The 119163-nt window shown below is 34.9% G+C and overlaps 4 protein-coding genes across 10 annotated transcripts in view; 3 read left to right on the top strand and 1 right to left on the bottom strand.

Moving 5' to 3' along the window:
* Positions 1-14167: 14167 nt before the first annotated feature.
* Positions 14168-15991, top strand: LOC136811754 (uncharacterized). Its single transcript, XM_067068371.1, has one exon. The coding sequence runs from the start codon at positions 14168-14170 to the stop codon at positions 15989-15991; it is 1824 nt and encodes a 607-aa protein (XP_066924472.1).
* A 10119-nt stretch (positions 15992-26110) lies between these two features.
* On the top strand, positions 26111-46562 carry LOC136811791 (uncharacterized). 2 transcript variants are annotated; one of them, XM_067068420.1, is made up of 7 exons: positions 26111-26793; positions 26920-26950; positions 28566-28849; positions 39833-41162; positions 41437-41671; positions 42165-43353; positions 45019-46562. In XM_067068420.1, the coding sequence occupies exons 5-7, from the start codon at positions 41488-41490 to the stop codon at positions 45989-45991; spliced, it is 2346 nt and encodes a 781-aa protein (XP_066924521.1). In that variant the 5' UTR covers positions 26111-26793; positions 26920-26950; positions 28566-28849; positions 39833-41162; positions 41437-41487; the 3' UTR covers positions 45992-46562. The 2 variants fall into 2 exon arrangements, with proteins under 2 accessions (XP_066924521.1, XP_066924519.1); XM_067068418.1 differs by lacking the exon at positions 45019-46562 and having other exon boundaries at positions 42165-42819.
* Positions 46563-49082: 2520 nt separating this feature from the next.
* On the top strand, positions 49083-95312 carry LOC136811767 (RNA-binding motif, single-stranded-interacting protein 2-like). 6 transcript variants are annotated; one of them, XM_067068391.1, is made up of 16 exons: positions 49083-49153; positions 71262-71543; positions 80295-80378; positions 84371-84571; positions 85289-85503; positions 86431-86581; positions 86759-86821; positions 87063-87157; positions 87607-87728; positions 88585-88610; positions 89359-89393; positions 89596-89650; positions 90190-90255; positions 91177-91383; positions 93294-93442; positions 94079-95312. In XM_067068391.1, exons 1-16 carry the CDS (start codon positions 49130-49132, stop codon positions 94083-94085), a joined length of 1782 nt encoding a protein of 593 aa, XP_066924492.1. In that variant the 5' UTR covers positions 49083-49129; the 3' UTR covers positions 94086-95312. The 6 variants fall into 6 exon arrangements, with proteins under 6 accessions (XP_066924492.1, XP_066924493.1, XP_066924490.1 ...); XM_067068392.1 differs by lacking the exon at positions 49083-49153 and adding an exon at positions 54608-54739; XM_067068389.1 differs by lacking the exon at positions 49083-49153 and adding an exon at positions 58791-58850.
* Positions 95313-110731: 15419 nt separating this feature from the next.
* The window catches only part of LOC136811797 (dapdiamide synthesis protein DdaC-like), a 13090-nt gene continuing 4658 nt past the window's right edge, over positions 110732-119163 (bottom strand). The window contains exons 4-5 of the mRNA XM_067068425.1: positions 112710-112883; positions 110732-111076 (exon numbers count right to left, since the gene is read on the bottom strand). Of these exons, the coding sequence (XP_066924526.1) occupies positions 110828-111076; positions 112710-112883 (423 nt within the window). The 3' untranslated portion in view covers positions 110732-110827. The remainder of the gene's footprint in view (positions 111077-112709; positions 112884-119163) is intronic.

Raw genomic sequence — 119163 nt, 5'->3', positions numbered from 1 at the left:
ATTTCATCTTGTCTGTGGTCCTTCTGTAAAACCAAAGAATGAAAAAATCTTCCGAAAGGACTGGAAAAACTTTAAACAACAAGATTTTATTTTTGATTTTCTTAATATTGATTGGGTAAATAAATTATATCATATAACTGATGTTGATCAAGCTTTCAAAACTTTTTATGATCTTATCCAAGACCTTATTGATCAACATGTCCCAACTGTTATTGTGACCAAATGCCAAAAAAAAACTCGGGCTAAACCATGGATCACCCCCGGAATTATTAAACCAATCTCACAACGTCAATTTTATTCTAGAAAATTTATTCAAACCAAGGACCCTATTATGAAATCTTTTTACTATCAAAGATATAAAACATACAAAAATCTCATAGTTACTCTTACACGTAAGAGTAAGAATTATTATTATTCTAGTTTTTTCTCTGTTCATGCTACAAATATTTTGAGAGTCTGGGAAGGGATCAGAGATATCATAGGATCTGATTCCAAATCTTCTCCTTCATCTATTGGTGTCAATGGCCATCACAGCTCTGATCCAATCGTTGTTGCCAATGGCTTCAATGACTTTTTTACTTCTATTGCAGATACTGTCCGTTCCAAAATTGGTCCAACCAATCGTCACTTCTCTCACTATCTCAAAAATCGCATTAGCAACTCTATTTTTCTTGATCGTGTCAACCCTGCTGAAGTTTTACTTATTCTTAGATTCTCATCGAGTATTTTTTGAGCGCCAGTTTGGTTTTCGTAGATCTCACTCAACCATCCATACCTTACTTAATATTGTTGAACCTATTCGGAAATCTCTTGATGATGGTAAATTTGTATATGTGGTGTTTTTGTTGCAAAAGGCTTTTGACACTGTTGATCATTCTATTCTAATTTCAAAACTGGAACACTATGGGGTTAGAGGAAAGGCTAATAACTGGTTCAGATCATATTTATCTAACAGATCCCAGTTTGTCTCTATTTCATCTAATAAATCTTCTATTAAAATAATCCTCCATGGTGTTCCACAAGGCTCTAGGACCTCTCTTAATTTTAATCTATATTAATGATCTTCACAATGCAATCTTTTCAAGTGAAACTTCATTTCGCCGATGATACCCATATTTTACATTTTAATGATGATCTTCTTTCCCTTTGCAACAGAGTCAATCGTGACCTAAGATCCCTCCAAACTTGGCTCAAAGCCAATAAAATATCCCTTAACGCTGGAAAAACAGAATTTTTAATTTTCAGACACTGTCGAAAAATTCTTCCTTTTGTTCCTTTTCGTAAAATTGGAGGTAAGAAAATTTTTCAAAGTTTAAATATCAAATATCTTGGCGTTTTGATTGACATGCAACTGGAACTTTCAACTGGAAAGCCCACACTACATCTTTATCAGCTAAACTTGCCAGAGCAAATGGTATTATATCTAAGCTCAGGCACTATGTTTCAACAAAAACCTTAGTTAACATTTATTATGCTCTTTTTCATTCACATCTTCAATTCCCATCTATTAATATTATATTGGTTGCCAACTCTGGGGTCTTACTGACCTCCAAGCCTATATTTATCCTTCAAAAGAAAGCCTTACGTCTTATTACTTTTAACAACTCTCGATGCCCTTCTTTTCCACTCTTTTCTGACCTCGAAATTCTCAAGATTTTTGACCTTGTCAAATGCCTCAATATATCTTTTGTCCACAGATTCCTAAATAACAAATTACCCTTTGACCTTCTGGAGTTTTTTAACTTTATTCAGCTCGATGCTGAAGACGAAAACACTCAAAGTACCAGAGGAGCATGTTTGAAACTACTTTTTGTTCCCTCCTACAACACCATTACCTTTGGGAACAAATCTTTCTCTAAGTTTTGCATAACACATTGGAACAGCATCCAGCGATCTTACCCAAATATTACCTAGACAGGAGAACCGTCGTGTGTTTTTTTATAATTTGATGTACACAAGACGGGTTCGAGCTGTGAGTCCAATATTGGACTCACATTTTTTACAGTGGGAAATTCGAATTTAGCACTGTCCTCACTTACTAAAATAAAAACCAAATTTCGAAAGTTGCGCTTTCTCTAAGAAAGTGTGACCAGTAAAAGAATAACAAAATTTGATTGGCTATGTTTTCAACCGTTATTAGGATCTGAGAAATTCAAACTCTCAATCCATACCATGCTATAAATTTCGACATCAGTTTATCAAAGAAGAAATCATAGCATGGATTCCCAGGCTAAATATTACCCTGAGCTCATCTGATTTCAGTTTTGTTAAATCTCACGCCCTTACTCACTGTCTTGAGCACACCCCTCCCCTACTAAGAAAGGTTTTTTCTTTTAATTTATTTTTCATTACATAACAAAATTCTTAAAAATATGAACATTTTAAAATAATTTACAAAGTGTTATAAACGCAATCTGTACTTAGGTGGTCGCATCTTTTTGATTAGCTAGACTAGCTAGACTGGTCTCCTTCCATATATTTTTTGTGCATATCATCATTTGTATCTTTTCTGTAGTGTTAAATGGTAAATAAATACTTACTTACTAAAGAGCGAAAGTGCAAATCAATGATCCCAAAACTTTTCCAGAAAACCAAGGGCAATCAAACAGATTTTTAAAGGCATTTCATACTACCAAAACCCCCCTAACTTCTGATCTTCAAAGATTGGAAAGTCTTTGTGTTGTACATTTTCTTGTCCAGTTTGAAAAGCTCTATCGTGTGGTATTTTTTAGATTTTAATGACACCCAAAAATTATGATTTTTTAGGCCTTTGAATTTTGCCTGAAAACACAAAGAAACAGTTTTGTCAGCCATCTTTACTTTTGATACGGCGTGCATATTTTCTACTGGAGATTTCACTTATTCAATTAAATATAATGGCAGAAAAACACTTGCAAACTTTAGCAAAAATTCAAGTCATGTGCTAGCCTGGATATCCAGACTGTAAACTATTTCACCGTCTAGACTTTTAAATATTTTGTCTCTGGTTTACGGTCTGGTCCAACTAACTCGTCTGCAGGGATACTGGTCCCTGCATATGCAAGTGCATCTAATTGAATAAAACGCGCTCAGTCACTGAGCAGAACTTCCACGGGGTTTTCGATATTTTTCTATGCGCGCGCATAATTTATGGGAAAAGCTGATATTGCAAAAAAAGATAAACAAATGAAAATGAAAACACCAGTTCATTTCTAAACAAAATAATGTCGTGGCTGATGTTTTGATGTAGTTTACGGATTCCCTGACGTTATTTTTGCCAAAATAAAAATAAACTAAAATAGAGATATCAAAAACTTTTATTTAGTTTTTCTCCTCCGACCTTCAAAAAAGAAGAAATAAACAAAAAAACAAAACAAAAACACAGCTGTGCCCTATTCTGCCAATATAAAGATACTTAAACACAAAAGGCTATAGGCAAGGATAGGTAGAAAGCACACAGATATGTCTACATGGTATTTTCAGTTCTTGACGGAATAAACACTGTGAAAACGGCACAGACAAAATATGTACAGGAATATAAACTAGGAAAATAAAACAAATGATTACAGGAGAACAGTATAGTAAATAATGACACAATACAAACATATAGGTATATAAAATCAATGAGCCAGCAAATGGCAAATACATAGTATAGACTGTAAAAGAAACGGTTCACATAAAGAAAATCTAAGAAAAATATCAATATATTCGGTGTCCTAAGTATTAAATGAAATTGGACCTAGGAAAGCTTCCACCAAGATGCTGGGGAGGGAGGCGGAGCAAAAAACAGCAGTCTGCACTGAAGAACTGAAGAACTGAAAAAGGCCCATGTGGAAAATCTGAGGCCTTATAAGGGGCATGAAAGTGAGGCTAAATCAAGAGTCCGGATTAGGACCAAAACAAACCAATTGCATCTAAACCCTGATATACAAAAACATATATCAGACACTTAAACACAAAAGGCTATAGGCAAGGATAGGTAGAAAGCACACAGATATGTCTACATGGTATTTTCAGTTCTTGACGGAATAAACACTGTGAAAACGGCACAGACAAAATATGTACAGGAATATAAACTAGGAAAATAAAACAAATGTCCAAATCCAATGTGTGTATTAGTTGTTAGATAGAGAAGAAATATATGAAGAAATAGAATGCTGGGCATGCAAACGCTGCGACAAGGGCATATGTAGGTAAAGATACATTGCATCAGACTTCCAGTCACCCATAACTGCAATGGAGTCAAGAGGCACACCAGCCTCCAAAGCAAAGGTAGCCCCACCACGTCTGAATGAGTGTGACCCATATTGACGGTGTGAGAGCCCAGAACGTGAGAGGTGTGCTTGAAGAATGTACATGAAATCCCGGTAAACAAAAACTCGGTTAGCCCCCAGGTAGGAATCCCTCCAACAAAAAGCTTGATCACATGGGAGGGCCCCTGGGGTAAGGGAGAAGGCATGTGAAACTGCTGAAACAGGACAGAGGTGAGACGAAGGCATCGCCACCAGTGGTATAGTAACAGTGCGTTGACCAAACTGGATAGTCTTGCTCCATCTCACCCTGATGTGGATCTCAGAATCCAAAAAGGTAAAATCATCCCTGGTGAGAAAAGTGTCTGGGGAAAAATCCTTCTGGGAAACGGGTAAAAGGTGACTCTTCCGAAAAGCCCAAAAAGGAAACCAGACATAGAGCCCAAAAGGAAGCTTGTTTACTATCCCGCAGGTTGAGCTGGGAGTGAATGAAAGAAAGAATCTCAACCGTGATGGGAAGCTTGGGGACGGGAGGGACACCCTTGGAGCGCTTGATACCCTTCAACACAGAGGACAGGAAAAAAATATCAAGAAGAGGGTTGGGGAATCCCATCTCACGATGCAGGAGGCCAACAATGTTCAAATATATACAAACAGACTGAGGTAACAGGAAACGGGCTAGATACGCAGCATACATGCAGAGGTGCACACATTTAGCAGGAGCTGGCGATAGATCAAGCATATTGCAAAACTGAAGATAGACCTTGCGGTGAGTACGGTAGGCCTTGCGGGTATTGATAGCATAGGTGGCTTCACGATAGAACTGCACATCTGCCAGCAGCGAAGACGCAAACTCTAAAAAGCAGAGTGAAGACGTGAGCCGGAGCCATGCAAGCCAAGAAGAAAACAGAAACAGTTCACAGACATGTGCCAGACAACATTATCAGTGGAAGCAGATTGACCAAAATAGTCACAAAGATACTGGAGAAAGGCTGCAAGATGTGCATGCTCATGGAGTCGAGATACATGATCAGCAACAACATTTTGGACTCCCGGCACATGAAAAACTTTTAGGCGAAAGTTATAGCTGGCAGAACACCAGAACAGACGTCTGAGGTAAGTCATCATGAGCGGGTTGCGAGATGATCCCTTATTCAACATCCCAACTGCAGCCGTGTTGTCACAGTAAATATGGACAACCTTATTACACAGGTAAGGTGCCCAGCGTTCCAAGGCAAAAACAATGCAAAGCGCTTCCTTGTAGTTGATGTGCAAGCCTGCCAGGGCAGGAGCATCAACCAACAAGTTAGAATAGAACCAGTCATTTTCAAAAACTGCTCCGATGCCAGTTGTACAGGCATCCGTGTGGATGTTGGTAACAGGTCTAGTGTCATGAAAGGAACACTGACCATTAAAAATCTCAAGAAAATCTAACCACCAAGAAATGTCCTTAAAAAACTCCTCACTCAACAAACACTTGGATGACTGTTTCCGTAAGGAGCCCATAAGGTCAAGAATACGACGCAAAAAAGTTCTTCCCCCATAAATAACTTTACAAGCCCAGTTAAGACGGCCAGCAAGCTGTTGTAGCTGCCTCTTTGATGCACGAGCTCGGGACTGAAAAGACAGAAGTGCATCTTTCAGATCACCTAGCTTTTTGACTGGGAGCGAGAGAGTCAAAGAGGTGGTGTCAATCTCAACTCCAAGAAATACCAGTCTTGTGCATGGTGGGACAAGCTTAGAGGGGCTGATGGTAAAACCTAGGGAAACCAGAAGGGAGGAAAGAGTATCAAAGGCAGCTTGACATTCATGCTGAGTTCTACCAATGACCAAGAAATCATCAAGATACACTATGATCAAAGGGTAGCCTCTTCTCTGCATCATACGTCTGACACTCTGAGTTAAACGATGAAAAATACCAGGGGCACTGCGTGCGCCAAAAGGGAGACGTGTGTCTTTTAGATACGTGTAATGGCTATCCCCACTAAATTTCCACTTCAACCCGAGAGCATCTCGGTTAGAAGGATGGACTGGGACAGATCTATACGCATGTCTCAAATCTATCTTAGCGATGAAGAAATCCTTCCCTATCAACCTGCAGGCGTCATCTAGGGTCTGGAAAGATTGCTTCTCAATATCGATGTAAGAATTAACGCCCATACCGTGGGGCATTGAACAGTCATGGATCAAACGGAGATCCTCAGAATCAGGCTTTGGAACTGCTCCAAGTGCGCTGACTATCACAGGCTTTTCAGTAGCAATAATGTAGTTTCCGGCCGCAAGTTCTTCAAGGATAGTGGCTTCAACTTTCCCTTTAGAACTCTGGCCAATAGCAGAATTGTAGTTATCCATCTCCGCAGGGCTGATTGAAGCATCTGCTGGGAGCAATTGAAACCCATTGACCACACCATCAAATAAAAATTGACGGTCCGGATCATTTTGGAGTTCTTTGTCCCAAAGTGCAGAATCAAGCGGAGAAGGACCAGGTTCAGAAGAAAAGAGTCATTGAGAGCCACCCTCATTCACAGGATGCAGAAAACCTTGATGTGATTTTCCACAAGCCTGAGAGCCAACCTTGCGGTTACAGGCATGAGTGAACCTGCAGGGTGACTTCTGACAACCTTTTCTTGAATTAAACATCCGACAAATCTCAGAGCCGGACGAGAGATGTGTCATTGTGGGAGGACCAGAAACCTTACTGTTACCCGCAAGACCAGAGGAGAGAAAATCAATCTTGGGTGAGGAAGTATCAGTGCCATGCCCAAGCCCACGAGGTAGCTTTGCAGCCCAGCGAGGTATAAGAACAACCTCATGTAGATGGCTATGGTCAGTACTCCACGAGAACCCATAAGTATGTTGCAAAATCCGAAATTCATCGTCATATTGCAACACGGATTGCCATGTGTACTTAGTTGCCAGCTCTAAGACCTTAATCGCATAAGAAAGGTACTCCTGTACATGGAAAAGGGTGGAAAGCTTCCCAGAAAAAAGTAGCTCGTAAAAAATTCTCAAATTAGCAATATTAAATTGTTCAACTGTAACACTAGAAAGCTTAGGTTTAGAGTCCTGTAAAATCAAGGCAAGTTTACAATTGTTGTCATAAGACAAAACTTTTTCATCCTCAGCAGGTCGAATACGAGAAACAAAGTCCACTATACGTAAAGCTTTACCTCTGGTAACATCGTTGGTGCGTGTTGGGCGAAGAAAAAGTTCGTTCTGTGTGAACTGACGAGAAGGAGAAGGTTCAGTGTTCGAGCCAGAATTCAAAAAAGGAAGGACATTACCAAACGAAGAGCAAGGATTCAAAGTTTGTTGTTGTTGTTGAGAAGAAAGGAGCGGGCGGTGAAGCAAAGTAGACATTGAATCGGCAGGAAAATTGTTAAACATGGCGGATCGAGCAGTATGGTTTTCCCCTGAGGAACCGTTGCGTGTATCGGGCGGAGGGGCGGAGCGAGACGAATTTTGTTGACTTCTAGAGTCTTTTAAACGTTGAAGTTTTTCAGTCTGACGTTTAATTTCCTCAACTAAAACGTTTTCTTCTTCACGGAGTTGGTTTTCCTTATCACGTCTGATTGATTCTAGAAGCTCAGTTTCTTGATTTTTGAGGTCTTCAAGGTGTTGGCGGTAATGATTTATCTGCTCTGTTGAGAAGGAACGAGAGTCGGGGCTTTTCCTTGTCTTTTCAGCAGATGAGCGACGATTTCGTGATGGAGAAGAAGACGGAGACGGAGACGGTGGTGGAGGTGGACCTTGGCAGTTTTTGCCTGGATGACCAAAATCATGTAAGTCGTGACTTCTTTGGCATCCAGGGCATTTCTTCTTTCTGGTACCAGTAGAGTTGTTATCTTCACTGGTGGGAGTAGTAGGTGGAGAAGTCAGGAACATGAAAATTGTAAAGAATAGTCTTTCAGCAAGCATTTTGACAGATAAACAGTAACAGGAGATAAATGTAAAAACAGCAAAAAACAGCAGTCTGCACTGAAGAACTGAAGAACTGAAAAAGGCCCATGTGGAAAATCTGAGGCCTTATAAGGGGCATGAAAGTGAGGCTAGATCAAGAGTCCGGATTAGGACCAAAACAAACCAATTGCATCTAAACCCTGATATACAAAAACATATATCAGACACTTTAATCCTTCCCTTAATGTCAGGGAACTTCCCCATGGAATTTCCCTATCCACAAAAATTTTTTCTAAATTTTGAGTCTGGATACCCAGGCTAGTCATGTGCAGGACATCAATTCAAACTTGTAACATGAACATCAGGTCATTTGATTTGCGTTTAGAAGCAGCTGGAAGCCATCAAAAAAGCATAGAAAAGTAACTAACATTTGGCATGGAATAGACCTTCTTCACATTTTCATCTCCCATAGACCTTTTTTTAAAGAGGCAGCCATGTTGAATAATTATGTACTCCAGCATAAAAACAATGATACAGCCATGCATAATTTTTAAAATATGCATGATACAGTAATTTTGCATGGCTGTATCATTGTCTTTATGCTGGAGTACATAATTATTCAACATGGCTGCCTCTTTAAAAAAAGGTGGCACTAATATCTCTATCCATCTATCTATCTATCTATCTATCTAATTATTTATCTAACTATCTATATAATTTAAGTAGCATTAAACATGTGCATGAATATGACTGAATATGTTCATTATCAATACATATAAAATCTACTTCCCCCCCCATCAGAATCATTGAAGGCAAAAAGTGTTTGAGCTCCATCTTCTGGGCCATAATTTGTACTGCTGCTTGCTTTCTAACTTCATGACCTGATTGATTATGTTTTTTCTTAAAAAAACTGTTCAACCTTTTATTCATTATTTCATTCAGGCCTGTTTATATCTTATCGCTTATTGTTTCTTTCATTGCTCTTTATTATAGATTCTCTTTTATCCTGTTTTGTTTTTATATTTCTACCCATTACATATAATTACACCATCTATATGATAAATGTCTAAAAACAAACCTGAGAAGTCTGGTGAAGTCAGCAAAATTTTCTCTTCTCCATTTTGCTTGAGGAGAAGTCCGAGCTGATGAAAGGAGGGGGTTTAACTAAAGAATCCTGCATTTCTAAAAATAGACAAAAAGAACGACAAATTTCATAAAAAACGACATATTTCGCCGTCCACAACCCCGACCGAAAGTGACTGTACCACCCCTAGCGATTCATTCCCATTCGTTTATCACGGGAAATAACTACATGTGGTCTAAAAGAACGACAAATTACGCATGCGTGTTACAATGCAGGATCCTTTAGAGGAACAGACTGAAAGTCTGGGAAATCTTTTAATGACGTAATTGGTTGGTGCCGTATGACGGGGGTTATTATTGGTTATTTTAGAATAATTGAATTTCTTTCAAATGCATTAAAATACTTTTTGAGTCTATTTACAATTTCTATAAAAATTTAATATGTTAAATAAATTTTTAACAGACTTTTACACTACTGAATTATCGACAATTTCGACAATTTGGTGTAGTACCACATATAATATGACACCCAAATTGATTTTATTTACGATATTGTTTCCATCGAGTTTCCCGATTCCCGAAAAAAAAGTCGGATAGGTTGAAATCGAAAGTTAAAACCTGAACACACACAGACAGACAGACTACAAACACGTTTTACCACACTGACTACCAGTCGGGTGTTTAAGATGCCAAAAACGGCAATTTTTTTAACGATGAAATGCTGAATCAGCAAAATGTGTTGTCCTTTTAAGGGCAAAGATGTCAGAGGTGTTTGAAAATAGTAAAATTGCATCGAGAAAAAGGTTTTTCGGATTCTTAAAAGTGATTTTTTCAATTTTTCGTTGCTCAATAAGATGAAAAGTTCTAAAATAATATGTTAAAAGATCCTGCATCGATGCCGAAACACAGCCAGAAAGAGATAACAAAACCCCCGTTGTAAATTTGTTTACATATGACTCGATTTTGCTATCTGCATTTCCAACAAAAACCAGTTGAAAACAAAACTAAACGAGGCACAGTGGGCCTACTTATCGCGAGGGTGTCAAATACCACGTGTTCAATAATAAAATCAACTTTTATTTGCAAAAACGGCAATAATTGCCGAAAACGGCAATTTTCATTTATTTACTTTTTTATTTTTCTGCTGATTCAGCATTTCATCGTTAAAAAAATTGCCGTTTTCGGCAATAATTCCCGAAAAGAGCAATAATTGCAGTTTTTATCTTAAACACCCGACTGGTAGTCAGTGTGGTAAAACGTGTTTGTAGTCTGTCTGTCTGTGTGTGTTCAGGTTTTAACTTTCGATTTCAACCTATCCGACTTTTTTTTCGGGAATCGGGAAACTCGATGGAAACAATATCGTAAATAAAATCAATTTGGGTGTCATATTATATGTGGTACTACACCAAATTGTCGAAATTGTCGATAATTCAGTAGTGTAAAAGTCTGTTAAAAATTTATTTAACATATTAAATTTTTATAGAAATTGTAAATAGACTCAAAAAGTATTTTAATGCATTTGAAAGAAATTCAATTATTCTAAAATAACCAATAATAACCCCCGTCATACGGCACCAACCAATTACGTCATTAAAAGATTTCCCAGACTTTCAGTCTGTTCCTCTAAAGGATCCTGCATTGTAACACGCATGCGTAATTTGTCGTTCTTTTAGACCACATGTAGTTATTTCCCGTGATAAACGAATGGGAATGAATCGCTAGGGGTGGTACAGTCACTTTCGGTCGGGGTTGTGGACGGCGAAATATGTCGTTTTTTATGAAATTTGTCGTTCTTTTTGTCTATTTTTAGAAATGCAGGATTCTTTAGTTAAACCCCCTCCTTTCATCAGCTCGGACTTCTCCTCAAGCAAAATGGAGAAGAGAAAATTTTGCTGACTTCACCAGACTTCTCAGGTTTGTTTTTAGACATTTATCATATAGATGGTGTAATTATATGTAATGGGTAGAAATATAAAAACACAAAACAGGATAAAAGAGAATCTATAATAAAGAGCAATGAAAGAAACAATAAGCGATAAGATATAAACAGGCCTGAATGAAATAATGAATAAAAGGTTGAACAGTTTTTTTAAGAAAAAACATAATCAATCAGGTCATGAAGTTAGAAAGCAAGCAGCAGTACAAATTATGGCCCAGAAGATGGAGCTCAAACACTTTTTGCCTTCAATGATTCTGATGGGGGGGGAAGTAGATTTTATATGTATTGATAATGAACATATTCAGTCATATTCATGCACATGTTTAATGCTACTTAAATTATATAGATAGTTAGATAAATAATTAGATAGATAGATAGATAGATAGATGGATAGAGATATTAGTGCCACCATTCTTCAAATCAGAAAGAAGATAGTATATGGCAGATTTTCTGACTATACAGCAAATTAGTGTCATTGTGAGAAACATTCAACCTAGCGCTACTGATGGATTTGGATAGTTGTTCTCACAAGTTGGCTTTACCAAAAGTAAGTAACAGTCATAGAATGATTACTAATTATTACCGTGTCATACCGTGAGGTCGGATAACTTGCATCAGTGGAGGAAAACTTGCATAGCTCTCAAATGAATGACCTGGCTGGTCATTAAAATTCAAAGTTAAATCAAATTAATAATGCTATTAAACATAATTATGCGCATGACATGATCATATCTCCTAATCATAAAAGTGATGTCCTGTATGATTTTTTAACCACGCTGTTTTATTTACCCGCGATTATAAATCGGTGAGTAACTCGTCAAAAATACTAGCACTGTAGATATAAGATTCTAAAATGGTAGAGTAGATCTGCGAGCAGATCTGTGCAGTTCTTGCACTGTACATTTGTTTTGAAATTTTGCTGCCTTGGTTAGTCAGGCATTTGATGGCTATGCAAGTTTCCCTCCACTGATGCAAGTTACCCGACTTCACGGTAGTATATTCCGTGAAAATGTACCTATTTACCCTTTATGTTGGTCTAATGTCGAATTTCGAAACCCTTCTCTTTAGAGAGTTAGGAACAATTAGGAAGGTCAGAATTGCTAATACACCGTTTAACATTGTCGACTGCGCACACGTATGAACAATTTGCCATTGTTTTGATTTTGGCAACCACGGAAACTTCACTCTCCCCCACAAAAAATGGTAGGTAAACATCCAGTTCTCATAAGAAAGCCCAGCAGAGAAATGGTAGGTAAATAACTTCTTTTAATCATAACTTCTTTTCCTCTAGATGAATTTTTGTGAAATTTTCAGGAGAGTTACATAAAATTGTCATTAATACCATGTTCAAATATCTAAAAAATTCTCTTTAAAGGAAAGAAAAAAATGGCAATTTTTACATTTCTCTAACCTTCCACAGTACTAAAGTGAGCATTTTTACCTACACCGCCTCTACAGTGGAGATGGTGAAACTGTTAAACGGTGTATTGAAACTATATATCTTTGCCTGCAGTCAGAGAGAAAATAATCTAATTTTTTCAACCAGTTTTTTCAAAACTCTAACAGTGCAGAACAATGTGGCCGAATTTCAAAAACAGAATTAAATTTTCAGTTCTATCTCTAACAGTGTGTCCAAATTTCAAAAACAGAATTAAATATTTAGTTCTATATCAAACAGTTTGGCCAAATTTCAAAAACAGAATAGTTAAATTTTTAGTTCTATCTCTAACAGTGTGGCCAAATTTCAAAAACAGAATTAACTTTTTAGTTCTGAAAACAGAACTTTAGAAGAAAAAATTTTAATGCGCTATTTTTTGTTTTATGAAAAAGGTGTAGTTTTATTGCTATCCTTAAAATTCAAAAGGCAAACAAAACATTTCAAAGCAATAATAAAAAGTTCCTTTTTCAGATTTCAACTATTACTAGACTATCTAAAGGAAGTGTCACATTTGACATTAGATATTAGATGAGGGATGTCAACATTGGATCAACTTACGGCACAGCATTTATTTCAGTGCTAAATAAGGAAATTTTATTTGGCTGGTTATTTTGTCAGTCTAGTTTGAATAATTTGAGCAGGGGAATGGTAACCTGATAACAGCTGTTCATAATTTTCTTACGCGCACAGTGAACCTCTGAAGGCGCTTGAAAATTATACATCTGGGGAAAATAGTCCTCCCGCGGAAAATTATACAACAAGAAACTTGTTGTGCGCCGGAAAGTTAAAAACTGATACGGTGCGCCCTATTCATAAACACAACCACGCAATTTGTTGTTTTTAGTCCTTTTAGACAAACGCGGTCCTTAAGATTTCGAGATTTCATATTCGTCAGATTGTTATGTTTTCACACATTCCTTTTAGAGCTTCAGCGTGGTGTGCAGAAAACATTCACAATCTGATCTCAGGTTAGAAGTGAGGGTTCTAGGGGGTAAAGCCCCCTTAGAAAATTATAAAGTCTGAAATGACCCTTATATTGGCTTAAAAAGTTTTAATTTTGAATTCCTCTTATAATAGTCGTTTATGAGAACAGGACGCTCTATTGAATAAGAAATTACTCCAGAAAATACAAATGGGATAAATGATCTTGTACCTAGGTAACAGCTGTGTTGTAAAAGACAAATCAATTGTACACACTTTTTTAAACAAAAATAGTGTACTTTTGGGTGAGGGTGAGCATTGTTCTTATTTTTCTATTGTTCTAAACAATAGGCCTATTGTGTTAAACTCTGAAATCTCACCCTGATATTCTTATAGAAGTTATTCTTATTAAAAAAAGCGTGTATGACATTAAAATAATTTCTGCTGGAGTGATCAGTATTTTTTCTTTCAAAGAGGTAATATAAAATCTAAATAACTCTTTCTTTCAGATCAAAATAAACTGACATGAAGACATAAACCCCACACAGATAACTTGCTAGTATGTCCAGTACCTTAAACATGGTCAAAATTGATTGCAATCATACAATTTTGAAAAGAAAATAAAGAACACAAATTTTGGGAACATAAAAGAAGAGTATGCAGGGAGTCGAGTTTATTCGAGTTGAAAGTGTTGAGACACTTAAAACACTCAATTTTGATGACTATGTTGATCAAATTATCCTTGATTGTCGATGGTTTAATGTGGATGAAACGTACCAAAGGCTTGCTTTGAAACTTAATATGTTACATGAAAAGCAGCAAATTTTTATTGTTGTTGTTAAAGATAAACCTATGTTTTATGAATTGGAAAGTCGCTGCAGACAACATCAAAATATCGTACAGAAATTGATAATTGCTTGTCCAGAACTATCCAATGAAGAATTACTTGAATCAGGAAAACTATTAAAATCAGCATATAATATTGAAGCTGATTTGCCTAAAATTTTCAGAATGCACCCCTTGTTAAAACGGAAACTTAAAGGAAAGATTAAAAGAAAAAATAATCATGGTAATGAATTGAACGAACTATCTAACCAATGTGTTTCTACCCAAAAAGCAGGCAACTCACGCTCAACAAAACGATCTATTTTCAATAGAATGAAGAAATTTCAAGCTGAAGCAAATAAAAGAGACACTGAAGAATCCTCGGAATCATTTGATGAGATTGAAGAAACAGGAAATGCAAGTAGAACTCTGTATACGAAATGTTATGTTTGTAAAACACGTCTCTTTGATATTGAAATGACTTTTTGTAAGCCATGTTTTGATTTGAATGATCAGATGTTAAAAGCTAAGACACCTTTACATAAAAGGTATGCTATTGTAACAGGTGGTCGGATCAAGATTGGATTATATATTTCGTTACGTCTCCTACGTGATGGCTGTAATGTCATTGTCACCACACGATTCCCAAATTGTGCTCGTAATACTTACTCAGAGCTCCCTGATTATGATGAATGGAAAGATAGGATTCAATTCAAAAAGCTAGATCTCATGAACATGCATTCTGTTCAAGAGTTCATCTTATGGACTAAAAGTAACCTACCACATCTTGATATCCTTATTAATAATGCTGCTCAGACTATCTGGCGCCCATCAAAATATTTCAATGACCTACAACAACAGGAAAATCAATTAGCCTTAACAAATACAAACTCATTTGATAGCTTTACAATGAAACGCAGACACAACTCAAACCAGAAAAAACATTCCGATGATGATTCTGCAGCTATCTCACCAGCAACTGAGGAACCTTTGTTGAAGAAACAAAAAGCAAGCTCTGACACTCCTACAATCGATATTGTTTCTAAGCCATCCACATCATCTTATAAAGCTAATGGTAATGACCTTTTCCATAACCCTGTTAACAATAATAGTGTCTGGTTTCCTCATGGTCTTAAAGGTGACGATGGACAACAGTTGGATTTACGACCCATGAATTCATGGCGGTTGAAACTGACTGATATTCCATTCTCAGAATTGTTACAAGTTTTAACTGTTAATTCTGTTGCACCTTTTGTTTTGATTTCCCAACTTAAACCATTGTTACTCGCATCCCCCTTTGAGCGTAAATTTATCATCAATGTTTCTGCCATGGAAGGACAATTCTCGCGCTTCAATAAAGGGCCACATCATGTCCACACCAATATGGCAAAAGCTGCATTGAATATGTTGACCCGAACAACTGGCATAGAATTTGAACCTGAGAGAATTTATATGACTGCTGTTGACACAGGGTGGTGTACAGATGAGCGCCCTTATGAACAGGCGCAGTATGAGAAAGAGAAAGGATTTCGTGTTCCTCTAACAGAAGAAGATGGGGCGGCCCGTGTTTACCACCCAATTCATCATGGAATGAATGAAAACAATAAACCCTATTTTGCCGTCTTCTTGAAAAACTATAATATTCATCATTGGTGATGTTAAAAACTATGTTTGTATAGAAAAATGATTATCAAGGTAATATTAAAGGAATTATACGGTGTTATATACACCCGACTCGTCTGAAACTGATGTCAGCAAAATTTTAATAAAAGAGTCCTTTCAAATTTGTAAATAAAAGGAAGAAAAAAATCTTGCTCCACATTTTTCCTTATTCATTACAAAAGATTCTATTTATTTCAATCTGCTGAATCAACATACATTATAACTGTGTAAAAGGTCAATGGCTTTAAGAAAAGGATATACGTAATAATATAAACCATTAAGTTAAATTTTATATCATTAAATTATAATGCTCGAAATTCAAAAATATCACAGATACCATATTACTCTTTCATTTCGTATTTTGTAACTATTTAATTATAATTCAATCAAATCACACATATTAGTCATATTACCACATTATTCATTCAATTTGTATTTTATAAATTTTTAAATCAATTCAATCATTTTACCTTCATTATTGCAGCAATTTTATTGTTTTTTTAATGTTCGGTTTTCAATTGCTTAAAATTTAATCTTTTTATTTATAATTTATTATATGATAAGAATCTTGCCTACCAAAGTTCATTGAAAAAGAGCAACTACTGTGGAAAAAGTTAAGGGGTGGAAAAAGAAAATCTTTCTGAACTGTCTGAACTTAAAAGCCTATATGAATAGGGTTGATAGCCTTAATACTATACCTGACCTAGCTTGTCTTATAAATTAACTTTACATTTCCATTTCAATCCATTACATCCTTTTATAATACGCTTTTTTTTACTGTTTGTAAATTAAGATTTATTTATTTATTGAAATGATGTATATTGATTATCTATTATCTATTGATTGTCGAAATTAGAATAACAAAAAATATTATATTTATAAATTGGTTACGTCATAAAAAACTTGAGGACTATTTTTAATTCAAGTAAAGCTCATTTTAAAAGGAAGGTTTTGGGAATGTGTTAAAAAAAGATAAAAATTCTAAATTTTACAAATTTAATCAAAACTAAAAATAAAAGTCAATCAGTCAATTCCCTCCAAAACAGAAAGTTTTTCAAGCAAAAAGATTGGTTTTGAGGCGCCTCTACAAGACGTCGGTGCAAAACTCTTGATTATTTTTTTCAAAAAGTGCAAAGCTCTGGGACGTAATAGGTTTAACACTTTTAGCGAACAATTATTGCAAGAAAGAAGAGATAATATCATTTTTAGAGACGTTTCAAATTTAAGTGCTGAATATTTATCTAAATATGGTATTAAAAATGAGATATTCCAGAGCACTTTAATTTCTGGAAAAAATGATCTCAAAAATTTTGAAAATGAAGGTAAGAAATGAAAAAGCAAAATATGAAACCAGTTACACGCTTTTTTTTTTATAAGAATAGTGTACTTTGGTTGAGGGTGAGCATTATTCTTAATTTTCTATTGTTCTAAAACAATAGGCCTATTGTTTTAAACCCGAAATCTCACCCTGATATTCTTATAGAAGCTATTCTTATAAAAGAAAAAGCGTGTATTTCATTTTTGACCTTGAAACCTCCTGATTTCAAAAATCAAATTTTATCAAAAAATATTTTTTTGCTTTCTCATTTTTCATCTTCGTTTATTTTTCTCTAAAGTTATAGGCAATTATAGTGCTCTGGATTATCTTTTCAACGGTTTATAATTTGTTAGACACACAAAACAAAATAGTGCAGACTTAAACATTTTGAAACTTTTGATTAGTTTTGCACCAAAACATAAACCAAAACATAAATAGCGAAGATTTGGCTGAAATCTGACTCGTTTCACCGTTCTGGCTGAATAAACTTTTCGTTTTTTTGGCCTGAGACGAGTTTCTCACTACTGATTCACTTGGGGGCGAACAATACTGAAAGTGAGCTCAGTACACATTAGACTATTCTGTTAAGTATTCCATTATTATCTATTATTCTTGAATTTTCAATAATTTTGATGATAGGTGGTCTTGATTTTGATTACTACTCCCCCTACTTAGACCCATTTTGCCTAAAGTACCTATGTTGGAGACAAAACGAGTTTAATGTGGATGAAGGCTCTTTTCAATCAAAATTTGGGACTTCACTTTCAAACCACTACAATAACAACACCCCCTTCTCACCGACCCACTTGAAACCCTTGCCACTTGAAAATTTGGCCAAAATATCGCCCCCATTAGAAAATTATACTACAATTTTTGAAAATAATTAAATAAACAAATCCTCACCGCAAAATATAATACTAAATGTTTCATCCCCACTGAATTTTGTGACTCGAAAACAATGGAATTTAAATCCCCAGCCATAAAAATATCGAAATATCGATACTCAGCGAGTTTAAGTCTGTTTTACCCCCACTGGCTGAAAAAATCCTACCGGGTCTGTGAGAAGGGGGTGTATAACATCGATCTTTGAATTTACGTAATTATCAAAAACTTGTTCATACTTTCTTTTCATTGAAGAACATAATATAAAAGGAAGACGAGGAATGGAAAATCCAAAAAAATGTATGAAATGCTCGAACCATGGTACAAAGAAATGTGGGCAATGTTTACAAGTATATTATTGCAGTAGAGATTGTCAGATGGCTCACTGGAAAATCCACAAACCCTCTTGCAAACCGTGCAATAAACCCAAAGGGGCGTCCACTGAGAAACGAAAGGAAAGTAAAAATATGAAGCGTGCCAAAACTATTTATGTTAAGGCAGGTTCCTTTGACTCTTACGACGAATTTGATGCAAAGACTGAATTATTTGAATTGGAAAGTTATGGGAACGAGGCTGGAGAGATGAAGGAGATTCGTTCACGATTCGGTTGGAAGGATGTATCAGGGACTCGCTATAAATTTTATTCACCAAATGAAATTGATTTTCAATGGTATTATTACATTTATTATGATGATACTAGAAATAGAGTGAAAAGATTTTCTGATGAAAATGTGTTCGCATCTGGGTGCTGTTCTTCAAAAATCTATGGTGACGTCATCATTCTTCGTAGTGGACCCATGGGTAGCAATTCATACGATGAATCAATTTCTGTTAAAGACTTGTATGATTGTTTTGAATTTTATCAGACTCACAACTCAGTGAAAGTTTTCCAGCAACGAGAGTATAAAAGATGTATGCAATCTTTTGGAGGTACTGGTGGGCAGCAGCCATCATGGCAGATGGGTGAATCTTTTAAATATGGTGAAAACATTTTTGTTTCAAAGATACTTTAACGTTTCTTCTGTAACCAAGAGATACTTACCCAATAGAAAACATTTCATCTTCAAGTTTTGTTGTGTTTGTGTTGGATTTCTTGTTTTAAATATTTTGTTAATATTTCTTCCTACCATTTGTAGAATGTCTTTTGATATTTGAATGTACAGTTGGTTATTTATAAAATATTGGATAGACCACAGAATCATTATGTCTTCAAAGTTAAAGTCCAAAAACAGCTGTAATTCGCATTCGCCGTATCTAGCAGGATCTACTTTTGGTCATTTCCACTGCTTTTCAGCCTCTAAATTATGTCTGTTAAGGTTAAGGGCCAATATTTTGTCGAATTTTTGTTTAACAGGAACATTAAATAAAATAGGTTGTTTTATCTTTCGAACGATACGTCTTCGTCGTTTTAAAAATACCAAAAGACTGACTTGTGGAACTTTATCTTTGCGAAAAATATACTTTCCTCAAAATCTGTTGTTGGATAGAAAATAACTTTTTTACAAAGATACTTTACCGAATTGTTTTCGCCGACAAATTTGACAAGAGTAACGTCTGCTTTTGGTTTTAGGTATTCTTTCATATTTAGACTTCGTGAGCAAAACATACATCTATCTCATCTAAAATTTGAGTAATTTGGTTAGGAACATTGATCGAAGCTTATAAATAGTGATTCTTATGGATGAAGTCGATTTTTGAGGAGAAAATTATATCTGTGAAAATCTGCTCCAGCCATCGTTTAACACCCCCTTCTCACCGACTCACTGGAATATTTGGCCAAAATATCGCCCCCAGTAGAAAATTATACTACAATCTTTGTTCCGCTGAAAATAATCAAATAAACCAATCCTCGCCGCAAAATATTATGCTAAATGTTCCATCCCCACTGAATTTTGTGACTCGAAAACAATGGAATTTAAATCCCAGGCCATAAAAAATATCAAAATAACGATCCTCAGCGAGTTTCAGTCAAAACAAGTGATACTTTTATGGACCTACCTGGTTATGCATTTAACACATATATAATTTATATCTACGTGAGAATGAACGTTAAACAATCATTCAGAACACAAATAGTGACGATTTATTAAAATTAATCGTTTGTTTCTTACAAAAAAAACGTTTAGAAACCAAAATTTCATGCTCTTGAAATATTCTTTCATATTCAAGACGTTTTTTGAGCTGAAAAGTTTTCTTACAAAAATCTGCTTGACCCATCTTTTACCTACTCTCATACAAAAAATCCATATTTCACAAAGTCCAAAAAACCCGCTTTTTAGCCGTTTTTTGGCCCAAATTTGCCCAAAAAATTTTTTATTCGAAAATCAGGCTCCGTCCACATTTTGGCCACCGCCGTTTTGCACATTTGTACCAAAAATCAAATGATTCCTATGATTCAATCTCGATGAAAAGCTGGTAACGAACGGACGGACGGACAGAGGTGAATTTATAGAACCTTCACCCCACCGGGGTAGGTCCAAAAAAAATCCTATACCGGGTCTGTGAGAAGGGGGTGTATAACATCGCCCTTTGAATTTACGTAATTATCAAAACTTTTTCATACTTTCTTTTCATTGAAGAACATAATATAAAAGGAAGACGAGGAATGGAAAATCCAAAAAAATGCATGAAATGCTCGAACCATGGTACAAAGAAATGTGGGCAATGTTTACAAGTATATTATTGCAGTAGAGATTGTCAGATGGCTCACTGGAAAACCCACAAACCCTCTTGCAAACCGTGCAATAAACCCAAAGGGGCGTCCACTGAGAAACGAAAGGAAAGTAAAAATATGAAGCGTGCCAAAACTATTTATGTTAAAGCTGGTTCCTTTGACTCTTACGACGAATTTGATGCAAAGACTGATTTATTTGAATTGGAAAGTTATGGGAACGAGGCTGGAGAGATGAAGGAGATTCGTTCACGATTCGGTTGGAAGGATGTATCAGGGACTCTTTATAAATTTTATTCACCAAATGAAATTGATTTTCAATGGTATTATTACATTTATTATGATGATACTAGAAATAGAGTGAAAAGATTTTCTGATGAAAATGTGTTCGCATCTGGGTGCTGTTCTTCAAAAATCTATGGTGACGTCATCATTCTTCGTAGTGGACCCATGGGTAGCAATTCATACGATGAATCAATTTCTGTTAAAGACTTGTATGATTGTTTTGAATTTTATCAGACTCACAACTCAGTGAAAGTTTTCCAGCAACGAGAGTATAAAAGATGTATGCAATCTTTTGGAGTTACTGGTGGGCAGCAGCCATCATGGCAGATGGGTGAATCTTTTAAATATGGTGAAAACATTTTTGTTTCAAAGATACTTTAACGTTTCTTCTGTAACCAAGAGATACTTACCCAATAGAAAACATTTCATCTTCAAGTTTTGTTGTGTTTGTGTTGGATTTCTTGTTTCAAATATTTTGTTAATATTTCTTCCTACCATTTGTAGAATGTCTTTTGATATTTGAATGTACATTTGGTTATTTATAAAATATTGGATAGACCACAGAATCATTATGTCTTCAAAGTTAAAGTCCAAAAACAGCTGTAATTCGCATTCACCTTATCTAGCAGGATCTACTTTTGGTCATTTCCACTGCTTTTCAGCCTCTAAATTATGTCTGTTAAGGTTAAGGGCCAATATTTTGTCGAATTTTTGTTTAACAGGAACATTAAATAAAATAGGTTGTTTTATCTTTCGAACGATACGTCTTCGTCGTTTTAAAAATACCAAAAGACTGACTTGTGGAACTTTATCTTTGCGAAAAATATACTTTCCTCAAAATCTGTTGTTGGATAGAAAATAACTTTTTTACAAAGATACTTTACCTAATTGTTTTCGCCGACAAATTTGACCAGAGTAACGTCTGCTTTTGGTTTTAGGTATTCTTTCATATTTAGACTTCGTGAGCAAAACATATACATCTATCTCATCTAAAATTTGAGTAATTTGGCTAGGAACATTGATCGAAGCTTATAAATAGTGATTCTTATGAATGAAGTCGATTTTTGAGGAGAAAATTATATTTGTGAAAATCTGCTCCAGCCATCGTTTAACACCCCTTCTCACCGACTCTCTGGAATATTTGGCCAAAATATCGCCCCCAGTAGAAAATTATACTACAATCTTTGTTCCGCTGAAAATAATCAAATAAACCAATCCTCGCCGCAAAATATTATGCTAAATGTTCCATCCCCACTGAATTTTGTGACTCGAAAACAATGGCATTTAAATCCCCAGCCATAAAAAATATCAAAATAACGATCCTCAGCGAGTTTCGGTCAAAAAAAAAATCCTATACCGGGTCTGTGAGAAAGGGGTGTATAACATCGCTTTTTGAATTTACGTAATTATCAAAAACTATTTCATACTTTCTTTTCATTGAAGAACATAATATAAAAGGAAGACGAGGAATGGAAAATCCAAAAAAATGCATGAAATGCTCCAACCATGGTACAAAGAAATGTGGGCAATGTTTACAAGTATATTATTACAATAGAGATTGTCAGATAGCTCACTGGAAAATCCACAAACCCTCTTGCAAACCGTGCAATAAAGCCAAACGGGCTTCAACTGAGAAACGAAAGGAAAGTAAAAATATGAAGCGCGCCAAAACTATTTATGTTAAAGCTGGTTCCTTTGACTCTTACGACGAATTTGATACAAAGACTGAATTGTTTGAATTGGAAAGTTATGGGAACGAGGCTGGAGAGATGAAGGAGATTCGTTCACGATTCGGTTGGAAGGATGTATCAGGGACTCTTTATAAATTTTATTCACCAAATGAAAGCGATTTTCAATGGTATTATTATATTTATTATGATGATACTAGAAATAGAGCAAAAAATTTTCTGATGAAAATGTGTTCGCATCTGGGTGCTGTTCTTCAAAAATCTATGGTGACGTCATCATTCTTCGTAGCGGACCCATGTCGGGTATCAATTCATACGATGAATCAATTTCTGTTAAAGACTTGTACGATTGTTTTGAATTTTATCAGACTCACAACTCAGTGAAAGTTTTCCAACAACGAGAGTATAAAAGATGTATGCAATCTTTTGGAGGTACTGGTGGGCAGCAGCCATCATGGCAGATGGGTGAATCTTTTAAATATGGTGAAAACATTTTTGTTTCAAAGATACTTTAACGTTTCTTCGGTAATCGAGAGATACTTACCCAAGAGAAAACATTTCATCTTCAAGTGCTTTGTTGTGTTGCGTTAAGTTTCTTGTTTTGAATTCTTTGTTAATATTTCTTCCTACTATTTGTAGAATGTCTTTTGATATTTAGAATGTACATTTGGTTATTTATAAAATATTGGATAGACCACAGAATCATTATGTCTTAAAAATTAAAGTCCAAAGACAGCCGTAATTCGCATTTGCCGCATCTAACAGGGTCGACTTTTGGTCATTTCCACTGTTTTCCAGCCTCAAAATATGTCTGTTAAGGTTAAGGGCCAATATTTTGTCGAATTTTTGTTTAACAGGGACTTTAAAAATAAAATAGGTTGTTTTATTGTTGAATCTTTTAAACATTGTGAAAACATTTTTGTTAGAAAGATGTTTTGATGTGTCTTCAGTACCGTAATTACTCATAACAATCCAATCCAAGTTCCCTCATTAATCAAATCATTCTGATTGGTTTTAATCTCTAAATTATGATGTAATTGAGCTAAATAAACCAATCAGTGTTCAGATAAAGCGTTTGATTGTTATAGGTAAGTACGGTATTATCGAGAGATATTTACCCAAGAGAAAACATTTCAAATTCAAGTTTTGTTTAGGATACTACTACTCGAGGGGGGGAGTGGGTTTACCAACTGACGGTATGTGCGGCGAAAAATTTAGCTTTTAGAATCGCACCCTTGCAGTGCAGAAAAAAACTTTTAAACGTTTTTAGAGCAAAAAAATCAAGAATTTCGTACAAAAATTTGCAATTTTTCCTATATTTGCTGAAATTTCCACCCATATAGTGCATTTATCCGGGGGGGGGGGGCAGCTGGGCAAAAGGACCGACGGGTATGTGCGGGTCCTAAGGGTACCTTTTCCAATATGTTTAAAATGCACTGTAAAGGGGCGGAAAAACTAGAGATGCACTGTAAGGGTAGAAATTTCAGAAAATTCTTGAAAAATCTAGATATTTTGACCAAAAATGCTATAATTTTGACCATTTTTTGCACGAAAGGGATCGAAAATTTTGGGGAAAATGCACTCTAAGGGTATGATTTTCACTGATTTTTGCTGCACTGTAAAGGTGCAATTATAAAAGCCAATTTTTGGCCCGCACATACCGTCAGTCCGCAAACCCAGTGCCCCCCCCGGGCATTTATCATTTGCCTGAATTTCACTTGACCACTTGTTTTAAATTCTTTGTTAATATTTCTTCCTAGTTTTATATTTATATGCAGAATGTGTTTTGATGTTTAGAAAATCCAGTTAGATATTCACAAATACTCGACAGATCTCAGAAGCATAAAACCCCGAAAACAGCCGTTATTCGCATTTGTCGTATTTACAGAGTCGACTTTTGGTCATTCCTCAGGGTCTAAATTTTGTCTTTTAAAGTTACAATCTGGGTCAAAATATACTGAGAATTTTGGTTATTTCCTCGTTTTTAGCAATTTAAAGTTCGGCCGAGAAAGTCGCTTTTGAGCTAATCGATAAATTTATTCGAATATTTCAATTCGGGAGGGGTTTATATAGACTTCCAGGCTATATTCTGAGCCTTATTGTAACATTATTGGACTTTTGGATTCTCAGATCCTAAGGTCGTACTCTCGGGTACCTAATAGCCGGGGGGGGTTTGGAATAAGCAGGGGGGTTGAAAAAAATCTCGAAAATTAATAGCGGGGGGGGGGGGGTTGGAATAAAAATGTCCTGGGTGGAAAATTTTCGAAAAAGAGGCTAATACAGCAGAATTAGGGCAAAAGAGGGAACTTTCAAAAGAAATTTCCCGAAAATCAATAAGCGGGGGGGGGGGGTTGGAATAAGAATGTCCTGGGTTGAAAATTTTCGAAAAATTAATTAGCGGCCCCCCCCCCGGCTATTAGGTACCCGAGAGTAAGTCTTTAAAACTCTACCAATCCAACCTAAGTTAGAGCCCTTCCAAATCGATTGTGACTATAAGATTTTGTGGGAATTTCCTGCTTCATAATTTCTTTTATAACCAATCAGGTCACTAAGGCTCAAGGCCTCAAATTAGCTGAATTTTTCTAATGAAACTTTATAACAAAATCTTCAATTTTCGCTGTTTTTAATGTATAGTGAAGCATTTTACAGGGCTTTAAAAGGTCATTTCTTTTTGGAATTTTAATTTTTAATCGTACTACAAAATGCCGCAAATATTACAAAGTGCGTTAAGTACAACGTCTTTGAAAATTGATAAAAATTGCACATCGACAGAATTTTGTCAAAAATATTGCGCAACTTTCTAGAAATTTGTAAAGATAAACATTCTCGCTTTTTTTCTCTCTTGAAAGTAGAGGAAGGTTTTGTCAAACCTATTGACAAAAAACAATAATCTTTTTACATTTTTACATCTTATTTCTGATGATGGTGAGGCATCATGAGATGTAGCATTTTTTTTTTTTTGATAAAGAAAGTTAGTCACTATTCATGGGAAAAGAGTTTCTTAACTATTTCTTTGCTATTTCTATTTACTTTTGTGAACACAAAATCATTGAAGTTTGGATTTGTCTTATTTCCCATTTACTGAAAATAGATTCCAATACAGTATGTATGTACATCAGAAAAATTCTGGCTGGCACTTGCGATATATTGTTTTTAAACTCTGATTACTTTGATGAAAAAGGTCAGAGTTCTTTTAGATTATTATCATTGCATCTGGGTGGGGGTTGTGTATGGGGGTTATTACTGAAGTTATCGTCATTTTGAACCATAGATTATACGACAAAAATTATGCCTCGTTGAGATGAGATGGGTTGTACGTTATCCAAATGTGTTGTGCACAACAAAAATTTCCTTAAATGTACACTTGGAGTTGACATTCATTTGAAAGATGCTCTACTCCAACTTTATCATGATCCAAATGCTGTCACTAATCCACTACCAACTAACGGAGTTGACCTTTTCAACTTTTTTAATGATCCAAAACGAAGGAATCGACTCAAAAGTTTGTTGAAAAACAAGAAGATTTTCCAAGACCAATATGACTTACTACTACCTCAACACGGTGTTGTGGATTCTTCGCTATGGGACATTACTCTGATCACTTTTGTTGGTATTCAATTCTTGAACCTCTCAGCAACATTGAAGAAAATAATGGAATCTTCACGAAAAACAAGAAATGATCTGAAACATGGTAATGCTGAGGACTACAAGTACCAACAAAAGTTTGATGACACCATGGATGACATTGAACAGCTGCTTATCCAACTCAATTATAACAAAATCGCCGATTTCAATCAATTACGAAATGATCATATTCAAATCGATTTCAATCTTTTATGTAAACACCACAATGCCTTAATGCAGAACCTTCAAACAAGATTGCTCCAAGAACACAATACAACGAAGAAAGAGCTTTTTAAAGAAATCTTGGAAAATTTACAAAACAGCAAACGTAAGGATCTTTTACCCACACTCAAAATAAAATCTGACAGTTTCTCGAATCCTTAAATTAAGCTAATGAGTTTTAGCCCGCTGCAGTGTACCTGGAATGAAAAGTATTTCTCTTTTGCATTTTCAGGAAAAAAGAAGCTTCATTCTCAGGGTACAAGGTAAATAAAATTCAAAAACATACTTGAAATTATTTTGGCTCCCACCTGTTTCACTTTCTAGGACAACCATGGCGTTCTAAATCCAAGGCCTAGCAAACGTGATCTGACGTCAAAATCCAGTAGGCCTATTTTTGAAGTCATTGAAGTTGACGTCACTTTTTAAAAACAAAAACAAACGTTCACACCCATTTTTGAGGTCTAGTAGGGGGAATTTTGTTCGATTTTTTGGAATCGCTTGACTGTTTTGTTAGAAGCACTTGTTATACATTTTTGGAAAGCTAAGGGGTAGGGGAATCGAAATTACTATGTTTCCAATTTTTTTTCGGACACTTTGGTGTGATTTTCGGACAAATATGACGGTCTCAGGCAAAAATCATAGGGTTAATGAAAATTTTAGCTCGAGAAAAAAGAGACCTGTTGTATATTTTTGGAAAGCTCTCAAAAAATTAAGATTAGAGATATATTGCAAGTATAGGTGATTTCTGTACCTAACTCGAGATATTAACCCTTGAAAACCGTGTTTTTCAGCCAGAAACAGCTATTTTGTCCAGTTTTTGCGCTTTTTGAAGCTCAATATCTCGAGTTAGGTACTGAAATCACCTATACTTGCAATATATCTCTAATCCTAATTTTCTGAGAGCTTTCCAAAAATATACAGGTCTCCGTTTTCTCGAGCTAAAATTTTCATTAATTTTTAACCCTATGATTTTTGCCTGAGACCGTCATATTTGTCCGAAAATCACACCAAAGTGTCCGAAAAAAAATTGGAAACATAGTAATTTCGATTCCCCTACCCCTTAGCTTTCCAAAAATGTATAACAAGTGATTCTAACAAAACAGTCGAGCGATTTTACAAAATGCCCTCTACTAGTCGCGCAAGACAAGAAACAAAGTTTAGACATTATAAATGGGAAGACAAAAAGTTGCTCTGAAAATAGCGAAGGTTTGCGCCAGAGAAATGACGAGTTTTTGAAGGATTGCCGAAATGTTCCACTAGAACGCCACGAGGACAACGAATTCCCATTAGATTATCTCAGACTGCCGAAGAGGGTATATCTCACTAGTCCGACACTTTCTAGTCCGACAGCAAAACAGTCTGAATGTAGACGAAATTGAATCAGCCTGGAAGTTTGTCTACTCCGACTGATATTTTGTCGGAAAATTGTCGCATTAAAACAAGCCTCTTCTTTTGTCTAGCAGCGGCCTACCCAAAATTAAGACGTCTTAGAAACCATGAACATATAAAAGATTATATGTTCATGTGGAAACGAAATATTTCGCCAATTCTGGTCGCTCAATTTTTTATCTTTTGAATATATCCTCTTCTTTGTCACTTATCAGTGAACGGTCCCCCCCCCCAACAGCAAATGTGTTTTCCAATTCCGACTAAAGAACAAATTTATTTCAGATATAAGCTGTTTTTGTAATAGGTCTATGTAAATTATTTGGCTTGCTAGTACAGCATGCTGCTGTTACTTTTGTTGAAACACTAATTCTTTCTATCACTCGTTGTCGGACAAAATCTGTTTCGGAAAACTGGCGTCAAATGTATTGTCGAACTTTTGAAAACTCCCCGCCAGAGAAGCTATGATAATTTTTCTAACTTTGACTTTAGGCTTTTGAGATCATTGTTCAAGAACATTTTGATCAGCCTTCACAAACCGACCCTTTCTATTGACAAAGTCTTAACTATCTCTTACGGTAAAGATGAGGGAGAAGATATCGAAATCGAATACGAAACCTTACAAGCTGTAGATTACACCATCACAGTGGATAATGATGAGATTTTAATCCACATTACCAAAGAACTTCTATCAGATTTCGAGTACCAAATAATAGTCACGACATTGCAAACAGACGGAACTGAAGAAGATAACCAATTCCAATTTCAAGTCAGAGGTAATTATCCGATTCTTTTCTCTTTTCAAATTTGAGCCTCTTGAATATGGAAGGCGCACGAGACTCTCCGATACCGATAAAATCATCACTTTTTTCCAGTTTCCGATCGATAAGTTTTCGTTCAAATGCCGATACCAAACTCTTACTGGAGTTTTTTTACTGATAGTAGGAGGGCCAAGCCTGGGGTTCCGTGACATATTTTCTACGACCTAGCCATTTTTAGTCTATTCCAAAGAACATTATTAAAATGCGCGCAAAAGTATAAAAACAAACTCAAACATAAAACCTACGGACCTGCCGAGGATACCAAAAACTAGCTAGAGAAGTACTACCCACTGGACAAAGTTGCCACATCTTTGACCCGTTCTGCCACTAACGTTGCAGATAATACATTCGAAGATAAAATAAACACTTGAAATGGACTGCCACCATCTATGACATGGGAGAAGAAGATTGAAAGGATGGAAAAAAGCATGAGAATTTTTTGAAAAGTTGGGTGATAGCCCGGTTCGATGCCTCGTATCCCCCGTGGCCGCTCACCGCAAAAGCTGGTGAACGACTGCATTTAAACTGAGTTGAAACCTTGAAAATTCATATATATATATTTATTAAATTTTAAACTAATTTAAAGCTCAATATGTCAAAACCTAAGGTAGGCTACAATGAGAAGGAAATGATGAAGTTAGGTTAGGATCTTGAAGTAGTAAAACATTAGAATTCGCAACACTGTCAAGAATATAATTATTGAGATACTTAGATAACTTCGAATAGGTGATTATTGAAATTAAAAAAAAAAAATTGAAAAATCAAATTGAATTCAACGATTTGCTAAAATGCCCTATCGAAATAAAATTTCCAAGCTAGATTTGCAAAGCTATCTTTTGATTCGATATGCTTTATGTTGATAGGTAAATCATTAAAACTTGTTCAAAGGTACCAGCCACACGATTTCTGTTTTCAACATCATGCAGAATAATGTTTTCAGGGCGCAGCTCTCTGTCAGGGTTGGTTACTTTGGATATGCGTAGGTAAGATGGCCAATCGGGGTTATGGAGTGCGCTGTATACGGCTTTGCCATGATGAAGTCGATCATTTCGGTGACGGGTAGCCATTTCAGCTCGATAACATCTTTGATGGAGGCGTGACGCTTCAGCACAAAACCAGCCGCGGCGTTCTGAACTTTCCGCAAACGTTTTAGTTGGTATTTGGCAGCATCTGAAATTAGCACGGATCCATACATTAATTTACTGAGGACCAAAGACTACACTAGCATTTTATGTTGGTGCCAGGTTGTGATGTTTTTAAACTGTTTCAATTTACGAAGTTTAGCGAAACAGCACTTTAGCGTCTGATTAACATGCTCAGTCCAATCAAGATGCTCGTTGAATTTGACGCCGAGAATTTTGAAGCTCCTGGACTTTTTCGATTTCTTGGCCGGCACTTTGTATATCGGTGACCAAGTCAGCAAGCGAGTGGCGTTGTGCTAGCTGTCTGGTTGAAAATACAGTCATTTTTGTTTTCTTAGCATTCAAACAGAGATTATGTATCTCTTTGATTTTTGCGTGACGTAGTAGTGTTGTGTCGTCGGCGTAGAGAAGATAGGTACTCTGACTATTAGTGTTTATTGTGGTAATGTATAAGTTAAGCAGAATAGGGCTGAGTATACTACCTGTGGAACACCGAACTGAACGTTTAACTTGTTAGACGATTTGTCGTCGATCTGAGCGTACTGTTTATGGTAGGACAGATAAGCACCGATTAGAAACAAGACTTGTCGGGAGAAGCCAAGATTGCTGAGATGCTCCAGTAATCCTCAAATTGCCCTCAATAAAAATTTACTAACATAAATAACTCTTACTTGGTGTGATTTAATAAGATATCGAACTAGGTAAATCAATTTGGTTTGGGGCCATCGATATAGTACGTACGCAGTGAAAGGGGGGAGGGGGTTAAGCAAAAACGTACGTCAATTGTTTGAATCACCTCATTTCTATTGTTCTGCGTGAAATGGGGGAAGGGGTTTAAAGTATTTGGAAATATTTTCCGTACGTACTATATGGACGACTTTTAGAATTCATAAAAGTAGTATGATAGTGCCGTCTGGGAATTCCTCAATAGCCACAAGTAAGGGGGCGGGATTTCGACACGGTATCAGTCTTTTTTGTCTGGTATTTTAAAAGTACTGTATTCTGGTATTTGAAAAGCTGCCGGTGACGGTAAATTGCCAAAAAGCTTCGGTATTTCGGCATTTGTACTAGTAATCTCATGGTTATTAGCCTCCGTCTCGGAAGAGGACTGGGCCCGAATTTGCGGACGTTTTCACAGTTTCACTTTCGTTTTCGGCTATACGACAGCGTTTTCAAGCAGAAAGCAGAGGAAATCTGTGAAATTATGGCAGGGAATGCTAACCTATTTTCCCAGTGTTTCTCAAGATTGGAGCAAGATTATTGTTCTAGAAAGTTCATAAAGGCCTTATAGTTTCAGATTAGTATAATTTCATCAGAAGAAACATTTACACCAAAGCTCCTTATTGATATGTGAAGGCTACCAAAAATAGCAATGTCCTCCATCAGAACAACTTTAACATAAGGGACAAGGACAGTCAAGAAGTCTACTTTGTTGAAAATTTGCACAAAATACTTAGAGAAAATGGTACTATGGAAGCCCATTCTATATTCCTAAATGATAGTTGAAAGATCAGCAGTTGAGAGGGTTGATTAAAAAAGAACTCCAAGCACACAATAAAGTATACATGTATATTTGTCCAGAAAAAACTGGCATGTTGTTTGCTTTGTTTTGGTGTTTAAAAATATGTATTTATCAGTCCTAAGAAAATATAAATTCAAATATAATGAGGGCAATGAGTCTGGTTAAATGTTACTTTATTTACAAGAAAGGATTACTGAAAAAATACTACTGTATGTACTACTGATGAACTAAACTCAAAAACTAAAACTTTACCATAAATTTACATTACGACAATTTAAAAATCTATCTTAATAGCAACAAAGAAAAAAACATGGCTCAAAGTTTTAAAAACAGAGCTAGTCAGAGCTTCAATTCAGTAGGTATAGAGCTTTCAAAATGTGAAAACAAACACTGCATTGGTTACTACAAGACATACTATCCACACGGTTTTTTCGATCCATGAAAAAAATAAAGTATTTACTCTCGGGTACCTAATAGCCGGGGGGGCCCGCTAATTAATTTTTCGAAAATTTTCCACCCAGGACATTCTTATTCCAACCCCCCCGCTTATTGATTTTTGGGAAAAATTTTTTAAAAGTTCCCTCTTTTGCCCTAATTCTGCTGTATCAGCCTCCTTTTCGAACATTTTCCACCCAGGACATTTTTATTCCAACCCCCCCGCTTATTAAATTTTGAGATTTTTTCCAACCCCCCCTGCTTATTCCAAACCCCCCGGCTATTAGGTACCCGAGAGTATCAAAAAAAGGTTCTCTATTTTTTTGGTAATCAATTCCAACAAACAACAATCAATATAACAGTTTTTTGAAAACCATCCCACAGTGTAAACATTATCAACCAACTAAACCCACACCGCCAAAATTGTAAAAATAAGTCAATATAATTTCTATCAACAATTTCTCGTAAAATGTTTTTTTTCCAACATTCTGATACCAATCATGGCTGGAGGCATCATTTGTGGAGTGACTGTGTGGCATTTCATTGCCATACCAAACATCAACCAAACAAAACTGACGCCAAGCCAAATCTGTCGATTAAAAATTTCCATGAAAATTATAATTGAAACTTATCTCGTAAAATGCTTTTTTCAACATTCTGGAGGTGTTCAAAGTTAGAGGTATCATATGTAGAGCCAAGAAATACATGAAAAGTCATTTCCTATCCCATTTGCCATGAGATATATGAGTCAACAAATCAAACAAAAACCAACAAATCATGTCTCTTCACTTTCATGTCACATCGTGTTTATATGGGGTAATCAGAAAGCCAATCCACAAGAAGAGCCATCTTCCTTTATTATGGAGTGTTCCAAAACTATTGGTAGGTGGTTTGGAAGTAAAGAAACCCACACAGTTTGTTTTATTTTGAAGATTTAACTTGAAAACAAACTGCATCTTTCCAGCAGAAACTCTTGTTCCAACCTGCTACATAACATTGGTCAGTCGGGTCTGCTACTAACATGTAATAGTTTTATTATAGCTGAGATTGAGAATCCGTAGGCAGAACTTGTAACATGTATTATGTGTATTATTATGTCAGTCGACTTGAATCATGATGCATTACTCACATTTCACTGGATGCATTTTCGCTGTGAAATTATCCGCAAATTTTTTTGACCGCGTTCTGAGACGGAGGCTAATAAGGGAAATTCGGGATAAATTTGCCGAGGTCAATTTTGAAATTTAAAACATTTCGAAATTTGACCGAGGGTAATTTATCCAGAATTTCACGAAAACAAGCATGGGATTCCTGGTTAATCTCATGGTTTGGATTGAAATTCTAACAATTCTGAAAGACGTCAATTTAACACTGGAAATCAATCTGAAAATTTAAAAAGAGGTCTCAAAAAAGTCGCGAATCGAGTTTTAATTGGATAGTATTCCATTTACTTAAGCCTTTGAAGTTATTTAAGAAGTCGAAAAAAGTGATGAATTTCTAAACGATTAAAATTTCACTTTTGCGGGAAATTACAAAATCTAGGAGGGAAATTACAAAATCTAGGAGGGAAATTACAAAAGCTAGGAGGGAAATTACAAGTTCGCGGGAAATTACAAATTAACGTAATCATAAACGTCAACGAATTTCAATCAACCTCGTTAAAGTTCGGTATTTCGGTAACTTTGAAATCTTTCCGAACTGTTTTCTTCATAAAAAGACATCCAAAAATCGCCTGCGGCGCTAAACTTTAATAAATTTTAGAAAACTACACCCATGTTTTCTAAAGCAATCAGTTTTGACACAGTATGTATATACCACTTTTTCCCAAACAGTAGCGTGGTGACCATGGGGTCAGAAACAGCTCCACCTCTGGTCAGCAGTGGCGTTGTGGGGAAATTTTTCTGGAGGGGCCAAAGTCAATTTTTTAAAAATGGCGCCCCCCCCAATTTTCGAAAGTGGTGCCCTCACCCACCAGTTTCTAAACTTTTACTAATTCATTTGCCTAGGCATAATGAGGAAGGAAATATTTAATGGAGAAGAGTAAATATATCTTTGATGAATGGAAAAAGGGAAAAACAGGCCCAACCATGGTTGGGGCCGACTAGAAAAATTTTGAAAAATCGACTGCCAAGATACCCTAAATCACTTAATAAAAATAGACAAATTTGACGCTTGCTAGAGTGAAAAGAAACTTAAAGAAACAATGTGTAATGCGAGCGAAGCGAGCGGAAAAACTGATGGTTCATGATTTAAATATTGTTGTCAGCAAATTAGTCTTGGGGCGCAGCTAGATTTTCATTTAATAATTATGCTAAATTGTACAAAAAAAACCTAGATTGCAAAGAAGTTACCAATTAACTTTATTGCGAGCGAAGCGAGCGAAAAAAAATGCAAGTATTTTAAAATTATCTCAGTAAAATTGGTCCTGGGCGCAATTTAAGGCGCATAAAGTATGATTTTTAAGATTGGGGCGTTTAGAAAATCTCTTTTGGCGCCCCTTACTCTTCGGCGCCCTTCAAAAAAGCTCCGCTGGGGGGGGGGATGGCCCCCCGGCCACAACGCCACTGCTGGTCAGTCTAGTGGCAACTCTTTTGTGGTTATAGTCCATCCACTATCCTTTAAATAATGACTTGTTACAAAAAAGTACTACCTTCTCTCAAGCACTTACAAATGTCTTTTTATTTTATTAGAGTAGAATTTGATCCAAAGGCAAATGAACGGAATACTGGAGTCTCTTTCCCCAATTTCACATCACAAAACACACTTTTAACTACACTGGTAAATTTCCCGGGCTCGCTTCGCTCGCATTGTTTTGTTAAAATGTTTCCCAAACCCTTGCGGGTTGCCTTTTTTTATTTGCCTCCCTTCTTGGTCAATCGAAAGACCTTCAGGATAGGTACTGCCTAATTCTCAAATTATATAATTAAAGGATTATCCATAAAAACAGCTTTTTGAGATAATTAGTTACAATAGTAAAGCCATTCTAAAACATGGATAATAAGAAAGTGTTACAATCAAAATTTTCTTGGGTCTCATTCCTCAGAAAAAAAATCTTAAAAACAGAAGCGTGTAACAAATGGCCATTTCCGGCCTTAGCCCTTTGGTTTTGCTCAATTACATGATAAAACATGTGTAGATGGTGTATCTTTATATGAACTAAAAAACTCCTTATCTCAAAATCTTGAAAATAGTGGTTTTTGCCCTAATTTTCATCCCCATTTTAATGAGAAAACAGTTATAACTTTTGATACCTTAATTTAGAAAGGTTTTCCGAAAATTTTCAAATAAATTAATACTTTGCGGACAATTTAAAGAAAATTTGAAACGAAAAGGTTTTGTTTTTAAATAAGAGTGATATTGTTTGCTTACTCGTCACTTTTAATTTACAAGCTTCTTCACATGGAATTGACACGGATGTGGAGCAATTTGGTCAGAAAGAGGAAAAGAAAGGCATTTTTTGTTTATATCAGCACAATATAACAATAGGGAGACACTGTCCTGATGTGAACCCAGGGGAGGGGGTACTCATATGATCTGGCCTACGTCATGTGAAGCGCTTAAGGGTGGGGGTTTTCAGCATCCCAAAATGCACTGTAAGGGTGTGTTTCTGTGAGATTGCACTACAAGGGTCGAATTTTAAAACAAATTCAAAATAATTGTTAAAAAGAAAGGTTTTTACTTCTCGTTTGTTTGAAAAAGTTTCTATTGTCTGATAATTACAGCTGACAAGAATAATTTTCTCAGTTTTTCTTTGAAACAGAAGATTTCCCAAGCTTCTTCTTTCACGCAGATTCACAGCTGAGAAATATAGTACACTAGGTAAATCAAGAGAAAATGCACTGAAAGGGTACCTTTTCAGCCATATTGAACTGCACTGTAAGGGTACGATTTTGAAAGCAGATTTTACGCGGCAGATACTGTCGTTTCGAAATCGAATGCCCCTCCCCCGGGGATATGAAATATGTGTCTGATATGAAAAGGGAACACTTATGTAAAAACAGAACCTTTAAAGGGACATAACAGTACTTGCGAAATTTGTAAACAAACTGTATGCAGCGGATACAAAATCAAAACAAATGTCACATGTCAAAATAAAAAATCAAACCAAATATGGCTAATTTTGATTGTTCAATTGTTTTACAAGTTTGTTTTGGACACGTGATTTTAATTGTTCTGTTTAATGACACGTGGTTCGCGCAATGTTTACATTTTACTACTTTAATTTCCCTTTAAATTACCCTCAAAACTTTTTTGTAAAAGAGGGTAATATAACATTCTATTATCGTCTTTTTAAAGTTCATAACGTCATTTTTGTGATTAAATTTTTAATTACTCTTGACAGGATAAATTACCAAACAAACTTGTAAAGGCAGTTTTTTGTTAAAAGTGTCAAGGAACCTTAAACAAAATCAAATCAGTTAACCAATTTTCTGACTTTGGTCAGAGCCCTTAAAGTGACAATTTTACGCATCGAAATTTTCTCAGTGAAAAATAGCCGTCTTTTATGGGTTTCAATCTTCTAATTTTTCTCAAAATTAAAACTCACTCATGGCCATTTTTTATACATGCATGGAATTTTGAGCGCCTACTCAAAATGGAAAAACAAGTAAATTTTTAACGTTGATAAATACACCCCCTTCTCACAGACCCGACTTTAGCCCCACTGAAAATAATCAAACAAGACGACTCAGAGTTGAAAATTTCGCATAGTGCTCGGATTATTCATAGATAAACTAATCATATTAAACGACCGGGGAGTACTAGAGTTGGAGAATATCAAGCCGGACCTGAGAAAACTGGCCCTAACAGAGAATAAAGTTACCCTTACAAAAACAAGGCGCGAAAAAGTGACTTATAGAGCACATTATCACATTTTCGACTTTTCAAGTTTTTCATACCTTAAATAAATCAGAGACTTGGGATGGTCAAAAACAGAACCTTAACATCAGCACATACCCGGCACCTATTTATGCCTAAGCACCCCCTCCAAACCATTAATAGAATGCAATAAATAGAACGGGGCTAGAAAACAGCTTTATTATCACCTAAAAGTGAATTATCAAGCCTGCTAGATAAAGCGAAAAATCAAATTTAACCAAAACAGATAAAAACTTCAAAGTATATTTTTTGCTATTTTAGCCTTTAGGGCTGTAACTTTTTATCTTATCTTTACGTTAAATATGCACAGAGATTCGAAATCTTCTATGTTCAATTATACTTCAATGTCAAAAGCAAAAAGTAACAAGCCTCATTTTCTCAATCTTCTGGCATTTTTCTTCATAGTTTCTCAATGAGCCCCCCCCCCCCCCAGCGGTACCCCTAATCACGCCATCACACAAAAAAAAATTCTCCATCACGCATCACGAAAATCGCTAAAATTTGTCATCACGCAAAAAATAGCGCAAATCACGCATCACGCCTCAAATTTTTGCCCTATCACGGATCACGCCAAAATCTTGATCACGCCATCACGCCAAAAAAAATCTCTAATCGCGCGCAAAAAAAAAAGCCCCAATCACGCCATCACGCAAACCACTGGGGGGGGGGCTCCTCAATATTTCAACAAATTTTAATCATTTGGATTGTTCACATTAGATACTACTAGATTTGGATTGGATTGCAGTTCACATTAGATACAACTAGACGGTCCCCGTCGTCGCAAACGCCGGTTTAGCTTGTGCATCAAAAGCCCTTAGGATGATAAGGATGGTATGATGATGCTCTCTAACTTTATTTTAAGGTGAATTTGAATCAGTTCTCGGGGAACATCGAGTAGTTGGAAAATTTCTCGTTAATGCCTTTTTACGCTTCAAATAGAATGTGAGAATATGACTTGAAATCTTCACAATAAAATTAGCTTAGTAAACAATAAACTATCAATCATGAGAGTTTCTTCAAGAAGTTTGAAAGCGATTTCAATTTAATTGAAAACGGGAACTTATTGAGCAATCAAAAACGTCAAATTGAGAGCGTCAATATATCATCAGTGTATAAGAATGGAAAAGATATGTTGCTGTATTCACGAATTTGAGGTCGACATGACGCGCCTTAAAAGACCAAATAATAAATACTTTGATTTCAAAACAATCATGGGTATATCCGGACTTAAGGGACAACAACTTATATCCATTTCTCGCGCGGAAGACCTCCGTTTTTTACCTGCGCATTGACTATTTAAAAACTATGATTAAAATCCATTTTTACTAACTTTTTCGTAGAAAGTGCCACGCCTTCTAAAGTTCGAAAATTTACGTCACATGGTGTTTTGAATAATTGACGTCAGAATTATTTTCGTCAAAAAGTCAGTTATACAATCTGTTACTTATATGTCACTTATATGTTATACTAGACTGGTATACAACCTGGAATGCTGGACAAGGATTGACAAAAGAGAGATGGAAGAGCTAGAAAAAGTGCAAGCAAGGATATACTTAAGGCCATTCTAAAAATGCTATCATCAACTCCTTACTTATAATTAGGCATCCTAAAAGAGACTGGGATAATTGCCTATTGAGAAGAAGGTGGGAACAAAGTCTGAGATCAAGAGAAAACGGAAAGGAAGAACAATCATCCTCGAAAATCTTCGCAGAGAAATGACACGTCAAGAGCTGAAAGCGAACGATCTTGCTCAAGCAAAAGGTGCATCCAATTGGTTGACCACTGTACCCCTGAAAAATTCAACCTATCAAAAAGGGAGTTCTTCGACGCAATTGCCGTCCGATACAGATGGAAAATGAAGCACCTACCATCGACATGTGCGTGTGGCAAGTCGTTCTCTGTCGAGCATGCACTTTCCTGCCCTAAAGGAGGGTTCATCTACCAGCGGCACAACACTTTGAGGGATACAATTGCTCAAATGTTGAATCAAGTGACACATGATGTCGCTATCGAACCAACGTTGGAGCCGATCACTGGCGAACGTTTAAACAAAGGTGCGATCACGACTGACAACGCGAGGGCTGACAACAGGGCTGGAGGCTTTTGGGTTCGTGGACAACGAGCATTTTTTGATGTAAAGGTATTCAACGCCTATGCTCTGAGATACACAGCCCAAAGTCTCAAAAGCGCTTTTGCGTCCAACGAACGGGTTGATCATGGATCATTCACTCCGTTAATATTTTTCATGAATGGTGGAATGGGTACAGAGGCTGGGCACTTCTTTGGAGCGTTAGATAATCTACTAGCGGATAAGACTGAAGCTCACACGTCTCAAACTAAAAATTGGATTCGAACAAAAATTTCGTTTGCTTTAACGAGATCAATCGTAACATGTATTCGCGGTACACGAACACTAAAACCAAACCTTAGGTTTGATGAAATCGATTTGTTAAATAACAATATTTTGAAATCTTAGCTTTTTATAGATTTTGGTATTTCTCATAGTTCTAATTTAAAGTTTTCACCGTATTTTCCATTGCTTTTGCTTATTCCTAGAATTTTTAAATACATTTACTTTCGCGAAAAGGGCTAAAATTCGCGAAAATCGCGAAAATCGCGAAAGTTTCTGCTCGCGAAATTTGTACGCCTAAAGTAACTTCAATATTTAGACCACTAAGGGAACTTATTTTGGCGGTAAATAATTTTGGCGGGTAGCAAAAATCCTAAAAGAAATTAATTTTGGCGGGAACTAATTTTGGCGAATGACAGCGTAAATTTGTTCTATTTGGCCTTATTATGAGCAACATTGATGAATTTCAGGGTTCATTTAGGCAAAAAAACAAAACAAATAATTTTGGCGGGAACTAATTTTGGCGAATTTTGTCTAAATCCGCCAAATCCGCCAAAATTAGTTTCCTTAAGGTATGAAATTTACAAAACTTTGTTTTTATTTTCAACCAGATGAAGGATCAAGTCAAACAGTGACGAGAAGGGAAGACATCTTACTATGGGCATACAATGATGGTCTTTCACAAAACGCTCACCATTTCGCTATCAAAACACCAATACAAGAAGACCAACGTTGTCGACCTCTACGTGCTGGACCAAGTATTGCTAAAACTGTGCAACAATTTCGAGAACGAGCACAGAAATATTACGACGATCATAAAACCCTGACAAGATTCCCACCATCACATTATTTGGAAAGCAATTTCACGACTCAGTTTGCAGAGAGATTTGAGAGGTCGAGTCATTTTCAGCAAGAAGATGTAAAAATCTTGACACCATACAACCCCGTTGATCATCTCAAAATAATAGGTGTGAATATGAAGCAATGTTTTGAGGAAATCGTCACTTCAAAATGCCAATCGTTTGATAATGTCGTGGTTACTGTCAATCCTGGACAACGAGTTGTTTTGGTCAGTGTAGTCGTAAATCAAACCGATCCTCAATCCATTCAAACGGGATTATTACAGCAAAATGACATTCTCAAAACTGTTTATGTTGCCAGCAGCGACCAGTTTAAAAATGGGTATATCTCAATCGCTGGTTTACTCGTCTGTCCCAAAGTTGAGGAGAAAGATTTTAAAACACTTCCATTTCTCGACAAAAGTTTCCTCGATTCTTCATTATTTCTCTTGAAAGAAGAATGGGAGAACCCTGCAGCCTTTGACCTTAAAATTAATGATCTTCTTCAGAAAATGACCCATGAAATGAAGCAGATTCGACCTGTAGGTTCGAAACCAAATCGAAATCTATTGGAAACACTTTGCGGGGAGTTAATGGCATCCATGGCTCAAACTAGTCTTTATCTTCCGAAAGTGACAGATGATGTAAACATCAAGATAGACACAATTCTTTTGACTAGTGAACAAATTTACATAATTAATGACCCCGCTATATGGAAAATTATCAGGGGTCCATTTGGGAGTGGAAAATCAATATTACTTCATGAGATGGTTCGAAAACTCTTAAAGGAGGATGACAACAAACCCATTTATTACATCAGTTTCGACCCTTACTCCCTTGTTGATGCGAAATGTCAAGAAGCCTTCGACCTCCTTTGTTTGAACGAAAATAAAGAACATTTGAAGTCGAGAATTAAAGCTATGAGTATCGGTGACGCATTGGCTGATTGCAAAAATGTTTCGATTGAAGATGTTTATAGTTATACAAAACCACCGAATAAGACCGTGGCTGCTGTTCTTAATCATCTTCTGGAAAAGGACAAACTTTTGAAAGAGAAAGCCGGAAAAGAATCACCAACATGTGCTGACAATATCCAAACAAAGTAAGTGATTTGTTCAGTGATCCACCGGCCCTGTGAAACGTAGCCTGGGGATCCATGCTATGATTTCTTATTTATATACTGATGGAGAAATGAATAGTATGGTTAGGGCTGAGAATTTTAAAAATTTCAAATTTCAAACTTTCTTTTACGAACTTTTTTTTATTGAGAATGCAACTAAATTCTCTTTTCAGCAGGGCCTTATCTGTATGACTAAATTGCATGTTTTCTAAATTCTTTGTGGAAAATATTTCTTTTACTTCTTTTCTTGTATTAGTCCGTCAAACACAATGAGACGATTTCGTTCAAAGAAATTCTTAAGACAACAATGGAAGATAAAGATACCTATCATATGTTACCTATCAATGTTTTTATCGATGAATTTCCACAAGAGTTCTTGACTGAATCTTACGTTAATAAGCTCCAAATATTTCTCGAAACTAAATTCCGAGATTCAACTTTTGTTCTGGCATTACAAAGCGTTTATAAAAGAAGAGAGCTGTGCACTAAAGGTAAACTTTCATCTTGCTTTGGCAAGAACTTATTTTGGTAATTAAAACAATAAATCATTTCCATATATAGAAACCTTTACCCATAAATAGATAGACATCGATTTCCCGAAGCCAAATAAATTTGAACCACCCCCCTTCTCACAGATCCGGTGGGATTTTTTCAGCCAGTGGTGGTTAAAATAACGAACCAAAACTCGATGATGTTCCCATGTTTCTACGACTGGGAATTCGAAATCCATTGTTTTCGATCCAGAAAACTCGTTGGGGATAGAAAAAATAGCACAATATTTGGCATGAAGATTTGCTTATCTAATTATTTCACAGGGATATATATTAGAGTATAATTTTCTTCTGGAGATGATATTTTGGCCAATTTTTCTAGTGGGAGGGAGTCCCTGTGGGTCTGTGAGAAGGGGGTGTTTTAAAATAAAATCTAGCATTTATATAACCTATGTACAGAGAATTTCAAGAAGTATAATTTTGACGTTTTAAGGTAAAACTGAAGTACAAGAACATTTCGACTTGGCGAAAAGTAAAATGACTGTCTTCAACCTGACCAAAACAATGAGAATGTCCGTGGATATCCACCAAATGGTCGAAATTCTTCAGAACCAAATCGAAAAAGACCCAATTGTCATTCCACTGGAAAATGAACCAACATTTCTCGAAAAAATTCTCACTACCCCTTTTTGGAAGAAGAGTGCTGATGAAAAAAAAACGAGAATAAAAACGGAAAGTACTAAAGGTGCTAAAATGTTAGAAAGTAATAGAATAGTGACGAGCAAAAATTCAGAGAAAAGAGATATTGACGCTGCTACAGAGGACAAATCAAACAAAACCACTATTGAACCAAACAATTACCTCTCAAACATTCTACGAAATGAGAACCCTGTTAAGTATGTAGAAGACATGGCGAAATTCACTGACCCAGAGAAAATGGCGAGTGAAATGAAGTTAAAATCTGGTAATGCAACGAAAACTTTAAAGACAAATCTATCATACGTTAAAGGCTCGAGTGGACACAATATTCATAGTGACACAAAGCCAAGAATCGTTTACTTAGATAGGAAGTTTGTGCCTTATAGTTATGAAGTTGTTCCGTGTTTGTCAATGATTTTTAAGAAATATGCAAGAGAAGATCTTAAACTAACTGTCATTTGCAATACTTTAGAACAAGTAAGAGTTATTGAAATCGTTCTTAACAACTTATACGGGTGGATAAACATTGGTAGATTCATCCCTTCATTATTGGAGGAATATCCAAGCCCCGAGGACAAGAAAGCAGCGCTCTCAAGGTCGAATAAGGTATTAATAACAGACTATCGAGCCTTTCGGGGATGTGAGATCGAACATTGTGTGCTCTTTCTGGACCCGAGTGAACAGATCGCAAAGAACATGTACACTGAGATATTGACCAGAGCTATCAATCAACTGGTACTTTTAGTTCAACCTTCAACCCAAACTGATTCTTTCATGCTGACGAAAGTGTTGAAAGAATGGCAATTAAAAGACTTGGTCAACACCACGAAAGCTAAATTGTCTAAGGAAAGGGACGCCGAGGTTAAAATTTCCCTTACTGACGAAAAAGGTCCAATTTCCCAAACCTTTAAAATATCTGATGAAGAAATGGAAAGGTTCCAAAGTAAAGCCTTCATCTCAAAAAGACCAGCACTCATCAATAAGTAAGTTCTGTTGCTTTTTCCTCTCATATCTTACTATAAGATTATTTATTATATTCACTTATTTACATCGCAAATGTGAAGTTTTCAGAATTACTACTAGTATTCGCGGGAAGTAACCTTCGCGAATTTTTCTAAAAATTTGCAAAGCCGCAAAAAAAAATTAAGAAAGCTGGGACCATTTTTGGAAGCTCTGAATAGCAATATAGTGGAATTTCAAAGCAAAAACTGACAAAATTACGTCAAAATAATGTTATAATTTGGCCATAACTTAAGTTAAATCCGTCATTATTTTGTGTAGGTTGTCAACAAAAGTACTAAGAAATGACTGAAGGGTATATAACTGGTTTCCATCTCAAAATTTCATAAATTTGAGGCTACCATACAATAAAAACATCCAAATTCAGGCAACAACTACCAACAAGTGGTGTATTTACCCCCTGATTTGCCCACAGTGACCCTGATTACAGACAATGAAAACCACAAATAACTTTCCCATTGCTCCTATTACAAAATGAGTGGTCAGAAATAAAATTGGTACACCATAAAACCGCTTTATGGGTGAAATAGGTCCAAAAACGATAAAAATCGCCTAAAATGGGCATTTTTACCCCCTGGTTTGTCCATTTGCACCCTGGTTTTGTTAGTTTTAAGTCAGTATTGTAATCTTTCAGGATATATTACACGAAAATCATGTTAAAACTATTTTTGATGACGTTTTAACCAAGATTAGTGGTGAAAATTGCTCAAATAAGGAAAAAACCCATAAAAATGGGCAATTTTACCCCCTGCAGCCCTGAAATAATACTAAATACTGTTTATTTGAAAATTTTCTGATGTATTGCATCAAAGTCTATCATAACACCTAGTTTGTGTCTCATTAAAAGTTGTTTGGGTAGGTCCCAGACTTAAAAAGGGTCAAAATTTAGTTAAAATACCCAAATTTTCCCCCTTTTTCCCCAGGCAAACCTATAAAAATAATTTTTCATAAAAACTTTTTGCCGAAAATAATCATCAGCCTACCTTGAAACTTTTTGCAAAGTTTCAAAGCAATTGGTTAACTGATTGACTAGATACAGCAAATTATATCATCCCTGGAATGGCATTTTCCTTAACAAATCCTTACAAAGGGTAAAAGGTACCCCCTAAACTCGGGCCCAGTATGAAAAATTGACCAGGAGTTAGCTTTGGGGACCGACCATTTCTTAAACTAGGATAGTTGAGGATTCCAAAAATATATAGTTTATCCTGTAGAATCTTGGGTTAAGCAAAAGTGCTTATTTAAGGAGATATAGGATTTGGCTCCCGGACTATCAGACTCAGGCACCTAAATGCATCCCCCATTAATTATTTTTTCGAAAGTTTTCCAACTTTTTTCATTTTTATCAATTTTTGGGAAATTTTTTTTGAAAGTTCCCTTCTTTGCCCTAATTCTGCTGTATTTGCCTCCTTTTCCACCCGAGACATTTTTACTCCAACAACTCCCCCCGATTATTACGTTTTGAGAATTTTTCTACCCATCCCGCTTATTCAAAATCCACCCCGTTTATTAGGTACCCGAGAGTACGCCTCCTCCCCACAAGGAGACAAATTTCAGCCACATATCATTTCTTGAAGCTAGGGCCTTTTTTAGGCTAATTCTGCCTGACTTATTTTCATTTTTTATAGTAAATGGGACGCTCGAATGAACAACAAAGAAGTGAAACTACTTTTACTTGGAACTCATGATTCTGGTAAAAGCACTATGATAAAACAAATGCGCTGTATAGCTGGCAAGCTTTCTGAAGATGAATACGCCGGCTATAGAGAGCTCGTTTATCATAACATCTTAAATTCGATACAAGATATTCTTCAGGCAGCACTCGGAGTTTTGAATATCGAATTCGGAGAAACGGGACGATACAAAGATGCTCGTCAAATTCTCTCCCTCGATGTATGGGGCGATGAATGGATAAAATCATTGTCCGTGTCCAATCATTTTACCACAATTAAAAGGTTATGGAATGATGAGGGTGTACAGAAATGTTTCCAAAGATTAAATGAGTATTATTTGAATGAATCTGCGAAATACTTCTTGGATGATTTGGATCGAATAGCTGCATCTGATTATTATCCAACACAGCAAGATGTCTTTCGAGTTCATTGGAGAACAATTGGTATCAAGGAGGATACATTTTCGTACAGGGGTTTGAATTACGGGATGGTAGATACAGGAGGTACTCGTTTTGAACGTAAAAAATGGAAACATACGTTCGAAAATGTTACTGCAGTGATTTACTGTGTTGCTATCAGTGAATATGATTTGAGTTTAGATGAATCAGAAAATGTTAACCGTTTAGAAGAAAGTATTAATCTGCTGAAAAGTATATCGGAACATCAAATGCTAAAAAACAAACAGATTATCCTCTTCTTAAACAAGACGGATGTATTCTCAGAAAAGATGCAAAAGTTTCCACTGAAAGATTATTTCCCAGAGTATACAGGCACGAACACTTATGAAGGTTCTACGTTCATACGAGAAAAACTTGAAAGTGTTTGTGGACGAGCAGTACATACGTATTTTACATGCGCGATAGATACAAAAAACTTCCAGAATGTTTTCGATTTAGTTCATGAAGTAGTACTTGAAAACCTTCATTAATATGTACAATCATGTTCAATTATATTAAGATTTTTGTGTATTTCAACGTTTTTCAAAATTTAAAGTTCGGGCGGGAATTTTTTCCACCCCCCGGCTTTTAGATACCCGAGAGTACGCCTTCCCGCCTCTCCGAGTGTAGTCCTATCATAAAGCATCATGGTACCTGTGTGCAACGTCTGGAGTAGCACTATGACTTCCTACTCGATAGAGAGAGAGCTCTAGTTTAGACGGTCGACTTTCCATCTTGCCTTCCCTCGTTATTCTGACAAAAGTCGGCAGAAAGCTAGCTCTCTAAAGTATGCGATGCCTTTTTTGACGTCAATGCAATGACTTCTTTTAATATTTTTTCAAGCAAAGATTTGAAACTTTCCGACTATCTTCAGCTATCTCCCCCACATCGAAAGAGGGCAAGGCAGAAAGTCGGCCGTCTAAACTAGGTCAAATCCCTGTTTCGAGAGGAGTAAGACCCATTCCGGTAATCTGTGAGGTGTAATATTCATATCTAATCGTTTCCTAATTATAAAAAAATTTGTATATTATGTTTTGAAATATGTAGTTCTCTTTCATTGAATCTTTTCTATGTTTCTAATTCGTGAGTTAATTGGTACCGGCTATCATCCAAGGTCTTGGATTATTGTCATGGTTACTTTTGTTGTGTATTGAATGCGTGATGAATAGATTCCTTACCTATGTCGTTACAGTGTAATATTCAGACACGGTGATCAGGGCTTGATAAAAGGCTGTTCTCAAATCCTGCTCTGATAATCATGGTTAAGGCATGAACTTATAAACGACTTGACATACCATTGAAGCGAGCTTTCGTTGCCACCTATTGTGCAAAAAAATCATAAAGAATCTCGAGAAAAGCTAATAACCAAGTAATTGGTAATGTGCTCATAAAGAAATACCGAATTTGGCCCATTTTTCTATAAAAACACGTGTAGCAAATCTAAACACAAATATTCTTCCAAATCAAGCCTTCATGAACAAAAAAACAGCATCTATCTCATCTAAAATTTGAGTAATTTGGTTACAAACATTGATCCAACCTTATAATAAATAGTGATAAATTAGCAAATTTTTTAGTCGTTTTTTGACTTACATTTGCCGAAAATTTTTTTTTTTTTCAATTGGGCTCCGTCATTCGAGAGTTTGTAGTTATGCATCTTTGAGCAAAACATCATAAAGAATCTCTAGCCAATCTCGAGAAAAGCTGGTAACGAACGAACGAACTAACTAACAAACATGGGTTAATTTATAGGATCTCCACCTCTAGGGAGGTAGCTCCAAAAAGCCAAATATCAGCCCATAATTTCTTTCTAAGTTGCTATGAAGGAGATTTCATCATGAATATAGGAAAATTCTAAAGAAAAAAAAATTCAAGTGAATCAGATTTTCAGAATTTTTCGCGCAAATAACTTTCACGAATTCGAATTTTAGAATTTAAGGTGACAGGGAAATTTATTTTGACTACTCTAGGCATTATTTTCAAACTAGCCACGATTATAATTAAGATCGCTTCGCTCGCTGATATTTTGAGAAATTAAATGTATTTTTTTTTAAATTTCATGAGAAGTAGGTAAACGGTTTCAAAAGGAAAAAAAAAAGTTCTGTATTTGGTAAGGAAAACTGCCATTTTTAATCTATTTGCAAGGAAGAAAGATTACATATTATATTTATTATATTTTCACGGCTTTCATTTTAAGGCTGAAAAATTGACCAATGGAAATTTCAGTAAAGAAAAGGCGCCAAAAAGAATTGCTGCCTGCCTAAAAATCGCTAGCGAAAAAGCTTTATGCGAGAATGGGAGAGTTCCGATTTAAGCGTATTATAAGATAGAGAAGACAAAAGTTTTAAAAAGGAAAAAAAATACATGTATTCACGGCCTTCATTTTAAGGCTTAAAATTGACCAATTGAAAGAATAAGATCAATACAGAAAAGGCGGGAAAAATAATTGCTGGATGCTTGCTTCATGCGAGAATGGGAGAGTTCGGATTTAAGCGTATTATAATATATAAGAAGATAACTTTCACGAGGAGTCCATTTTCGAAATAATGCGTTACGGTGTCGTTGATCGGAAAGAAATATACGTTTTTTTAATAAGAACAAACTATATAAGAACATGAGGCTTCGATGCCCAAAACGTTAAGAACAAGTTAAGAAACATTTTAAGGCTTTGGGGACTCTAAAATATCCTTATTTCTTAGGAAATGGACAAACATGCTCAAAAAATGGATTGAGTTAAAATTTTGGATGTTCTTATAAAAAAAACACGTGTACTCCATTGAGCGAAGTAAAAAAAATGAGATCGTCGCAGAACCTGTGATGCTTACATAAAACAATTGTTTCTTACAATTATCGAATTTTGTGACCTTATAAAATAAGCGAAAGTCATTGATGGTCAGTTAATTAGCAATTAAAGAGTTTTGTGTTGTTTTAATGGGTAGCATGTAATTATCGCGTGATTACAAGAAAAACATAATTATCCGACAATGAAATTTTCTGTTCCTTTTTTTATAAGAACATATATATTTCACATAAAAAGACTCTAAAAATTTTCAAAATAAGACAGTATAAACTACTTAAATTTCTTTAGCTCTGAAAACAAAATGTGAAGTGGAACGGAAAAATCATAAAATAATTCTCACTATAAAAGAGATGTAAAGAATGAAATTTTTAAGATACATTCATCAAAACCAGAGACATCACCCGTTTGCCAATTAAATCCTTCATTGTGCCTAAAAAGAATCTTACCGGCTCATTGCGTGACTATTGGTGATACATAGAAGTTAGCTTGTGAATTTTTCTTTACATGAATTTTAATATCGTTTTTTCCAAACACATAACTGTAGTAGTGAGTATAATTCTTATAAAAAAATGCGCGTTCTAATGATAAAAAAATCAAAGAGAAATTGGAATTCTTGATCTGTTTAACCTTTGTAAAAGTGTAATTACCTCAAATCTTTTTGTTTTGGTTAATGGGCTTAATGGCGAATATAATTGGAGTTTGTGAGCGTGCTTAAAATTTTTCGAATTCTGATGTCAGCTCATTAGAAAATCGTCGATGTGCGGTTGAACTTCAATAACTGGGTGAGATCTTGGAAATAAGAATTCCAAAACAAAAGAATCAGAAGGAAATGAGAATATTAGCAAGCACACAGGTAACTCTTATGTTCTATAACCATAAGAACAGGTTAAGAACATTTTTAGGCTTAAAACACAAAAGGTTAAGAACATCCAAAGTCTCCATAAATTAAAAAAACGTGTACTTTTCACTTTGACTTTTTTTTCGCAAATGAAAGATCTAAAATTTTCACGTTGACTAATTTAGCCTTTTTTCACCACATTTCATTCATTTTACTAGGGGTTTCAGCCAGACTAAGTTTCGCGAAAATCGCGCAAAATTTATCCAGGGGTTTTAGGGGTTTCACAGCGCTTTACCCTAAGAATGAAATTTATGAAGCCTTCGAATGTTCTTAACTTTTTGAGATTTAAGCCTAAAAATGTTCTTAGCATGTTCTTATTTTCACCATTTTTTGGGTACCTTAGGGGAACTTATTTTGGGGGGAACTAATTTTGGCGAGCGGCGAAAGTCTTGAAAAATTTTAATTTTGGCGGGAACTTATTTTGGCGAATAGTGAATTTTTTGCCCCCGCAAGGAGCGCAGCGACTGAGGAGGCATTCATAGCTTCACGCAATATATTGGACTGGAATCTCGATTTTTTGCGAATTGTTTTTGTTTTTGCGTCGTAATCGGCTTTCCGGCCAAATAAGTGTTCCGCAAAAATATTGCGGTAAATTATACAGCGGTAAATGTTATACATATTTTCATATTATTGAATATTATTATTAAATATATTATTTTATTAGTTTTGATTTAGGATTGAAAAGCTGAAGCGAGTGTTATAAATGCAAATTATAGAAAAAGTATAGTGATTACACCATAACACGAATTACAATATTACTTGTGCAAATCAAAACAAACAAAATGGCAGACTGGTTATGAGCTGATTCATTGACTGGAAAAAGTGTTTTGTATGTCAAATTTTGTTTCTTGTCTTTCAAACTGAATACTAAATACTGTAATTTAGCCAGAAGTTCATTTCAGCAATCATTTCAATTCTTTTTCTGGAATCTTTAAAGAAGTTTGCTCAAGTTTTCAAATGTACATTTGATATTTTTGTTCAAACTGTAATTTATCTTTCTCTGTTATTATATTAATAACTAGCTTTTATTTTTTATAGAGCTTCTTGAGCTTTAAAGACCATCATATGGTCGTAACTCGAGAAAGTCCTTGGTAAAACAAGATACCGGCAAAGTACAAAAAAGTTGAATGTACACATAATAAGTAAAGTTGAATAGACCTTTTTTCAAAGAGGACGTCCTGTTGAATAATTATGTAGTCCAGCCATAAAAACAATGATAGTATGTATGCATTTGTATTGTAATAATTATGCATGGTTTTATCATTGTTTTTCTGCTGGAATACATAATTATTCAACAGGGTGGCCTCTTTGAAAAAAGGTCTATCCAAAAGTGGTTGAATGTGTTGAATGTCAATCAATGTTTTTTTTTTGGTCTTCAAAATAGATTTACCTCACTTAGAGTGTTTTCACTGTTTGTTCAGTGTGGTAAATCTATTTTAAAAACCTGAAAAAAGTTTGTTTACATTCGTTTAACTTTGCATGCGCACGTTCCACTTTTTCATGCAGTTGTGATAGGGGCCGTCCATATATAGTACGTACGCAAAGATTTTCCAAAAATTTGATACCCCCTCCCCCTTGTACGCAGAGAACAATAGAAATGATGTCATTTAAACAATAGATGTACGCTTTTGCTAAACCCCCTCTCCCTCCTTCACTGTGTACGTACTATATGGATGGCCCCATAGCCTAAATAACTTACGCTCTAGGGTTTGGTGAAATAGCTCCAATTCTAGCTTTCCAAGTTAAGGCATTTAACGGTGGTTAGACTAGGCACACAGACAGTCATACAGGAACACCATAAAGTGAGAGATATAGCTCAAAAAGTCTAGATTCCTGAAGGCCCGTCTCTTCATTGTCTGCGCTGCAATCATATCTTAATGGCTTCAATCCTTTCAGCTTGTAGAAAAGATTGCATCATGAAAAGGTAGTATGCACTTGAAAAAAATTAGGCAAATTTCAACTTTTCGACTGTACGTCTGAATGGACCACAATGACATTCCTTTATTTTCTTTTGCCTGCAATCACAGCGTAAGCAAGTGGAGCCCGGGCCTTAACTAGGAATGGTCTATTTCAGATGGCACAGAACTTTTTGATAAATTCTATACGCAGTATCATCTTATCATCTTACTATTGCTTACTAGGCAAAGTAGCAATAGCATAGTGTCCTCCCCCCCCCCTTTATAAAGGGGGGGGGGGAAATCAATTTTCCAGTTTTGAATGGGTGAGGGGGGAAAATGAAAATTTGAATAGTAAAGGGGGGAAAAAAAAGAGGGGGGAAAACATCGATAGTTGGCGAATTTGGTGGGGGGAAGTGTGAAATCACTTCAATTTTATTTCAGCAACCAAGGTCAGTCAACATGATATCATGTGATTAGATCATGATTGAAAATTAACCAATTTTCGTTCTATTTTGTCAAGTATTCCTTTTGCAGCAAAATTTTACGTCTGTGTCAGGTTGAAATTTGAGAAATTTATACGGGTATATGGGGGGGGAAATGATATTTTCAGAATTTTCTGGGGGGAAAGCAAAAAAGAGGGGGGAAACTAAAAAACTGAAAAGTCATAGGGGGAAAAAAAAGAGGGGGGAGATTTAAAAAAATCAAGAATTTGGTGGGGGGAACAAACCCTGGAGGACACTATGAATAGAGAATTGTTGAAATATATAGCAGCCAATGAAAAATAGACAAGCTATTTTTGATTGGTTACCTTGTTGATTTATTCACCGCTATATATTTTGCCTACAATCTAAGATGTCTGCAGCATTATCGGAAAAGGTCTATTTAGTGAATGATCATGACATATATTGTTGTAAGAAAAAACAAACAAACAAGGAGATGTGAAAAGTCAGTAAGATAATGATACCATGATTTTCGAAATATGTTTTTGAGAAGCTTTTCCAGCTTTTCTTTGAATTTTATTTAATTGTCAAGCATGAATTCTTCAAGTATTTTGTTAATGGAATATAATTTTTTTTTCAATCAATCAATAAATAATTAAATCAATCAATTATTCCTGATTATTTTCTATGCTTTAATTTTTAAAGCATTAAAAGCTTTATAAGTGCATGAGATGACCTTTCTGTGGGGGCATTTAGTGAAAGCTATGACTAGTTTAACTTTGGTGGGAGCTAATTTGGGCGAATGACAGCGTAAATCTGTTCTATTTTGCCTTATTTTGAGCGATTTTGATCAATTTCAGGGGTTATTTAGGCTAGGAAACAAAACATTTAATTTGGCGGGAACTTATTTTGGCGAGTGAGCAAAATATTTAATTTTGGCGGGAACTAATTTTGGCGAATTTTGCCAAAATTCCGCAAATTCGCCAAAATTAGTTCCCGCCAAAATAAGTTCCCTTAAGGTATTTCCTAAGAAATCGGGCGTTTTATGGTCAGCAAAGTCTGTTTTAGGGTCAGCAAAGCCTAAAATGTTCTTCACTTGTTCTTAATATTTTGGCCATCGAAGCCTTATGTTCTAATGTACTTTGTTCTTATAAACAAATATGTACCTGATTTCAGCAAAGTTTTGCAATTACTTTCTTAGATTTATTCTTGAAAACTAGCCTTCAATCCTTATTACAGACAAAAAGCAACGGAAATAACTCATAATAACATACAGTCTGGTTTGTCATATTTTTTACCTAATTTAGTTAGGGAACTAATTTGATATAATCTACTTTACAAATTGGTTTTTCTACTTTTTCAAAAAAGACCTTTTAAGATTGCCAGGAATGTTTTTTCCCAATCAAAACAATTTGCATCAGTTTTTTGAGACCTTTGTTTGTAAAACTTATCATCAAAGGACATAATTTGACGCTTCTACAACCATTTGGTTACACCAAGTAATTTAAAACATAATTATGCAGAAATTATGCCAGAAATTCTTTTGTTGGTGTATTCTGCTTTGTCAGCAAAAAATAAATTGTGTACCATAAAAATTATCTTTAAGTCAACTATTAGAGAACTTTGAACATAGAGGGAATTAAACACATCATATTTCTTATGAAAATTTCGCTCCCTAGCCTACTCGAGTACACGTTTTTTAAAGGGAACCTTAACTTGGCCCTTATATAGAAAACGTGTACTTTTATATGGGTATAGTTATTCTTAAGTATGCTCGGGGGGAGGGGGGAGTGCTTAGGCAAAACTGGTGCCGGTGCCGGGAACAATAAGGGTCCCTTTTTCACATACTCGAACGCTCGGAAGTCCCTCAAAGGGGACCATTAAAAGGCATAAGTCTACGAAAATCGAAAATCAACTCCCACAAAGGGTCATAAACTCTTGAAATTTGGACTAAAATTTGAAAATTTTGGCTGAAATTTTGGAGATAAAGTCTCTCTAAGGGAGGCAAAAACGTCAAAAGATGGACAAAGTTTTCGGAATTCAGTCCATCAAGGGACTTTGGCTCGTACTCGGGCTCATACATACCCGTCATCTCGCAAACCTAGTAGCCCCCCCGATAAACCCACCCTCTTCTCACAGACCCGGTAGGGCCCCCTCCCACTAGAAAAATTGGCCAAAATATCCTCCCCAGTGGAAAAATACTCAATTTTTTTCCTGCCGTAGATACTGGGTCTGTGTACAGATAATGAGAAGGGGTATTTATACAATGAATAACAAGATCTACAACATTGGTACCATTCCAGCTTGAAAGTATTCTTATAAAAAATTTAAGAGAAAATCATGTTTTTATTATAAGCCTATTTCTCTGGTTATAAAAAACCGATAAAGATCTTTTTATCAAAGAGAACAAACACGAATAAAAAAGCCATTATTATCAAAACAATGAAAACATGATTGATTGTCAAACACAATAAAATGATCCGGATAGGGTTCAAAACTCATCCGGACAACTTTGCCGTATAATAAACATTTTTTTTTTGAATGAAATCTTTTTACACGAATCGAAATTTGTGACTTTTTTTATAATGTGCTGAATGTATGGTAGAGAAAGAGGGTTTTTCTTGTGAGAGAAACAAGCCCAACGCGTGAATGAACATTCTCTCTCTCAAAAAAAAAAACGCACAATTTTTTGAGTTCGTGATTATAGTAAAAATACAAGAAACAGCATGGCTTTTTCTAGAGAGAGAAAAAACTCAATGTACGTACATACTTACTAACATGAAAATAATGGAGCGTATAAATTTATAACTTTGTTAAAAAAAAAGTTGTGCAAAAAGGAAAGAAAAAAAATACAGTGGGAGCAGAGAGCTTTGGGGTATTTTTTCTTTCCTCTCCATAAAGAAAATAACTGAATGTATATGTTTTTGATCTCTCTTGAATATTTCATGCTAAATATCTCTTATGGAATGTATTACTAATAAGAAACTCATTGATACATAATTAATAACAGTTGCAATATACCATACCATTTTGGCATCAATCGGTTACTTTTTCGAATCTTGAGTAGTTCTTAACCTATCTTTATTTTTTAAAGAGTCATTTTCTACAACATTAAAATAATTTGTTGATTGGTGGTCAAATTGTTGGTTTGAATTGTTAAATACAAATTTTGGTAACATTTTTGTAGTATGGTACAACAGCAGGTCAGTTCTTTTTGATTTGATTTTTACACCCGGGGGGGGTACTAGGATTGACGGGTGTCGGGTATGTGCGTGCCAGACCTCTGGACCCTTACCCTTAGAGAGACTGAATTTTGGTGAAAAGGTGACCCTTAGAGAGACTCAGTGTAGAAAAACCCAACCCTTAGAGAGACTTTTTCACAAAAAAATTCTATAATGGGCCAAAGAAATTCGATTTTTAAAAGAATTTCTCCAATTTTCGAAAAATTTCTCTAATTTTTGAAAAATGTTCTCACTTTTTTGAAAAATTTTCTCACTTTTTTAACTTTTGACTTTTCTTTGACCCGAGTTTGTGAAAAAACCGACCCTTAGAGAGACTGATTTTGACTTTTGTTGTTTTGGTAACCCTTAGAGAGACTTTGGGAGGGTGAAAAACCCTACCCTTAAGGCACGCACATACCCAGCACCCATTTTTGCCTAAGTACCCCCCCCGGGTTTTTACAACAATATTGTGGAAACTTTCTTTCTTGATGTCAAGTTGCATCAATGTGCATCGTTTTTTTCTAGGTTTGTTTTATTATATACATTAGAATTTTATAGTTTGTGATTTATTATGTGTATTACTCATCAATGTAGTAAGATAATTAATCCAAATCAAAAATTGAACTCAATTACATACAATGGAAAATAATTATTTCAATTTGAGCAGTAAAAAATAAAGGACTGCTTTTAATGGTGATTTCATCTTTGACTGTAATTCTGAATAAGTTATTCTGTCGAAATTAAGAAAAGAATAACCGAGATGGATTATTTTTGTTGAGGTTATCGAGTTTAAAACTAAACAAGCATGGCTAAAACAAAGCCACATTCAAATTATAAAGTAAGGCTCAATTACCTATTTACTAAATGTAATTACTGAAACACGAAAATATATTATTAAATTATAAAGTTCCATTCACTACCACCCACTTCGTACTACGATACAACATTATACCGACGATCTTGTGTTCAAAGTAGAAAGAGTAGTCCAGGATTTTGTCTTATTGTACGTACAAAGAACTGCATATAAATCTATTAAAGTCAAGAGAATTTTCAAAAAAGCTTCTAAATCTTTTATCCATAGTGTTTGTAAATTTATAAATGAACTGTAAGGAGTTTCTACGTTAATTATTACCCTGCCTCCTTCTTTTTAATGAATACGATAACATTAAGTATGGAGAGTTGAAAATGAGACTTTTATTTAAAATATCTTACATCGAATGATCAAATTGAAATGCTGTTCTCAAACTTTTTATTTTTACCTGGAAGAAAAATTGCAAGAGGCTTTTATGAAAATATGAACTGGGAGATTGGATTCTAAAGTATTCAATTTTTTGCTATATACTGGTTCAGGTACCATTTAACATAGAAAGGAGCATGAGAACTAGCAAATAGAATCATTCTTACTTTCCCATTCCAACTAGATGACAAACAACAAATTGATAGGAAGTTGAGAGAGTAAACATAGAGCTGTTTCGGAAAAAAGATAACATGCTATTTCTTGACAGTAATCATGTTGTAAAACATTCTTTGATCATTAGAAGCATTTAGCGACAACTTGATCCGAACAACAAAACATTTACTTTATCCTTTGTATATCCTATTCCAAAAGAGTGAGGCTTTTATCCTTATCAAAGAAACATCTACATTAAGCTTACTTTGGTTTATTAGATCAGAGTACTATCAACAATTACCACAAAAAATGATATAGTTTAGCAATGATTGAATGCTGCAGAATCTATTTCGGCATTTTTGAATTTTTGACATTATTCTTAACATATTCGTCAGTCATTTAATTAGTCTGAACTGATCATTATTATAGAGTTTGTTCTAATAAAAGTATTTAAAAAAACCTTTAAAACTCTATCATTGATTATATACCAGATAAAGTATACCTCGTCATTTTGACGGAAAAATTAGTGTTGAAAAGAAAAGAGAGAGATTTTATCAGATTTTATCGGTAGCTTTGAATTTCTCTTTGTAAATGAAGCCTCCCAGCTCTTTATGGGTTTATGATTTGATGTGCAAATATGAGTAAGCCTAATCGTCATAAACTAAGCTCTATAAAAACCCTATTTAAAAATGTGTTTATGATGACATAAAAACTGTTTTGGCTTAAGAATTTTGAATGGCTCATACATGCAATAAATAACCTCAGTCATCCAGGCCATCTTTTAAGTTTTTTATGAAGAAAATAAAGTTCATCATCATTTACAATTATAATAATATTCAGTTTCGATTTTAAAAACTTCAGGTGTTAGCTCTTAAAATCTTAGTTTGGGAAATTTTCCCGAGATCAGGGGAACTGAGGAAGTGTATTACAAAAGTGCTAGTGATAATTTGCAAAACTGAAATTATAACACTCAAAAGGTAAGATTTCTACCCTTAATATCATTTTAAAATTATGGCCTCAAACTCAGGAAATCTGACTCTCTTTCTTTGATAATGTTATACAACTAATGCTTATCAGTCACCACCATAAAGAATTAAATGACAAATCATATCCTTTCGTGCAGAAATGAGTTACTGTATTTTATATAAGAACAAACTATATAAGAACATGACCTGGCCAAAATGTTAAGAACAAGTTAAGAACATTTTAAGGCTTTGTGGCGACTCAAAAACACCCTATTTCTTAGAAAAATGGTAAAAAATATTCACAAATTGGCCAAATTAAGAACATGTTAAAGAACGCTAAGAACATCTGAAGTCTTCAAAAATTTTGGATGTTCTTATAAATGGAATAAAGATTTTTGAAATTCCTTTAGAGTTTCAATCAAATCTTACTCTGAGAGCTCAATCTTATCTGATCAAAGTCATTTCACTATCTCTTAATAACTGAGTAACTGAATGATTTTGTGTCTCCCTTTTTTCATAGCCTGACTTATCTAGAGCGCTACAGTGTTATATTGTGTTTTAAATCAAAAATTTTAAGTAAGAACTTGTAATGACGTGATACGCTCCATTGTTTATATTTGTTGTCAGAATTTCGACTGCAATATATATTTCATGCAGCGTCTAATCTCAAAAGTATAAAATATGTACCTATGTTACATGAATAGGAGACGGGGAAGCCTGGAGAAAGTCAAAAGGTTAAAGAATCTTTCAAAACTCAAAAAAAAGTTTGAATGTCCTATGTAAAATTTATTAGTTATTAAATATTATTCAGGCCCGTAGCAACCGGGTTGGTGGGGGGTTGGTTGCACAGGGGCATTTGCAAAAGTTTTTCCAAAAGTTGGTAGCTTTGAAAAATCTTGTATTTTTAATGGCTTCATTTTGAACATAATCCTTTAATAAGATGCGTTTTCCAGCAATCTAGACACCTTATAAATTGCGAAATTTGGCCCTCAGTTTATATTTCTCACTTTGCCTCCTCAAAATGAAAATGCTTCCTACGGGCCTGTATTCGAATCTTTTTAAAAGTTGAACTTGTTTCCAGTCCCCCGTCAAGGACTATCCTTTTTATATTACTTTCTATAATTCGAACCTCCCTGTAATTCGAATAAAAAAGATTCCCCGTTCGAGTTCGAATTAGAGAGAGAGAGAGAGAGAGAGAGTTGATTGTATCAGTAAAATAAATGGCACCTAACTATAGCCAAGTAACTTCCCGCTGAGTTAAAACATGGTTTTTGAAATTTCACCATGCAAATAATTACACATTTTCAGCATGCCTATTGCACGAAAATTTCTTTCTTGCCTTTTCATTTAACCGATGGCTACTTTTAAGAATGTTTTATGTTTTTATAAGAATAAAATATAATGAGAATTTCAGGCTTCAAAAACTGAGGCTGAAATATTGCAAGAACTAGGGTTCACTAGATTGTCATTAGATTTCTTAAGACTTACCAAAGATATATAATGAAAGAGGTCGAGGTCTGAGGTTATTCTCAAAAAGTTATTTTGTATCGTCCTCATTTTTCTTATCAAATAGTTCTTATAAAATAAGAATATGATCTTGGAAGTTGATTATTGGCTTTCAGTTTTTCCCATCAATTTCAAACAACATAACTGCGAAAATCATTTTTATCTCAAATGTCATCACAAACGACAAATGACAATAATCGCAAACCAAATCTATAAATGGTTCAACAAAAAGGTACCTAACTCTACATATAAGCTTCCTAACAAAAGGATGGGTGGCTTAGATCCTTTAGATCCTTCCCAAGAGGGGGATGAAAATTTTCTATCGAAAATTTTATATTTTTATTTTATATCTTATATTAAATTGAGAATAACTTGAGAAATTACTGACCTATGAAACGCATTTTTTCAAGAATTCTTAAGAATGTTCATGTTGGAATTGACCATGAAGACCATAAGCACAAATTTGTAAAGCCGGAAGGGCTAGATGTCGTGCTTTAAGCCATTGCAGGCAAAAAATCTCAAAATTTTGGTATTGTTTTCGAAAACCCACAAAGCTTCTGATTGGTCAAGCGTTGAAATTTTATTATATATAATGTCACGTGACCTAGGTAGGATTCCCTACCGGCACACTTTTCAGCCAAAGCACGACATCTAGCCCTTCGGGCTTTATAAATCTGTGACCATATAAGACAAGTCACTATAACATTTTGAGTTTTTAAGCCTAAAAATGTTTAATATAATGTTTTCACCATTTTGTCAGTACTTTTGTCAATTTTCCTAAGAAATCGGGTGTTTTACTGTTCTTAATATTTTGGTCATCGAAGCCTTATGTTATTCTATAGTTTGTTCTTGTAAAAAACGTGTTTGCCCAGAAATGCTACAGACAAAAGCTACTGCAAAAATAATAGTTCATATGTTGCAGAAAGTAAACTTTTATTCATCACCGTAATTTTTTAACCTCCGCCAAACCCCCACCCCCAGTCTCCCAAAAAGCTCGCTGGGTATTAGGTTCTTATAAAGAATGAATCTAAGGGTTATAAATGTAATTTCACCCTCAAGAAATTTTATAACAGATTTTTTCTTCCATAGGCCATATTATTATTATATATCAGTGGATTTTTTCATAACAATAAATACAAAGTATCAAAAGAGGTGAATAGTATAAGATGGATTAAAATATTTTCTTCCAAACTCATTCATTCAAATATCTTGACCTATCTTTTTGAAGTACTGCTATTTCTTAAATTTCGAGACCTTTTCATAAATTACGTTACGAACATCACTTGCCCATAGTGTGCAGAGGGGTCCAGCCCCCAGCATTTTTCAGGGGGGGGCTAAGGAAAATAGCCCCCAGCTAAATTCTAGAAACATAGCCCCCACCTTCACAAAGCTTGAAAATTTTTTTCAAGAAGGATAAAACCTTCCCCACAGCATAGATTTTTAACATAATTCAAAATATCTTCAAGCTATCAGCTCGGCCCCCAGTTCTATTACACAACACTCAGCCCCCCTAGCAAGCTAGCCCACAGTATTTTTTGAAAAATACAGCCCTTAATCAAACAAAAATGGTTCAGCCGGGGGGGGGGGGGTGCATTCTATGTTGCCTTGTATTCAAACAATTACCATGTTGATTATGTCCCTTGAGACATTAAATAGTTTCAATAAAATCCGTTGGGAATTAATCACCTTAGCATTAATGACATTAATTTCAAAACGAGGCAAGTGATGTTTGTGACGTAATTTATGAAAAAGTCTATATTATGCCGAAAACCACTTAGATTGTTCTTTTCTGTCGACACTTTCTTCATTATTCTTATAAAATTGTTCTTATAAAAAAGGGAAGTGTTCTTTAAAGTTTGACACCATATTTCATGTTCCATCGATGACAAATCCTGCTGGAATTTCAATTTCATTTGTAATTTAATAAAAGGATTTTCCGGATTATAAAACGCATAGAAAAAGTAATACATTACTTGTATCTTGTAGTAAAACATCATTGAAATTGGCAGAGTAAAGCTACTATTACTATTCCATAAAACCCACAGAATGATCTCCAATTCCAGACTCATAAAATAATCACTATCTTGTTTCCTGATTATCTAAATTTAAATTTCCAAAATAAACTCTTCATATTTTGAGATCTTGAATAAACAAAAGATTTAATTTCCACGAATCATCTTATTTCCAAGAAAACGTTGCCTGGTTTAGGTTACGTTGTTTGTTTCGCTTGCTGTATGGTATTTGTTTGCAAGTTTTTTTTATAAGAACAAACTATATAAGAACATAAGGCTTCTATGATGTTAAGATTGTTAAGAACAAGCTAAGAGCATTTTAAGGCTTCGGGGACTCAATTTCTTAAAGGAAAATGGACAAAAATACCAACGAAATGGGAAAAATAAGAACATGTTAAGAAATTTTAGACTTAAAACTTAAAAATTCAAGAACATCCCAAGGCTTTTGGATGTGTATTGGAAATTGTTCCTGAATAGAAACTGAAATCTCTCAAATTGCACCGACTAGGTATTAATATAATACCCCTTGCTTCTAAAAAAACTTAGATTAGTATATTTTTGAATAATGCATATTTCAAGATAATGATGAAAGCAAAACTTGATTGAAAGCAGTATAATTTGATGTTTGAAAGAGTGGCGGCAAAAAGCTATTTAACTGAAGAGAAAATGAGAGAACATTTTGATTAAATTATAGGTTTGACATCGAAGTATGACCTTTTGGGTATGGAGTCATTTTGATAATAAGATAACTCCAAATACCCGTTTTAAGAACATTTTAAATAAAATTCTTTAAGTTTCCAAAGAAGCTTTCTGTAGAAGAAAATAATAGGGGCTATGAAATTATAGATTATAAACGTTTTTTATAAGAACATTCGCAATTATTGATGTCTTGGCTCTTAACTTTTTGAGTTTTAAGCCTAAAAAAGTTCTTAACATGCTATTAATTTAGGCAGGCATCTTTAAGTATTTTTGTCCTATTTCCTAAGAAATCATTCGTCTTAGAGTCTGCAAAGCCTTGTAATGTTCTTAATTTGTTCTTAACATTTTGGCCGTCGAAGCCTCATGTTCTTATATAGTTTGTTCTTATATAAAAAAACGTGTAGAGCATCATCAGACCCATTGAAAAGTGGATATTTTTTGTAACGAGAATTACAAACTAGAAGAAAGTCATTTTTCTGAAATTGTATGTACTTTAAAAGGTGGGCACAAACGTCTTTTGGACGTCCAATGTACGTTTCTAGGACGTCCAAAAGTCTTAAAGCTGTCCATTGAATGTCCATAAGACGTCGCGCGTCCATAGGGAATAAATTTCGGATCTGGAGACAGTATAAAGAAATTTATTGACATTAAAAAGAGAAAATAGCTTCAAAAACATATGATTGAAATACAACACCAATCGTCAGATACAAACAAATAACACACACCTCTCAGATTTTTCTGTTGAAATTCGAGATCCTCATCACATCAAGCTAAAGTTGTAAACAACTGGAAAGTAAAAATACATGAACAAAAAAACAAATTTGAAGTGCCTTCTGCTGCATCAATCACTATAAATATAATCTAAACATTATTATAGTTCGTTCAAAAAAATCGATAATTGACTATGTAAACAAATGAGTCACCGTTTATCAGAAGTTCCTCTTCAGTAGCCTCTTGAGTTATAAACCGAAAGAAAATACTTGGCTCTTGGCCTAGACATGGTTTTGGAGATCACGCTTAAAAACCAAAGCCTCAAATTGGTGTCGTGGGGTTTTTAAAATTTGGTCAAATTTTCTAATGAATTTTTCTTCATCCTCAACATCCTCAACATCACGTTTTTTTTTTTATAAGGAACCTTAACTTTGCTCTGAGCCTGGAGTTCCTTATTTTTACAGAAAAATTCAGCCTCAAAGTTCCTTACCGATTTCCTTATTTACATAGCTGCTAAGTTTGGATAACCATCTCTTACTGTTCCTTAAAACTTGTTTTCTTATTCTCAGCCTGAGCAGTTCCTTAACAATTCCTTATTTTTTGAACCATTTTCAGCCTCGAGTTCCTTATAAACGTGTTCCTTATAAAAAAAAAAACGTGTAGATCAAAATCTCAAATTAACCTTACCGTGTGAGAATACTTTCTGGATTTCTTAATTTTTCTTTTATGGTGCTAAAAATGAATTAATTTCGTGTCTGAGGCTGTTTCTTTATGTTATGATTGCTGAAACACTGATTATGTAAAAAAGGAAATGGAAATGTTGACCCCTCTACATGGTTTAGTGTAGTAGCACGAGAATTGGCATTACATAGTTCCACGTGCCATCATGAAATGTAAGTGAAGGGATGCGATGTAAAATTGATTTCATTTCTTTCTGTTGGAAAGTCATGGATATGGCTTTTTTACTTTCTTGTCAATACAGCATGATCTGAATGTTGTATGAACATACAACAAATGTTAATAAGTTTTAAGTTCCATTGGCAAATGATTGTGGTTTCCTACATTTTTATGATCCCTCAAAAGTGTTCACAGATCATTCAGCTATAATAATCCAATCGTAGCCAATCTTTTCCTATATTGAAAACACGGACAGAATAGAAATCTCGCTTTTTTGAGGATTGGGGCGATTGGATTCGTTTTGGTTAATGATGGTTGGAATGGATTCAAAGTCTACTAGAAATTTATGACATTTTTATGACAATTCTTAAGAAGGATACTTTTTGAATAGATTTTTTTGGAGATTTGTTTTCAGTACAGATTCCCTTTTTATTGAATTTTATTGAATTATGTAGTTGCTTGCAATATAGCCTTGTTGTAATTTTGGGAGGAAGTTTGACTATGATGGTCTTTTCAAGATATTTGACTTAGTTCTTTAAATAATTTCTTTTTAGGTTTATCTAGAATAGTTAAAAATAATATCAAGAATTTTCTTAGTGATTGTGGTGAAATATTTTGACATGGATTTTTATTTTGCGGTTCCTTCTTGTATTTTTGGCACTAATATCAAAAAAGGGTGGGTGGATTTTTTTGATGGGTTTTGATCACACAAACAGAACCGTTATTCATGTACTCATTACAAAAATATTTCATTTTTTTTGTTGATTTTTAATTGCTAATACCATTCTAAGCATTTCCTCTATGTAATGTTGGTGATTCTCAATTCTAATTATTATTTGCTTTTCTTGAATTAAGTCATTTGTTGTCATTACCGGAAGGTATTTCAGGGGTGGTATTGTTGTTGTATGTAATGTAGATGAGATTTTCAAAGATTGAAATTGAAGTACTATAAAAGATTTTTCTTCAATATTCAAAATGTTGCATTAAATTGTATGATTGACAGCTTTTAGTCTTTGTGGTGAAGGACTGGGTGTCATTAGTACAGTGCTAGTATGTATTCATACTTGTGCTACATATGTGACAGTCAATCTAAAAGAGTTTCGGAGATTCTCGGATTTTTTCCAGGAGCTGGAGCTCAACTACTTTTTGCCTTTACTAATTCTGATGGGGGGGAAAGTAGACCTATCGCAGCGCCATCATTCAAATCAGAAAGTGAAGATGCTTTATTAATTTCAAAAGTTATTGAATTTATTCTTAAAGTATTACTAAATTCCATTTAAAATCAAGTTTTTTTTTGAAATTACTAAGCCTCATTTTAAAATAAAAGAACCATTTTGAGTGTTTCTTATAGAAAAAGTACTTTTTTTTCGTTACTTTTAAATCATGCCCATGTGCTTTTTACAGCTATTTCGTGTTTTGCTCATTTTATTTGAAGAAGCATGAGGGGGGATGTGTATCTTTGTAAGGTGTTGAAAAAGGAAAGATGTGATCAAACAGAATTGTTAGTAACATGGTGCTAAAATGGTGAATGTCTTTTGCTTGTTTTGATGTTTATCTTTGCTGTGTGGCTGTGCTTATTGGGTTTACCGAAATATTTATGCACTTAAAAACCTGTTTTCTTGCCAGAATGAAAAAAAATTCAAATTTTGATTTTGCAAAGCGTCCTTAAATCCATGATTTTATTGGTAGATTCTTTTTCAGAAGTTCTTATTATTTTAGAAATCAAGCTAAAAGGAACTGTAACATACAATTATATCTCAGAATGGGCTTAAAGCTTTTGAGTTAAGGAATTCGAGCAGGAATTCAAAAAAATGCTCACTTTACTTGTACATACTGTACATTTTAATTTGATTCCTAGTTCTCAAGCATTTTTTTTATTACAAACTGTAAAGCAATCTTTTTGTGATTGAAAAAAAATATTTTTCATGTTTGAACAGGGGCTACATTAAAGAGAATTTTATTTGCTAGCAAAATAAAAGAGAAAACACACAAAACACATAGCAGAACATAAAGCAGGATTAATATACACGAAAGAGGCTACATCTTTTTTACAAATATTTCGCAGCTATTTAACTTTTTTTTCTCTACTATATCTACATGGGTAGAACAAGAACATTTTCAAACATTTTCGAGCACAAAACCTGAAGTTTGCAAGCTGATACTTAAAAGATTGAAAATTTAAATGGAAAGTGAATTCAAGTCGGAAATGCCTTCTACGGCTACTTAAAACCTTTCGAAAGCAGGGGGTTTGAACGTTTCGTTTTGACTCAAATATGTTTTATGAGTTTTAACGTTCTTATAAAAAATGTTTAATCGCATGCACTTATAGCTATTTTCTCTTTCTTTCTTTGTATAAAAACATAACAAAAGGCTCAAGAACGTTAACAAGATTAAACACAAAACAAAAACTATTATTGTAATTCATTGAGAAAATTATTCCTCAAATCTGATTGGTTTAAAAAACATGTTTTACAGCAATTATAAGAGATTTGATTGGCTAACAGTACAATCAAACCGCATCTGATTGGCTCTTTTTTATGTTTTTAAATTGGTCACGCAACAAGGAATCCGGGTAGACGCTATCGAAAAAAACCGGGTAGGCTTTCAAATTATGTTTGAGCGTAGTGAAAAGAACAATACACTCAAGATATGAAATGTTTTTACTCTCTTTTTATAAGACAACGAGCTTTCCTATTTGAACCAAAGCTTATAATCTGAACAGCTTTATCGAATTGATTTTTATATTTGCCTTATGTGTTTTGTACATTTTAAATAACCATCAAGTTTTACTTGGGTGGAAAAATTTATTATTAAAGCTCACCATGATTTGGTTTTTTTTTGGTTTGTGTCGTAAAGCGAAACCCTAAACCCTCTTTTATTGTTTTTAAGGCTTTGGCGCTTCGTTGAATCTTTTAACTAGGGTTACACACAAAGTATAAGATTAACAGCCCCTACACGTTTTTTTTATAAGAGCAAACTATATAAGAACATAAAGCTTCGATGGCGAAAATGTTAGGAACAAGTTAAGAAAATTTTAGCCTTACTGGGGAAAATTGGAAATTTACAGTTAAAATACTCTAAAAAAGTATTCTTATGTTCAGCTGCCCAATTCCATAATGGTGATATTCTTAGCATCTGAATCTATTGGCTAATTTCATCATGAATGCTATAGAGTATATCATTATAAACAAAACCGTGTAGAATATATGAAGCTGTATACTTATCTTGCAAAAGCAATGTAAAACATTTTTTACCATCAGAAATGTAATTCATACCCGGTGGAGCAACCGTAAAAGTGGGGAGGCTGAAGGCTCAAATGGGATAAGATTCACTTGGAATTTGAGAAAAAAAACCTCATTTTCTCAAAAGTAGGGAGGCAGTCTCCACTTATGCCGGGCCTGTAATTTATGAAATTTTACTTAAAACTTCAATGCAAAGTCAAGCATGCTAAATTAATTGGCTTCATTTTGTAATTTTAGAAATAAGACATTCTATATTGCCAAATAGAGCAATCAACGAACGAACTGAGTAGCTTTTTTGTTTTGACGATTCGTTTTAAAACTGAAATGTTTTTGCAAGCTCAGCATTTTTTTTAGCAATCAAACCTCACTTTTAATACTGTCTTGAAGAGCTTACCTTAAAGAGCTGAATTCCAAGCAAATGTTAAGAAGATATATAACAAGAAATTGCCAAAATATTCCCTGGATTTACGAGGAGTTATTAGGCTAAGCCCGAGCAACGTTTTTCTTGTTCTTATTAAAAAAGAATGTAGGCACATAGGTAGCTCACGATAAATTGATTTTGCACGAACGAAAATTAAATCTTTTCAAAGGGTATTGCAATTGATGGCATTCCCATTACAATAGAATTTTCCATGTTGTTTCAAAATATTTCATTAAGTTATTCTTACAATGTATAAATTCTACTTCTTATCTCTGATTCGTGACTCTATATTCGAATTGAAGATTTTAATAAAATAATTGACCAATACAAGAGCTCAAACAAAAGAACCATTGCAGTTATTACGATACAGGTATTATTATTAATCATTCTAGCAATTTTTACGCTCAATGTCATATCTTTTGCAAAGAGAAATTTTAATTGACATACATATTATTGAACTTGAGTGTAAAACTTAAATCTCAACATAATAATAGCAGGGGGTTGTAAGCATACTGACAGTAACACTGTGCTTAACTTGGCTTGTGTTTGTGACTTATGAATGATGTATGGCAAAAGTTTTATGTTCACGTAGAACTTTTTATTTTTGTCGTTTTCTAGCATTTAAAAAAAAGGGTTTATACACTAAAATTTATGAAACCCTAAGAGAAGTTTTAGAGACACAGTAGGCTCTCGCGTATTCGAACTTCTATAATTCGAATCTTTCTATATTTCAGACTAATTTCCAGTCCCTGTCAAGGACAACCCTCCTCGTAAAATAATTTCTATAATTCGAATCTTTTTGTAATTCGAACAGATAAGATTCTCCGTCCGAGTTCGAATTAGGGAGAGTGAAATATAATAGCAATAAACTTATCGTGCACTCCGGTTGGAAAAGTACTAGGAATAATGAAACAATTATCGTCAAAAAGCATACCATACCATCTGTTAATTGCACTTGATTATTAATTAGAGAATAACACACACCTCATAATACGAAAGCTATGTAAAAATTGGACAAAAGAATTTTGTAGATGGGAATTTTCCTTGTTGGTGGTTGGACAGTGGATTTGATTGAATTTAGAATTATGGGTAATTGATGAACCATTTCTAAAAGGTGCTAGAAATTGTTGTAAGACAATAATTTGTGAAAGCTTTGAATGATACGTAAAATACTTAAAAACCTGCAAAACGTTTTCTTTTTTGATGGTTGGTTGGTGGACTGAGAAATCGAGGGTTTGTTGGAAGAAGGAATGAAGTGAAATGAGATGAAAGAAAATATAATTTATTTGCTTCTTTGAAGAAATTGATAATTATATTGTAATTTTTGACGTATGAAAAGGATGTAAACAAGGACCAGTATTTTTATGATTTTTTTTCTGGCCATTTTGTCGACTTCAGAAGGCTTGGTTGATGTTAGAATCGGAGTAGATAAAAAAAATTGGGAATTTGTTCATTTTTTGGAAAATTGAACTAAATGAGCCCCTGTTCAAATTATAAAATATTTTTGTATAAAGAGCATAGTTTTCTGCAGCTCAAAAGATCTGAATTATTTTATTATTCGAGCTCGATGCTCGACATCAACAACAACTTTGTTTGTTCAGAATAAGGCCTTAGAAATTTAATTGTTAAACTACTTAAAATTCTAATTTTGAAATGTTTCGAATACTTAAAATGTTGACCAATGTTCGTGTGAACATATTACATGCTTTGTACGTTTTTTATAAGAAGAAACTATATAAGAACATAAGGCTTCAATGGCCAAAATATTAAGAACAAGTTAAGAACATTTTAAGGCTTTGCGTACTGTAAAGCATCCGATTTCGTAAGAAAATGGAAAAAAGAATCTCACACAATGGTGAAAATAAGAACATGGAAAGAGCATTGCCAGGCTTAAAACTCAAAAAAGTTAAGAACATTCAAATGCTTCAAAAATTTTGGATGTTCTTCTAAAAAAAACTGTGTTTAAAACTAACTTTAGTGTTATTTTGTTATGTCAAACTAAAACGTCATTCCGTTTTACAACTCTCACAAATTCTCACTACATTGGCAATAAAAAAGGAAATGGTGGTGAAAGAAAATGACATCAGGTGTGAAAACATGACGAGTCAAAGCATTATTTAAACGATATAAGAACATCCAACAATTTTGAAGCATTGGGATGTTCCTAACTTTTTAAGTTTTAAGGCTAAAAATGTACTTAACATGTTCTTATTTTCGCCATATTTTGAGTATTTTTGTCCATTTTCTTCCAAAGAAATCAGGTGTTTTAGAGTCTGCAAAGCCTTAAAATGTTCTTAACTTGTTCTATTTACTTGTTCTATATTATATAGTTTGTTCTTACAAAAAGAAACGCGTAAGAGAGGATAGAATTGCAATGTATTGAAAACATTGCATACAGGAGGGTTTTGCTACCACACTAAGGAATCAAAGTCATTTCATTACTTTGTGTGGAGACCTTGAAGATCCATGATTAGTAATTTTCTTTCATAAATCTGGAAATATTTTGAATTAGAAATCATAAAATGCAAGTGAAGATTTTTGTAACCAGTTGTAATTTGTTGCCTAGACATTGTTTTATTTCGTTAGATTTCCAATCCTCTGAAAGTTTATTTTTTGGGAAACTTTTGGAAATATTTGGCATAAAAATGACCAGTTCCCAAAATGTAGGTTCGGTAAAAAAAATAATCAAAAATGAAAAACTAGAAGATGGAACCAGTCATCTATCATTGACGTCAAAAAAAAAGAAAAAAAAAAGTAAAAACAAAGTTAGAAAGTTTGAAATAAAAACTGTGAAAGTGTCATGACCTAAAGAAACATTTATCTCCTCAATATTATCATTTAGATCTTGAAGAAAATATATTTCCATTTTTCACCTTTGCAGTAAAGTGTTCTGTTTGAGGAGTTTGTGGATTCTTCCGAAAAAGATTCCATAGAACAGTATCGCTTTGAATGTCAACATATCTTAGATAGCATAAGTTCAATACTATACAATGTAGTTTAAAGTAAGCTTTATTCTCTTGGAAATATTGATATTTTTTAAAAGGAACTGGGTATACTACAGTGGGTGCATCTTGCAATTCCTGCATTAACAACACTCATGCGTAATTTGTCGTTCTTTCAAACCACATATGTAGTTAATTCTCGTGATAAACAAAGAGAAATGAATCACTAAAGGGGTACTGTTTTGTCTTTTTTTATGAAATTTGTCGTTCTTTTTATCTATTTTTAGTAATGCAGAATTTATAAGATAGAGCCCCTCACTATATTGCAACATTTTATTCATATACACTGTATTTTCTGATGGCGTATAATTGACAACAGATTTCAATCCTTTTAAATGGAAATTAAAAATGGGGCCGAAATCAAAGAGTATCTTTTATTGTTGGCCCTTCACATTTCAGACTTTTCCTCTTATTTTACAGTAAATTGATTTTGAGGCTCGGGTGTACTTATCATGTTCTAATAGGGAAAGTTTGATTGCTTGTAACTTTCAAGCACTATTTCTACTACCCTGTTATTACCACATTGACTCTTAATTTGGTTTATTCCGGTCATTCAAGGTCCATGTATTCATCCTTATATTAAGCTCAGGTTTCTGATAGTAGAAAGCTTAAACTACCAAAAAGATTCGACATTCAGTTAATTACTGTTATTCCCATTGTAAATATAAGAATATTTTGGAAATTTCTTTGTTTTGACCATGCATCTAATATGATTGGCAGTTGTGCAAAGTTTGCGCCATTAATAACTACTCTAACTTTACCCTCAGGTATGTCGAGTTAAATTTTAAATCAGTAAAACATATATGTATGTACGGAAAGTATTGATAAGAGAGTTATGCCGAGTAAAACGACTCTTCATTTCCTGTTGTACCCCATCAGGGGTTACACGATAAAGGCATGACCTATTTTTTTCTTTTACATCATATAAACAAACAGAGAAAGGCGTAAACAAGCTCAAAACACATAATGGCGCTAGAGCTGTATTATGAATAAAAACAAGTAGCACAAATATATTGTTGAGTGATTTGCCAATGTTCTTGATCGATACATATAATTCCTTCTCAAACTGAGATGGTCTTGCATTACGAGGTCCATATAAGAGGTCCAAATATTGGTTGAAATATTTTAAGATTGTAAAGTTCAATGAAATTCAGTAGTTTGTCTCACTAATATTGAAGTGGTTTGGGTCTTTTGCAATACTTTTGTTGTTTTTGCACTATTCTGTGTGTTCTAGACTAGAGAACGTGTAAGATTTAAATGCCAAAAGTTAAAAAAAAAATTCAAAATCTCCGGCTTGAGGGCTAATATTTGAGGCAGTCAAAGATTGGAGTGAATTATTAACCATGGCTGGGCGAAGGGAAAATCTGATTTCAGTTTTAGGGGCAAAATAAAAATAACTTAACCTTTTGAAAAAGGTTGAGGGAGCCGTGAAAAATTTCTGTCCTGGTGAGGGGGCAATCAAACTGAAATTAGGAGGCAATGTCAGAATCTAAAGTTCTGCATCTATTGATCATAAAGTGTGTTTTGTATAATGTTAGACTAGAATTTATATGTCGATTTCATAGAAAAGAATCAGTCGATTGAAAAGTGGCATTTTTGATCTCCATTGATTTTGATAGCCAATTTAATTTATTTTCTTCTTCAAAAAATGATTTTCAGACATTGCTGAATGGCACCACACTGGCATCTCAACTAAATGGTCACATGATACAAGACAATGAACAACAATCGCCAACAGCCAATAAGAAGATGATTAGCAATGGTATTATCCAATTAAAATCCACTACGTCATCACCCTCCACCGATCAGCCAATCACAAGTCTCAACAACATTGAATTGGAAACGAATAAAGATATGAACGACCTCAACACAACCTCAACGACGATATCAGCGACCAATACCGAACAATCAAAATCACTCACAGACAAAGAAGACAGAAAGGTATTGTATTTATTGAACCTTTAATCCTAAGTACCTGTTTATTTTTATTTTGTTTGTTTGTAATTGATATTTATCGCTAACATAAAAACAAATAGGCTACTAGGCTAATACAAGTCAACCTATTTATACAACTTAGTTCTTAAATGAATTTATAAGAATAAACTATGTAGGAACACAAGGCTTCAATGGTTAAAGTCCTTGAGCATGTAAAGCCTTTACTGACTCAAAAATACCCAATGTCATAGGAAATTACACAAAAATGCTGAAATGGTGAAATTAATAACATTTTAAGATCATTTTTAGGTTTAAAACTCAAAAAACATGACTTCAGAAATTTTGGATGTTCTTATAAAAGAATGTGTAACAGACATCAATAGGATACTGTCTTATTTATCTGGATTACTTTCATAAGCAAGGCCTAACTATAATCATTGTCCAAAAAACAGACTTTACTGACTTCAAAATAATGAAAATCAGGACATCAAAAACTACAGCACGTTTTCAAGTTATCCAACCAAGGATTGTACATTGATTACTGTGAAAAGAAAAACGGCAAACCCATAATAGCCAAACCATCTAATTATCGGGTCAAAAGTTTATGGTTAAAAGTTATGTTTTGCTTTAACCCTTTGAGTGCCAGGGTCTTTTTTTCTAAGTTTTTTTTTAAAAATCGCTAGTTCAAACTTTAAGGGCTTATATCTCCTGATCTAGAAAGAATTAGAAGCTCGTATATAGCTCGTTGGATAGCTTAGAGTCTCCTCTTTCTTTTGGGCGCCTTCGGCGCCGCCCGATTGAGGAAGGGCGTGGTGGGCGGCGGCCAAGGGGGGGGTACGTTAGGGGAATTAAAGCAGTCAGGCCCGCTGCGCGGACCTGACTGAACTGATGGAAAGGTGCCCAGTGTAAAACTTCAAATCAATTCACTAGAAGACAGAATAAAGTAAAACAGGGCCAAATTTGGAGGTTCTTGGATCACTCGTTGACCAAAAATAGTCAAAAAACGGTCAGAATCTCAAAAAAGTGAATTTTTGTCAATTTTTTGCATTTTTTTGACTTTTTTGCTTAAAATCTCGCTGGAAAGACTCATTTTTGAATTTTTTTTTGCTTGACCATAAAGGACAATCTAATTCCTACGAGTTCGACCAAAAATAACGATTTCTAACTCAAACTGGGCATTACAGGAGGGCTTCGCCCTCCTATATAGCCCATGTCGTATATATACGACATCGGCACTTAAAGGGTTAAATTAAAAATTTCATCTTTGATATCAATACTCGCTATTGGTGCAGTCGATGACTTATCAGTAATTATAGGAAAATATATCGTCCTGATAAAAAGAAAAATTCAGTTCGCGTTTTTATATTTGTCCTAATCACACAGAAAATTACTTCAACATTTTAGGGACGCCCCTTAATTGAAACGTCTACTTAAAAGCTCATTCTGAATTTCAAGAAAATTAATAAAAATTCCGGAACGGTTTTAATAAACTATTTGTAGTGCCAAGCACACCCGAACTTATAGTATAGGAATCTTTTGACTTTTCACATACTTTTATGCTTTCAATGTGATGTAGTGGATAACCTCTAGATTGGAGGAAGTCCCATCGAGAACGGAGGTTTATGAACCACAGCGATCACTTAAATAAAATATCTAAACATGGGGAAACACTTTTGAATCAACCGTGATTTATTTTTCTTGAGTTTTGAAGATTCAATGATTCCCAAGATCTTTCTTATTTCCATAGCTCATTTTCTTCTTTTTCATGAAATAAATGTTTTAAAATGTAGTTGATACTGGCAACTGATAGAACCAGTAGAACTAAAAAGTGGATCAGTTGGAAAAAGCTAAACTTCCAGAGAATATGCCTGGAAATTGTAATAACATTTCTAATTTGCTAAATTATTTAACATTGAAAAAGTTGAAATTTGCATTTTCTTTAATAAAAGAATGGTTTTTTAATAATGTAATAGATTATAAATATTTGTATTTTGTAGATGGCTGATTCTACTACAAATAAGTTTTGACATTGTGGTCATTAATCGTTGCAATTCTAATTGGTCTATAGAAAAAATGGCTAAATAATGCCGGGCAACTTTAGGCAAAATTGGGTATGGGAACGTCCCACTGGTCAGGGTTACTTTTTCGAATTTTCGTTCTGAATCTGACAGGGTCCACTTTTTGAACTCCAGCGGCACAACCACGTCGGCCGTCGTGAATGAGAGGTCATGATGAGACTTATAAAAAACTATCGTTTGATCATTATAACTTGAAGGATTACATTAGATTAAAATTGTTTCAATGTTTTAAATCTCAATGGAAGTAGAAAAAAAGTTGGCAAAGGTTTGTTTCTTTGTGTTTTACATATTATGAAATTGTGAAATGAGAATTGTACGTGTAAAGCTCATAAAAAGCAATCAAGACCACTTCAGATAACATTTTTAGTGTATATGTCAAAGTATACCTCTAATTCTATAGCCTAAATTTAATAAATTAATGACTAGCTCAAAGTGAAAGTTGATAATCAATTGTATAAAGCGAGTCTATCAGCGCGATACATTTTTCCTGACAAAAAGGGGGCGTGTCATTCTTTAAATGTAGCATATAGTGGGACTCATTTTACAAAATCGATTATCTTCAATGAAACTCTGAGTCAATATCTATCGATTTCAAACATTATTGTAAAACATGAATGAATCTCTTAATTCAAAAAACAGAAAGGAATGCTATTTGCAAAAAAATGTCTTGGCGCCAGTTCCCTGTAGCGTGTCATTGAGATAACACTTTGATTGGCTGTAAACTTTTCTGTGTTGTAATTCGATTGGTTGATAGTAACAAATAATAAAGCAATCAATCACGCACATTTATTGATACGTAAAAATACTTCATTCGCTTACGTCCAGGCTACTACTACTGGCTAGGCTACGAACGGAATTAATAGATCAATCTCAGTTCGTGAAAGTTAGAAATTTTTTCATAGCTTAGGTCCGAGTTTTTAACCTATTAGCGAATTTTTGATCAAACTTAATTTGAAAGGCCATTCACAATTTTCATGACAAATTGTTTAACATTTTCGCTGCCGAGCCATTTTCAGAAATCGAAATTTCGACCTCTTGGAATTTTATCCAAACTTTGACTTTTAGAGGCCTCTATGGCCTGAGTTTTGCTTTAAATGCCTTTAAATTACATACCAATAATTTTACGTTGATTTCAAAAATACGGTAACAAAGCAAGCAAAAGTTTCTCTTTAAAAAATTATGGCTCTTTGAAGTACTGCCAGTATTTTGGCCCCTCTACAACAAGGTATACTCGTAGTTGGCAGCGCACGTGTTAATACGAAAGTAACAACCTGGCATTGCCAACTAGTTTTATTGTATCATTTGGAATTTTCGCCTAACCAGGGTTTTTTTATTCTACCGTATGTAACATTACGTCATAATACTGTATCATGAATATCAATGGTAATATCAATACCCCTGGTAATATCAAAAGAAAGGTTGATCAGAGGGCGCTAGGTCATGACAAGAAAACTTGAAACAAGAAAACTCCAAGAAGCTGGCGACATGACACAACACGACACAGGAACATAACAAAAACATATCAGATATAGAATAAATGTAATTTAAAAAAAATTCCAAATACAAAAGACCTTATTAATAGAAAATTGACTTTCGATAAAAATAAACCATTTTCAAATACCTTTATTAGATTCTGTTAATACCTTCAGTGCACTGCATGACTACTTCAGCACGAGCAAGAAATATCATAGCATCAGCCCCCCCCCCTTATTTTTTTTTTTGGGGGGGGGGGGCCTAAGAAATATTTTGGCCTTTTAAGAACCTGGGGGCTAAAATTACCAAAATATTTGGGTGGACCTAGATTGTTGGGGGGAGTTGATGATCTGACTGAGACTCCGGGGGCTGTTCAGCTAATTTCGAAAGATCTCTTATCTTACTATCAAATCAAATATAAAAAGCAAAAGATTTGTAAACATAAATATTAATGCAAGTAAAATTTAGTTTTCATTTATCAGTCTTACTGTACTCGCACATATAGGGGACCTAGCACAAGGCAATTTTTTGGGGGGAGCTAAATTGTTGGGGGGACCTTACTTTGTTGGGGGGAGTTAGAAACCTGGCTGAAGCTATGAATATGGTATTGATACAGTCCTTTACATAATGGAATAAAAATAGATACTGTTTGAAAGTTTACTGTAGAAGTGGAAAATAAAAATCATAAAATAGCATGTTTAAAATTCGAAGTTAATTCGATATCAGAAATTTTAGTTAAGATGGCCAAATAACAATAACACAATAATTTTAGTAAAAACACATTTTTTAACAAGTAAATTTCATCAAATTCATTTTAATGCTGCACATAATTCGAAACAACATTTACTTTAGGCTGAGCCTTAGATTCTTAAATATCTATTGTCCCAAACAATAGAGGCATTGTTCTGAGGGCGTAAATCTGAGGCTGATGGTCTTATGAAATTGTTATTATATAAAAAAACATTAACTATCATTAACATATAGAAAAATTTACAAATTAAAGAAAATGTCAATTTTCATCCTCCAGGAAGAAGTACTCTTCCATTACATCTTCCAAAAGGAACATCTCAAGTGATTTTGTCATCTTGTTTTTTCCGTTGGGGAAGTTTATGGAAGCTCTAAATGTTTTGATTTGAATGAGAAAAATTTACATCTCCTTTTGTAATCGAACAAAGTTCGTCAGAATTAATTGCAGCAGTGATTGCAATAATTTTCAATTGGCAAAAAGAAAATTCAAACATTATCCATGGTACGAGTTCTTCTAAACAATGAAACTGTTGCTGATACCTTGATGTTCTCGTTAAAATGTATTCAAGAATCCCCTATTTGGGCTCTTCCAGAAAATTTTTGTACATGGGGTAGTGCAAAACCTACAAAATTAGCCTTGTTTTAGAGGCAAACTTACTCTGATAAGGGGTGATTTTGAATGTCCGTGGGGTCAACTGATCCTTGTCCGGGGGGTGAGATCCATTGTCCGGGGGTGAGATCCGTTGTCCGGGGGGGGGGTAAACTTTCAAAAATGTTATGTCCTCCACCCCCCATATTCAATTTCTTTCTGGAAGAGCCCATTCTACTGAAAGTGATATAAAAAGAATAGAATAGAACATTAAAAAGAATTCTAAATGGTTGATACCTTAACCTAATTGTCCAAAGGGCTTAAATTTATGTTTATAGAGGGTTTTTATCTTCTCCTAATAGAGTGAGTCCTGGATAAGTTAATAAAGCGTTGACTCAATATCTATGTTTCAAACTCAGAGAGCACCATGAAGCTCTGAGTTTGAAACATAGATATTGAGTTAGCTCTTTATCATATTTTTTGTTTCTATTCATAGTTAAATTATAATTGTTTTTTTAATGGTCAATCAGGCAATCTAAGATTGTTCACATACACCCCAATGAACTTGTAGGGAATCTAAGGTGATCATTTTTAAAATAGTAACCAACACTGGGAGAACTTTTTCAATTGTATTTTGAGATCAACAAAAGTCGGTGTTTAAAAATTACATTAATACCTTAACAATGACAATGTTATTATTGCATTACTTAAAGAGATTAAAAAGACAACCATGGACCCAACTCATATTAATGTCATTTTGAAGTCCACATGTAATAAATCAAAAGAAAAATTGCGAAATACAAAATGGTAGACCACTGTGCTTACTGAAATTTCAAGCCATTTTCAAATTGATTTTATGAATGGTCTTGTCATTTTCATGGACTTATTTGACACCCCCCGAAGAAAAACATTTAAGGATCTTGTTTGAGTGATCAGGGAATTATGTTTGCATCAACTTCAAAACAACTTATACCCTTAACGATGAAATTCAACCTTGATAAAATTATTCTAAATTTTGGGTATGTTATAATAAGGGAATTACCACAGTACACTTTTTTATAAGAACCAGTAAAATTCTGCTGAAGCTCGACTGTTTTCATTTTTTTGGCATTTTGAGCCTCAAATTGTTCTTATCCTGTTCTTATTTATAGGGTGTATATTGCAGGGGGGGTCCATGTACAAAAAAGCGGCATGTATCATGGGGTGGGTGGGTGTTTTCAAAAAAATTTTGCTGTTTAGTACTTGTGTACTATACATAGGGGTGTCAGGGTCAAATTTCTGATTTGCTGTTTAGTATACGTGTAATATACAGGGGGTGTCAGGGCCAAATTTCGGATTTTCTGCTTAGTTTGTATACTAAAAAAATTGAAAAGCCAAAATCAAATCAAATTGTGATTTATTTTAGATTTTTGTCGAAAATTTTTTTAAATTCTCAATTGTTTTTGTCAATTTTTGAAAAATTTTTTATGGGAAGAATAATATATTTTATGAAGGGGTGTAGGGGTATATTTGGTAGTTTTCTGGATAGTATATTGTACTTATGTAAGGGGGGTGTTGGGGTATATTTGGCAGTTTGCTTAATAGTATATTGTATTATACAGGGGGTGTCAGGGTGTATTTGGGAGTTTGCTGGATAGTACTGGATAGTATATTGTAAAATATAGGGGGTGTTGGGGTGTTTTGGGGAGTTTGCTGGATAGTATTTTGTACATTTTGTACTATAGGGGTGGGTGGGTGTTTAAAGTCGAAATTTGCTACAAAGTACTGATACTGTATATTGAAGTATTTTATTGATTTTAGGGGTTATACCCAATTTTATACTACTTCCACCCCTAAATTACATAGTGTGCAGAGGGGTCTGAACCCCCCCCATTAATATTTCATCCCCCCCTATAAAGGTATCCCCCCTATTTTTAAAATTTTTTGATCCCGCACCATTTACAGGGGTCCAAGCCCCCAGCATATAATTTGTACTCCCAGTATTGGGGAAGAATTTTGATGAATGAAATATATTTTTCAGTGTGAATTCGTACCAATAGTCAATGAACTTGAAAACACTAGCAAATAAACAGTAAACTAATAATAGATAGAAAAATAAGAAATAAGACAAAAAGTTACTATCCCCCCCCCCATTTTTATTTGATCCCCCCCCTATAAGCTCAAACCCCCCATTTTAACTGGAAAATTGCCCATCCCCCCCTATAAAGCCTTCCTTGAAAACTCGGATCCCCCCTTAAAAAAAGGGGGGGGGTTCATACTATGAAATTGCTTGACATTGAGTAATTTCAGGCTCTACATTGTTCTTAAATTGTTCTTATCTTTTGTCGATTTTGAGCCTCTTTGTTCTTATAAAATTTCTCTTATAAAAGAAAAAGTGTATCAAGTTTAAATAGAAATGAAATAAAAAGAGTCATATTATAAAGAACATACGAGAATCGAATGTTGGAAAGTATGGTGGTGAATTAAGAAATCAATTTTGTCATTTGATTAAAGACCAACAAATTAAGAGCCAAGTTCCGAAATTGCTTTATTAGAATTGACACAAAAAACTTTTTAAAAAGCACCCCACTAATTTTTAATTTTATAATGTCTTATCTTTACCAAAAGGAAAGAAAATTATACTCTCTTTGCGTGAATGAACTTACAAGGTTTTTGAGGGAGAAAAAAAAAAGAGGCTGTAATACAATAGGTAAAAGAGACCCCCTCTTTCTCTCTCTAGCGCCCATTGTACCATAATACATAATATCATTTTGCAAGAATTTCTTTTGTAAATTGATGTGTTAGTTCTTTAGTGTTTTTGAGCTGTCTTGTCTTGTTTCAAAAGTCGACTTAGAAGTTGTTGATGGACTTTTTGTGATGAAAAGAAAAGGCCATTGGATGAATGTTTTGTAAAAATTATGTTCATTTTTCGTACAATAAACTTTATACTTTTTAAATAGTCATAGATGACAATTATTTTAAATTATTGATACATATACATTGTGGATAATCGAACGTTACTCAAATGATGGTAAATATATTGTGTATATGAGAAAGTTTAATTCAAGTTATTGGTACTATAAATTGGACATTTTTGGCTCTTTTGGAAAAGCTAAAATGATTGCAAAATTATAGCTAATTAATAGAGAATTCGTTTAATGACCCTCATCACATTATGCATGATGCAAAAAAAAATTACCATTAAAATGGATATGATTAAATTGAAAGAGATTAAATTATTATAATATACAATATTTCAATTAATAATGCATAACGAGTAGTTACTTTTGTTAAGCTGAAATTTAAGGACCCTGCAACAACTCAAAGGATGACCTGGGAAAATGGGAAAGGTTTGAAATATCACAGGAGTAACTTAATTCAAAAAAAGAAAGAAAAAAAACCAGTGAAATTAAACACCTCATGAGAATTTGACCATCTTAATGAAAGTTATTGAATAGTATATGTTGATGTCAAACCTTTTCAAATTGTATCAATTCAACTTGCATCAAAACAGAAATGAGCCAAACATATTCCAAATAAATATATATTGTACTTATTAACTTTCGTTCTTCGATTATTACTTAACAATCAATGCACCAATAACTTAGAAAATGGAGAATTGGCAATAGAAAAGTAAATAGGATATTAAGAGAAATCAACAATATTATTAATAAAATTTTTTAATAATTTTAATAAGATCGATCACAAAATATTTTGCATTAGGTATTACAGATGGAAAACCAGATGGTACCAGTAACAGAAAATTTGTAATTGAGACAGAATATTCTATTTTTCTCATTAAGAAGAAAGAATGCTTTAGAATGAGTCACTTTGCAAATTCTACTAAATATAAATCCAATGTAACTAAGCAAATTTCTTTTTAATTTTTAGTCCCCAAATCCACAACAGCAAACAAAACGCGAAACTACTCCAGTAAGCAATGATAAGCAAAGACAATTCACTGACAAAAAACAGGTAAAGTTTCTTCTTATATAATACAAAAAGAAATATGTTTATAATAGACACAAATTCTGTTTAAAGGGATTCCGGCACAAAAAACTTTGTCAGGGCATAGCTATCATGAAAAGCAATTGGAAAGTTGTCAACAGTAATTTTACCCCAAGATATTGACATATAAATTCAAGACATCTGCACTCTGTGGAAGCCATATTAAAATGATAATTTCAAAGTTTAATTTCAAACTTTCTGGTAGCTATGCCCTGACAAAGTTTCATTTTTTGTGCTGGAATCCCTTTAAAACCTATTCTGGTTTTTAAAAGTTATGATTGAGGACAATTGCAATGTGGTATCAGACAAACTAAACAAGTCAAAAGAAACATTCAATGCATATATACTATCAGATCGAAGTTGTTTCAAAAGTATAGTAAAACATAAATAGTTGACCAGTTTTTCTCATTTTTGGTAGTTTTAAGCCTTCTTTGGTGGGCTGTAATTTTTGGTCCTAGAAATATATTAGAATTCTGAATACAAATTTTAATTCAGTGGAAAAAATCTTCATTTTTTCTTCAACCTTTTTCATTAAAAACCCTTCAAGTCATTAACTCAATAGTTTATCGAAAATGAAAACCTAAGTTCTAGGTGCATATTGTTGGCAGTATTTAATAATCATAATTGTATTAACTATGATTGATATGTTATACCAACAGATATCGATTATATATAATCAATTAAAAGGATCAATCGAAAATTGATACATTCAATTGCTCAGTAATCAATAAATAATTAATAGTTATTAATAATTTTAGTTGGTCTAGTGTCAGTTTCCAAAAAAGAAATGATATAAAGGTCAGAATCACTGACATATATTACATTTCTTTCGTTAGAAACTTTATATAATAGTTTCAAACTTGATTATTTCGAAATATTGAAACCCTCACCTTATCTTGCAAAAGTTTAATTGCAACACACATTATCCTAGCACCCATTAGTGACTAGAATAACAGACTGATGAGCTATTTACCCCTACATGTTTGAAGTCAAATACATCAAACATCAAGCAAACTGAAAGTAATAGAGTTTGATTCAGTTTGGTAATCAAACATCTATCTCTCAATCTCAATAACGTTAAATTGGTCAGACAGTTCAATTGAAATACTTACAATAAAGCTGTTTAAAATTGTTCTGGACAACCCAGGATAAACCACTTATCCATAGCTGTCAACTCTCTTGCATTGGGTGGGAGACTCCCGCGTCTCCCGCATACCAAAGTTTTCTCCTGCGGGAAAAAAATTCAGCCAAATCTCTCGCATCTCCCGCATTTCCAAAAATTTTCTGATTTCCTGAAAAAAGATTCAGATTTTGAAAAAACGGAATGGCAAAATTTCCTGATTTAGGAAAATTGGGACAAAAAATTCCCCGATTTCCCGAAAAAAATTTCCAATAAAATCAGATTTTGCAGGAAAATCCCCCCGATTTCCCAATATTCAGATCAGGAAAAATTGGATTATCGGGGAAAATTTTTCCGACTTGGAGCTCTCCCGCATTTTTGTAAGGTGAGTTGACAGCTATGACTGATCTTTCTGACCCGAGGTAAAATTTGTAAACAAAAAAGCTACCGGAACCAAAATGAAATTCCAACATCCCACCTTCAGACGGCAGAAATTCTTTTGGGTCGCTTTTATTTTTGGAGAAAATGCGGGAAAGAATAAGCTTTCTTTTCATACCCGTGGGTCTACGGGCCCCCAATATATAATTGGCAATATTTCAGATTTAAGTGTAAATCTTGAGTTTTGACCGCTAAGAAATTTTTTTTTACCCACTACCCTTTTTAGATGCGTTCAAACATTGGCTTTTCAATGGTAAAGTTTGTTTTCCACCATTTTAATTGTTTTTTCAATAGCGATTGCTATTTAAAACATGATCAGTCAGGCACATCCTGGCAAATGAACGGGGTGAGCATTTGCATGGGGTATTCGTCACCCAGTGTAAATGAGATAGGACGTCTCAGGCTAAAAGCGTGAAAATGAATAAAAATGAACTTCAAACTGAAAAAGGGAAAAAAGGAAGAAAACTAGGAACTTTATTTTTTCGTTAAAAGTTTCTTCAATCTTCGAAGACAAAATTAACCCATGGAAAAAAAATTTCATCTATGCAGTTCTTTGAAATGAAGCAAAATATTTCCAACCCGGTTCAATTAAACTGGGTATTCGGCGCTATTACGTCACTTTCGTTTTCGACCCCGTTCATTTGCCAATGAATGGTCGCAAGTGAAAAATACCCCGTTCATTTGCCAGGATGTGCCTGACTGATGATGTTTGAGAAGTTTTTAACCTTGCACCAGAGCAGACTGCGTGTGCATGACATCATCTTTGAAGTCTGCTTCCGCGCCCCATTTTGGAATATTTTTGGTGCGTGCGGCATTTTCGATTTGGCTTGGAAGAGGTTGGACGTATCTTGACAAAAACAGTGAAATTTTCAGAATCCATTTTTCCTATATATTTTGAAGTACTTTACCATTTCTCATTTTTTTATGCTTTGGGCTATCAGATGGGCCTACTTTTGTTTCTTCTGATTAAGTTTGAAAATTTGGCTGACTCCCCTATATACCGTGAAGTCGGGTAACTTGCATCAGTGGAGGGAAACTTGCATACCCCTCAAATGAATGACCTGTCTGGTCATTAAAATACAAAGTTAAATCAAAACAAAAATGGTAGACTAGAGCTGTGAGCGGAGCTGTGTAGTTCATTTGTTTTGAAATTTTGCTGATTTGATTGGTCAGTCATTTGATGGCTATGCAAGTTTCCCTCCACTAAATGCAAGTTACCCGACACCCGACTTCACGGTATGCTGGAGTAATTTGTGAAAGGTTTGGCATTAAGTGATTAGGAAAAGCTATATAAACTTTAGACCATAAACACCCTAATTTGAATAATACCTGAAATCAAGCTTTGCTGAGGGTTGTCTTCCATTTGTGTGCAATCAGCATTGATTTGAAGGTGAATACGAGGAAGCTCGAAGCGCGTGGTTGGATGTTAGTGTCAGTCGGCACCAGTAGGAAAATGTTATTAAAAAACGTTATTTGCAAGTTGTAGCGCGATCTTTATAAATCTTGTTCAATTCCCGATGAATCCGACTGATTGAGAAAGAAAATTTTCCGAGTTTGATCTACCATTTTTAATCGAACGAAATATAATTGCTCCACAAACATGTCTATACAAATTTACGGCGCCAGCAAACATAAACAAAGTTGGGCAAGCCTTTTCTAGTCAAAAGACTTGAAAGCCTCAAAGAGTTAGCATCTATTACTATGGCGATTATCAAAATTAACGACTTGGTTGAAATTATGAAGAATTTTCGTGAGAAATTATTACACAAAAACGAAGATGTAAAGACGTTTGATGAAATTTGATTGTACTGTATTTGTGGATGGTTTTTGGGGGTTTTCAGAATTTTTTGATGAATATAATAGCTTTATAAAATCAATGATATATGACATTTTCAGAACTCAATATATTTGTGTATTTTCTAGACAAAGTTAGGTTAAGAGTCTCAAATCAAGAAAGCTTGAATGGGCTGGAAATAAGTATCCGTTTTTAAACCAACCTTTGAAACTTGACAGTAACTTTGAAAATTCTGCTTAAAGTTTTTTAAAGATGAATCTTTCCAATTCCAGTGTGTGTTTGTGAGAAATTTTTTCAGGAAAGTCTTTTTTGAGAATGAAAATTTCGTCTCTTTTTTCTGTGGCTTTCCAGCAGTCAGGGTTGCTAAAAATTCATATCGTAAACTTCTTTCTAAAGGTAGAGTTAGTGCCTCCCTAAAAGCAGGGCAAGTTATAAGTATTTATTAAGGCCCTCTTAAAAAACCTTTAACGTGCTGGAGCTAAAATTTATCAAATCAATATGTTTATTGACTAGGTTATTATTAGAAGGCAGATAGTTTGAAAAACCCTTGACTATATTCTATATTATACTATTACTTACTAATATTCTAAAATATTTTTTTTCTAGATCCGCACCACAAGTCATAGTTCACACAGCCTCTCAACATACGCACGTTCACTACGTCCTGGTCTGGTGCCGACCCCTACTGTAGGTGGTTACCCATGGCATCAGGCATCTCAAATGAATTGGCCAGCAAACTATTATGTAGCAGGTGGCCATCAGAGACATGGTCAAGTCAACCCTATTGTATATGGATATCAACCAACCGTAAGAAATAATTTTTAAACTTTCAATAAATATCTCTAAAACCAGGGTCAACAATATCATTCACCCTTGCTATAAAGTTTATTTTTAAGTCCAAATTTGAACGAGAATAGTTATTTTTAAAAGTTATTTTTCCCTTGGTATCTTCATCTTATTTAATGGTATTTGAAAGTGAGCTAACTGGTCTGTTTTACCTGGTCATTTCTCCAGAATTTCTTACATTCTGTGGTACACAGGAAAAATTGAGTAAATCATCAGTGTGGGAAAGGTACATTTCACACGTTTGGACGATTTGGGTAATCTGTTCATTTTTTTCTTGTGAAGCATACTTAAGGTTCTAAAGTGTACTAAAAGTGGAGAGCCTCTTCTTTAACTTGGAATAACTGTAGGTGTAGTAGTGTAGTGGTTATAAACCTTGATTCCTTTCTTGGAGTGAATGTACCTTTGCCCGGATCGACCCATGCCTTGTAAGGGGAACTGGGTACCGTCACTCTAATAAAAGAGTATGGGAGTATGACAGGCATTGCATGTGGTGTGATGACGATACTCATAATTTAACTCCTGCGAAGATGTATGTCCTCCTTTGTAGTTTGAGTATCGTCGTCTTTACACTAATGTTGTGTCGCAAGCGCAGGGATAGCAGTGTCTGGTAAGCGTGATAATTTCCCTATCTTAGGGTAGGTATCTATCAAGTATCCTCATATTTTTTCATTTTACCAGGCATACATACAATATCCATCACATCACGTTCTTGGAGGAGGTAGTCATCCAAATAGTAGCTCTTCGTCTCAATCCACTTCGCGTTCAAACTCTACCAACCCGTACTCAGGCGATTGTGAATTACAGGATGGTGAAAAATTATCTAAAACGAATTTATATATTAGAGGGTTACCAATTTCAACGACAGACGATGACTTAGTTAGTATGTGTAAAGTGTAAGTAATGCTTTAGTTTTCTTTTCACATTTTCATTAAAGTGTAAAAAATGCTTTATTTTTCTTTCCACGTTTTCATTAAAGTGTAAATAATGCCTTAGTTCTCTTTTCACATTTATTTTTAATTGTAAGTGATGCTTTAGTTTTCTTTTAAAATCTTTCATATCTGGAATTATGCATGCTAGGGTCATTCTAAGAAATTGTCAACTACGATTGGAGATCTACGCCTGATCGGTGCTATCAAATGGTGCATGGGTCAGGGCGCTCCTAGGTCCCCTACTGGTGGTATATCCAGTCAAAATAAGCGTGACCTATAACGTACCCCTTCCTCTGGAAAGGCTGTTCATCCTTTCTGTTTACCACATAGTATGAAACAAAACAAAAATAGATAACCAATGTCTCATTTCTGTGGAAGCTGTTACCTCTGGATATTTTCCGATTCCTTTCTGTATTTGTATGTAATACTTACATTAGTGACAAGGTTCAGATTTTAAATAGATTTCAAGATGGTATCACAAGGCCAATTTTAAAGCATCGACCAGTAACTGCCGCGATACATTCCCTGTTAGAAACTGTATAAATTGGGCTTTTCCAGAAATAGTCCGTGCCCACTGTTGAGGATATCGGATGGATATCCATGGTGTTAAATATCTACAAAGGAGTGGGTATCAGGGGATAAAGTGTCTTTTCAAGTAAAAAATACGATACCCATAAGCATCTTTATAAAAGAGGATATCTAGGGGGTTGAGCATATTTTTAAGAGTGTATACCCAGGGGCAGTTACTGGTCTTTACTAATAAAGTAGGATATCCAGGGGGTTCGATACTTTGAAAAATCAATATCCTCAACAGTGGGGTAAAATCTTTTTTCAGGAAAAGCCCATTGGAGCTAAAATTACAAATTTTTATGCTCTATTTTTCCAATACAGATATGGCAACATCATTTCGACCAAAGCGATTCTCCACAAAGACACGAACCAATGCAAAGGATATGGCTTCGTCGACTTTGACAACCCAGCTTCAGCTCAAAGAGCAGTAGCATCTTTACAGAGTCAAGGTGTTCAAGCTCAAATGGCTAAAGTAAGTTTTTAAAGGCCTTACATTTTCATTGCCAACAAATAAAAGATTTGATTATGTTACTCTTGAACCAAGATTTGTTTTGTATTCAATTATTCCATGAATTGTTTGGTCAGGTCAGCTATAAACGTCTAATGATTTCTACGAAATATTTTTAATACAACTTTTATTTCTTTTCAGCAACAAGAACAAGACCCAACCAACCTTTATATCTCAAATCTACCGAAAACTTTAGATGAACAGGTAAAAAGAATTAATAATTTTTACATTATCATACCTAAAAAGCTACTATACACGTTTATATCACATGTTCATCCTTAAGCTTCTATAGTTTCCAGGCCATTGAAATAGCCAAAGTATACTGGTAACAATAAGGCACTATAGACTTACTGGCTTCGCAAAATTCCCTGGAACACTCAACAGTCCCTAATACCTTATTATATGTGTTCATAATATTAAACTATGGATTCTTTTGTTTTTATAGACCCTACAACAAATACTTATGCCATACGGAAATGTCATTTCAACACGAATTTTACGAGATTCGAACGGATGCAGCAAATGTGTTGGTTTTGCCAGGTAAAAGAATTGTCTGATTTCACATCTTGCTTCATTGGAAACTATACCAAAGCCATTACATTTTTTCAATTTGATATATTTCACACTACCCTTAGGCTCAGAATTCTGAGTAAACGTTAAAGTAAACGGAAAGAAATCAGCTATACATCTATTTCTGAATTTAATCACACGTTTTTTTACGAGAAGAAAACTTTTTAAGCCTTTTGATGTTCTTTATTTTTTTGAGTTTCAAGTTTTCAAGTTTAAAGGTGTTCTATGTTCTTATTTTCCCCATTTTGTGAGTATTTATGTCTATTTTCCTCCGAAATTGTTTTCGAGTCCGCAAAGCCATAAAATGTTTTTAACTTGTTCTTAACTTTTTGGCCATGGAAGCATTATGCTCTTATATAGTTTGTTCTTATTTAAAAAAAACGTTTTATTATAATTCTTTACCTCTGCTACACTTTTAGAATGGAATCGAAAGAAATTTGCGAGAAAATTATCAACAGTTTGAATGGCAAATATTTACAGGGAAGTTCAGATCCATTACTCGTGAAATTTGCTGATGGTGGACCAAAGAAAGCGAAACCAGGTTTGTCTTAATAAGAATCATACCATTGGTCTAATGTCGATATCCCTCTTCTAATTTCGACACCCTTCTTTAGAGATAGAAATAATGGGAAGGTCGGAATCACTGATTGAATCTAATTTTCTTTGCTTAACGATCACAGAGGAATAAATCTTTTGTCTGTCAGTGATTCTGACCTACCTATTATTCCTATCTCTAAAGAAGGGTGTCGAAATTAAAAGAGGGATGTCGACATTAAACCAACCTACGGTACTTATTTGAATTCTATTTTGTCTCTGTGGGCTCTTAAATTACGAAACCTTCTCCCAAGAAACTGTAAAAGTGACGGATTAAAGTGTTATGGTGCTGTGTTATGTACAGTATCGCTTAGATTGAATTTGCGCCAACGGGAGAATTTTTTGATTTCGATCCTTTAAAATGCTTCAAAATACAATAAGCCGAAGCGGTATAAAGGTCCAGCGACACGAAACTGTCGTTACAAGGACAGCGTGGTTTCTTCTAAAATGAACTTGAATATTAAAGCACTGGACAAACCACGAACCAGAACCACGGACAGTGCTAGAAACATAAGAAGGCCCATGCGTATATTTTAAATCATTAAACCTTCTCTCAAGAAACTAAAGTGTTATGGTGCTTTGTTAAGTACAGTATTGAGTAGATTGAATTTCCCAATCTCGTACCCGAGCTACTTGCACCACTTTTTGATTTTACTGATGGGCGTGATACAATCCTTTCGTAAGCGTGCACGCTATCAGAATCATAAAAGAGTGAACTAAGGGACTGGGTTCGAGTTTGAAATTTTTCAACATTAACAAGCTACAAATGTACGATACGTAATATATCTCTAATTTCTTTCTAGATAAAGTGTGGCGATCTCATGACGAGGTATGTTTTGTTTAAACCCGGGGGGGGGGTACTACCCTTGTCGACCGACGGGGGTGCTCCGCTGAGGTTCGAATAATGGACCCTACGTGGGACTCGAAATTTGCGAAAAAAGTGACCCTGAATGGGACTGAAATTCCAAAATTTTCTACTTTTTCCCCAAATTTTCCAGAAATAGGCACCCTACGAGGGACTGATTTTTCTATTTTGGTGTTTTTGCGACCCTACCTGGGACTCGTGGAGGTTAAAAAAGGTACCCTGACCAGCGGAGCATCCCCGTAACCCATTTTGCCCTAGTACCCCCCCCGGGTGTTTAAAAAACAATCAAAATTTCCCGTATCTTTTGCTGTTCTAAATAAAGATACATTTCTTCTAGTATTTAGTCTAGCAAGCTAGGCGACTAATTCAGACATAATAGAAATAAAGCAAAAAGTAATGGAGGGAACAATTTTAGTCTATACAAACTAAATCCCGTAACAATAATCGTATTATTATATAACGCCTATACTACTGTATTCCACGCATTATAAACGACTCCAGTCTATCCAATATTCGGTATTTCCGGAGCATAACGTTTGCATTTCTTGATTTTGCAATATCCTTCACCGGGGAGGGGGTAACTAAGCAAGTGAAGGTACGTGTATGTGCCGCCTTAAAGGCTATATTTTTAGAGGTTGGAGAGCACGGCGTCCTTCCTCCTTTCTGACATAATGTATTATTAATCCTCGAACGCTCTCTTTCATTTTTTCAGAGTTACATGGGTTATGATGTTCGAAGTCCTGTATCGTAAGTAAACAAATTACATTCGATATTCTTTATAAAGTAATGAAGCACCATGCCAATATGGGAATTTTGACTCATTTTAGCATTTAGCCCTTCCATATAATTTGGAATATTCAAAAATTAGTATTCAATCAATGTTTTAGCTTTTCATTCCATCATTTTGCAATCATTGTTTTTTAATAACAATTTCCTTTTCAATTTTCAGCTCTGTACCATCACAACCGACTGCACGAGTTACTCCAGTTGTTCAAAATCAAATGGTATTCCTTTATGTTCTGCTTCTATGATATTAAATTTTGTTAGACACTTGGCCCACCCTTATTTTTGATCAATGAAACTTTCGAAATCCTTCTCCATTTATCAGGCCATCGTTACCGTACATTTAACGTCTATCTAACGTCATGTACCGTCAGCTGACAGTGTGGAAAGTTTTCCCCATGCCCCAAAAGGGGAGGGGGTGTGCCACCGAAGTTGGAAAAATGGACCCTACGTGGGACTCGTTTTTTTTTAAAGTGACCTTGATGGAACTGAAATATATATTTTCCAAATTTTCCCCAAAAAAAGACACCCTACGAGGGACTGATCTTTCTATTTTGGTGTTTTTGCGAAACTACCTGGGACTCATGGAGGTGAAAAAAGATACCCTGACCAGCGACACATCCCCGTAAATTTTCGAATACACCATCTCAAGCAAAATGACTCACAAGAAACCAATCCTGATAGCTCTTAGCGATACTGGTTACTTACTTTGTAGGATTTTTGCCAACTCTCTTTGACACTGTATCATTATTCATTCTAGATGTCACCATCGGGCGTCAATTGGGGTGTTCAACAACAATCATATACCGTCGTCTCACCGCAAGGGGTAATGCTACCTAATTCTAGTTGGAATTTCAGGTCTAAACATTGAAAAAGTCTGTTCCGCTCACCAGAAGGACTCATATTGAAAAAGAATCCAGTGGCAGTTATAAAAAAATTTAAATGTGGAAATTTTTTATATGGTTTTGACACAGTCATTATAAATGACCCATTTTATAATGCATTATTAATAAAGACTATGGTTTAGGTTAGATTGCAATTTGTGAACGGATTGCAAAAATAGAAAAAAAATCTTCGCTTTATATTAACTAGATACTATTCTTGATATGCGTAAGTCAAGATGACGTCATATTTTTTAACGGAAGCACCCAAAAAAGCCGGTTTTTGTCCTCCGTGTTTCTATTTTTAGTAACAGAGAGAGGTCAAATCCTAGCTTTTTAGGGTGTTTCCGCTAGAAAAATGACTTTCGCATATCAAGCATTATTCCTTCAAATGTACACTTCATTTTGCAAAATGTGAAAACCATTCTCAAGAGATATAGTCTAAATACTTACATGGTTTTCACATGGTAAAAATAGTGAACATTCAAAACGAATGGACTTTAAGAGACAATTTTTCAATATTACTCCCTTCAATGGGCTATTCCAGAAATAGTCTGTACCCCTTATGTTGCGGAGGTGTGACGTCCAGGGTGGTTTGGAAAATTAAAAATCCAGGATGGTCAGTAAAATCGGGTTGAAAATCCAGGGTGGTCAGTATAACGAGGTCGAAAATCCAGGGTCCAAAGATATGGGAGAAAAAAATCCAAGGGGGTCCTGAAAAATTGGAAAAAAATCCAGGGGGTCACCTTTTTAAAAAAAGATCTCCTCAACATAGGGGGTACAAATTTTTTCTGGAACAGCCCAATTGTATGAACTTACATAGATTTTAGTACCGCACTATATTATCATTTTCTTCTCCTCAACAGGTGCCAGTGTCGCCAGTGGACACAGCCACAGCAATGCAATCCAACATCACCCATATGACCAATCAAATGGCACAAATGCAAATGCATGGTGCACCATCTAACAATGGTCAATACATCGTGCCTGGTGGCTACCCATCGGCCGCTGCGGCGCATCAAAACACATGGCATGGAATGTCACAACAGAGTCATCCACAGTCAAATATACAGGTTCTTAAATGATTTCTTTCATTACATCGTCTGGGTTTAATCGTGTTAAAAAGCTCTAAAATCAAGAGAAGAAATAGATTGTTTAATCTATAAATAAAACAGCCGTAATGACGGCTGCAAACTCCGGTAATTGTTATGGGTCAGCCTTTCTTAATATATCTAACATAAAAGTAAGTGCGAGCACAAACACAAACCAAATCGGAAAATCAAACCGGAAAGATCGGGAAATCGAACCCGACTATCACGATTGATTGGATTTACGCACAATTACAAATGAAAAACACTGATTTTAAGAAACTCCTTAACCGGGAGTTTAATTAGTTATAAGCATCTGAATCCAATACGATTTCTATTATTGAAAATTCTCCAAACAGTTTTCTAACAAAATTTCAATATTTTGAGTTTTAAGAATAATGAGAACCCGGGGCCCAGTTTTGGCTTAAACTTTATCTCAAAAATAGAGCTTAAGAGAAAAACTTGAGAACAATTCGGTAAGAAAATATCTAAAATAATAACACCTAAAGCCTCGACTAAACATTTTTGCTCGTTAGAAAACTTCATAAAACGGTAAGCGTTTATATCTTTAGAAATTAGTACAATCACCCTGCAAGTTTATAAGGGACATAAAAGTACTGACGAAATTTGTAAACAAACCGCATGCAGCGGGATACAAAATCAAAACAAATATCACATGTTAAAAGAAAAAATCCAAACAAATATGGCTGATTTTGATTGTTTCAATTGTTTTACAAGTTTGTTTTGGACACGTGATTTTAATTGTTCTCTTTAATGACACGTGGTTCGTGCATTGTTTACATTTTACTACTTTTATGTCCTTTAATGGCTGCGTTTAGACCAGCCTGGCATTTGTTATTGCTTGCAGTATTCTTTTGAATTCTATTTTTCCGCGCAATTGTTCGGTTTGTCAAATGCCTAATGATGCCAGCGTGTTGGCATTTGAAATGCCATTTTGAGCAAAGGAATCCCTTTTTCTGGCATTTCAAATCAAACAAAGGAACCAAAACAAAGAGAAAAAATGACATTGGCTGCGTTTAGACCAGCCTGGCATTTGTAATTGCTTGCAGTATTCTTTTGAATTCTATTGTTCCGCGCAATTGTTCGGTTTGTCAAATGCCTAATGATGCCAACGTGTTGGCATTTCGTTGGCATTTGAAATGCCATTTTGAGCAAAGGAATCCCCTTTTCTGGCTTTTTAAATCAAACAAAGGAACCAAAACAAAGAGAAAAAAATGACATTTTTGATTTTTTAAAGTATTTGCACGTTTTTTATTCAGTTCTTTCTATAAATTGTAAAATTTGCAAGATTTGCCATAGCCTAGCCCTACGGCAAAAAGTTTCAGTCTTAATGACTGCAGTTTTTGAGAAATTCCATGCTTTTCATTGTTTGATCTGACAAAGTTGAACTTGAGGGAATCACCTTTTCAGTAATGACTCTAAAAAGACGATTCCTTAAATGCCATGACAGAAAATACAATGGAAAAGCTATTAAAATCGAATCCCTCATGAGCAAATGCCAAATTACAAATGCTAGTTGGTCTAAACGCAGCCATTTTTGATTTTTTAAAGTATTTGCACGTTTTTTATTCAGTTCTTTCTATAGATTGTAAAATTTGCAAGATTTGCCATAGCCTGGCCCTACGGCAAAAAGTTTCAGTCTTAATGACTGCAGTTTTTGAGAAATTCCATGCTTTTCATTGTTTGATCTGTCAAAGTTGAACTTGAGGAAATCACCTTTTCAGTAATGACTCTAAAAAGACGATTCCTTAAATGCCATGACAGAAAATACAATGGAAAAGCTATTAAAATCGAATCCCTCATGAGCAAATGCCAAATTACAAATGCCAGTTGGTCTAAACGCAGCCAATATTGAAGATTCTTTCTTTCAACAGGAATCACCAGTGATAATGACTGCAACCGAAGTAGAATCGAACTATCCTCCACCCCAGATACAAACAACAGGGCCACAACAACACATGCCACATGTCGTCAGTAGTGAATTGTATTCCGACGATCAACAGAACAGAGTCTATTACGCAAGGTATGTTTTTTATCGAATTTATACCAAATAGACCTTTTCATAAATCACGTCACGAACATCACTTGCCTCGTATTCAAACAAATTTCCATGGTGATCATATTCTTTGAAACATTAAATGATTTTTTTGAACATTTGGCATGTGTTGTTGTGGCCATGTTGTTTGTATCTGGGGTGGAGGATTCGACTTCGATTGCAGTCATTATAGAAAATAGTTGTAATAAAATCCGCTGGGAGTTAATCGCCAAGGCAATAATTTAAAAACGAGGCAAGTGATGTTCGTGACGTAATTTATGAAAAGGTTTATTGTAAAGAAGTAATGTGAAATATTCAATGTTTTTGTCAAGATGAAGTATAACAGTCAGATTCTAGGACCCCCTGTCTCCGTTTGAAATTCTTCCCATAGTGGGAAAAAAATGTTTATCGAAATCCAAATGGGGATAGGAATCCTATCGTTCAAATAATCAAGTATGATTCCCATTAGACTTCGAATGGGGATAAAAAAAATCAATATCCCAGTAGGGCTGAAGTTGTGGGGTATAATTTTTCAGTGGGTCGGATGTCCAAGTAGGTCTGCGGCACTGCGGTGTTCTAAGAACCGAATACTAATTAAAAGTTCATTTCTTGTTTTCTTTATAGGAAATAGAGCACTGACCCAAACAAGACCGATTATTTTTTGATACAGAAACGTGCAAGCAATGAGCTGTTTCCTCGTTTCTTAAGAGACAGGTGGACTTCTTGCTGAGCTGGTGAAATGTGTGGTTACGGAACCAAAGGAATAGAGACTAGCTGGAACGTTAGATGAGGGATTGAAACTTTGGGATCTTTTTAAAAGATCCAAGGACAATGGAATTGCTTGGACTAAACTTTGTGACGCGATCATTGATGATATTGTCTACTGATTCAACGTATCAATTTTGCTGGATTCGAATAATGGTCAAGAAAGAGACTACCGAATCGGTGATAAAATTGAGATAATGTCGATGATAAATTGATGAAATGAACATTTTCTACAAAACAATTTTTCTTTCTTTTTATTTTATTTTTTTGTGACAGCGAAGCTTTGTTGCTGTTATATAAATTTCTCAAACTTTTGGAGTCTAAATTAACAATTTTCTAGGATACTCAGGGCATTGATAATAGTTTCAGGTTAACGGTGATATTTTGAAAAATTTCTTGATGAACAAAAATCTCTTTTAAATATTTATATTGACTTAAAAATAATTTTCCATGACATTTTATCATAACTTGAAATTTCAAAAATCTTTTAGAAGAAAGTTTTCAAAAGAAAACCAAATAATTTTATTATTTTTAGGAAGAATTTTTTCTTTTAGGGAATTTTAAAATTTTAAACAGATTTAAAAGAGCTGTGAATATGTGAAGAGACTAAAAAGTTTTATTTGAAAAAAGCAAGTATTTTTTATACTTTTAGTGTTTGAAATTCCGTAGTGCGTAGAAAAATTCGAGCGACAGTGAGTTAGTGAAAAAGATTTTTTTTTACCTTTTTGAATTCACGATTTATTTTGGGACGTGTAAAAAATGTGTGAGAAAAATATAGACTGATAAGGCTTTCTTTTAGAATTTTTGAATTTGCAAATCCAGGCAATGGGTCCGATTCCCTTAGGTTAATTTCAATTTTGTTGTTTTTGTTATTTTTTTGTTTTGTTTTTAATATTGATGCTTTTGAGAAAATTTTAATTATTTGATTTTATTGTTTTTTTCTACTTCTCATTTTTTCATTTTTTTTGTTCTTTTAGCACTTTATCCTTTTTGAAAGGATGGCACGCTAACTTAGACTTTAAGAAGAAAATTTATTTTATTTATTTTCTTGGAATAGTTTTTAGGAAAAGAAAAAAAAGGTTTTTATGAAGAATTTTTTCATCATTTTTGTTGTCGAAAATAAAATGTCGTCAGTTTGACCGGTTACCTTAGCAGCCGCGTTCCAGTCCTGGTTTCCTACCCTACAGAATCTTTTTCCACCTTTTTCGGGTAGTGGTGTTAGTAATTTGAAAATATTGATGTTAGATTTGATATAAATCATTAAGTGATGGACTATCATTTCTTAATCTCCGTTTTTTTTCACTTTTGCTTTATTTTATAAAGACAAACACTGGTGCAGAATATTTTGCTTTTGAATATCTTTCCAACATACCATATTTATTACGATTAAAGAGTTCCTTGAAAACACTTCGTTTTCACAGACCGAGTGGGACCCCTTCCCCCTTGGCCAAAGTATCGTCCCAAGTGGAAAATTATACTCTAATTTTCACATTTATCGTGACTCCATTTTACTGTAGATTGCAAAGTCTTCTTTAAAAATTTCAGTCAGTTAGTCCCTTGATGTCACGAAGTCTCAAGGTATTTACGTATACGTATTTTTTTATTTTTTCACTTCTTTTTTTTCACTTTGCTGCACTTTTAAGGCGCGTCATAATATACTACAGTTACACAGATTTATGTAAAAAGAAAAAAAACTAAATTTCATTTTGAGGGAGTCGTACTATACCTCTCAATCCACGGATGCATCTCACTGTAGATCTAACGAGCGAGAAGCATATGATTCTTTGCCACGGAAAGTCATGTGACATCTTTTTCAACCAATAAGGTTTAATAATTTCGAGGGTAAAACAAACACTATGGTTTAACTCACTAAAAGATTATATGGATCATGTTTACTGAAAACACAAAATTAATCTTTAGTAAGTGATCTGTTGTACCCCAGTTCTGACGTCATGTCGTGGCGAAGAATAGTTTTAACTAGACGGTTCCCGTCGTCGCAAACGCCGGTTTAGCTTGCGCATCAAAAGCCCTTAGGATGATAAAGATGGTATTATTGATGCTCTCTAACTTTATTTTTAAGGGGGATTCGAATAAGTTTTCATCAACTACGGAGTACATATCACATTATCGTAAATATCTTTTTATGCTTCAAATGGAATAAGAGAATCTTCAATTGTGAGAGTTCTTTCAGTAAGTTTGAAAGCGATTTCAATTTAATCGAAAACGGGAACTTATTGAGCAGTCAAAAACGTCAAATTGAGAGCGTCAATATATCATCAGTGTATAAGAATGGAAAAGATATGTTGCTGTATTTACGAATTTGAGGTCGACATGACGCACCTTAAAAGACCAAATAATAACTGCATTTTTGTAAGACAATAAGTTTTCTTGTTTTAAAACTGTACAAAATCTCTTTTTCATACTAGGATCAACCCCCTGGCAAAATTTGAGAAATTTTTCATAAACTCGCCGAGGAGTAGATAAGCTGAACACATCATAAGCCCTTTGGATAGTAAAGGGGAAACTATAGACTGAAAAAATCGAAAGCAGCCGGCGAGGCGACCTTTTTTCCGATGTGTTCTGAGAGTATGTTTCAGCTAGAAATTTTGATCTGTTCTGATAAGATCTTCGAGAATTTATCAGCTAGAAATAATGATGTGTTCTGACGAGACAGGGGTATAATCAAGGTCACCAAAAGTGTTCTTGTTGTCTAGGTCGAGTCTAGATACAATCAGGGACAAAATACTTGGCACAAAAGGGAAATTCACCGGGGTGTTTTGAAACCACAATCGATTTGTAAGTGCTCTATAGTAGGTTCGAAGGGTAGAGTTTTAACTCTGAGTTTTAACGCTTGACTTAAGATCTGAGGATCCAAAAGTTCAAAAATGGTCCAGTAGGGCTTGAAATATAGCCTAGAAACCAATAAATCCCTCCCAGATCGAAATACTCGATGAAATCAAATTGAAGGCCTAAAAATTGACATTCTCGCTCGAACTTCAATTTTCGAAAAATTGTAAATTAGCCAAAAGTGCGAATATATTATGACACTGATTGTAACCCTAGAAAGCTTCAGAACAAATCTTTTAAGGAGACAGGGGTATAATCAAGGGCGACAATTGATGTGATCTTACTTTGCCTAGTAACCCTAGAAAGTTTCAGAACACATCTTTCGTGAAAAAAAAACAAATATCTTACAAGTATATTTCAGCAAAATGTTTTTCCTAGATTTTAGAGCACATCCAACCATAAAGTAGTAATAGGTTTGGGGATAGCCTGGATATCCAGCCCGTAAACTTTTTTCTTGATTTTGATATTTCTTATGTTTACGGTCTGGTTTACCTAGATCGTCTGCATTCTCATCTGAGGATGATTATGCGGATATTCTGATTGGTTGGTCCAAGCGAATCAGAGATCTGAATGGTGGCGCGCGTATAAGAAATTATGCGAGCCGACTTGAACTGTTCGCCTAAGTATTTGGATGGACCGCGCGGGCGATCATCAAGGCGCGTACGCTACTTTGAAAATCTCCCTGATTTTTCTTTTTCGAAGCAAATAACAATAGAATAGCTAATTATCTCCCTTGGGTGTTTGTTCTATATGACTTAAGGGCTCTGACCATAGTGAATTTTTCATAATTGCCGTGCTTAAAATGTGTTTTCTGACTGATGTAACCAACAAAACTATGGCATATTATACATTTTCTGTTAGACAAACTATTCCTGAATCTGAAAATTCAAAACTTTCATTGAAAAAGTTTTATGAAGAAGAAAACGAAGACTTTTTCGAGGGAGAGTATTTCAACTTTGAAGAGCTTAGTTTCGGCGAAGAAAAAACATTTTGAAAAAAATTTCGCAGTAGATGGTGTATCTTTTACCGAATAACAAAAATTTTTGCGGAAAATTTTTGTAAATGCTTCTTTGTCTCGAAATCTTCAAAATAGTGGTTTTTCATCAATTTCATCAATTTTTCATCTGGATTTTGCTTAAAAAAACAGTCATAACTTTTGACACATCTTTTTAGAAAAAATTTCCGCAAAATTTTAAATAGTTCAATTCTTTGCGGACAGTTTGAAAAAAGTTCGAAACAAAAAGGTTAATTACCCATTAAAACTTAGCACTTTTTATAAAAGAAGGTGATGCAACATATTATTAACGTCATTTTTGCAATTAAGTTCTTAATTACTCTTAAGGGATTTGATTAAAAAGCAATTTATAAAGGCAATTCTTTGTTAAAAGTGTTAAAGAATCTAAAACATAACTTTTATGTTCAGATACTAAAATCAATTTTCTGACTATGGTCAGAGCCCTTAACAAAAGTTGGGTATCCTGATCTGATCTCCATTCTTTTGATCTTGTCAAATACTGGTCTATAGTCTTACAAATACAAAGTTCTGGTTCTTCTGTTAAGAAATGAAAACATATTTTTGGTCTTGGTTTGCCTCTCCTCCAGGACTTGGTGAGTTTAACGAAGTGAAACTCATAAGAATCTTTCCCTTTAACCAAATACCTAATGTCTAGATAACAGATCTCGGACGCTCTACTAGCTGATGCGATAGCCAAAAGCGATGACAGTTTTAGGGTTAAGTCTTTATTTGAGATCGAGTCATCAACCGGCATTTGTCTAATGTAATTCAAAACATCAGAGACATCCCATACAAACGTATACTTTGGCAGGGGTGGCCTTAAATTAAAGACACCCGTCAACAGGGCACTAACTCTAGGATGACGACCCACTGGTTGCCCCTCAATTGGATTATGATAAGCTGAAATTGCTGACCTATATCCACAAATAGTGCTGTACTGCAAATTCTTCTCAAACAAATCTGCCAGAACTTCTAGAATCAGAGACAATGGAACCTTTTCTCCTGGAATTCGATATAAGGACTGCTGCTTTGCCTGAAATGCCTTCTGTTTCCAAGGTTTTCCTGAAACACGCCAGACCGCTAGAGTTAGAGACCCTTCTCTCATCAGGGGATGCAGTTGAGCTTGAGGGCCCAACAACAGGCTTGGAAACGAAGGAATCAAAAGAGGCGGTTGAACACACATCTGTAAGAGTCTGGGATACCAAGGTTGTCCCTGCCATAGAGGTGTCACCAGAATCATTTCTGCTTGCTCCCTTGCTAATTTGTCCAGAACCCGACCGATGAGACAAAACGGTGGGAAGGCATAATTTAGGTTGTTTTCCCAACTTGTCTGAAAGGCATCCACGCTTTGACAAAAGGGGTCTGGTTTCCATGACACGTAACAAGGAACTTGATGGGACACCCTTGACGCAAACAGATCTATCTGAGGTACCCCGAAAGCTTGACAAATTGCTTTGAAAACTTTCCGGTCTAATCTCCATTCGCTGGAATCCTGAACATTCCTTGACTCCCAATCTGCTGTTACATTTAGCTTCCCTGGGAGATACTCTACAGTAATCGTGATCCCCTTGGATATCAAGTAATCCCATAACTTCTGGCTCAAGTCTATCATCACTTTGTTCTGTTCCATCTTCACAATGTAACAAAGGGCTGATGTATTGTCCATCTGCAAATGCACTGAGCGAATCCCTGGTTGGTTCATCGTATAAGTTTTTATCCCCAAGAGGGCTGCTTTCAGTTCTAAAATGTTTATGTGAAGGCCACTCTCCTCCTGGTTCCAAGGGCCTCCTGTCCTTTGACCTTGACAGTCCACTCCCCAGCCCTTCTTTGAGGCATCTGTTGACATAACTAGGTCTGGTTCTGGTGTCAACAAGGACTTCCCGTTTGAGAGTCTCAGGTTTTCCAACCACCATTTCAGTTCTAACTTCACCTCCTCGGGGAGTACAATGTTGGTGTGATACGACTGAGACTTCCAAAGGGCATTTATTTGACTCTTTTGTATCTTTCTGTAGTGTAGAGGCGCTGCTATCACTGCTACTGCTGAATAAGTTAGCTTCCCTAGAAGTTTTGTTAACTCCAAAATACTGACCACCTTTGGAGACAAGAGTTTTTCGCATAGATTTAGGATTTTTTATACTTTCTCTGATGGTAAAGTCAATTCCATCTTGGAGGAGTTGACTATCACCCCCAAAAACTCTATCTCCTGGCATGGTTGTAAGTGAGACTTCTGAATATTTATCACGAAACCCAGACTCTGAAGGAGAAAAATCAAAAGTGTCCCTGGCCATCAGAATTTCCGACATAGAGCTGCCCATTACTAGAATGTCGTCTAGATAGACAATCAATCTGATATTGAGTTTCCTCAAAATAGTCACAGGAACTTTCATCAATTTTGTAAAAAGTCTTGGAGCTGGACCAAGCCCGAAACACATACACAGAAATTGGTAAAGTTTGCCTTTCCACTCGAACCTGACAAATTTCCTGGACTCTGGACCTAATGGAACGCTGAAATATGCATCCTTTAAATCCAGTTTTATCATTAGATCGTCCTTGTTTAAGAGATCCTTTATGAGATGCAAACCCTCCATCTTGAAGTGTTGATAGGGGATATGTGAGTTTACAAATTTTAAATTGATGACTGGTCTGTAACCTTTGTCTTTCTTCTTCACTGTAAACAAAGTGCTTTTAAAAACCTGGCCTGGGCAGGGTGAGGTCACTTCTATCGCCCCTTTCTTTAACAAGTTCTCTTCCTCGTCCGTAACAATCTGATCTTCCACCTTGTTCATTCTTAACTCCCTTGGAGGTACCCCTTGCTATGGACCCTGTTTGTGTATAAAGGGAATCTGATAACCCTGAACCAGGCCTGAAATAGAAGGATCTTTGGTGAGTTGTTTCCAATTTTCTAGAAAGGACCCTAACCTTCCTGCCAATCCCTTGACCTGGACTGGATCCTCTTGAAATAGGCATCGAGCCCCTGGGTGGATATACCTTAAACTTTGGTTGAGTACTATTTGAAACAGTGGTAGAGATATAGTTCTTACCTCTGCCTCTAAAGTTACTGTTGTTGTTGTTGTTACTTGAGTCTGTTTGGAAAGATCGATAGTATGAGTTAAAACCTCCACGCCCCCTTCCCCTCGATCGGTTGGAAAGGAGGCGGCCCCGAGAGGGGGTCCTTCTTGATTGTTGTTGGTTACTGTTGTCCTTCAAGGCTTGTTTTGTTTTGATTTTCATCTTTTGTGTTTTTATCACTTTCTCTTCAAATTTGTCCCCAAATAGGTAGGTATCATCATTGTTTATTAATTCTTTGAGTTCCTTGATCATGGACTTGGCTTTCTTCTTGTCATTAAAAAGAGCACTGAGGGCATTGAAGCGCCGTTGATATAGGAGATTGTTGACCGTTTGGCCAATCAGGGTTACCGTTTTCTCATAGAGAGTTGAGGCATTTGCCATGCCCTCCCTCATCTCCTCTGATGTTGACTCTTCTTTCTCTAGGTTGTCCTTGTCCGTCTCCATCCCCAACCACAATTGTGAGAAGGGACCTAGGACGTCCCAAATACGGGCTTGCACATTCATTAATACCTCATCCTGGTCAATGATAGCCTTTTTTTCCGGTCTCATAAAGAATTTCCTTGAAGGCACTGTCTAGTAGTTTGACCTTGCCAATGTTTTTGGGAGGAGGGCAAAAAGACGTAATGTGCTCCTCGATCTCAGTTGGTTTAATGAAGTTCGAACACTGTTTAACGAAATAATCTGCCATGTCGGCCGGCAAACTGCATTCTGTGTCATCCACATAAGACGGTTCAAATCTCTGTTTCTTTGTCGGGGGTTGAAGTTCTTCCTCATGGGCTCTCTCTAAGTCACCTAGTGTTGGGCTAGGGGTTTCCTTGTCCTTTGTTTGTGTTGAATTCTCTGGAGTTTTGTCCATACTGAAATGATATTTTAAAAAGAACATTTCAGATCTCTGCCCTTTAAAGGCATTCTAACCACCTTAATGGTGAAGTAATTTATCTGTCCAAATTGACATGGAATTTATCTGTCCGTATCGACATATAAGAGGTATTATAAACTTCTGCTTAGTTCCTTTATTTTGAACTATACTTGGTAGTAATATGACTCTTGATTATATAGATAAAAGGGGAAATAAACCACAAATTAAATACCTTGATGTCTAGAGCTTCCGCGTCTTCGTTGAGTATGTAGAAAAGAGGAGGGCTAGAAGCGACAGCTTCTAGTTATGGATACGAGTATGTCGCTTAGCAGGATTAGATCTAGCGAGATTTCACGCTGTGAAAATGGGAATTTTTAGATGTTCCGGTTGTTTTCTTTTCAATTACTTGCTTAGATATTTTTATTTTAATCTTCTTAATAACTTGGTTGCATCGTGTAAAGAACTAAAGGTATATCTTAATTTTGCCTCAATTCTTCTTTTTTGTTTGTCAATTTTGTATTGCTGTTTTGGGTTGGATTTTGAAAAAAAAAAGTCTCCAAAAATCACCTTACACTTTCTGTCTAACAGACTTTCCACCACACTGTCTATATTTTATGTTCAAGGCTGCCATTCTAAATTGATTTATCACTGCTGGGGTACCATCTTAAAATTATGTATGTCATTATGTGCATATATTTATTTGCAGCCATGGGATTCATGCAGGAAAATCTGTCAACAGGGGTTCACCTGATTTCTAGGTGAACCAAGCTCTATAGTTTTAGAATTTTGTCTGGCTGAGGCCCGGGGGGGTCACTCGATTTCGAAACGACGGTATGTGCCGCGCAAAATCTGCTTTTCAAAATCGTACCCTTACAGTGCAGTTCAATGTGGCTGAAAAGGTACCCTTTCAGTGCATTTTCTCTTGATTTACCCAACCCTTACAGTGCACTATATTTTTCAGCTGTAAATCTGCGTGAAAATAGAAGCTTGGGAAATTTTCTGTTTCAAAGAAAAACTGAGAAAAATATTCTTGTCAGCTGTAATTATTAGACAATAGAAACTTTTTCAAACAAACGAGAAGTAAAAACCTTTCTTTTTATCAATTATTAATTTTGCATAGCGAAAGTATTACGATAGCCTTTCGCGGTGTCATCGGAAAAAAAATTAGAAAACGAAATTGCTTGATACGGTGGACGAACTCACTAAATTTAATTTACAAATTACACGCTCGTATAACCACGGACGATTTTCGCGGGTTTTCTTTGGATTACGTCATATATCTTTGTGTTTTTAGCTCCACAGTTTTGATTTTTTCTTTATTTTCTTTATTAGCCACATTCCGCGGACGCGGTCGAATTGGCGTGTAGGGATAAATTTTTCAAAATGGTAGATTTCACTTTCGTTTTCAGTTAGGCGGCTTATGGATCTGAGCAAATCTGAGCACTATAAGAAAAATAAACAGATTTAGCAAAGAAGAAGCTGAGGAATCAGGGGCGGATCTAGGATTTTGAGGTTACCATGCAAAAACTAAACCTTTTTATCAGGTCTACATTAAAATTTTAGTCGGAATTAGTATGAAAAGTGTGTCCTTTGCTTTCTCTCATAAAAACCATTAATTTTCAGTACAGTATAAATTTAAACAAAATCGTTCTTCTCTCTGTATAATACCAATAATAATAACAAGACCAAATAAAAGAGAAACCATATAAATATTTAATGAAAAGCAAACAGCAAAAGAGCAAAAAAAATTTGAGAGTTTGATCTATTACTGTACTTTGTATAACAAGAAAAGTGTGTAAAGAGGGCAGTATAGAGTGAGAAAGATCTTCTTTCAAATTTGTTTTTTTAAATATTTTTAAAGTCATAAAATATTTTCCATGAATTACATTTTAAAGATATTACATATATACCTACAAATATATTACAAACAACCCCACCAAATAGAAATTCTTGTTGATACAAAAATTTTTTTTGTCTGTTTTGAAATTTATTTTGCAATCTTGAATTCCAAGAGTTCCATACAAAAAAATGTCATTTAACTGTAAATCCCATGTTGTAATTTGATCAGTGTCCATAGGCTCAATCTCGCTGTCTCAGTCCACAGTGGGATTGAATTGTATGCAAAGTTTTATGACTACGCAAATGAAAATAATATAATACACATCCTGAATTCAAAACTAGGGGTGGAGAATTCATACCGTGATTGACTGATTGACTGCAATAATCTTGAGGACTCTCATATTGTTTGTATATGTAATTTTTTTATGAACTTCAGAATTCAGTTCTATAAAAACATCCATTATTGGCATTAATTTTCAAGCCAGCACATAAATAATGTCTTCTGCAACCTCATCCTTGAAGCATGACCTTTGATGTGTTTGTACCCTTCGTGTATCCTATTTGCTATTAAACATCGAGCTGTAAGTAAAGTGTTCAACAAAGCCAAGACCAAAACCAAAACAAAGCTAAGTGAGCAACTATCAAAAGAAATCTCCCGATGGTCAACTTCCTGGTTGTTGTTGGGGTTTCGATTATGTACTGCTTGCTCATTTTCTCCATAGCATTGTTCTTGAAACTGATAGAATTCCAGATAAAAAACCCAACGCTTCTTTACTCGTTCATACTTAATTTTCTTGATCAGTTTGTATTGGGATTCAGGAACTATAACATCTGGTAAATCATTAGAAGATGATCTGAAACAAACTCCAATGGTCAGAGCATGACACCAAATTTCCAAATCCTTCTGTTTTGACAATTCAGGATCCTTTGGCAAACGATGGAATTTAATAGGGTTACCATTAGAGTCTTTCACAAAAACACAAGCTGGAACTGCAGTTACTTTTCATTGTGGATTGTGAAAACAACTCCAATCTGCTAAAAATTTCAGTCTTCTCTAACTTTTCCTCTCAATCTTGGCTTGTTTTGGTTTGGAATTTTCGCAAGATGGCGCATATCATCGAAAAAGTCCCTACAGCTAGTTACCAGGCTCTTTTACGGAATGTGGCTAATAAGGATGGCGCACAATATGAGCATATTTATTTTTCTTATAAGCATATACTTTATAAGAATCAAATCAATAACTCTTGATAGACGGTGATATAACTTTCGGTAATTAGTTGTTACAAAGTAAACAAGGAATGGCGCATAATTTGAGCTCATTTATTTTTCTTATAAGCATATACTTTATAAGAATCAAATCAATAACTTTTGATAGACGGTGATATAGCTTTCGGTAATTAGTTGTTACAAAGTAAACAAGGGATGGCGCACAATATGAGCTTACTTATTTTTCTTATAAGCATATACTTTATAAGAATCAAATCAATAACTCTTGATAGACGGTGATATACCTTTCGGTAAATTAGCTCTTACAAAGTAAACAAAGGATGGCGCACAATATGAGCATATTTATTTTTCTTATAAGCATATACTTTATAAGAATCAAATCAATAACTCTTGATAGACGGTAATATACTTTTCGGTAATTAGTTCTTGCAAAGTAAACAAGGGATGGCGCACAATATGAGCTTACTTATTTTTCTTATAAGCATATACTTTATAAGAATCAAATCAATAACTCTTGATAGACGGTGATATACCTTTCGGTAATTAGCTCTTACAAAGTAAACAAGGGATGGCGCACAATATGAGCATATTTATTTTTCTTATAAGCATTTACTTTATAAGAATCAAATCTATAACTCTTGATAGACTGTGCTATACGAGGGGTAAATCACTAAAAATTAGGTGTAGGAGATTTTGATTTCTTTTTGATTTTTGATTTCTTTTTGATTTCTTTTTGATTTCTTTTTGATTTTTGATTTCTTTTTGATTTCCTTTTGATTTCTGATTTCTTTTTGATTTCTTTTTGATTTCTGATTTCTTTTTGATTTCTTTTTGATTTTTGATTTTTCTTTTTTTTTTTTTTTTGATTTTTGATTTTTTTTTTGATTTTCATTTTGATTTCTTTTTGATTTCTTTTTGATTTCTGATTTCTTTTTGATTTCTTTTTGATTTTTGATTTCTTTTTGATTTCCTTTTGATTTCTGATTTCTTTTTGATTTATTTTTGATTTCTGATTTCTTTTTGATTTCTTTTTGATTTTTGATTTTTTTTGTTGATTTTTTTGTTGATTTCTTTTTGATTTTTGATTTCTTTTTGATTTCTTTTTGATTTCTGATTTCTTTTTGATTTCTTTTTTATTTTTGATTTCTTTTTGATTTCTTTTTGATTTTTGATTTCTTTTTGATTTCTTTTTGATTTTTCAAAAAGGTGTACGTGATTTTTTTCAGTGATTTACCCTTCGGTGCTATACCTTTCGGTAATCAGTTCTTACAAAGTAAACAAGCGATGGCACACAATATGAGCACATTCTTTTTCTTATAAGCATTTACTTTATAAGAATCAAATCAATAACTTTTGATAGACGGTGATATTACCTTTGTTTATTAGTTCTTAAAAATTAAACAACAATTGTTCTTAAATTGGTCTCTTTTTTTAGCGATTTTAAGCCTCGTTGTTCTTGCAAAATTGTTTCATCAAGGCTCGATGTGAAGTAGATTTCACATTGGCTTCAATCTCTACTTCTTGTTTTTCCTATGTAGTTTAAATTATAGGCGAAATTTTCGACTTCAAGTCGTCTTGTTTTGAATTTGTTTTAAAATTCGACCCTTGCAGTGCAATCTCACAAAAACACACCCTTACAGTGCATTTTGGGATGCTGAAAAACCCCACCCTCAAGCGCGGCACATGACGTTGGCCAGATCAAATAAGTGCCCCCCCCCCGGGGGCTGAGGTAAAACTTATTTTTTCTAAAATTTTGAGCTTGGATATCCAGGCTAGTCATTTGTATAAGAAAATTGAAGGTCATGACATGTGGTCTCCTAGAAGATGAGAACACATATATTTTTTAAATCTCTTCGCCGGCTGCTTCTGAAAAATCTCAAAGAACGAATTCCCCAGAAACCTCCAAGTGTAATTGAAATGAGTTTATTTCGAAAGAAATCTTTTACATGATCCCCAAATGTATAACAGTAATTACAAACTTTTAATTATGGAAATGTCACTTTAATTGAATAGACCTTTTTTCAAAGAGGCCACCCTGTTGAATAATTATGTAGTCCAGCAGAAAAACAATGATAAAACCATGATACAGTAATTATGCATGGCTCTATCATTGTTTTTATGGCTGGACTACATAATTATTCAACAGGACGTCCTCTTTGAAAAAAAGGTTTATCGAAATATTAGAGAGACTTTATGTTATGATTCTCTATCACTGACTCTTTTTACAAAGCATTGATGACTTTTTCTAAGTTGTGTTTTCAACGACGGGAATAAAAATATCAACTTTCAGCCTCATCCAAGATCTTGGATGGTCGTCATGGTTACTTTTGTCTTCGTTGATTGCGCGCTGAATAGAATCTCGATTAGTCGGCACAGCGTCAATATATGATTTTGACCTGTGCTATTCACGGTAACATACAATGGTTTAAAACTAAAGATATGACACATTTTGTTACGTCATTTGGGCTCTAAATGATGTCATCGAATGTGTAATAAACTTTTCACTCTACTGTAACTATTTCTTTATTGACCAAATACATTCTCATGATGATTTCCGATCCATTGAGGGGTCAACCATTGCTTAATTCTTTCTCAAACTCGAGATATAGAATTTTTCAGGTTTTGGTGACATCATCGGACCCAAAATGCCTCAAATTGAATATACTTATTTTCAAAAGTTTTTCTATACCCACTCTTACCCCTCCCATCTTATTCCCCATAGAATTTCCAATACAATGAGGGGTCAACCATCTCCTAACTCCTTTCCAATCTCGAGATATCGCATTTTTCATGTTTTGATGACGTCATCAAGTGAAAACGCCTAAAAATTCAGCCAAATTTCAAAGTCACACTCAAGCCTCATAACCCCTTCCAACTTATTCCCCATAGAATTCTCGATCCAATGAGGGGTATATTATTCAATGAGGGGTCAACGACCTTCCAACTCCTTCTCAAACTCGAGATATCGCATTTTGAAGTTTTTCCCAAATCTGTGACGTCATCTGGTCCCTTTACCCCTAATTTTGTCAACGGTCAATTCGCGAATTTTGGAATTTTTGCGGTCAACGGGTACCTTGTGCCCCAAAGGTCCCAAAAAAACAAAAAACGTCAATTATTTCCACGGGAAAGTGGGTTTTTAAATTTGCGAAAGATTTACACTGCAACGACTTCTCCCCCAAAACGATAATAGATTACCTCATAGTCACAAGAAGAGAGATAGTCTGGCAGCGCTAAGCAATCTGATTGGCCGATGTTATTGTTTACGAACATACTAGTGCCCAGGGCATCGGACCTTCAAAAAGTAAACAAATATGGCTGATTTTTTGCTTGGAGGAGGTTGTCTTTTGCAAAATAAATGTGTATTTTTGTTATTAGCTCACCTGTTTTGGAGTTGTTAATAAAAGTTATTGACTTGGGAGGGATCATATATATCCAGAAGAAACTTTTATGTATCTTCTTTTTTAGTTTTTTACTTTCCAGATCAAATTTTTAAAGTTGAAAGTTTATGCATGGCAGGGAGGGTACTCAGCTGATGGTAGGTTGGCATGTATAATTTTATAAACATGAAAAGTAAATACAAAATGAAGGAAGAAAACGTATATTTAGGTTGATAGTATCTATATGGTTTGTTATTTTCCCTTTCAGTGAATTTTACATCTAACAAAATTTAGGCTCATGCCTGGAGAAAATTGTGCCATCGTTGGTTGTGGGATCTGTCGGAATCAAAATAAGTATGGATTATTCAAAATCCCACCACTTACAAAGCCTGAATGGCGTCAAAACTTTTTGGCTCAAATTTTGAAAGGCCGAATTGTCGATGAGAAATTCAGTAAGAAGATTGAATCAAGCAAAGTTTGGGTTTGTGAGAAACACTACGAACCTGATGCTCTTTATCACTGTAAGTATATAAAGCATGATTTATTTTTAATTTTTTGTTTAATTAGCTACTTTTGATGCATGCTCACCTGAAGTCTTATTTTTGTAAAAGATGGAAATTAATTTTAAAGAAATTAGATTAGATTTTAAAATGCATGTTTTACTTCAGGTCTAATTTTTGTAAGAGATAGAAATAAATTTTCAACATTATTAGGTTAGATATTATATCATAGTGATTGAGGAGCTACTAATATAAGAGGGCATGTATTTTTTAATTTGAAAATTTTTTGATTTTAAATTTTAAGATGCAACACGAAAAGTACCAAAGGAGGATGCAATTCCAACATTGAACCTCCCTGGCATGTCAAACAAAACTTACGTTCCCCGCCCAATTAATTCCATTGTCAAAAGAGAACAAAACCACCAACCTGCAAATATCCCATCCACATCTATCAAAACTTTTTCCATTTACACATATCGTCAATTCTTGCAGAATGCATCAATGAGCATCAACAATAATTGGCAATATTCATTATTAGATCAGTTCTCAACTTTTCGTCTTTTTGATTCACGCTTTCAAGTTCCAAAATTTGATTTAGTCGTTGACTGTCATTTAAAGGTGAGTTTGTTTTTATACTGTTTCTCACAATCTGAACATATATGAATCTCTCTTCTCTCATCTGATGTGCCAATCTAAGAAATGAAGAAGGCAAACCTGTCACTGTTGACTGGCTTTTGTAAATTTACCGAACAATAAACTTTTCCCCTTTTTGCACGAACCACCAAGCTATAATAGTCTCAAAAGTAAACATACTGTGTATAACACTCTTGCACAATGAAAACAAAAATAAATATTTACCAACTCATTTTCATCTCCCTCTAAAGTGAATTCAAAATCTTCCAAACCCTCTTCTTCTAAAAACTTTACAAAAAAATTCAAATCATTTGCACTAATTTGAACTGAACTTGAAGCCATTTTTTAACTTTTTGCCTCCCGCTCGCTTCGCTTCTTGTTTTGATTTTGTATGTTCATTGGGCCGTCGTTCGATTTTCAACATCGCTAAGAGCCGTAGGCAAAAACACTAAGGACGGCCCGAGCGCTGCCAGACTATCTCTCTTCTTGTGACTATGATTACCTATACATGATATGCACCACTGCAATGTCTTCCATTCCACCAAATAGCTCATTGGTTGCAAGTGACGTAAAATCAGTCAATACGTCACTTTCAACCAATTAGCTATTGGGTGGAATGGAATAAATATATTCAAATTGAGGCATTTTGGGTCCGATGACGTCATCGAAACCTGAAAAAATTCAATATCTCGAATTTGGGAAAGAATTAAGCAATGGTTGACCCCTCATTGGATCGGGAATCATCGAGACAATCTTTAAGATAAATGAAAAATTGATTTCAGTGAATTAAACAATTTATTGACCTTTCAATGACGTCATTTAGGGCCCAAATGACGTCACAAAACATTAAATATTTCTCGAACTTCAATCAGTTACAAGTGATAATATTTCGTTCTTTGGGTATAGAATTCAAGCTTATTACCCTCTCCCACCATCCAAAGGGCTTTTGATGTGTTCAAGAACACTCTACTCAGCGGTTGCGACGCCGGGTGACGGCGTTTATGAAAAATGTGTGTAGCGCGAGATGGTAGCTGAGCTGTGGTTGATGAAAACTAATACGAATTCCCCTTAGAAATAAAGTTAGAGAGCATCAGCAATACCATCTTTATCATCCTAAGGGCTTTTGATGCACAAGCTAAACCGGCGTTTGCGACGACGGGAACCGTCTAGTAGGTTCAATTTACAAGTACTAAGTCGTAGTTACAAAAAAAATTGAAAAAATGTAACAATTTATTGTTATTGTTATCTGCTGATTGGTTCAGCCAAAGAAACCACAATTTTTCGTTCACCCCCTTCAAAAGACATTCTTGAATGTTGACAATACAAGTTATCCATAATGACTACATCTCCAGGTAACAGTTTTAAAGACATTGCATTGTTCCAAATAATGGAACGAATATGATCAATGACGTCATCTTCAATTTCTGCACCATCACCATAACATGTGTGAAAATGATATTCACTTGGAGATAATTCTTCTTTCCCGTCGTACTAAGGAGAAATACTTTAAATTTTATAATGAGTTATTTTAATGCAATTATTGGCGCCCCCAGCGATTTGTGTGAGTGCGTGAATGGGCTTTTTCACTTGCGTGAATTGGAAAGCTTTCCGTGAACAAAAATTGCATGAATTACGAAAAAATATTGCGTGAATGCGTGAATTGATTATTCGTTTGAAAACACTAGAGAATGATTTTCTGAAAAACTGCTAACCAACTCTAGGACTTTATTAGACTTTTCTGGCGGATTTTGAAAATTCCCTTGAACGGGCTTTGAAATTTCGAAAGGGCGAAACAAAAGAGTGCTACTTTGCTTCCAATGTCTGTCTCAAAAATATATGGGTACTCTTTAGTGTTTACTTCTTTTGCGATTCTTCAGTATGTGTGAATGCTATATTATAAAGCTATACACCATTGGAAAGATACTTTCAAGGAGAATATTCTAAAAGTTAAACGATTTTTTGAAAAGTTGAAAAAAAATGAAGATGAAAGAAATGAAGACTTTTTCTACTGGTTCGAAAACTATACATTAGACTTTTTTAGGATATTTGAACCTTTCATTGATTTCAAATTTGTGTTCAGATTTTTCGTTAAAAAAAACTTCATTTTTTTTATTTTCATCCTTCTTTTTCATTTTTCCAGTTTTTCAAAAAAAAATTTTGATCTATGTGATTATCCTCCTTGAAAATATCTTTCCAACGGTGTATAGTTTTTTAATGTAGTATAAATAAATACTGAGAAATTGTCAAAAAAATACTTAAACATACTTTTGAGAAAGACTTTAGCTACAAAATGATTCCAACATCAAAACTGAATGAAAAGGCAACATAATGAAAATCCCCTTAAAGCTGACCTTTTGCCCGATAATCTTCCCCTTACAAAAACGGGTCCACAAGCCCCTTTACATTGGTTTTTGTTACCGTAGCGCAATAAGAATAATTTCACTTGAGAGTAATTCCCATTTAGTAGCAAATAAGGGTAAACTAAAAGCAAATCGACTTTAATACACCTTTTCGACTGTAGCCGCCAATTGCCGCGCGGGCATTTTTTGTCTGTTTTACCACCCTAAAACCGTCCCAGTCTTTTTTTCGCGCCTATAGAAAAGACAATAGAAAAAGGTGTAAAAAGGGATTGGATCGAGTTTAGAGGGACAAAGTGGCACGTGCATGACCATGTGACTACGGTCGAAAAGGTGTATAGTCTGGGTCGCAGACCTCTATAGAAACTGTTTTTGCTACAATCAGTGCCGAAATACATTGGCAATTTTGGGTATTTTAACGCTTTTCAGAATTTAAAGATCGGGTGAGAATTGCAGCTTTAGTACTTCAACTTTGCTTCATAGGATTTTTCGATTTTGGAGAGGCTAAAATGGCTTCCAGGCTATATTCTCAGCCTTATTGGACCATTCTTGAGCTTTTGAATCCTGAGATCTCAAGGTCCTAAATTTTAAGTCTAATGTTAAAACTCAGAGTTAATACTCTACTTCCAAACTGTACTTCAAAGCACTTAAAAATCACTTGCGGTTTTAAAGTATTGAAGGAATTCCCCATTGTACCATATATTTTGGCACCGATTGTAGATGATGAACAGAAGCCTAGGGCTTTAATAACAAAATAGATTAATTACCATAGGGTGGCTTTTGAAGTAGCTGCAATGACTAGGAACAGCTTGATTTAACCAAATTTCTTCTCCAGTTATTGGATGTGAAAAGAATGCTGGAAGGTTGTACCAGATTGTGACGTCACCATTCTCTCTCCATTCCCATTGGTAACCATCTCGAAGCATTTTCTCTTCAGCTACCTATAATCCAATTACAATAGACCTTTCCATAAATTACGTCACGAACATCACTTGCCTCGTTTTGAAATTATTACCAAGGTGATTAACTCCCAGCGGATTTTATTGAAACTACTTTCTATTCATAAAACAATTATTTAAAGTCTCAAGGGACATAATCACCATGGTAATTGTTTTAATACGAGGCAAGTAATGTTCGTGACGTAATTTATGAAATTGTTTATTTCAGTGAGTTTTTTGACTTAAGAGTTAAGGTTCGAAAATGCTTAAAGGGTTTATCTTTATGCTAAGAATAGCCGACAAAGTTGATGCCCAGAAAGGGAACTGTGACTTTCAGATGTTCATGTTACGCTTTCTTTGAAATAATTATGTGATAGCATATACAGTAAAATCTCACTTATTCTAACTTTTATTATTTGAGTTTTTCTGTAATTTAAGCTTGTTTCTCGTCCCCGTTAAGGAGAAAATCTCTGTCTTAACATACTTTCAATTCAGATTTCTCTGTTATTCGAGCAAATAAGATTCCCCGTTCGAGTTGGAATTAGCGAGAGTCAACTGTAGCAATTGACAGCAATCAATGCGTAATCATCAGGGATACCTTTTGAAAAGAATCTGGTATGAAAAGTACGAAAAAAGTAATCTCCTTCTCAAAGACCCCCTGGGAGCCCTTCCCACTGGAAAAAAATTGTCCAAAATAACGTCCCTAGTTGCTCCCGAAGGGAGCCTATGTTGCTTCACGAGGCCTTGGGGATCGAGCTGGCGAAAAATTGTTCAAGAAAACGGGACGATGTAACCTAGTGACCGCAGCATCTAAAAGATTGCCGTGTGGTGAGCTTTTAAGCTAGCTCGACCGCGCGAACAGATATTTTGCGTTTTTGGCGCTCCAAAGTCATAGCTTGGAATACAGCAACACCGCGTGATCAGAAATTTAGCGTCTTTAGCGCTCCAAAGTCATAGCTTGGAATACAACAAAAAGCAACGAAGCAACTTGACACCCCTGTCTCAGTGCCCCGGTAGAACTTTTTCCCTAACTTTTCCCCTCAGTGGGGATGAAAATTTCAATCAAAATGCCAATGGGGATAGAAAATCTATTGTTTCCAGCTCGAAAATTCCAGTGGGATGGTTTTGGAGTGCAATTTTTTACATTCAGTTTTCAATGGGGATAAAATCATAGAGCAATTACGCAGTGGGGTTGAAATTGTAGGATATTTTTCCCACCGGGGACGATTTTTTGGCCTATTTTTCCACCGGGGTGGGGGGTCCACCGGGTCTGTGACACAGGGGTGTAACTTGGGACCAGTTGGTTTCAGAAAGTAGAAGGTATAATCCCGCAGACTGTTCTGCAACTTTGATAGTAAGTATAACACTACTTTATCAAAAGTAATGTTCCAAATGTTTCAGATAGGATGTAGCTATTGTTGAAAATGATTTTAAAGAATTTCTTTTTGCTTTGTATCCTTGTTGTATAATCAGGCATCATCAGTTACTTTATACTGTTACTTTTGTGTAATTATTATCAGAAATTGGGAAAAACTTTGCATACGACCATTAACTATGGCGCGCCAAAGCGGAAATAAATACTATCTCTTTAAAACAATACTATCTTCGTTTAAAACATACTATCTTTTTAAAAAAATACTATTTTCGATTAAAACATACTATTTTCGTTCAAAAAATACTATTTTCGTTGAAAAAATACTATTTCCGTTTGAAAAAATACTATTCTCGTTTAAAACATACTATCTTCGTTTAAAAACATACTATCTTTTGTAATGATACTATCTTTTTTTAAACAATACTATCTATTTTAAAACGATACTATCTTTTTTAAAACATACTATCTTTTCGAAAACAGTCTGGAAACGAGGTTGGCACGTCTTGCCTCGCTCATTTTAAAGTTTGCATGCATGACCCGCGCATGGTGGGACGGCGGGACCATGCTTGCTGGATGGAAAGAACAACATGCTTTATATGGAAATGGCGGAACAGAAAGTCCAAAATGTGGTGAAAACACCACTGTTTTGGTTTTGATCTCAATGTTACGTGGTCATGTCCTTTTTTTCTTCTATTGACTATGGTGTAAATGCCTGAAAGCTGCTTTAAATGGAGTAGTTAGTTGAACAGGAAGTATTCAGCCCTCAGACAGCGATGAGATTTTAGCTACACCAAGTGTAATTTCCAAGGCAAGCAAGCGGGGGGGGGGGCTAATGCTACTGTCAACTGCTCTAGCTTGGGACTACATGGGATGTCATAAAAGAAACCATTTTACAGAGCTTCCAGACTCATCTTTTTATTCTGTCTAAGAAAGCCGGAAGCCATCTTGTTATGTTGGTCCTGCATGTGGGCGGATGAGGCCATATAAAATAAACACGAAAAACCAACGCCCATTACACGCCCCTCAAAATGAAAATTACACAAATTTGAATAATCGAGGCAACCTATATTCGAAAAAAGATAGTATTTTTTAAAAAGATAGTATTTTTTTAAAAGATAGTATTTTTTAAACGAAGATAGTATGTTTGCAACAAAGATAGTATTGTTTTAAAAAGATAGTATGAAAGATAGTAAAAATAGTATTATTTTTTAAAGATACTATGTTTTAAACGAAAATAGTATTTTTTAAGCAAAAAATAGTATGTTTTAAAAAAGATAGTATGTTTTAAACGAAGATAGTATTGTTTTAAAAAGATAGTATTTATTTCCGCTTTGGCGCGCCATAATTAACGAACCTTCTGTTTATCTCCAGGCGATGTCAATTGAATTCAATATTTTCGTAATTGAACTATCAAATTTTATCAAACACAATCAGTCAGGCACATCCTGGCAAATGAACGGGGTAGTATTTTTCACTTGCGACCATTGGCAAATAAACGGGGTCGAAAACGAAAGTGATGTAATAGCACCGAATGCCCAGTTTAATTGAACCGGGTTGGAAATATTTTGCTTCATTTCAAAGAACTGCATAGATGAAATTTTTTTTCCATGGGTCAATTTTGTCTTCGAAGATTGAAGAAACTTTTAATGAAAAAATAAAGTTCCCAGTTTTCTTCCTTTTTTCCCTTTTTCAGTTTGAAGCTCATTTTTATTCATTTTCACGCTTTTACCCTGAGACGTCCTATCTCATTTACACTGGGTGACGAATACCCCATGCAAATGCTCACCCCGTTCATTTGCCAGGATGTGCCTGACTGACAATCAAACTATAGGTGTTTGTTTGGTTACTGAACCTGATCGAAGACGACCCTGTCGAACGAAAGAAATATTTCTATCCATGTGTGATCGCCCAATTGTTTAAGTATACGCAGACCACACGTTCAGTCCGGGTTAAGTCTCAAAAAGTAATGTTAAAATCCACGGACACGCAACAAGAAAATCCCTGGAGTCCGGGGAATCGGCAGGGTTGTTCGAACATAATTCAACTTTACCAGAATCTTTTAGTTTCGTGACTGTTCGATTTGGTTGCGGTAATCTAACACCTATCGTTTGATAATTTTAGATTAGATTGGTACCCGTGAAAAAGGGTAATTTGCATCATTTGAGGGAAACTTTACATTGCCTCCAAACCGCAGACCTTTCTTGGTCTGCACTTTGTCTAAGCTAAAACGTAAATTAAATGTTTTGGACTTTTGAATTTTTAAAATTTTATTACCAGAAAGTTCTACTATTTGGAGGCGATACCAATTTCCCTCCAGTGATTACCCTTTTTCACGGTAATCAAACAGTCTGATTGACATCACCTGGATATTTATTACAAATTATCTATTGACAGTTTCTTCTCTATTCCTATTTCAGCTTTATGGTTTTGCCTTCCAGCCTTCGTTCATTCACCATGAAAAATACCATATTAACCATTAAAGTAGTTTTACACGTTGGATTTATATACCGTCAACTGCTTAAAAGCCAGATTGACATTGTTTTTATGAGGTCTGAATCGATGCTTCAAATACGCTGAGTTTGCACAGAGATAGCAGTTGTTCAACCAATCATCAAACTTCATTTTAACATAACATTTTAATGACAAGAGAGTTTTGATTTCAAAATGTTGAACAAGAATTGGAATGAATTGTCTGCGTTTTTAATGGAGCTGTGCAATGTTTGTGCAACGGGACACCAAAACAGCAACCATTTTAACCGAACCTCCACAGAATCATCTTTTTTGTACTGTCCAAGAAACATGGATCTGTTTGTTGTTTGTTGTAGAAGAGGATGTGACGATAGAGAGAAAAAGCTGACCAGAAAGCAGTATGTCCCATGTTATCTCAAGTAATCCCATTTTAGAGCAGTTGACGGTTACACAAACTTGACATTAACACTCCTTTTGTTGGAGAAATTCCTGAAGGATATTTCATGTTATGTTCCTGTTGTTTGGTTGTATTTTGAATCATTTTGGTTTTGGAATGCTTCTGTATCCATTGTATTCTTTACAAAACAATATTACATTACGATATAGAAAACAACTTAGCTGAAAATTATATCATTGTCAAAATATAGTCTTGGAAATTATAAATTCATGTTTTGATATGTTTGTTATTTTTATTTTTGTTATTATTGTTTCAAAGAAAATGCTTTTGAGAAGAAAGTCATTCTAAATATTTTCTGAAGATTATTCCAAGACTCTGCCTATAAGACATGAAAAGCTTTGTAATTCAAGCTTTATAAGGTATCTATTAAAGGGGACATGTTTAGTGCAAGCTATGGCTGAGAAAAATTGAATACTTTGCAATATCACTGTATTTCTGACAAAAATAAACACGGCATTTCGCCTTTTCTGAATTTCAATCAATCACTATCAAATGCCTGTCATCGGGAGCATCATAGCGAAAGCTAATTGCTAGTATAAAATTATACTCTGCTTTTTCTCCCCGCTGAAAATAATTAGATCAAAAATCTTCACTGCAAAATATTGTGCTATTTTTTCCATCCCCATTGAATTTTTTGTCTCGAAAAAATGGAATTCAAATCCTCTGCCATAACATAGAAATATCAATCCCCATCGAGTTTTGGTCCGTTGTTTCATCGACCTCTAAAGGTCGACCGTTTGAGGTCGATGGTTGTTTTTAACCCCACCGTCTGAAAAAATCCCACCGGGTCTGCGAAAAGGGGTTTAGTTTCCTTCACAATAGGCCCTGTAGCGGATCTATGAGCCCGCCCCCCGGGGAAGCGAAGTCACTCCAACTCGTTTGACAGTTAGTCTATAAAAAAAGTAAATAAAAACGAAATTTTTAAGTGTAAATTATTTTTTCAAACAAGAGTCTATATATTAATAGTGGTAGTCTGTATGTGTGTTTGTCTGTGTTTTCTACTTTCGTTTTCGCTTTGTTTGTGTTTTAAAATTATGACTTTTAGTCTCTTGCTCCACAAATTTGTTTTATTGGATTCGCGCCATTTGCAAAAGATCGGATAGAGCTTGGTTTAGACTTTATTAAGCCTTTGTTTTGAAATTTAAGGCCCATCTACATTTAGTAATTTTAACTTCTGCCCAGACTTGCCTTTTTCTCTCTTCTTTTGTTTTAAATGTTTTCGAATGTATTTAACGATCGTATTTATTAATGACATTCGAATTCTTTTCAAAACAAAACAATTTCATTTCATAGAAAAGAATATTTCAAAAGTAAATCAAAACATAAAAAGGTTTGTGGACAACAACAGCATTCAAAGGGCGATATAAAGCATAAGAAAAAATCAGTTCACTTCTTTTTTCTTATAAAAATATTCAAGCCGTCGTTACCATTGAGTTTAAAGCCCGAAGGGCTAAAGTTCAATCTCTAACCTTTCTCAGGCAAGAAAAAGTGAAGCTTAAAAAATGCGCCGCATTTTTGACGACAGATTGAATCTAGCAATTCCTTTGTTTACGATTGATATTTTTTTCGAAATTTAGAGGTAAATTTTATAGTATTAATCTGTCATTTGTGTAAAAACCAGGCGAGCCGCTCAAGGCCGCGCTACTTTGGTAGGATTTGTTGGCTTCAAATCCTACCAAGGAGATTGACTTCTAGCCCTTCGGGCTTTAGCCTGGAGATCCATGCTATGATTTCTTATTCTATATACTGATGGCGAAATATATAGCATGGTATGGGCTGACAGTTTGAATTTCCCATATCCTAATAACGGTTGAAAACACAGCAAATCAAATACTGTTATTGTTTCACTGGTCACACTTTCTTAAAGAAAGCACAACTTCCGAAATTTGGTTTTTATTTTAGTAAGTGAAGACAGCGCTAAATTCGAATTTCCCACTGTAATTTTTTTGAGGCCATAATCGGACTCACAGCTCTGACCCGTC

Source organism: Clytia hemisphaerica, unplaced genomic scaffold, assembly GCF_902728285.1.
Source record: "Clytia hemisphaerica strain Z4C2 unplaced genomic scaffold, Clytia hemisphaerica genome assembly, whole genome shotgun sequence".
Taxonomy (NCBI): domain Eukaryota; kingdom Metazoa; phylum Cnidaria; class Hydrozoa; order Leptothecata; family Clytiidae; genus Clytia; species Clytia hemisphaerica.
This window is presented reverse-complemented; position numbering and strand designations above follow the sequence as displayed.

Coding starts and splice junctions, on each gene's coding strand:
- LOC136811754 (XM_067068371.1), top strand. CDS start 14,168: ATGCAGGGAGTCGAGTTTATTCGAGTTGAAAGTGTTGAGACACTTAAA.
- LOC136811791 (XM_067068418.1), top strand. CDS start 26,148: ATGGGTTGTACGTTATCCAAATGTGTTGTGCACAACAAAAATTTCCTT. Junction 28,850..39,832: donor ATTCCAATTTCAAGTCAGAG/GTAATTATCCGA, acceptor ATTTTCAACCAG/ATGAAGGATCAAGTCAAACA. Junction 41,163..41,436: donor GCTGACAATATCCAAACAAA/GTAAGTGATTTG, acceptor TTCTTGTATTAG/TCCGTCAAACACAATGAGAC.
- LOC136811767 (XM_067068389.1), top strand. CDS start 58,806: ATGACAATAATCGCAAACCAAATCTATAAATGGTTCAACAAAAAG. Junction 89,651..90,189: donor CAGTTGTTCAAAATCAAATG/GTATTCCTTTAT, acceptor TATTCATTCTAG/ATGTCACCATCGGGCGTCAA. Junction 91,384..93,293: donor ATCCACAGTCAAATATACAG/GTTCTTAAATGA, acceptor TTCTTTCAACAG/GAATCACCAGTGATAATGAC.